The sequence below is a fragment of the Onychomys torridus genome, chromosome 6 (genome assembly GCF_903995425.1).
Source record: "Onychomys torridus chromosome 6, mOncTor1.1, whole genome shotgun sequence".
NCBI lineage: Eukaryota > Metazoa > Chordata > Mammalia > Rodentia > Cricetidae > Onychomys > Onychomys torridus.
In genome coordinates, this window is record NC_050448.1 from 37653065 (window position 1) to 37797243 (window position 144179).

The 144179-nt window shown below is 41.3% G+C and overlaps 4 protein-coding genes and 1 long non-coding RNA gene across 6 annotated transcripts in view; 3 read left to right on the forward strand and 2 right to left on the reverse strand.

Annotated features, from left to right (window-relative positions):
• Positions 1 to 2376: 2376 nt before the first annotated feature.
• Positions 2377 to 6273, reverse strand: Serp1 (stress associated endoplasmic reticulum protein 1). The gene is made up of 3 exons (XM_036190117.1): positions 5793 to 6273; positions 5459 to 5534; positions 2377 to 4247 (listed from the first exon to the last, which is right to left on the reverse strand). The coding sequence occupies exons 1-3, from the start codon at positions 5874 to 5876 to the stop codon at positions 4207 to 4209; spliced, it is 201 nt and encodes a 66-aa protein (XP_036046010.1). The 5' UTR covers positions 5877 to 6273; the 3' UTR covers positions 2377 to 4206.
• Positions 6209 to 33165, forward strand: Eif2a (eukaryotic translation initiation factor 2A). 2 transcript variants are annotated; one of them, XM_036190115.1, is made up of 14 exons: positions 6209 to 6469; positions 13054 to 13123; positions 16864 to 16938; positions 19649 to 19767; positions 21854 to 21953; positions 22470 to 22552; positions 23360 to 23433; positions 23564 to 23708; positions 23842 to 23958; positions 27040 to 27611; positions 30209 to 30322; positions 30916 to 31032; positions 32129 to 32194; positions 32797 to 33165. In XM_036190115.1, exons 1-14 carry the CDS (start codon positions 6442 to 6444, stop codon positions 32860 to 32862), a joined length of 1746 nt encoding a protein of 581 aa, XP_036046008.1. In that variant the 5' UTR covers positions 6209 to 6441; the 3' UTR covers positions 32863 to 33165. The 2 variants fall into 2 exon arrangements, with proteins under 2 accessions (XP_036046008.1, XP_036046009.1); XM_036190116.1 differs by lacking the exon at positions 19649 to 19767 and having other exon boundaries at positions 6410 to 6469; positions 32797 to 33150.
• Positions 33166 to 42670: 9505 nt separating this feature from the next.
• Selenot (selenoprotein T) lies at positions 42671 to 62979 on the forward strand. Its single transcript, XM_036190744.1, has 6 exons — positions 42671 to 42901; positions 57479 to 57589; positions 58165 to 58291; positions 59764 to 59851; positions 62116 to 62269; positions 62676 to 62979. The coding sequence occupies exons 1-5, from the start codon at positions 42765 to 42767 to the stop codon at positions 62238 to 62240; spliced, it is 588 nt and encodes a 195-aa protein (XP_036046637.1). The 5' UTR covers positions 42671 to 42764; the 3' UTR covers positions 62241 to 62269; positions 62676 to 62979.
• A 21101-nt stretch (positions 62980 to 84080) lies between these two features.
• Erich6 (glutamate rich 6) lies at positions 84081 to 115098 on the reverse strand. The gene is made up of 14 exons (XM_036189450.1): positions 114859 to 115098; positions 114183 to 114240; positions 108056 to 108147; positions 106465 to 106527; positions 106053 to 106108; positions 105841 to 105957; positions 102800 to 102895; positions 97340 to 97497; positions 96725 to 96798; positions 95466 to 95602; positions 90942 to 91027; positions 89243 to 89398; positions 86374 to 86602; positions 84081 to 84344 (listed from the first exon to the last, which is right to left on the reverse strand). Exons 1-14 carry the CDS (start codon positions 115043 to 115045, stop codon positions 84081 to 84083), a joined length of 1773 nt encoding a protein of 590 aa, XP_036045343.1. The 5' UTR covers positions 115046 to 115098.
• Positions 115099 to 137442: 22344 nt separating this feature from the next.
• The window catches only part of LOC118585207, an 11422-nt gene continuing 4685 nt past the window's right edge, over positions 137443 to 144179 (forward strand). Inside the window, exon 1 of the long non-coding RNA XR_004945163.1 lies at positions 137443 to 137511. This is a non-coding gene — a long non-coding RNA (uncharacterized LOC118585207). The remainder of the gene's footprint in view (positions 137512 to 144179) is intronic.

Genomic DNA, 144179 nt, shown 5'->3' on the forward strand with positions numbered 1-144179 from the left:
TTTTGGAATTATTTCTCAGCATCACAGATGAAAAACATTTTAATAAAATACAGTGAAATTATAGCAGATTTTTAGAGAGGTACTCTTAAGTATGTTGTGCTGATAACACTACTGATTTTCCATTTTTCTATAGGAAAAACCAATAGTAAATGTCCATTGAACTTTCAAAAGAAACTGCAATTATGAAGGACAATCTTTTCTTCTTTGAATTAGCAACCTAAAAAAGAAAAGGCTTTTCTAAAAGCATATGTGAAATGCACATAAATTTTGTGATCAGGTCTGTGGTTTCTAGGAAGTACAGTGAATCAGAACATCTTGGCTTTGTTTCTGTTCTTCAGCAAAACCGTGATATCATACATCAATATCAGACATCATTTACGTTTCCTTTGGACTACTGTAGCAGTTATGGCCATGCCTTTGGTTACTGCATGTAGAACTTTATTCACAGCTCTATCTGTGTGTTACTTAGTAATCACTGGATAAATCCATATTTTGTTTGTTACTCAAACAAAATTCCCACAGTTCTATCTTGTTTCTGTAACATGCATGGATTTGAATCATAAAAGACGAGTTTTTTTCTCTTTAGTTTCTAGTATTTCATTGCTCATTAATACTTTATTCTAAATAACGTCATGGTATCTTAATCCAACTTGGAGCACAGTGGGTACAAAGGAGCTAGGTTTCGCTAGGACAAGCTAAGGGAGTGTGAAGGTTAGTGTTGTCAAGTTGACGACATCAGGACTCCTGGGAGATGGGCCTCTGAGCATGCCTGGAGGGATATCTTGATTGAGATGAAATTCACTGAGTGGTACCATTTCCTAGGCAGGAGATCCTGGACTTTATAGCAGAGGCAGCAAACTGAATACTGACAATATCCATCTTCATTGCTCTGTTCCTTGTTACAGATGTGATAGGAACAACTTCAAGTCCCTGCTGCTGTGACCTCCCTCCTATGATGGACTACAACATCGAACCATGAGGCAAAAGGAACTCTCTAGCACTTCCTCCCTATACTGCTTTTGTCTGAGTATTTTATCACAGTAATCTGGAGGAAACTCAGGCGCAAACGGGTCAAGAGTTGCTACTGTAGTCAACTCCCACCTCTTGCCATGGGAGGTGGCGAGTAAATCAAACTAAAGTATAATTTCTCAACAGAGAATTTCATGATGTAAGTCTTACAGATGTCAAGCACTATGGCTTTATTGATAGTCCTAGTACTAAGTCCTAAAATAAAACAGTTCTGTTTGGCGGTCCTGTGTGCCCTAAAACCACCAGTAGCCTCATAAAGAACCCAAGTTGACCTTGCAATTAAATATATAGGTATACACATCTAAGTCAATGACAATGTAATCCTGCTACAATGAAAACCTTGTGGAATTTTAAAAGCCTACTTATTTCCAGCAACTTTATATATAACCTAGCATATACAATGAAATGGTAACTCCTTGTTCTGTTAGAGCTAAATCATTATGAGTGTTTGGGTAAATTTATTTCCATATTGTACTAAACATTACAAGATAATATAAAATCTGAGTAGAAAAGTGGTATCAAAAAAATGTGTTTTTTCCTTGAACCAACCTTGGGTAGTAACATCTATGTGCTAAGTAGGAAGTGTTTCTTGCTTTTTCCACATTTTCCTTGCTATCACATTCAATTACAGACCTTATGTGTGCATCTCAGTACTATTTCTTTTGATTTAATGTGCTGACTAGTCTTATGTCAACTTGACACACAAACTAGAGCTACTTAAAAGGAGAGAAACTCAACTGAGAAAATGCCTCCATAAGATCTGGCTGTAAGGCATTTTCTTAATTAGTGATTGATGGGGGAGGGCCCAGCCCATTATAGGTGATACCATCACTGGCCTGCTGGTCCTGGGTTCCATAAGAAAGCAAGCTGAGCAAGCCATGAGGAGCAAGCCAGTAAGCAGCACCCCTCCATGGCCTCTGCATCAGCTCCTGCCCCCAGGATCCTGCCCTGACTCCCTTTGATGATGAACAGCAATATGGAAGTGTAAGCCAAATAAAGTCTTTCCTCCTCAACTTGCTTTTGGTCATGGTGTTTCATCACAGCAATAGCAGTAACCCTAACTAATACAATTAGTACAGGCATTCTATTTCTTCCTTTCTTTCTTCTTAAATTTTTTGAGACAGGGTTTTCTCTGTGTAGCCCTGGCTGTCCTAGAACTCACTCTGTAGACCAGGTTGACCTAGAGTTCAAAGACTTGCCTGTCTCTGCTTCCTGAGTGCTGGGATTAAAGGGATGCGTCACCATCACCTGGCTAAATATAGGCATTCATTAAAATAATTTTCTATGAACTATGAAAAGTACTCAAATAAGAATTCTGCAAAATCATTTTCTTTTACAACAAAAACATCAAATATCCAGGGAACTTTATTTTTAAACCATAAATCAAACAGACACAGCTTTCATTGACCCAAACATGCATAATCCAACCTGAATATAAAATGCACTCAATAGGTAAATTACATGAGATACAAAGGGAATGTAATTTTACAAATGTGAAATGATTGCTATAGCAATTTAACAAATTAATTAAAATATTCTATGTTTGAAAACAAAAACTACCTCAAAGCCAATTATCTATAGTAAACCGAGGGAAATTCTGGTATGGAATGATTTGATTCAACGGAAATAAGGCACCTGCTATAAATTTAGAGAATATCTTTCACTTTTAAAGTTATAATAATAAAATAGAATTAGTTAACCAAGACTTGCTTCAGAGGGAGAATCAAGTGCATGGAATCACTTATGGGTGAAGAGGCAGGTAAACATCAGTGATGACCCTGCACACCCACAGCCAGCTTTTTTTCCTGTTCCAATACACCTAAGTTCCTGAACATCCCTAACCACCTTTCCTTCACTCTCCTCCACATCTGAGGGGAGACAAAGTCCCCCGTGAGGTTTACACTGCTTACAGAACAGGTAGCAAATTTCCCTTCTGTTCCTTTGAAAACAGGTTATTAACAAAGCAAACACAAGCAGGCCTCTTCCAGTTCACACCCAGACATAGCTCGGCGTCTGCACCGAGGTCTGGCTAAGCACATACACAGTCAGGACCTGTAGTTCTCGGCAGACCAGAAAGCCCCAGACCTGCCTCGTCACTCTCACTGTCACTGTTAGTAAAAAGGATCAATCACAACCTGCAAAGTCACACAAAGGAAGACTAGACTGATCTGTATCAGTAAACTCATTTAATTCCGAAAGCTACTTTAGATCGACAGACTTAAGTGCCCTAAGGGCATTTCAATCGTAACATTTTAGTTCATGTGCCTTTTGGGTATTAAAAGTGCAATTAACACGCTAAGGTATCTTATGGCACACTGGACTCAGCATGTTCTGAGGAGGCATTGATTTCTTATGGTCTTTCCCCCTTAAGTTTTGTCTAGCACGGAAACCCCTTTGAGAAGTTAATTCTGGTGAAATCAGTATAACATAAGCAAACCTTCCCTAATTTCATTCCATGACAGCTTTGAGTGAAATGCAGTCACTGATTAAGTTACAAATGCTCAACCGAGTCTCAAATGGGACCTCAGGTGACTGTACTTACTCATGCAAAATTCAAGGCTGTGTAACAGAAGCATCACCCTTAAAACAGATGCAGCTGCAAGCATCTCTACTTCTATTATGCCCTTGAAGCCCTTAAAAAATTTTAGGTGACAATGATTGTGGTAAAACTAGGCTGAATAGTTGTCTATTTATAAGCACCTTATTATAGGATAGTCACATAACCCTATAATGGAGTGTGCTTTCAATTCAAGAGTAATAAAGTGCCTAGCTATATAAAACCTTAAGATTCCAAAATTTAAATTAAGCTAATTGCATTTACACATTAGGGCTAACAAAATCTATACCGTCTACACAGATTTAATCTAATTAGCCATAAGTTTTAATAACCACAATAAAACCCATTCTGTACTGAATAAGTACAGTCTACTATTGGAACTTAATAATCAAATTTTATTGCTTTATTCATGTGGTGCTTTTGCAAGGCACTGTGGTATGGACTAGAAAACCTGGAATGATTCTTGAGGAAACCTTGGAATGCCACATGAAGGATGATGTGAAAACGTCATTCTGAGGCAGGATGATTTACTGAATTGTTTTTAACTAGGGCATCGAACATCAGGAATGAGTTCAAGCTAAAATTCACAGGAGAATGGAAACATCTTAAGGTCAGTCACTTCACATGCCCATCCTGATACTTTGAATAATCTGGAAAATTGCTGTAAAGAGAAAGAGAGAATATTAAAATAAGCTGACTAGAACAGGTCTGTCAACAGAAAAGTAATCTACTACAGTAGCTGCAGAATCCAGAAAATTGTCACAAATGCTAATCTAACTTTATGATAACACGAAGTGAAGGCAGGCTCACATAATTAAATAATTAATGCCTTTACATTATTATCTTGTGGTGCTGGGGTGGTACCCAGGGCCCCATGCATGCTGGGTAAGTACTCTGCAACTGGGCTTTATCTGCAACTCAATTTATTTCATCATCAAAGGTTCCTTGGATTTTACCTGTAAGGTGTCCAAGAGGGCTTCCAGACAGAAATTATTCTAGAAGTTAAAAGCACCAAAACAAACGAGTTTTTCTAACACAGACTTATTTCAATTTATTTCTCAAAATCCTTAAAGGCCTGGTTTCTAATGTCTGCATATTTCTTCATTCTCACAAAGCTGAAATTCAATAATCTTTGGGTTATATAAACTAGTTGGCTCTTGGCCATATATCAAGAAAGCTTCCAGTTGTTAAGTTTAGGAGAAAGACAAAGCAAAATGTGAAATGGAAACCCCAGTAACTGTAGAATGTGGAAAACAAAAGCATCTACCTCAATATTAAAGCAACACACGGGGCAGAAAGATATTCTGTAACACATCTGCAGAGGCAAGGGTCTACCACCGTAAAAGCAGCCTGCCTTAGTAACTAAGTTTTCTCAACATACATTTTATTAACCTGAAAACATTTGTCTTATACATTAAATTGCCAAAGAAGTATGTTTCCTCCACAGTCAATCAATTCTTTGGACTGTCTTACTTTATATACTTAGTTTTTGACATAGAGACCTTAGATGCTGATACAGTTCAATCGAGTTCTAGGATCCAGATGTTCGCGATATTCTTAAGATTTTTGCAACACCATTGATAATGGAATTACAAATCATTCTTGTTCCAAGAGTTGTTTGGTCTTTAATTTCTTCCAACTGATCATTAGGAAGATCTGATCTCTCTCTCTCTCTCTTTTTAATCTTTTATGTGCACAAATCAAGGTGGGAGAAATTTCTCGGGCACCACCCTCTGTGATACAAGTAACTTGGTTCACAGGAAACAATTCTGAGAAACTCTCAGCAGGTGGGTTGAGAACAACGCGTGCATAGCACTCACCACTGAATGGTCACCACGTCATTCCAAACCAAGAGAGCCTCTAAACACTTACCAGAGCCACAAACAACAAAAATGAAGAGGGCCAATAACCAGGGTCCTACCGACGCTTTCTCTTCGGGGGCATTTCTCTGCAAAAAGGAAAAGCCAGTTTCAAATGCAGAGAAACCACTTGGATCCCAGGTTCCCGCGGCCTGCAACCCAGTGCCAGGTTGCCGACTCCGCTTCTCACAGATCTCATAGATCTCTCTTCCCGCCCCAGATTCCACCGCAGCTGGAGTCCAGAGTCAGGCGGGTCTGGGGAGAACTCGCCGCGGCCCCGGCGTGGCGCGGGCCTCGGTCCCCCGGTCCCGGCTTCGGAATGGAGAGGGGTGCCCGCTTTTCCTTACCGAGGTCTTGGCGACGTTGCCGCGCTGAGTGATGTTCTTGCTGTGCTTCTCGTTGGCCATACGGATCCTCTGCTTGGCGACCATCTTCGCGGCGCCACCTGCCCCCAGGAACCTCTCGGACTCGCTCTTTCGCCGCTCCCGGGCCGCCGGGAGGCTCGGCTCGCGGTGCCTACGCTACCGACGGCCACTGGGCCTGGATGCCGAGCGCCGGAGCACCGGAGGGCCGGCAGCCGCCAACCACCGCGGTCTGAGCTTCCTAGGGGCGGCGCGCTGGGGGAGAGCGGGCCGCGGGGCCGAGAAGCAAGAGCCCAACAACCGGACAGCGCAGCCGGCAACCTCGAACTACTCCGGGTTCCGCTGCCAACGTCAGCACTGGGCAGACCCCGCCCCGCGGAAGTGCGGGCTCCGCCCGCTCTAGAGAGGGAGGGCGAGGACGGGCCGCAGCCTCAGCCCGGCCCTTCCACGCTCCGGAAAGCGAGGACCCAGAGCTGCGCGTGCGCGCGCAGAGACCGGAAGTAAATCGGCCCCGACGCTGCCGGCGCCGGAAACACCAACTTGCTGTCTCTAAGCTTGGGGAGACGTGTAGAGGCCGGGTTCGGCCTTCATTGAACTCTCACCCCAGCGCGTGGGTTTCTCTTTCCGGGACAAGATGGCGCCGTCCACTCCGCTGTTGACAGGTGAGTTCCAGAAGAGCGAGAGGCTCTTTCTTCGGGGTGGTTTCTTCCTGTGTCTTTGCGCTGGAGAATTACCTGGCAAGCCTTGGAGGCCGTCTTGCTTTTTCTCGTGGCTAGCGGAAGGGCCAGAATGTCTTTTGATTTATTCGATAATAGCATGGCGATGGCAAGTGAAGCCTCCGCCTCTAGTACGCCCTCCTCCCACTTATCCACGTCCATCATTCTCCATCATCCACAGGAATAGACAGACTACAGAAAGTGCTGGTTAGATGTGTGACCTCTGGTCCGCAGTACTAGTGTTGCTTGGACCTGCCTCTATAATAGAAGAAACGCGACCCCACACATCAAATTCATCTGAACTTAATTAAAAATTACGTACTGCTTTTTTCTTATTTTTATTTTTTTATGAGCTTTGTAGAACTGAATAGGGAGCGAGCAAATGCTAGTACAGGTTAGATTTCATGATGAAGATGTGTCTTAGGGTGGCAGCATTGAGCAGGATGATGTTATTCTAACGTTTTCTGTTGAAGCACTTGTGAGCATTTTAGAAGTAGAACTTGAGAAGACTCTTGGGAATTTGAAGCTGGCACAGTCTGTAGTGCTTTAAAGAAAATAAACTCTTCGACAACATCGGGGAAGGACGAGATCAATAGGAAAAAAGCATATTTTTGAGAATTGGGAGTTATGTCCTTCTGAGGCATGTTAAAGCTTTTATACTTCTTGCCATTTTAGGAATACATTTTAAGATCCATGCGTACTACTATTCATGTAGACTATCATAATTTATTCACCAAATATTTATAAGATGGTAGCTATAATCCGCTAAACACTATGCCAGACTGAGATTATTTTGTTTTGTTTAGATTTATTATTTAATTTATGTGTCTGTGTGTGAGCATGTACATGGGAGTGCAGGCCCTAAGAGTGTGGGATTCCCTGGAGCTGGAGTTACAGTTGTGAGCCCCACCCTAAGGGAGTGCTGAGAACTGAACCCGGGTCTTCTGGAAGAGCAGCAAGTACTCTTAATGTTAAACCGTTTCTCCAGCTCTCTGAGACTGTTTAAATGGGATAATTATGTAATTAAATAGTTTCTCTAGCTTCATAAAGATGACTTTGTTACTTAGAGGTATTAATACTAAATGAGTACCTGAATTCTATTTAAAAATTCGTACATTAAAAAAATCTATTAAATGTTCTGCCTTTTTGAGACAGTGTAAAGTAGACCCTGTTTAGCCCATCATATGGATCACTTGTAATCCTGGAATAGCTCTTGACATCTCAAGTTCTCTTGTATTCATTCCATCAGTACTGAGTTGTTCAATAAAGTCCTTTAAACTATTCTTTGGGATTATCCTATTCTTTCTGTTGATTTGGCAAGCTTCTTCCAAGCAATTTCCCACACTTCCTGGCCACTTTCTGAGCTATTTTTATACCTTCTATGTACTAGGGAGAAATTTTTTTTTACACTTCACAAAAGAAATTCTCTGTTTAGATATTTTCTTTCCCTGCTAGACTGTAAACTTCTTGGTATTAGGAGTAGAGTCTTATTCATCCACACCTTTTCAATACGTAGTCTGGAACCCAGTAAAAAATAGAGAGTAAACATAGGAAAATAAGTTAATGAAGAATAGATTGTTTGTGTATAATCAAATTAACAACGAATGACACTTTTTCTTACAGTGCTCAAAGTTAAAGTCTTTGTTCTGGCAGTTTCTCATAGTCTCCTAATTCTTAGATGCCCAAAGATTACTTGGCCAGATTTACACTACAAATTTGCAGGGTCAGGATAATACTCAGATATTTCTACTCTATATTCTGCCAGTAAAACACACTGCTTAATCTTTTAAACATTCTTAGTTTTAAGTTTTTAAATTCCCAAATTTTGTTTAACTTATGCTTATGGGTTTTTATATCTGTGAAAAATTTGGAACTTAAGAATGAATTTTATTATTATGATTCTAAGTCAAAAATGAGAAAAGAACAAAACATGTAAAAAGTGAGTCTTTAAACACTTTATTTAGTTAGTGTCAATGAACTCAAATTTTTTTCATTCCCTTGTTCTTGCTTTTCTTTCATTAAAGGAGACAGATTCATCCTCAGGCAGATAGTCAACCAGTTCTAAAGGAAAAGTGGCATTGTTTGGCCAGCATTCCCAACAGGAATCTCAAGGCTGGCTGTCTTTGCCTTGACTTCACTCTTCATTCTTATATCAGGCCACGGTTAACCAGGAGATCAGAACCAAATTATAGTCTTACCTTTGAATATTCTTAAAGGAAATTAGTATTTTCTAAAGAATGGCTTGATGTTAGGTACGTAAAAATGATATCCATTATACTAACTCTTTAGTCATCAAGAACGGATTCATACTGAGTGTAAATATACTATTTTAGCAAATTTTACATTCTGTTCACTTTGTCACATTCAAACACTTGTAATTATACTGAATTCCTTATCAGAATGCTATATATAGATAGAAAATGTGTTGCATTTATTTAAAAGCTTTGAGTCTGCAGATTTTTGTCTGCTGTTATAAAAGCAAAGCCATTTTTGGTAAATATTGAAGTCTTAAGGTTTCTGTTTACTTAATTTCTGCTATCCTGTCATCAAATTATTACTAAAAATAATATTTTTAGAAAAATCTTTTTATTTGGATATCATTTAAGACTCATGAAAGTTGCAGAACAGTTTAAAAAAGAAAAGTACTTAGCCTTCCCCAATCATAACATAACATAAACATTAAATATTTATTGAAACTAGGAAGTCGACACTGGCACAGTAGTGTTCACCAAACTACAATCCTTACTTAGGTTCTTTTGGTTTGTGTGTGTGTTCCTAGAAGATTTTATACACATATGTCAGATTCCAAAGAAACTCAGGACAAATAACTGTGGTGCCTGTTAGCACATGCCAGCCTGTAGGCTCTCTCAGCAATTGCAGGTACCTGCTGCAGAGTCCTGTCTCCTCTCAGCTCTTTACCATACCCCTCACCCTGAACCTCTCTAACCCAGCCACTTCACTTCTCTCCTTCCCACAGCTCCCGAGACCTACAAAAATCTACCATTTCAGCCAAGCTCTCTCGGCTATCTTTCTTTGTTTTCTTGGCTCCCTTTATCTTCTCTTCCTCTTTCTCTCCCCCTTACTCTCTCCCTTCTTGTGGCCTGGTTGAGTCTGGACACTTCAGACGCCTCTGGCTGTTCTCTCTGTCATACCTACAATAAAATTTCCTCAACCATACCCTAGAGAGGTTATGTGCTCATTTTCATTCAATATATACATTCGTGAAAGGTAACTTTGGGTATTTGGTTTTCAGAGTTTCCTAATTTAAGAGTGTAAACGTGAACAGCTACATGTGGGGGCTCACACCTATAATCCTAGCACTCAGCAGACTTGGTCAGGAGAAATACTGTGAGTTCCAGGACAGCCTAAAGTACAATGTGAGACCCTGTTTCAAAAGTAAATAAGCCAATAAAGTAAAAATGAAGTCAAATAAATAAGAACATGAGCATGTGCATGTGGGAAAGCAGTTGATTAGTTTGGCTCAAGATTGTCCCTAAGAAAGGCAGATACCAAGGATAGATTACATGGGACATTGAGTGTTACTTGAGCCAGAAAAGCGTGGCAGTTTCCACACTGGCTTTTAAAACGGCACTCTGTGTAAGAGTGGTTGATACGTGCTTTGTTTTCTTCTTGTTGCTGTTTTTTCTTACTGCTACTAAGTCCTGTTACCATCTGCCTCAGTATGAAGTATAAATCTTCAATACAAATTTTAGAAAAACCCTTATGGTTGTCTAAATATCCTGAGTTCCCGTACTGCTGCCAGAAATGAACAATGTAGAGGACCAGTGCTACCAGTGGAAAGTGTCTCTAGAGCTGGGGAAGCTTCCTGTTCTAGAGCATAGGTGGCTGAGGTGAGATGAGGAAAAGCTTCCTGGTCATGGTCCGTTCAGTAAGCACACTCTTGGGCTAGCAGTGAGAGTAACAGAACATTTTGATCCCGTCCACATTTTAGAGTCGCATGGCGGCCTTGCTAGGACTGTGCTGACGGCTTCCATTCTATCCTGGATTTGTATATAAACTAGGAAAAAGCTCTTTAGTGTACTAGATTGTGAGAGTGACCTTACACTGGCTAAATTTCTACATAATGTACAACTAAGTATGGCCTTATTAATGACCTAGTTTTAAATTTTTATTTGTTTTATCCCTATAATATTTGTTACCATGTGGATTATACTGGATGTGGTAGGACATGCCTTTAATCCCAGTGCTAGGGGGCAGAGATAGTTGGATTTCTGTGAATTCAAGGCCAGTCTGGTCTACTTAAGAAACTTCCATCTGGGTGATGGTGGTGCACGCCTGTAATCCCAGCACTCGGGAGGCAGAGGCAGGTGGATCTCTGAGTTCGAGGTCGGCCTGGTCTACAGAGATAGCCCAGGACAGGCTCCAAAGCTACAGAGAAACCCTGTCTTGAAAAAAAAAAAAAAAAAAAAAAAAAAAGAAAGAAAGAAAGAAAGTTCCAGGCTAGCCAATGCTACATAGTGAGATACTGACTCTTAAAAAAATTAATTATAATATTAAGAAAATACAGCCTATTCTAAATTCTAATGTCTCTTACATACATTTCAGCAGGTTTTGTGCTGAGAAATGCTGCCGCCTTCCCTGTGTAGTAGCAGAATTCTAATGCTGTAAAGAAAACTTCGGGGCTTATAGAGGTAGCTCAGTGGTAGATACACTGAATGTATATAAGGTTGATTAACAAACACACACACAAAGTAAAAAAAAAATAATATTGGGTTTATAATGTGTTTACTTTACTTCCTCTGGGCATGGTATCTCATTGGAGGCTGATCTGTGTGTGTTCCAGGCCAACCTGGTCTATACAGAGAGTTCTAGCTAGGCTACATCATCAGGCTTTGTCTCATATCAAAAAAAAAAAAAAAAAAAAAAAAAAAAAATCACAAACCTTCACAGTTTTAAAGTCTAGGACATATTTTGGCACAGGACATTTTACAAATTTCATTATAGTTTTTTAAAATGATTATCTTCAGCATTGATTCAAATTATAGCAGTGGGTCAAACTGGCCTCAAACTGTGTTCCTGCCTCAGCCACATGAGTATTGGAATGGTAGGAGTGCCACCACACCCAGCTAGAAATCATCCCGAAGAAAGTAATAAAGTCTTTTCAAATCTCCGTCACTTAGCACATAGTGGAGACACACAGGAGCACATCAAATAGTCTGTAAGTCATTGTGTACAGTTTCAGTTTTCAAATGGACAAAGCAGCTTGGTGGACTCCATTCTATTATAGGGTACTGATGGGGGCTGTCTTCCCAAAATAGTCCAGCTGGTATTCTGCATGTGAGAAAGTGGCATCCAGCTGTTTGCTTACGTATGTCTAACAAACGTAGAGGTTTTTATGTGTTTACTTACATGTTTTCTGTTTATTAAATTGGCTACATAAAGATGTAGGTATCATTTATGTTTCCTTTTGGACTTCCTGACACCTGAAATTGAGCTAGTTAATTCTTCGTCAGGCTAAGTTTTTTTGTTTTGTTTTTGGTTTTTTGAGACAGGGTTTCTCTGTGTAGCTTTGCACCTTTCCTGGAACTCACTTGGTAGACCAGGCTGGCCTCGAACTCACAGAGATCCGCCTGGCTCTGCCTCCCAAGTGCTGGGATTAAAGAGTTGTTTTTTTTTTGTTTTTGTTTTTTTTTAATAACTGTCTCTTAACAGTTCTTGGGGAAAGAAAGAAATGGGAGGATTAGAATTGGAGCTAAGCCCCACCCTATCTATAATTTATTGCTTTCCTAGTAACTAAGAGAAGGGTCGAAGAGTCTGACAAGGAAAAATGGAAATGTAATGGAAGCCTTGGGCATTAGTTCAATTTTCTTCTCTTGGGTGCTTGAAGTGCTCTTGAAGTCGCAACCCATTCACTAAGTCCTGTTACATTTTCCTACATGTTACATCCTCATTTCCAGCTTTTCATCCCTATTGCTCCTCTCTGAATCAAATATTGTCTTCTCTGACACTGCTACAGACTTTTTACATCCAGTTGTCCCAGACTGATCTTTTCAAAATGCAAATCTGGTTTTAGAAATCAGCCTGAAACCCTTGAGGATTATTCTTAAGGCACATTGCTTAACTTAACATCCACTTTCTTGTAGGCCTGCAGCCTGTTTTCTTTTTCCAGCTTCTTTCAGTCTTTTTTCTTCTTTCCAGCTTCTTTTTAAGCTTCTTTCCGTTTTTTGATATTTTCTGTCTTTTCTTTGGATTGTTTCACTTTGTTACTGTTCTCTTTGTTTAACAGTATCCAGCTAAGTTCATGCCCTTTCTACTGTGACACAGTTGTTTTTGTTTTGATGGTTATATTGTTTTGAAGTTTTCAAGTTGCATATTTATTTCTGTTCAGTTACATGATTTTGAAGTGAAAAGGCAAGAAAGGAGACTTGAAATGTTAACATTCTATAGTATAAGGAAATGTTTCGTGATTTCACTGCATTTTGAAAGTCCTTTGCTTTTCACTAACATCCAGTAATATCACTGGGTATTTCTTAGCAGAGTAAACAACTTCTCTCCATTGTTTTCTTTAGTCCGAGGATCGGAAGGACTGTACATGGTGAATGGACCACCACACTTTACAGAAAGCACAGTGCTTCCAAGGTATAGCTTCTGTCAAATGATATATAAGGAACATACAATGTACTCCAAAAGGTTTTTGTTGAAATTTTGTAAAATGTTTTAGTTTTATGTGGGTGGGAGTTTTCCCTATGTATGTGTCTATGCAACACTTACTATGTATGTGTTGGTGCCTGTGGAATCCAGAGGAGGGTGTTGTATTCCCTGGAAGTGGGGTTACAGATAGTTGTGAGCTGCCAAGTGGATGCTAGAACCTGAAGCTGCGTCTTCTGGAGGAGCAATGAATGCTCTTAATTGTGGAGCCTTCTCTCAGCCCACTGACCAAAAAGAAAAATAATAGGTAAGCTAGTTTCTTGGGATGTCTTATTAACAAGATGGAAAGAATACTTACTCTTTCCCATGAAAAATAATCTTCAGATTTAAAAATCAATGACTTAGGGTCTAGATAGATGGCTCAGTAGTTAAGTACTGCTCTTCCAGAGGATCCAAGTTAGATTCCCAGCACCTTCATCAGGTGGCTCATTACTACCTATGATTCTGAGTCTAGTGGATGAAACATTCCCTTCTGGTTTCCATAGGTATATGCTACATATATATGCTACAACAATAAAAATATTTTAAAAAAAAAAGAAAAGAAAAAAGAATTAATGGCTTAGCAAGGAGAAATATAAATGTTACTGTAATTGAGTTCATGCATTTAGTTTCATCTTCTAGAATGAGACAAATTTGCAAATATGATAATTAAGTCACTATTAGTAATCACTATGCTGCCAGGAGATGAAAATGGCATAAAAAAGGAAGAAAGTAAAATATATGTACTTAATATATATCTGAAAAGATATAATTTTTCCCAGAACAAAACCATGGAGGGTTAAAACAAAATTGAATAAAAATGATAACTGTAATAGGTGACAAAAGATAGGATTCAGGGGACATCTGTGAATGAACTTTGCTATACATATAGTTTTGACATTGGTCTATATAATTCTTTTAAATAATAAAATGGATAAGAGAAAATTGGGCTGGAGAGATGGCTCAGAGGTTAAGAGCACTGACTGACTGCTCTTCCAGGGGTCCTGAGTTCAAGTCCCAGCAACCACATGGTGGCTCACAACCATCTGGTGCCCTCTTCTGGCCTGCAGTCACACATGCTGTATACATGAGTAAATAAATCTTTTAAAAAAATAGAAAAATTAAAATGACTAAATGAAACAAGTAAATTTAGCTTATATTGGGGTGGCAGTATAATCTTAGGAATATCTGCATAATTATTTAATACATTCAGCAGTGTTATTGTAAGCTAGAAATTGTTATTGTTACTTAAGGCTATTGAAAAGATAAAATAATTCTGCTATCTTTTTGTTGGTATGACCAAATATCTGAGTAAACAAAGGAAGGAGTTTATTTGGGTTACAATCAGTGGTTGGCTGGTCCCTTGCACTTGGGCAGAACATAACAGTAGCAGGTTGCAGATGAGGTTCTTCACATCATGGAAGCCAGGAAGCAGAACTGAACAACAGGAAGAGGCCAGGCAAGATGTAGCCCCCACCCCAGAGCATATGCCCACTAGTGGCCTATGGGCCAACCAGAGTCTGTCTTCCACAGTTTGACCACCTTCCAATAGTCTGTTCACATTTTGAATCTATCAGTAGATTAAGCCATTCATTAGATGACAGCCCTCATGTAGACAGAATTTTCTAGACCTACAGAAAGAAGACCACCTCTGTGTCCACTGGTGACACTGCCTTTCTTCCCAGCATTCTCTCTGCCAGGCAAAACACTCATATGCATAAAATAAAAATAAACAGAATCTCAACAAAAAAGAGGGGTTGGGGATTTAGCTCAGTGGTAGAGTGCTAAGGCCCTGGATTCGATCCCTAGCTCTGAAAAAAAAAAAAAAAAAAAAAAAGGAAAGAATTAATCTCTGGATTCTGTAATGTAGTAAAATTGACATCAGTCCTAAACATTGTTCTAATGCAAGTTATTAAAACTGTTTGTGAGGTAGTTGTGATTCTCGCCTTTTATTTCAGCATCTGAGAGTCAGAGTCAGGTGGATCTCTCAGCTCTAGGCCAGCCTGGTCTATAGAGTAGCTTCCAGGACAGTCAGGGCTACACAGAGAAACCTCATCTCATCAAACAAACAAATGCTATTTATAACCATCGAATTAAGGGTATGATTATAGAGTCAAAATGTGGTAGGTAGATATGAGTAGGTTAGAATAAGCTAAAACCTGGGAAGAATTAATAAGAATAGAAATTTTCTGTCTTTAGGTTTGAGAACGAGTTATACTACAATAAGGCAGGAGACATTTTGTTCATAGCTGTTTGTATGGGAAGGGTATTTTGTAAGTTTCATTGTTTATAAAATGAGTATTAGTTACCATAATTTAATGAAAGCAGAAGCAAAAATACCTTAAGGTAAATTAATGAGGTGGTATTGTTTAAAGGGCATATTGGTCACTTCTTATTGCCTTTGCTGTTACTTAGCAATTAAAGTATTTGTTTGCCACAAAGTCCCCCATTTAATGTTGCTACACCAGTAGACATGTACATGTATACTCATATTTCTGTCTGGCTAAGTCTTTTTTGTTATTAGATATATTCACAGTGGTCATCTCCCGTAGAGAGTTGTAATAATTATAGTGTTGATTTCTTGATAGACCTTTGACACTAGTCATATTTCCACAGATGATATTCAGAAGCTTGCATCACCATTTACTAAGATCTATGTATTGTTTTTATTATTATTATTAATTTTGTTGTTGTTATTTTTTTGAGATAGGGTTTCTCTATGTAGTTTTGGTGCCTGTCCTGGATTTCACTCTGTAGACCAGGCTGTCCTCGAACTCTCAGACATCTGCCTGGCTCTGCCTCCCCGAGTGCTGAGATTAAAGGTGTGGTCACTGCCACCCAGCTCTGGCCTTGTTTTTATACATTAAGTCTCCACTGGGGAAATTGATGGAATAGCTTAGTCTTTCAAATCCAAGAACACTTTAGTCCTTGAGGGTATTCTGTCCACTACCGTTTTGTGATGCAGATAGTATGGGGCCAGTCTCTACAAAGCCTCTGCACTGCAGTCCCTCAGCTTAGTCAGAGGTGACAGCTAATAACTTGCACATTCAGTTTCATTGTTTTGCCTTCTTTGGTCACTGTCTTAGTTGGTGTTCTATTGCTGTGAAGAGACACCATGGTCATGGTAACTCTAAGAAAGAATTTAATTGGGGCTTGCTTATAGTTTCAGAGATTTAGTCCATTGTCGTCATGGTGGGGAGCATGGTGGCATGTAGGCAGACATGGTGCTGGAGAGTAGCTGAGAGTTCTACATCTGGGTCCAGAGGCAGCAGGAAGAGAGTGCCACTGGCCCTGGCTAGAGCATTTGAAACCCCAAAGCTCACCCCCAGTGACATGCTTTCTCCAACAAAGTCACACCTCCTAATCCTTCTCAAGTAGTGCCATTCCAGATGACTAAATGTTCAAATCCGTGAGCCTATGAGGGCCATTCTCATTCAGACTACCACACTAAAAAATGATCTATTTCTGAAGATTTATCTGATTGCCTAAAGCCACTTTCCAGCATACTTTACAATGGTTGCTGACATTTACATTTTAAGAGATGAAGTATTTAAATAGACAACATTTTGGAATAGTTTCTAAAATTTGTATAAATTATTAAGTCATTGAATTAATGCAGTATAGACTTTTCAATCAGACTTTTTGAAAAGTATTATTAATGCCTTTTAATTTAAACGTTTTTTTTTTTTCAGGGAATCTGGAAAAAATTGCAAAGTCTACACTTTTAGTAAGGATGGGACATTGTTTGCCTGGAACAATGGAGAAAAGTTAGTGCTCATTTATGGAAAATTTTATGGACACAATGAATATTACACAGCTGGCATAATTTGAAAAGCATGTATTTGGTTATCATTGATAAAGTTTCATTGTCATGTGCATTTATTGTTATGTGTAATGAGAGTACTTTGAACTTTATATAAATGCCATAAATTGAGTTGTGTAGTGACTCAGAATTAAAAATAATTGTGAAAAAATTATTACTGAGGAAATCAAAAAGTTATTTCAAATAGTGTTCTAAGTTATTGGTTAGGGTTTCTCAAATTCACATTTAGAAGATAATTATTTTTGCTTGTAAACTTTAGACTTAGATACTTTGTATTTTTTCTGTCAAATGAGTAACTAAGTTAGTACTATTAATTTTATTGTGAATAAAAGTATAGAAAGAATGATTAATATAACTTATATTATGTAAACTGTCAGATTACAAAACTGGTCTTTTAAGAAAATAATTATTTTCATTAAATGATCATGATTTCCTAAATTTTCTACAGTCAGTACATTATTTCACAGATCAAGAAAATGTCCAAATATCTGTTACTATTTTTCTTTTGTTTTCAAACGTATACTGTTAGGTTTTTCAAAAGAGAGAAAAATAATGCATTAGTATGAAAATAATGAATTTAAAGTTCCTTATAGTGGTAATATATTTTAAAATTTTCTGAAAGTCAGATAAAATGTGGTCTTTTAAAAAAATTAACTATTAAAGACTGTTAAATTAGTTGATTTGCTTTTTAGGGTATTGACTGACCAATAAAATCCTTGTAAATCATTAACAATATAAGCACATTGAATCTTAGCCACAATGTTAAAGTTTTTTGTTTTGTTTTTGAGACAGGATCTCTCTATATAGCCCTCTCATATTCACTACGTAAATCAGGCTGGCCTGGAACTCACAGAGATCTGCCTGCCTCTGCCTCCTGAGTGCTGAGATAAAAGTTGCATACTACCATGGCTCGGCTTTTTAAATCTTTTTAATATATCCCTATGCTTTTTTAGATAGTATCCTCATTTTAATAGGTGTTTTCTATACAGATGTTAACCTTTATATTTTTTAAAATGATGTGATTATAAAATAGTACATATTGTTCCAGGGCAAGGCAATCAGATATGGGTATTGATTGTGGTCTTGGTCAATTTGTAGTTATCTAATTCAGAAACTATAACATCTTTTCTTAAATAGGATTTTTGAAAATTTTATTAAACTAGGAATAACCATTGAATATCACCAACAGCAAAAACAAGCAAGCCTCATTTTCAAATGTGTTGTTTATTGTTTATAATTTGCAAAGAATCATTGTGTTGGGGGGGATGCATGTGCATGTGTGTTTGTTTAAGTGTGCAATATACTCTCGTTCTTACTGGTTTCTGCTTATCCTTACCCTAGTATCCATCTCACATATGAGCAGAATAAAGTTTATTTCAGCAATTTCTTGAAAAAAAAATTCCACTTTATATGTATGTATTAACCCTTAAAAGATTAATTGTGGGTGTACCTAAACCTGTGGCCCACAGGCCAAATACCTCCCAGAATACCCTTCAATGCATTCCAGCACAGTTTATAGACAAAACATCATGCTTCATTGTCTAAAGGTTGGGTAACCTCCAATTTTTTTTTTTTCTTTTTTTTTTTTCGAGACAGTGTCTCTGCATAGCTCTGGCTGTTCATTATGTAGATCAGTCTGGCTGTGAACTCACAGAGATCTGCTTACCTCTGCCTTCTGAGTGCTGGGATTGAAGGCATATGCCACTATGCCCAGCTCAATTTTTAATGAAAGAAAGTATGTACTTATTTATTTATATGTATATGGGTTATATGGGTGTTTTGCCTGTATGTGTGTCTTTGTACCAAGTGTGTAGTGCCCATGGAAGCCAGAAGAGGCTTTAGACCTGGGACTAGAGTTCCAGGTGGTTGTGAGCCATTGTGTGAGTGCTGGGGCTCCAACAAGGGCCCTCCAGAAGAGCAGCCACTGCTTTTAACCTCTGAGCCATCTCTGCAGCCCCACCCTGGGACTTGAGTATGTCAGGGCAAGCTGACTTCCAAAACTTGGCTGTAGCATTTATCAGTAATATGCTGATCAGATCAACTCATTTGATTTTTTTTAAGTCTAAATGTATTTGTTTATAAAATAGAGATGATGATGCTTGTAAGGATTCAAATAAGAGATTTATAGAAAGTGGTGAGGCCACTGCATGGGATTATGTAGGAAGTATCCAATATGGAACTACTTTAATTACACGATCACTGCTATTTTGTTATTATTGTAACACAGTAATTCTTGATAGGCCTATGTGTTAGACAGCCCTTGCGATCTTAATAAACATGCTTACTGATTTCCCAACTATTACAGTTTCTGTGGATTCAAATGTAACAAGTGTGCTTCAGCATTTGGCCTCGTGCCTGCCTCCCCTTTGACTTGATGACCCCCAGCCTCCCTGCAGCATAGCCATGTGCTCACTCAGTTGGTCATATCACTTCTGGTTCTTGTGCTAATTCTGTACTCAATACTTTTTGGTAAAATTTACGTTTTTTTTAAAGTGAAAGTGTTTCCTTGGTGTTTTTTGAAACTCTGAAAAGTAGCTTTTATAAAAAGTGAACAATTTGGAGTGTTTTATATTTGAAAAGAGGCATGAATGTTTTGGTTAGTGCTGGCTGTTATAAAATGGTATTTTTGCTGAAGTAATTTCTTTTGAAACCAGAGTAAATATAATCAATGTCACTAACAAGGGACTACTGCACTCCTTCGACCTCCCAAAAGCAGTTTGCCTTGAATTCTCGCCAAATAACACTGTCCTGGCAACGTGGCAGCCTTACACTAGTAAGTATTTTCCCCTTGTAAAAATATTCTAGCAGGACCAATTACATTTGGTGGGAAAAAAAACTAAGTTTATAACCTTGTAAGATGGTAATTTAAGGTCAAGCAGACACCCCCACCCCTCACCCCCACCTCTGCAGGGAATAGGATCGTAGCATATGACTGAGACTGAAAGCCACACCCTAAGTGGTCTCTGTATCAAGTGGTTGGGGCTGTCCTCAAACTCTAGCTGTGCATGATCGTGAACTCCTGATCTACTGTCCACACCTCCTGGATGGGGAGATTTCAGGTGTTTACCACCATGTTCCATCCATGTGGTGCTGGAGACCAAACCCGGGGCTTCATGCATTCTAGACAAGCACTCTACCAACTGAGCTCTGCCCACAGCCCCAGCCTTTTTCATCTTAACCAGGGACTTACTGTGCTGTGACTGTGACTTTTAACTGTTAGGGTTCCACAGAAAAAGTAACACAAAAAGTTTGTTCATAATTTCCTGGATAGAAGATGCATTCTCATTGCCAGTCCTAATGTTCAGCAATCACGCAGCCTTTTCTTATATTAGGTAAGAGCTTTGACCTTTCACTTTAAGGAAGCTCTTCATAGAAAATGGCTAGCATCACTACTTTTGTGTTCCCACTCAATAAGTAAAATAAGGGTTACTTGCAAGCACTGTGTCCTCTGCCAGTAAGTATAATAGCCAAGGAAGGAGGCTACTGGGTGGGTAGAAGAATATGGGTGTAGTATGGATACAGTGGACACAAAGATAATTAATGAGGCAGGTAGATCTCTGTGAGTTCAAGGTCAGCCTGCTCTACAAAGTGACTTCCAGGATAGCCAGAGATACATAGTGAAACCTTGTTTCAAAATAAACAAATAAGTAAATAAGCAAACAATAAACAGAATGGGATGGCTCAAGATTTCATCACTTAACACAGTATGCAATTTAAAATAATGAGTTATTTCTGGGATTTTACTTTTAATATTTTTGAGTCATGGTTGACTGTTAATGACATACTTCAGGAAGTAAAGTGAAAATGTAAGTTATGAGATAAAGGAGAAGAAAAACTGCTAAAGGAAATTTAGAAAATAAATAGCTTGGCTAGAAACAATCTCTAAAGGTCTGGAATAATAATGATTTAGTCAACATTTAAAGTAATCACTATAAGCAAAAGACAGTATAATAGATATAATATCAAACAAGCATTTGTTATGACAAAATGTGTAGTCTAGATCTTTGTGATTCCAGTACTTTTAGGAGGCTGAAACAAGAAGATTGTGAGTTGGAGAGACCTTGTTCTCAAAACCAAAAAAGGATAGGAAACAGTGCCCTATCTTGATACATTTAAAGCAATCTAATGGTAATGATATATGAACTTTCATCTAAACATGCTTTATCCATACAAACATACAAAAGTGGTATAAAGACTGTTTTAAGAATATATTATTTGGGGCTAGAATGTAACTCAGTTGGTAGAGTATGTGCCAGCATTCCTAAGGCCCGGGTTTGATCCCCATACTACATAAACTGGGTGGGATATCTCCTGCCTGTAATTCCAGTACTCACAATTAGAAGTTCAAGGTCACTGTCAACTACACAGGAATTTGAGGTAAGTCTAGGATATATATGACTATGTCTCATTAAAAAAAAAAAAAAAAGGTGGGAAAACATTCTCCTAACAATGGCAATCTTTTTAAATAAATAAATGATAATAGTTCATTGTTGGATTATAGCCCTCAGGGTTTTATTCTTCCAAGAAAGAGACTTGGACTCTAATGAATCTTGTTTTTCCAAGTAAATTGAAGAGAAATTGAGAATCATAAGTGATGGGTACAAACCTTCATGACTTAATCCCTTTAACAGAATTAGTAAGAAATCCCTCAAGTATTCATAATCATTTCAGAGATGGCTTTAACTCAAACAACTGTCATGATGTCATGGCTATGGATGATTAGCTTCATAATTAAAGATAGGAAGTTGATTGGAGGCAATATTTTATTTAATATTCTTAATCTTATTCTAAGATTTTTGTGAGAATGAAATCTTAGCAGTGTTAGAAGACAATCACTATAAAAAATATTTTTGTTGCAGCTTCTAAAGATGGCACAGCTGGGGTACCCAACCTACAGCTTTATGATGTGAAAACTGGAGCATGTTTGAAATCTTTCATACAGAAAAAAATGCAAAACTGGTAAATAAATGCTTTAAAGTGGTATTTTTAAAAAAATTTACATTTATTTTAAGACTGTTTTGCCTGCATGTATGTATGTGCACCGTATGTATGCCTAGTGGCCTTGGAGGTCAGAAGGCATCAGATCTTGTGGAACTAGAGTTATGATGGTTATGAGCTGTCATGGGTGCTAGGAAATGAGCCCTGGTTGTCTGCAAGAACAGTGCTCTTCAAAGTTGAGCCACCTCCCAGTCTGGAAAGTGGTGTTTTCATAGTATTGCTAATGTCAGCTTTGTTTCTCTAGTATTGACTTTGAAAATAAATTATTCTAAAATCCTGGTATTTAAGGGTTTTTAATGGTATAGGAGTACATTATAGTAAAATATTATCTCTTAGTTTTTAAAAAGAAAGGAACAATATATTTTTAATGGTACACCGTTTTAATAAGACTATTAGTACTGTTGGTAGCAGAGGTAATGTTAGTGTTTTATCTTAAGCAGCATCAGTGCTTTGATGTGGTTTTCCTTTTTCCCATAGGTGTCCTTCCTGGTCAGATGATGAAATTATTTGTGCACGGAATGTTAACAATGAAGTTCACTTCTTTGAAAACAACAATTTTGGTATGGAAAAACTAAATAACTTTATTATTTACAGTTTTCAAAGGTTTTTGTTTGTCTTCAGTGCTAAGAGTCTATCCCAGGGCTTCACACGAGCTAGCTAAGTGCTCAACCCCAAGCTAGCCCTAATCTAAACACAGAATTTTCTTCCTCAGTGGCATTATAGGGTCAGGGCCATCCTAAGTATTGTTGATGTATTTATCCCATTAACTAGGGTAGCACTATTACTTATTAACATGGATTCTCAGTGCTTAGGGTAATCAGTATCAGCTATATTATTATTTATCATATAGAATTTATTTATTTATTTATTTTTGGTTTTTCGAGACTGGGTTTCTCTGTGGAGCTTTGGAGCTTTGGAGCCTGTCTTGGAACTCACTCTGTAGACCAGGCTGACCTCGAACTCACAGAGAGCCGCCTGCCTCTGCCTCCTGAGTGCTGGGATTAAAGGCGTGTGTCACCACCACCCAGCTCATATAGAATTTCTTTATGCACATTTTACATTAGAAGCTGAGTACAATCTTTACCATCTAGTGGAGTCTATGAATTGTTTAATATAAAGATTGGCATTTATTGGAGCATATACCATGTGCTTGGCCAAGTTTATACACATAGTAAATGGGTTAATGGAATTCAAGCCTGTTCTGTCATGGCTTTCACCCATGCCTTTTCTATGGGATTGCTCTGCCTCATCTACGTGAAACTACAATGAACAGTTTGTAGTTACAGAAGCCTTTTATAATGAATTCAGAGTTTGATGTGTTTTTGTTAATTTATTATCAATCTCTAATCTATTTCCTCTCATTTTAGACACAATAGCAAATAAATTACATTTGCAAAAAGTTAATGACTTTAACTTATCACCTGGAAGCCAACCTTATAAGGTAATTCCTGTTTTTATTTATTTATATAGAACTTAAGTCTTTTCTCTTTTTTAAAAGTAATTCTAAAAGCATCCATCTCAGTTTTTATGCTTCTAAGAGTTAAGTACTGATTTATGCATGTATATCTTAGGTGGCAGTCTATGTCCCAGGAAGTAAAGGTGCACCTTCGTTTGTTAGATTATATCAGTACCCCAACTTTGCTGGACCTCAGGCAGCACTGGCCAATAAAAGCTTCTTTAAAGCTGATAAGGTTACAATGCTGTGGAATAAAAAAGGTACAGTGAATAATTTTCATTTTTGTTATCAAATATTAATTTTGACATTCATATGTATATATAAAGAAAGCAATCTATAGATGATTTTTAACTTGCATTTTGAATCTAATTGAATACTGTTTCACTGTTATAGCTACTGCTGTGCTGGTAATAGCTAGTACAGATGTTGACAAGACAGGAGCTTCCTACTATGGAGAACAGACGCTGCATTACATTGCAACAAATGGAGAAAGTGCTGTAGTACAATTACGTGAGTACACCTTGACAGTTTCCTGTGGTTAAAATCAGTGACAGTGAAAGACACACACACACACACACACACACACACACACACACACACACGACATAAAGATAATACAAACTAAATTCTTTTTTGTTTGTTTTTTGTTTTTCGAGATAGAGTTTCTCTGTTTAATAGCCTGGCTGTGCTGTCCTGGGTTGGCCTCAAACTCACAGAGATCCACCTGCCTCTGCCTCCCAAGTGCTGGGATTAAAGGTGTGCGACACCATTCCTGGCACAGTCTAAATTCTTAATCAAGTGAGTAAACTCAAATACCATGATAACATTTCTGATAAAATTCCTCTTCATGAGAAACTTAAAGTCATCCTCAGGCAAGTGTGACTTTGACAGACAGTTTGCTAGCGTGGTGCCAGCACTGAGTAGGGGTAGACTCTGGGTGATGTGGTCTTCTATAGCAGCTCTCTGAACACTTAACTAACACAGCAAGTAGATGTAGTAAGTTTAAAAATAGCTGCAGAAATGAGAGTAAAGCCACAATGTTACCAATTGACCTCTTACTTTGATAACTAAATTAACTATAGAATAATAGCTATTTTACTTAAAAAATTTTTAGACTTTGTATTTTATTATTTTATGTGTGTGAGTATTTTGCCTACATGTATGTCTGTACACTATGTGCATACTTGTTGCACAAGGTCAGAAGAGGGCACTGGATTCTCTGCAACTGGAGTTACATTGGTTGTGAGCTGCCAGTGGTGCTGGGAATTGATTCCGGTTCTTTGCAAGAGCAGCAAGTGGCTCTTAACTGCTGAGTCAATTCTCCAGCACAAAAGAGTAGGTTTTTGTTGTTGTTGTTGTTGTTGTTTTTTAAAGATTTATTTATTTTATTATGTATACAGTGTTCTGTCTGCACGTATCCCTGCAGGCCAGAAGAGGGCACCAGATCTCATTACAGATGGTTGTGAGCCACCAGGTGGTTGCTGGGAATTGAACTCAGGACCTTTGGAAGAACAAGCAGTGCTCTTAACTTCTGAGCCATCTCTCCAGCCCCAAAAGAGTAGTTTTTAAATTCTAGCAGCTCCCTAATTTTTTCACTTTGAATTGAATGTATGTAAGTAGAGAAATAGTCCATACTTTTCCCTCCAAAAAGCTCTATATTCCCACTGAAATAAGAAGTTAAACAAATAGACCTGAATATCAAGTAAAATACAAAAGATCCAAAGAAGGACAACACTGAATTTGTGTCTTTGTATAAATGAAGTCATAGTATAAGCAACAGCCTTTTAAATACATAAGACATACCAAGAGACATGTAAACTCTAAGAGCCTGTGGAATAAAACTTAAAAACTCTTCAGATAAGCTTTAAACTTTAATAAGCAAACTTTTATAAATGATGACATTTCTTTCCTAGTTAATCTAAAATTTAACATTTAATGCAGTTTTTTTTTTTTAGACTAGATAAACTGGTCTGAAATTTGGTAATAAAAAAGTTAACACACAAGAATATTTTGCAATCTATTAGGAGGACATAAGTAATTCTGCTACTAAAAGAAATTAAAATGTAAAATAGTATAATTAAGAACATTTGGATCTGGCTTATAAAAAAGTAATGTATATATGGCTAGTCATTTGGAACATAAATTTGTTACTTCTTTTTACCAAAATAAATTCCACTTGACCCTCAATTATATATAAAACCTCAAAGGAACTCTTAAAAAGGAAAATATGAGAAAACTTTTTTTCTGATCTTGGAATTAAAAAAAAGATTTTTCTAAGCAAGACAAAAATCTTAAGAAAAAAATGATAACTTTATAGTATATAAAAACTTACAGGTTTCTGTTAGAAGAATCTATTAACTTAGGTAAGTAGAAAAGAATTTTTTTTAAGCTGACAAAAGAGTTGAGCATAGTAATAAATGCCTTTAATCCCAATATTTAGAACATGGAAGAGGAGGGTTGGAGATTCAAGTCATCTTCACTTACATAGCCAATTCAAGACTGGCTTGAATTACAAGATACCCTGTCCCACCTGCTCTCCCAGGGGGGAAAACTCCAAAATTAACAAGGGATAACACGCAGGCAAGGGATATATGAGTATAAGAAAGGGTAAACTTAAGCGTTCTTAATTTCACAAGATACCTAAATGCCTATTCAATAACCAGAAAGAAAATGGGAATGGTATAAGAAAATTATTCTACCAGAAAACAAATGAATTACTTTTAATTATTAAAAGAGCAATAATTAAGCAAATGGAAATAAAACCAAGTCTTAAATTTAACCTAATAGATTGGAAAAGGTAAAAAATAAACTGTATAGTGTGAACATGAGGGTCCATTACCAAGTTATTAACCTTATAGCTGTGTTCTCACATGTTTGTCTGCGCTTAGACCGGGGAAATGATCAGGGAGGTTTGTAATGGATTACAGAGGCAGAGGGCGAAGCAGATTTTTATGTGATAATGTAGAAAAGTCTCCAAAATATGGTACTAAATGAAATGACAAAAAGCCTAGAACTTTGTAATTTTTATGTATTTAGAGAAGATGCTTTAGAAAATATTCTAATAAAAGGCTATTCAAGAAATGAAGTGGGTTACCTTGATACAGACACTTTTGTGGCATGTGTTTTTATATAGTTCATATTTGTATAGCAATGTGCAGATATTACTCATTCCAAAACAAAAAACAAAAAACAAACTGTTGCTGAACATGGTAGTCTGTACCTGTAGTCTGTGTCCTAGCACTTTGGAGCTAGGCGGATCATCTGAATTGAGGAATTTGACTAGCCTGGACATCCCAGCAAAACCTCATTTTTAAAAAGTATCTTTTTTTATTTCTAGTAGTAAAGTATTACTGTAAGTCTATAGTTGGCTTCCATGAGCCCATATTGCTAAAGTCTTTAAAAGATAATAAAATTCTATGGGAGTTCTTAAATGTATGATTTTGTATTAATACTCATAGTATATCACAAAAGAATAATTTTTGAAGTTTAAAAAATGTTTGGCATGCTTATGAGTGTTATATATTTATATCTTGTGCTAATATTCATATAATTTTTTTTACTGTTGATTTGTATCTTACATTCTTTTTCTAGCAAAAAATGGCCCAATTTATGATGTAGTTTGGAATTCTAGCTCTACTGAGTTTTGTGCTGTTTATGGTTTTATGCCTGCGAAAGCAACAGTCTTCAACCTGAAGTGTGATCCTGTGTTTGACTTTGGGACTGGTCCTCGCAATGCAGCCTACTATAGCCCTCATGGACATATATTAGTACTGGCTGGATTTGGAAATCTTCGGGGACAAATGGAAGTATGGGATGTTAAAAACTACAAACTAATTTCTAAACCAGTGGCTTCCGATTCTACGTATTTTGCCTGGTGCCCAGATGGTGAGCATATTTTAACAGCCACATGTGCTCCCAGGTTACGTGTAAATAATGGGTATAAGATTTGGCATTATACTGGCTCTCTCTTGCATAAGTATGATGTGCCATCAAATGGAGAATTATGGCAGGTTTCTTGGCAGCCATTTTTGGATGGAGTATTTCCAGCAAAAACAATCAAGTACCAAGCAGTTCCAAGTGAAGTACCTAGTGAGGAACCTAAAGTTGCAACAGCTTACAGACCTCCAGCCTTAAGAAATAAACCCGTCACCAATTCCAAGCTGGTAAGTAAGAGCACAGAGGAAAGTGATTTTGTGTGAAACTCTGCAGACCTTTTTCCCATGCTTTGTTGCTTAGTACCTACTTAGAATATACTCCAGAGAGCTCTCCTAAGACCCACAGAAGATGAACATGCTGAGCAGCTCATATATTAAGCAGGCTAAAAGGTTAATTTAAAGGGGCTTAGAGTTTAAAAATAATTTTTTTATTCTTAAATTTCACACACATATGCAATGAAATATGATCATATCTACTCTATCTCCCCATCCAACTATCCTCATATTCCTCTCCCAACTTCATGTCTTTTTAAAAAATAACCTTCTAAGTCCATTTAGCACTGTCCATATGAGCATAGGTATGGGGCCATCTATTGGCAAATGGCCATGTCCTAATGATGGCCGTATCCTCAAAAGCAATGATTGTGCCTTCCCCAACAACAGTCACTTACCAATTCTTCAGTAAGTGCTGTGGCCTAGAAGTCGTCTGTCAAATCTCTGTCAGAATTTGGCTGGCTTGATCGTGTGCAGGCAAGCCCAGCTGCTATGAGTTCGTGAGTTCAATAACCATATCCTAACCAGAAGATAGCATTTTACTGCACTCCTCCCCAACCTCCAGCTCTTATGTTCTTTGCAGCTCCTCTTCTGTGATGTTGTCTGAGCCTTGGTGATGGGGTGGGGCTTGATACCCTCTCCTCTTTAGGGCTTTTTCAGCACTTTGACCAGTAATGAATCTCCCCCTTGACTCTGACCAGTGTTAAAAGCAGCTCAGGCCTAGGGGTATAAATATAAATGTTTAGAAGGCAATTTGACAACATGACTATTTAGCAAAATAATATCAGGACTTTTGATCAGGATATATAGTAGGAAGCATGAAATTCTCTTCTGTAGAACAAGCCTCAAATCCAATCAGAAAGCAGTAACCATGTAACTGTTGGGATAGTAGGCACATCTTGCCTGGAAGGTCAGTATTGCACCATGCAGGGTCCAATACTAGGTAAGACCATTGATGTCTATTCTCCCAGCAGTCTGCATAACACTGTCTGCACCATGAATGCTAGCCATCAAGGAAGATATTTCCTGGTCAGTTTGAGATTGTTTTCTCTGTCCTGCAGCCAAAATGTGCAGTGTCTTCAGCTGTAAGGCCCTACCATGTATTTATATATTTATGATGGGTGACTTAGGGCAGTGGCAATAGTCTGTTATTTTGGATTCAGTTTCATTTCTGGAAAAGATAACTCAACATGCTACATTACCTTTATAGGTCCAGGACTTAAATTCAGATGCTAATTAGGTGAGGCTGATGATATAAGGCAATAGTGAGCAGGAGGAAATGGTGAGCAGCTAACCATTCAGCAGTAATTTCCATAGGTGATCTTGGGTCCAATTTGCCAAAGTTACTGATTTTTCAAGACCCAATGGATCTGAATACAAATTGTCTCAGTTTTTTTTTTTGTTTGTTTGTTTGTTTTGTTTTTGTTTTTGGAGACAAGGTTTCTCTATGTAGCTTTGTGCCTTTCCTGGAACTCACTTGGTAGCCCAGGCTGGCCTGGAACTCACAGAGATCCGTCTGGCTCTGCCTCCTGAGTGCTGGGATTAAGGGCGTGCACCACCACTGACCAGCAATTGTCTCAGTATTTAAAATGCTGTTTTAGTTGGTGTAGAGACACCATGACCATGGCAACTCTTATGAAAGAAAGCATTTCATTTGAGCTTGCTTACAGTTTTAGAGGTTTAGTCCATTATTATCATGGCAGGAAGCATGGCAGCGTGCAGGCAGACATGGTCTTGGAGAAATAGCATTTATTGTCCTCAGGACACTAGTTCCTCCCCTTTCCTGACTATTGGTTGGAGTCACATATACTTTCAAATAGTATTTCAGAGCTCAGGAGAGCCTTGCTCAGTGGTCTGAGTTTCTGTGATAGTATTACTGATAAAGGACATCTGAGCATGAGCTACATGTTCTTGAGATTATTAGAAAAGTGGAGCTGCACCCTAGCTGAGAAGTAGGAATGTTCTTTTAAAAGGGCTGAATACACTAGTAAGAAGGTACCCAGAGAATTAGATAACTCTTTCAAAGAATAAAACTTCCTGCTCCTGGCTTGCACAAAAAGAAAACAGCATCCTTCCTTCTTGACTAAAAAATTCTTAAAGCCTCTCAAATCCTATTGCGATAGTCCATTTCAACAGTGCTTAACTTTTCAACCTCAGACTTGACCAGTAAAGAGCTGTCACGTGATTCTTGTTGGGACGAAAATAAATGAGGTCGCTGCTTCCTACTGGTACTAATCACATCAAAAAGACTGCAGAGAAGCTGTTGTTACTCAGTTTCATAAGAACTACATGTCTCTAGTGGTCCTGAGACAAATTTCATATTTCTTTAAACCAAACGTGAATTCTGCCTGGGCTTATGTAACTAGAAGATACATATCAGCTAATAGAAAGGCCCTTATTTAACTCTGTTCTAGTAAGACATGTGCCTTGCCAGTTTGCTTAAATAATTCTGATAGAATCATCCTGTACTAGTTAAAGAACATAATTTGCTATTGTATGCTTTTCAAACCTTGGACTCCATTTCATAAGTACTTGTTTTACATTTTCCATAGCATGAAGAGGAACCTCCCCAGAATATGAAACCACATCCAGGAAGTGACAAGCCATTATCAAAAGCAGCCCTTAAAAATCAAAGGAAGCATGAAGCGAAAAAAGCTGCCAAACAGGTATTTGGAGTGCTGAGCTCTTCAAATTCAAGCCAAGAGCTACTTGATTGTTTTTTCTGGTTTTTGTTTTGTTTGTTTTGTTTTGTTTTGTTTGAGACAGGGCTTCTCTGTATAAAAGCTCTGGCTGTCCTGGAACTCACTTTGGTAGACCAGGCTTGTCTCAAACTCACAGAGATCCCCGGGCTCTGCCTCCCAGGTGCTGGGATTAAAGGCGTGCACCACCACTGCCTGGTGGCAACAGACATCTTTACCTACTGAGCCATCCCACTGGACCAATAATGTTATTTCAAAAGGTGGAATTGCATTATATTCTTCTAAAAAGTGAGGTTTTCCCCTTTTGCAGTGAGTATATACTCTATAGTTAGTAAATGTATGCATTCAGGTTTGATCCCTGGGCTCACACGGTGGAAGGAAGGCACCAGCTCCTGCAGCAGGCTGTTCTCTGACCACACATGTACTGTGGTCAGCCCCCACCATGTGTGTTCCAGCAATTGAACTCAGGTTGTCACCCTGGCAACAAGCATCCTTACCCACTCAGCTGTCTCACACACAGACAGAGAATAAATAGAGGTTTCAATTTGTTTTTCCTTTAGGAAGCAAGAAGTGATTTGGCTCCTGCTCCTGTCCCACAGAATTCGCCACGGAACACTATCACCCAGTCTGCTTCGGGTGATCCTGAAGTAGACAAAAAAATTAAGAATCTAAAGAAGGTGAGAGACTGAGTGAAAAATAGATATGTGCATCAGAAGGCTTGTGCGTGAGAATTGCATAATTAAGAGAGGGACACAGGTGCTTGGCAGAGACTGAAAGTCGGTGACAGTTCTCTCTGTTGCTTTCTTTCCATAAAATAGTGTAACTTAGAGGCGTCCTCAGTTCAGTTCCATTCACAAATGCTTTGGTGACTGAAACTGCTTATATTGTCAATTTTGAAGTTATAAGGAACATTAGATATCTGTAGTAATGGCACTTTTTATTGTTATCATTGCTGTGGACTGGAGATTGAACCCAGGGCTCATGCATGCTAAGCAAGTACTCCTCTCCTGAGCTACATCCCCAGGCCTGAAGACTTGCCTCAGCTTTTCAGTAGCTCCCTTTGAGTTAGATAGGAACAAATACTTCATTCCAGCTTTTAAAATGAACACAGACACAGAAGGGAACGTACGGTATGTGTGGACAGCCCTGGGAGTGAGGCGTGTCTGCCCCAGGGGAATGTTGAAATAGATGCTGAAATCTGTGTTGTTCTTGTGAATCCACAGCTGTACACTCACATCGTTAAATACTTGCTATGCAGACCTGACAGTCCAATCTGAGCCCAGAACTCACAGAGAGGTGAAAGGAGAGGGAGACCAGACCCCACAGTGTTCCTCTGCCTCTGTGTGCTCCACAGCACACACCTACACACGAATAAGTAAAAAAAAACCCAAACAAACAAAAAAACTTACAAAAACCTAGTTTGCCCAGTCCCATCCTTTTAACATACAATTTTACATTTAACTTTAAAAATAGCAAACTTATCCTAGTATTTTTTTTTTTCCTTGTTGTTTTTGTTTTTCAAGACAGGATTTCTCTGTGTAACAGCCTGGCTGTCCTGGATTTCTCTCGGTAGCCCAGGCTGTTCTCAAACTCACAGAGATCCACCTGCCTCTGCCTCCCAAGTGCTGGGATTAAAGGTGTACGCCACCACTGCCTGGCTTGTCCCAGCATTTTTACCAGACCGTCTTTGAAAAAGTGTAGTATGGTTGTTGTTGATAAAATAATTTGCATTAGAAAGTAACTTCTTCCTTCTTCCCTGTATTTATTTCACAGAAACTAAAAGCAATAGAGCAGCTGAAAGAGCAGTCAGCCGCTGGGAAACAGCTAGAGAAAAATCAGGTAAGGGTTCACTTTCCATTTAGGTTCATAGCCATTAGCACCCTCTCCATCCCCTAGTCCCATCCCCCCCTACTCTCAGGATTAGTATATGTAATCATTCAGCCAAGAAAATAGTACAGAACTGAAAAACTTATCTGGGAAACAGTTTACAATATTCTTTTTAATACTTTTTAAATTTCCTTTGAATACTCTTGAAGTTTTGTCTGTGATAGGGGAAGCTCAGCCCTAGGTGATGGTGAATGAGTCACAGTTTCTAAGTGGTATCTAATGCTGTCACTGGAAACGTAGTGACAGTTGTTAGGTAAATAAGAGGTTTCCTCCCATCTGCTGCACTGCCCACCTGCCTCTTCCCTCCCCGTGTTCTCAGTTAAGCACAAGTAGATGCAGGAAATCTCGAACTGGAAGGGACAATCTGACAGCTCTATGCATTGTACCTTGATTATAACAGGAACAAGTTAGAACTGCTTTCTAACCTGGCTTTGCCAGTGGATTTGATAAAGTATAAGAATATTCCATTTCTAAATTTTGTCCTTTCTACTGTTAGGTTACAGATCCAATAATTATTTTCTATGTAATAACTTTAATGTTTGAAATGTTTGTAGTTGGAGAAAATTCAAAAAGAGAAAGCCCTTCTCCAGGAGCTTGAAGATTTGGAATTGGGAATTTGAAGATTCATAGAAAACAAATTGTCAGCAGGAAACAGTATAAGCAAGTCTGTTAATCCATGGTATTCATGGAGTCTCTACATGCCACCTTTAACATCAGCCTGTATTTTTAACCAGTTATCTAAGGTTGCATATGTGTGATTATTTAATGATGTCTATTAAGTTGACTTTTACATCTGCATCCTGTATCATGTCAATATGTGGTAAAGAGAGATGATTTTTTTCAGATAAGCTTGACAAATTGACAGACATTTGTTTTTTAATAGGTAACAGTATTTCCTATATAAATAAATACATTTTAAATTTTATTTTTGCCTTCAAGTTAAGAAGTTCTTTATTATAAATTTATGGGATGTATTATTCTTACAACATAACTATGAAGTGGATGTTACTATATTGTTTATTTTATAACTGAAGAAACTTAAGTCCAGAAAATTAAGACATCTGTAGGGGCTGGAGAGATGGCTGGTCAGATAAGGACACTGGCTGTTCTTCCAGAGGATCCTGGTTTGAGTCCCAGCACCCACATGCAGCCATGCCTGTAACTCCAGTTCCGGGGAATCTCTCACCTTCTCAGGCCTTCAGGTACCAGGCCTGCACAGGTATACATGCAAGTGGAACATCCATGCACTTAAAATAAAAATAAATACTTAAAAAAGAAAGAAAGCGGCTAGTGTTGGGCAATGGAGTTGGACCTGAGTAGTCTGTCTCCAGAGCCTCTGCCTAGGTCCCTGTGGAACACTGCTGGTGTCTTGAGGGCAGGGCAACTGCGTTCACTTTTACTTTTATAAACACTGCCAAATTACTCCGATAATTTGTTCGTCCTCCAGTAAAGTTCTTTACTTCTATTAATATCGACTGTAACAAGGCCTTTGAATTTTTGCCAACATAAGAAAGCGAAAATGCTTTTTTTGTTATTGATTACATCTGTTTCTTTTTATTAGGGATATATTTGTGTGTTTTGGCAAATTTGTCAGTTGTTCATATTCTAGTGGATTGTTTTTCCTTTGAATATTTCTGTATTTGATTTTCTGAGGATTTTTGTTGTTGTTTTAAGCATTTGTTTATTGGCTGTGTAGGTGGCTGTATTTGGGTGGGTGGGTGTGTTCACATGTGGAGGGCAGAGGACACCTGCAGAAGTCAGTCCTTTCCTTCCACGTGAGTTCTTGGCATCAACTCAGGTTGTCACCCACTGAATCATTCATGAGAGGACTGATTTTTCTCTTTCTTTAGAAAGTACACACATATACTTTTTTTTTTTTAACAATTCAAAGAGTTAAAAAAAACAGTGTAAAATGAAAAACACTTCTCTCACCTGTATTCTATAGCAAAATTCATCAATTTATGTTTTAAAGGTACAAAGTGTATATACATCAGATATATATATATATGTTCATGTGTATTTTAAAGAAATGATGGAATACAAAAGCTGTTCTGTGCCAAGTGTAATGTTATATGCCTGTAATCCCAGAGCTGAGGTGTGTGGGATTGGAGGTTGAGGTGGAAGTATCACAAGTTTGAGGTAAAAAACTATGAAAAGGAAGGAAAAGGTCAGTAAAACCCCTGTTCTCTGAAACTATTTTGGAGCTCATTCCCTATCAGTGCTCTCTCACCTATAATTTATAATAATCTATCATGTGTAATGTAGCATTTAAATAAATTCACACTGATGCATATTTAGATCTTGAAACTCAAGCACATGTACACACATGCTTACTAACAAAGCAGAGGTGCTCTTCTATATACTAGAATTGGGTTTGTTTTGATTTTGGAAAGTTAGTTTCATTGATGCTTGGTGTAATGGTCATTTCTGTATTATGTGTATTTTGAGTTAGTAAGATAACAGAAAGGACAAAATTACTAAGAGTTTTTATCAAGTGGGGTTTCAAAGCCGTTTAACCTAAATATGTTGATATATGACTATTCAAAGCTGGGCAAACTGGCAAGAGTTTGTGTCTGAGTAGCTCTTCTGTGTGAGGAAACACCATGCACAAGGGAACTTAGAAAAGCAAGCATTGTATGGGGGCGTGCTTACAGTCTCAGAGGGTGTGTCCATGATCATAGTGGGAGTGTGGCAGCAAGCAGGCAGGCATGGTGCTGGAGCAGTGAGCAGCAAGCGCACATCTGATCCTAAATTGTGGGCCAAGAGACGGACTGGGCTTCCTGTGGGGTTTTGAGATTTCAAAGCACTCTCGCCATGACACCTAATCCTTCCCAAACAATTCCTCCAGCCAGAAATCAGTCAAATAGATGAGCCTCTGAGAGCCATTCTCAGTCAAACCACACAGTTTGTGGGGAGACAAATAACAGGGGTGACTGTGACATGCTGTGCTCATTCGAACAAAATTACAGGATGAGTCTCCTCCTGTTCTGTAGGGGAAGGAAGAGCGAAGAAACCTGTATCAGCCACCAACGCCATAGAGTCAAATCTGGACTATAAGCAGTAACCTTCCCTCTTTTTTTTAGGTCTTATGTAACAGTTCTTCAGGTGTTTACTAGATATAGTGTAGATTACAAAGGGATAATATGTCATCTGGAAATTTCCTTATTTGTAGGTCTATTTATTTGTACATTTGTAAGTTCTATAAAACAAGGCCCAAGACCTAGAATAGAAAAGGTCTGGCCAGTACACAGCTACAAGCATTCAATATGCAGTGACATTCACGTGGAGTGTTACTACCCTACTAGTAAGTACTTCATTAGTTTTTATTGTACTCACGCAGTTGTGTGTGCATGTGTACCAGGCATGTGTGTAGCAATCAGGACAAATTGGTTCCTGGGCATTAAACTCAGGTCATCAGGCTTGGCAGCAAGCACCTTTACACACTGAGCTATCTTACCCATCCCAAATATTTCTTGTTTTCATCTCCTAGGCATAGGTGTCAAAGAATTATACCTTATATTATACCTTATCAATTCTGTGTGATTTGCTTCATCTAATGAAATCTCAGAACTGAGGTGTGTCATTTGTAAGCAGAAGCATTTATGTGCCAGTGATTTTCTTTTTGTTTTTTTTCTTTTTATAGTTTTATTTTTTAAAACAATTTCAAAATTTAAATATGTTTTGATCACATTCTTCCCCTTTTCAAGTCCTTCCAGATTCTCCCCCGCTTCCTATTCTCTTAACTTTAAATTATTTCTCAAAAAAAAAGGGTTGGGGATTTAGCTCAGTGGTAGAGTGCTTGCCTGGCAAGCACAAGGCCCTGGGTTCACCTCAGCTAAACAAAAAAAAAGAAAACAAAAGAAAAAAATATTTTTAGCCTGGCGGTGTTGGCGCACACCTTTAATCCCAGCACTCGAGAGGCAGAGGCAGGTGGATCTCTGAGTTTGAGGCCAGCCTGGTCTACAGAGCGAGATCCAGGAAAGGTGCAAAGCTACACAGAGAAACCTTGTCTTGAAAAACAAAAACAAAAACAACAACAACAAAAAAAAAACCACACAAAAGAACAACAACAAAAAAAAAAACCACACAAAAAACTGTACTCCATTAGGTGTTGGTTAACTATTGACCTGGAATGGTTGATAGACCCAGTGTCACTCCATTGGAAAAATTGATTTCCCTCTCCCAGCAGGTATGCTACTTCAGGTGTTAATATTTATCTTAATGGCTAGGTTTTCATTTGTTTGTTGATTTTTTTTTTAAATAATAAGATAAAACAAAAGTTATCACATTGAAGTTAGACAAGACAAACCAATAATAGAAGGAAAAGAGTCTTGGAAAAGGCACAAGAATCACAGATCCACTCAAGAATCCCATAAAAACACTAACAAATAGTGTTATACATATACATATATATATATATACACACACATTTAGTATATATAAACATAAACACAGAGGACTGGTTTAGACACGGGCAGACCCAGTGCATGTTGCTTCAGTCTGTAAATTCATAGAAGTTTTGCTCATGTTGGTTTATATGGCTTTCTATTTATTATTGGTGTTTTCCATCCTCTTTGGCTCTTACACTCTCTTTACTCAACTTCCCCAGGGGTCCCTGAGCTCTGAGGGGAGTTTTTTTATGGATACCTCCCATTTAGGGCTGGGTGTTTCAAGGTCTCTTGCTCTCTATGTAATGTCTGGCTGTGGGAAGAAGCTTCTCTGATGATGGCTGAATAAGGCACTGATCTAGGAGTATAGCAGAATGTTGTTAGGAGTCATTTTATCACCACATTTTTTTTGGTTTTTTGTTTGTTTGTTTTTTTAATTTAAGACCAGTAGTATTAGGTTTTACCCTAGGTCCCTGGGCTGTGTAGTGTCAGGTTCTTGGTCACCCAAGCGGTAGCGGGTGTGGGTTCCATCTAGTCAGTGATTGGTTGATTACTCCCACAAATTTGTGCCACCATTGCCCTAGCATATCTTGCAGGTAGTATACATTGTAGAGCAAAGGTTTTGTGGCTGGTTTTGTGTTTATATTTCTCTTTTGGTAGCCTGCAGAGTACCTTACTGTACCCAAGACCCTAGGGATCTTCTATGTGGGCACCAGCTCAGCCTCTCCATCTTCAATGAGTTGTTTAGGTGATGCCTTCAGCAATGGGGCCTTGCTGTCAGTTTGTAGAGAGCAACCCATAGTCTTGGCAACACCCTAGGCTATTTGAGGGTTCCAACAGCTCAATTAGATGTAACCCAATCCCAGTACTGGAAGCTTCATTTGGCCAGTTGGAACTCTATCTTTGCCAGTGTTTGAAGATTTCATTCAGGCGGAATTGATACATCTATATATTTTAGGAAGTTTCTACTGTATTAGATTTCTATACTACCTCTCAAATGCCTCCTAATTTTACTGACCTTCCCCTTATTCTCTCCTATAACCCACTCCCCACTTGATCCTCCCATTCCAGCCACCCCTATCCACCCATGTCATCTATCCTATTTCCCTATCCTAACAAGAGCTGTCTGTTCTCTTTAGTCCATAAGCTATACCTACCTGCTGTGGTTCCATGGATTATAGCTTGGTTACCAATGACTTAAAGCTAATATCCACATAAAATCAAATATTGGTCTTTTGGGGGCTGGGATGCCACACAGGATAATTTTTTTTTCTAGTTCTATTTGCCTACAAGTTTCATGTTAACAACTGAGTAATATTCTATTGTAAATATACCACATTTTCGTTATCCATTCTTCTGTTGAGGGACATCTGGGTTGTTTCCTGTAGAGATCCACAGAGGTTTACTAGTGACAACTCAGGGTCAGAGAATCTGAGCTTGCTTTACCCAGCAGGGCTGCATAAGGGGATGATTTGATCACAGGTGTGGTTACCAGGTGTTTGGAAGGGTCTACACTTGGCTGTGCGTGTGCTTTGATTTTGCAAGGGGGAGGTCTTTTGCTCTGCCCCTTGGCATTGTTATAAAAAGCCCTTTGGAATAAACGGAAAAGGCCGTTGGGTAGTGATCCAGGCCCTCCTGAAGTTATCCTAGGTCACCTTGCTCTCTCTTTCTGTCTGTCATTTCTTATCCCTCTCTCCTCCTCATAAGAACCTTACAAAAGGTGGGAAAGGTAGGAGCTGAACTCCACAGTCTCCAATTTTGGCTATTATGAACAGAGCAGCAAAGAACATGGTTGATCAAGAGTCTCTGTGAGAGGATGGTGTATCCTTTGGGTATATGCCCAAGAGTGGTATAGTTTGGTCTTGAGTTAGATGGATTCCCATCTTTCTGATGAACCTCCACACTGATTTCCATAGTGGTGGATGAGTTTGCACTCCTACCAGCAATGGATCAAGTCCTCTTACTCTGCATCCTCACCAGCATGAGCTGCCACTTGTTTTGTCGATTTTGGCCATTCTGACAGGTGTAAGATGGAATCTTAAAGTAGTTTTGATTTGATTTGCATTTCTCTGATGGCTAAGGATGTCGAACATTTGTTTACCTGGTTCTCAGATATTTGAGTTTCTTCTATTGAGAATTCTCTGTTTAGATTTGTAGTTTTTGTATTTTTTGTGGGGGTTTAAGACCGTGTCTCACTTTGCTTACTGTATAGCTCTGGCTGTCCTACAACTTACTATGTAGACCAGGCTGGCCTTGAACTCACAACAGTCTACCTGCCTCTGCCTCCCTAGTGGTGGGATCAAAGGCTTTCAACACTACTTTAGGCTTGAATTATCATTATTAGTTTTTGATATTTAGTTTGAGTTCTTTATATATTTTGAATACTAGTCCTCTATTGGATTGAAGTTGATAAAAGTCAAGTTGGTAGAAGACCCTTATGTTGCATTGCTGTAGGTTGACTGTATTGTCTCAACATTCATTACTGAAACTCAGTCTGTAATAGCATAGTGTTTGCAAATGGAGAGTTTGGGAGGTAATTAGTGCTAGATGAAATCATGAGGGTAAGGGTCTCTTTATGGGGTTAAGACTCTGATATCAGACAGTAGAAAGCATACATACACACACACTAAAAAAGAAAGCCTTAATCGAACAGTTTTCATCCTCTGTTAAAGAAAAGTAGTATTCATAAGTCCCAAGAAAACTCTTCATAGAAAGTTTCATAAGTCCCAAGAGATGTTTCATAGATCGTCTGTGATGTTCTTGTGTTCAATTTGATATGAATCTCAAACTGCTGCAAAAAAAAAAAAAAAAAAAAAAAAAAACCCAAAACTTAATATTAGCCTGAGCATTTAGTGCTCTCACTCAGGAGGCAGAGACAGGCACATCTCTGTTAGTTTGAGGCTAGCCTGGTCTTCATAGAGAGTTCCAGGAGAGCCAGCAACATTGTTGTACCCTGTCTCAAATAAACAAGCCTTAATATTTAAACATCAGTGCCAAAATAAGAAAACAGGGGCCAGGAAGATGGCTTTGTTGATAAAGTGCTTGGTCCCAGGCTGTCCTTGTTTGTCTGGTGAAATGGCTCAGGGCGTAAAGGCACTTGCTGACAAGCCTGATAATCTGTGTTAATTCAAAGAAGTCACAAGGTGGAAGGGGAGAACCAATCCCCATAGGATGTTCTCTGATCTGCACACTTGCATGGTGCACAGAAGTACACAATGCACACATACACACACACCATAAATAAATGTAAAAAAAAAAAAATTAAAGCCAGGCATAGTGGAATATGCCTCTAACTGCAGCACTCAGGAGGAAGAGTCAGGTGAATCTCCTTGGGTTAGAGGCCAGCCTGGTCCAAATAGTGAGTTCCAAGACAGCCAGAGCTACATAGAGAGAATCAGTCTCAAAAAGAAAAACAAAAACAAAAACAAAAAACAAAACAAAACAAAAACCCAATTATTTTAATGTTTCTGGAGGTTTTTTATCTCTATTTTATGTGTATGGGTGTTTTGCTTGCATGTATGTCTGAGTCTGAAGAGGGAGTTAGATTCCCTGGAACTGGAGTTACAGACAATTGTTAGACACCCTGTGGATGCTGAGAATGGAAACCAGGTCCTTTGGAAAGACAACCAGACCTCTTAACCACTGAGCCATCTCTCCAGCCCTGGAGTGTGATTATTTTTGACAGTCTCAGCCATGGGGAAGTGAAAGCTGTTGACCCTCAAGCATACTCCCCGTCTATCTTTTCTTCTCATTGACTTTGCAGTGCACATTTTATCCCAGAACTGGGAACTGAAGGCAAGAAGACCAGCAGTTCAAGACTAAGCTATTATAGGTAGCTTGAAACCAGCCTAGGCTATGCCAGATATCATCTCAACCAAAAAGAAAAAGAAGAAAAAGAGTTGGCTACTGTGTACACACCTATAATCCCATCACTTGGGAAGCAGATACAGGAGAGTCTCAAATTTTGTGACAGCCTAGGCTACATAGAGAGACCCAGGGACTTGTTAGTATTCTGAACTGCCCCTTGGGGACTCACCCCTTGGTATGTAAAGTCCCCTTTAAGAAAAAAACTCCTTCCCCTTCCTTCTCTCTCCCCTACCTCTTGCTAGAGGTAGCAGCCTCCCCTCCCTTTCATAATAAACTTTCCATGTGGACAGTTATTATAACTCTCCACTGCTCCATATCTCCCTCACCCACTGGGGCACCTTGGCCCAATCTGCCAAGGCCTGCCATACAATACCTCCTACTAAGAATCTATCTGAAAAAGACCAAACCATCCAAACCCGAATCTTTCAAATCAAAGCAAAACTAGGAGAAAGGAGGATGCTTTTGTGTTCCCTACCCCACCCTCATTTTAAATACTTGTGAATATATTTGTGAAAATATAAAAATAATATATCTATTGTTTGGGAGAAGGAGGGAGATATAGAAAAAAAATAAGGAGGAAAATATAAACATTGCTGTCAAAATAGCCATACTAAAAACGCTGGCCTGTTGGCTGATGTAAGGTTAGACACATAAAGGGATACACTTAATAGAATTCTATATCCTCCATTTCCCACTGAAATGACAAGCATTCCCCTACTATTAAAATATCCTTGAAATTGTGATCTATGGAATTACATTTTTTTTTTTTTTTTTTTTTTTTTTGCCAGAGCTGAGGATTGAACCTGGGCCTTGCGCTTGCTAGGCAAGTACTCTACCACTAAGCTAAATCCCCAACCCCAGAATTACATTTTCTATTCCAACATAAGTACTGTGTAACAGTTGTTTCAAGTGAAAGTTGCATTACATTTTCTATTCCAACATGAGTACTATGTGACAGCAAGGAGCTTCAGATACTGTCCACCATATTTTTTGTTGCTGTTGTTTTTTGAGATAAGGTTTCTGTAGCTCTGGCTGTCCTGGAACTCACAATGTAGATCAGATCCACCTGCCTTTGCTTCCTGAGTGCTGGGATGAAAAGCGTGGGCCACCATGCCTCATCAAGATAATGTCTACAGTTGTTGTTGTTTGTTTGTTTGTTTTTGTTTTTGTTTTTCCGAGAAAGGGTTTCTCTATGTAGCTTTGGGAGCCTTTCCGGAACTTGCTCCGTAGACCAGGCTGGCCTCGAACTCACAGACATCGGTCTACCTCTGCCTCAGGATTACTGGAATTAAAGGGGTGCACCACCACGGCCCAGCATGTCCACAGTTTTATTACCAGCAATCAGCATCTTATATCCAACAACTTCTTTCCTATACAGTATACATTCTGCAAGGTGACACTTTAGGAATGCTATTTTCTCTGACATATGCAGAAAGGAACTGTTCACATTAAGATTTTTATCTAAGAGGTTCTCCTACAACGGCTCAGGAAGGCCTCCAGAAATGGTCCTAACTTGGAGACACCTTGGAGTTCAGGAGCGACAGGATTAAGCACTAAACATCTTTATGATAAAGGGCCAACATCAGAAGCAGCAGGAACCTTGTAGGACAAATCACCACCATCACTCCAAAATGAAGCCAATTATCTATGATGACCATGCTGCATCTTGGAGCAGGAAACAAAATTTGGTTTAAATATTCTTTTAGGAGAGATCAATATTATAAGAGTAAAGGAGAAGCCATTAAATGTGGGCTTGGAGGTAGAAGAGCTGGCGGATGTAGCTCAGTAGTAGTACAGTCAGTGTCTAGCATGTACAAATAATTGTTCAACCCCTAATAATGCTGGTGATGCTAAACAAGCTTGTAATCCTAAGACATCAGGCATTCAAGGCTTATAGTTGGCTCATAAAAGCCCGTTGGTCTATATGAGAATGTCTTTAAAAAACAAACATATAAAGATATAGAACTCCTATCTGCCAAGTGACACAATTACGGGCCCCCTTTATATCTCACCAGCAAAATTTCTCCCTCTCTTCCTTGCACCCTCTCAGTGTTTGCACACATTCAAGATGGTGGTGGATCAAGACAGCGAAAGAGGTCAGCTCTCCTTCGCACCATGGGCGCGGACGCCGGCTGCGCAGGCGCATTCCGGCTTCCCGGGCCGACCTTGGCGGAGCGCGCCTGCGCAGTGGGGAGCAGTTCGTGGCTAGGTTCTGGGCGGGCTGCAGTGTCGGTCTGACGGCGGCCGGAGCGGCTGTCTCGAGTAAGATGAGGCTTCTGCTGCTTCTGCTGGTGGCGGCGTCGGCGGTGGTCCGCAGCGAGGCCTCTGCCAACCTGGGCGGCATGCCCAGCAAGAGACTAAAGATGCAGTACGCCACGGGGCCGCTGCTCAAGTTCCAGATTTGGTGAGTACGTGCGTCGACCCCCGGCCGCCCAGCCCCGGCTTCGCGGCCTAGCCCGTTCGCTGCCTCTTGCCCGACAGGAGAGCGCGGTACCGGCGCCCTTCCGCATGAGGCCCGGGATCCGGGCGCTTCCTCAGGCCGCCTCTGCCCTCGGGGCACTGCCCGTGGCCCTCGGCCGCCTCTGGAGTGCTGGGCTGGGGCTGCAGGCCTTTCCGAGGCGGCTGCCTGCGCGGGCGGCAGCGCGGCGGGGCTCCGCATCACTGCGCGCCGGTAGCCCGGCTCGGCTGTGCGGCCGCGCTCCGGGGACGCGAGGTGGAGCCCGCCGCTTCTGAAAACCGCGGCTCGGCTCCGGCTCCGCGGCTCCCGCTCGCCTCCCCGGCAGCCTTCTACTTTGAAAGGTCTTGTGCATTCATAGAAAAAGGAAGGGAACCTGTCAGTTTTCGACGCCACTTAGTAATTGACTTTGTTGTTGAAGCAGGACAGGGATCCATTTTACTAAGGTCGGGGAAGCTTTGAAAAGCGCCGATTTAAAAAAAAAAAAAAATCACGAGGCTGGAGAAAGTGAAACCTCAAAAGATGGTGTTTTCTCGGGATGGGATGTCAGATTAGTAATTCTTTTCAGAATCTGGATACTTTGCAGTATTGTTATTGGCCAGAATCCATTTAAAGCCGACTTCTCAAAACGTGTACCAGTTAATCTTAAGTTTAGATTTTTACTTAATTGTTTCGCTAAATCACTGAATACGAAGCAAAAATTTAAAAGATCATTTAAACCTGAAAATCAGAAAATAAGTTGGGGAGCTTTAAGTTTGGCGTGAATATTTGGTGATTTCTTTCTGGTTACAAACAAAGTTCCCTGCGAACTTCATACACGGATTTATCACACCACAAGTCGCTGCTGTTCCACCGACCTCTACTCCCCAGCTCCTCATACTTTTTTTCTTTTTTTGAGAAAGTGGTAGCTGTTTTACCACCTGACAAAGATGGCTAATGATTAACTGTGATAGTTAGGATTTAACTAGGTTTTAAAAGATTTAAGTTTTCAACTCAGTGTAGTATTTTTCTATCTCCTGTTCTCTTCTTTGAACTCACACGTTTTCAAAGTACTTTTTTGCGTGTGCCTTTGCTTGCATTGGAGTTCTTTAATATCTGTGTGTATAAATGTATTGACGTGTGTGTGTGTGTGTGTGTGTGTGTGTGGTGTGTGGTGTGTGTGTGTGTGTGTGTGTGTGTGGTGTGTGGTGTGTGTGTGGTCTGTCAATCTGTCACAGTGCCCATGGAGAAATCAGAGGACAACTTGCAGGAGTTGGTTCTCTCCTTTCACCACGTTGGTCTGGAGCGTTGAACTCAGGTCCAGTTTCCAAATCTCTCTGATACAATATTTATTTGGATTCTTGTTACAGCTTTACTACGTGCATTTCCCTTAAGATTTCAAAAAAAAAAAAATTAAATAAATAAATAAAATTAACATACTGGTGATAACTGTAATCTCAACAGGGTCAGAAGGATCAAATTCTTAAGACCATCCCTGGCTACATAGATCAAAGCCAGCCTGAGCTACCAACCACAGCCCCTGTCTCAAAAGACAAAAATGACGAAACCTACCCACAACAACAGCAACAAATGGAGTGGAAGCGGGCACTACAGTTTTTTAGAAACCTCATAGTAGTTTTCTTTTTTTCCCAGAACTGAGGACCAAACCCAGGGCCTTGCGCTTGCTAGGCAAGCTTTCTACCACTGAGCTAAATCCCTAATTCCTTTTTTAAATCCCTAACCCCTATAGTTGTTTTCGTTGTATTTTTGATGATTAGTATTTTTTGTAATTTAGGTTCAGACTTGTTTAAAATGTCACATAAGTTTGTTTTGCAGTCATTGTAAACCCTTTGTTGTTTTAGAATATATACATTAGAAGTAGCTTTATTATAATACCAAGTTGTTAAGTTTAGCTTTCTGCTCTCCCCCTAGAGATTAATCTGTTCACAGTAAATGAATAGGAGGTTTCTGGTTTTAACAGACTCTTAAACAGTTACTTGCAAGTTTGTGAAGAGAGAAAAAACTAATACAACTGAGCATAAACACATGAAAAAAAACCTTAAATTTCCTTTGAAATTTCAGTGCCATAAAACTGGTTATTTTTTTTTCAACTTACCTGTACTAAAGAAGTTCATTTCAATTGATTCTTGTGTTTTATACTTATTGTAAGTACTTTTTCATAAATAATTGTGGGTCATTTTACTTGCCTTCTGGTGTTACCACTTTTGCAGTTGCTAGTAGAACAAAATAGCAACACCATGCATCATGGAATGAATAATGGGATATCTGTGCTCTTGTGCCTTCCCAACAAGTGTTCATTCAGTACCTGCTGTGGCCATAGCTAAAGATTTCACAGTGCACCAGACAGGGCCACCCAGGAAATTTCCAAAAAATGGTACCATTTTGTTCTCTGTATCTGAGTTCTCTTCTATCTCTGTATTGGTTCGTTATGTTAGTTGATTGAGCTTTTGGTGTCTGTGGTTTCATACTGAGTATTTGGATGTTTAAATATAGAATGTTAAAAAGGAAGAACTCTAGTCAGACCTTGGCCTAAAATTCTGTCTCACTTTCCCGAATCCTTTGACTTATGGTCAGTATATTCTGGGAGCTGCCCATAGGCATGACAGGTCTTTATTTTCTTTCACATATGATTTCACATCCACTAGATCTACAGTTCCTACAGTCTAAAGAGGTAACTCTTTAAAGTTATACTTCCTTGAGCATTAGACAGTTAAGTTACTGAGAATAGTAGGTTAAATAAAGTTAAGGTTTCAGAACATTAGAATATGCTGATTTTTCAAATTAGCAATTTAGTTATCACTGCCATAATTCTAGGATAGCCAACTCCTGCCTACAGTTTTATGAGATAAGTGAAGCAGGTATTAGGAAACTAGATTTTTATTTAAATGTATGCTGTCTCAGCCTTTGCTTTCATAGTATAGTATAAAGAAACCGACCAAATACTGAAGGAACTGTAGAGACAGATGCTCAGCAGTTAAGAGCTTGCAGCCCCAAGTTTCCAGCACCTTTGTCAGGCAGTTCACAACTTCCAGTAATTCCACCTCCAGGGTGTCTGATGCCTGACTCCCAGAGGCACCTGCTTGTACTCTTCTCTTCTCCACAAAAATACATAATTTAAGAACCTTTTTAAAAGGCCAAAACTGATTTATATGTTGATACTGATCACGATTAGTGAAATGCTGAAGTGGAGACATTGTGGGCCATATTGGTTAGTGGACACTTGGTATTTGCACACTTAACAAACTACTGTTTTACCTACTTGTTGCAGGTATATTATGTTGTGCATAGAATTCATTTCTTTGCTCTTGTGGTGTTTATAGGCAAGAACAAACTAGCATATAAAATTGCAATTCTGCTAAGTGTTGTTAGGGAAAGTCTGCTGATAGGAGAATGCCAGTCTGGAAGGTTTCCTTGAAGAAATGAACTTGTGCGTTGGGGGTGGGGTGGAGGGGTGTTGTTCCTCCTCAATACCCCAGGAGCCCCATCTTGTTTTTTGAGACAAGGTCTTGGGACCTGGCATACACCATCACTCCTGGCTTTTTTGCTGTTGTTAGTGCTAGGGATTGAACTCAGGTCTATATGCTTGCTTGGCAACAAGCACTTTCAAAATGGAGTCATCTCCTCACCCCTTGAACAGAAATCTAATGAGATCTGTTTCTGTGGAGCTTTGTAAACCATGGCCTTATTGAAAGAAAATACACTTTGCATGAGAAGCCCAAGGCTCTTATTGACTTTAAAGAATGCATAGCATAGACCCTTGAGGTTTCAGCTAGCCTCAAGAGAGGCCACCTGGTGTTATTGTGGAAAAATTTTTTCAGGGGGCAAGAATGGAAGGGAATATGTTTAAGAGGGAAGGGGCTTTTTAGAGTTGTCCAACTGAGAGGTGATGGAACTCTGAACAAAAGGTAGTAGTGGAAATACCAAGAGGTTAGAGAGGTCTTAAAGAGGTAGGTAATTTAGCAGCATGAGGTGGTGAATTTCAGTTGGCTCTCTATATCTGTTAGATCCATATCCATGGATTTTGCCAATCTCAGATTGAAAATATCTGCAGAGGGTAGTGTATTGCACTGTACTGGCTTTCTCCAAATAGCAGAATTCCACTGTGTTGAGTATTAAAGTACTCCACTGATGCTTTCATGCATACAGGAAGATGTGTGCAGGATGTATATAAATGCTGTGCTATTTTGTATTAGATCTAGATGAGCACCTGCCACTGAGCTCCCCAGTGGACTCCACAGATACAGTGGAGAGAGGCAAGGCTCGAGGGAGGAGTTGTCAAGATGCTGAGCTGTGGAGTGATGAGTATAGTATGTGCTCTCTGAGCTGTCTCTCCGGCCTGCAGGTCAGCTTCTAGTGTAGACTATAATTTTGAGTCTTTTGGTTACTGTTTCTGCTCTTTCATTTTGACTTCACCCCCTATAGTCTTTGAGGCCTTTTCTTTTCATTGTTGTTTTGAGACAGGGTCTCCAGTCTATCACTCCTTATCATGGAACTCTATGTAGATCAGGCTGGCCTTGAACTCACACAGATGCACCTGCCTCAGCTTCTGAAGTGCTGGAATCAAAGCTACCACACAGACTCAGTTTTGTATTTTATTTTTTATTCCTTTTATTTTATTTTATTTTATTTATTTATTTTTAAGAGAAACAGTCTTGACTATGAAGACTTATCCGTTAGAGAGCCGTTAAAGTGTTGCCAATGGTAGACTTTTGTCTGTTTAAAAAAAACTAAAATGGGTGGAGTTTGTACTGCTCTGCTATAGTTGGTCCTGTGATGCATCTCCTCTCCAGCCCTTTGCTGGAGTGTAGACGGTAGTTCCAGTTTGGTAGGTTGTTACTCAGCCTGCCTCGGCCTAGCTCAGAGTAGTTGTATGTGGGGCATGTTATGTCCTTGGCCTCCATGCCACCTAACCAAGCTTCTAGATTTCATTGTACCACTGCCGCCATTCCTGTTCCCCACAGACCCTGATGCGCCTGTACTGCTCCAATCTCACCAGCACTTCTTTCTCTAAACGTTCAGTGGCTAAGACTTCTGCTTGCTCTTCCAGAGGTCCTGAGTATAACAAGTCTTTCTCTATCCTGCCAGCCAGCTCCCAAATAATGACATGGAGACTTAATATTAATTATGAAAGCTCAGCCTATAGCTTAGGCTTGTTCCTGAGTAGCTCTTATATCTTAAATTAACCCTTTTTTTGCTTGTTTGTTTGTTTGTTTGTTTGTTTGTTTTTTGAGGCAGGGTTTCTCTGTGTAGTTTTGTGCCTTTCCTTGAACTCACTTTGTAGACCAGGCTGGCCACAAACTCACAGAGATCCACCTGCCTCTGCCTCCTGAGTGCTGGGATTAAAGGCGTGTACCACCATCACCTGCTGAATGAAGCAATTTCATTGGTGGAAACTGTTCAGGTTAATCTCTGAAAAATATATAATTGCATGGACCCATAAAGCATAGCAGTTACCTTGTATTTTGGTCATTTGAATAGTCTTTGTTTTCAAGTTCCTGGTATAGCATGAATCCTAATTGGTCTTATAATAAAAACCTGGAGCCAGATATTGGGGTAAATGCTGAAAAATCAGAGGAAACAAGCCACAGCCACTTTTCACCACGCCATCTCCTCAGTTCAAAGCCGAAGATACTGTTTCCTCAGACTGAATGTTCCTGAGTCCTCAGGCGAAAGGACTGAGTTCCTGTCTCCTCCCACCTTATATGCCTTTCTCTGCCCAGCCATATCACTTCCTGTCTCAGCCTTCCTAGGCCTGGGATTAATGGCATGTGTGCTTCCCAAATACTGGGAGCAAAGGCATGAGATCCCAAATGCTGGGATTAAAGGTGTGTGCCACCTCTGCCTGGCCTCTATATTTAATCTAGTGGCTGGTTCTGTCCTCTGATCATCAGGCAAACTTATTTGTTAGAATACAAACAAAATATCACTATATCACGGTGCTTTTAAATGTGCCCTCGTTCAGAAAAAGAGAAACCAATGAAACTGATACACTTCCAGAAGTATTTACCCATAACTTATCAGATATTCCTAGTGAGATGGAAGATACAGATGACTTTTGACAATTCCGGAGACTATTCTACCAATTCTACTGACAGTGAACTTGTTAGACCTGTAAGGAAGCACAAGGTGGCAATGCTTTCAAGTGATTCAACACTGATGAAGCTACTGATAATCGTCGGTCTGACATTGTCGCACCACCATGCTTACAAATGTTTGAAGGTCATGCTAGAGTCACTACATTTCTGTTTCTGTGTGACTCTATACCCTCTGTTACCAATCTTTTTGAGTGATGAATTGTTTGAGATGTGCAAAGAACTGTCCAACTATCATAATCAAACCTCAATGAAATGCAAAACACCATCTACAACACTAAATGGTCTCTGTTTACACAGGACATCAAGAAATTCCTTGGCTTAATTATTCTGATGGATCAAATAAGAAAAGATAGCTTGAAAGACTATTGGCCAACAGATCCTGTGATATGTACCCCTATATTTCTACAGACGAAGATACCGCCATAGATTTGAGCAAATATGAACATTCTGACATTTCAGTAATAACGCCAGAATGGACAGTAGTTCAGGGAGACTTTAAAGATCCAGCCTGTGCTGGATTATTTCCTGCATAAGTTTTGAACAGTATACAGACCAAAGCAACAGTTGTCTTTGATTCCATGAAAAGGACGTTTAAAATTGTGCACGTACAACCCAGTGAAAATAACAAAGTACAGTTTACTTGTTTGGAAGGTGTGCTAGAGTGACACTGGCTATAGCTGAAATATGGAGATACACACTGCTGAAGGAAAGAAATTGTAAGAAACTGCTCTTTCATTCCTTAGAACCTATCTTGGCACATGGCATCATATTTACCAGGATAATTATTACAATGCTATATCTGCTGCTGAATTGCTGCTACAAAACAAAACTAGAGTCTGTGGGACTATTAGGAAGAGTAGATGTCTATCACCAAATTTGAAAATGGAAAACATCAAGAATGAAGAAAGGTGATGTATTATTTTCCAGAAAAGGTGACATTCTTCTCCTAGCATGGAAAGAGAAGTGGGTTGTCTGAATGATATCAGTGATCCATGACACTTCTGTCTCAACAACAACAGGAAAAAAAAAGAGAGAGAGAAAATATTATAAAACCTACGTACATCAAGGAATACAATGCCCACATGAAAGGCATTGACTGTGCAGATCAGTTCCTCATGTGTTGTTCTGCTCTAAGGAAAAGATGAAATGGACCAAAAAAGTAGTGCTGTACCCTATAAACTGTGGACTTTTCAGTTCATTTAGAATGTACAATGACCGCAATCCACAAGCAAAAATGAAGTGTAAACAGTTTCTGCTGTCAGGGGGGAGAGACTAGATAACATATGACAATAATGAAGGCTCTCCAGAACCAGAGACAAATATGTCCAGCTCTTCCCCTGGGGGTTCAAGGAGAGCACCTCGTAAAAACTGTCAGGTGATATGATGACACAATACTATATGTTAATAAACTACTAGGAATTTTGTTTAATTAGTTGTTTAATTGTTTAATTAGTTTGTTTTTGTAAAAATGTTAGTAATTATTGAAAAAAACACACACAAAGTGTATTATGATCTGTAGTTATGATGATTTAAATAATGTGCTGTTTGCCCAAAAACATGCAGTCCCTGCATATATCTTAGAGATTTCTGTGTGGTATGAAATGTATTAAATGAGCTGCATAGGTACAATATCCTAAACAAGAGTAGAAACATACATATACAGTATAATGAAAATAACCTTAAATTTGTGTCAATATACAAAAATCCATACCAGTGTAAAATATTTGAAACTAGTGGTTGTTCAGATGTAGACTCAACAATCCACCCTTCTATCCATCCTTTCTATACTATATTCCTGCCTCCATTCCCTTCAGAAAGAGGTCCTTGAATCTAATCTCCTTTGTTCAGTTTTTTTTTCCTGACTATTACAAATAACAACTTGTAACCAACCCCTCAGATGATGGCAAACATCCATAATTCACTAAATGACCAAAAACCACCCACCCCACCTCTTGGGAATGTGGGTTCTATGTTCTCTAGACTGCTTTCTGTTCTATGTTCTCTAGACTGCTTTCTGTTATTTGAAGGCAACAGCATCTTTGTGGCTCCTGAGAAAAATGGAATAATGATCAAGTCCTGGAAGAGCTAACTATATTATTTTTTGTTTAGTCTCTATGATTGGAAAGTGTAGAGCTTATCTGAAGTCTTGGTTGGATAGTCTGTGAGGCTGTATCATCTCAGCTAGTTTTGAAGTTGTGGATGTAGATTTTTCAGGAAACAGGAACAGACATTCTGTGAGGCTGGATCACCTGGGCTACTTGCCTTTATTGGTGTCTGGTCCTTTTTTTTTTTTTTTTTTTTGAAAACACATATACTTTTAAAGGTAACATATATCTATATTAACACAAGTATGGAATGTGCAGTGTTCATAAGTCAAAGATGATTTTTGCTTTTATGTTTGAGCAGGTAAAAGGCATCTGTTAACTTTATAAGTCTGTTTGGACTGTATAACCAAACCACTATCCATGCCATATGAAAGGATGGCATGTAATAATAAGTCATGAAGACTGTAGCCAACAAGATTTATCATGTCTCATCCAGTCTCAGAGTGTTCCCATGTCAAGGGATCAGCTTATACATCACCTATCTTGTAGTCTTTTGGGCCTTTTCCCTCATGTCTGCAGCCAAGAATCTTAGGAGGTCTCCCTGGGTCAAATCTGATCTTTATTAATTTTGAAGAGAAGTGTTAAGTTTTTGTTTCCTGTGGAAATAGAAACATAACCTCTCCTCAACTCAGTGTATTTTCTGACTTCCATTTTGAAGTTAAGATATTCTTAAAATATATAGGTTGGTTTAATTTAGCAGTTTCCATAATCCAATGTTCTGAGCAGTTACTGTTTTTTGTACATTAGCATTTAAAAAATTCAGTCAACAAAGCACCATATAGGATCCAGACATGCTGTGTACTTCCCATCTTTACATGGCTTATTCTTTTTTATAATTACTGTATTCTCATTAAATATTTTATGATTAAACTATTTTTCTATGTTTCTGTGTTGTACCTTTTTAGAGGTTTTCTGTGTCTGGACTTGCCTTTGCTAAGTGCATGCAGCATTCTCCGACTGTGTCAGCCATTATGTGGCTCAGCTTAGCACGTGGCACTGGCACATAGTGCTGGTGGCTGATTCCAGCCCGCAATCAGTGGCCAGTAGCTGTGCCTCTGTACTGGCCCACCTGAGGGACTGCAGGACTAGGAATCCACATCTGACTCCTTGTCCAGAACTTTTTAAAAGCTTTTCTCAGGCCCTGTGTTTGGATATTTGAGCCCCATGTTGGACACCATAAGTAAAGAGTCTTTCTTTGTCCCACCAACCAGCTCCCAAATAATGACATGGAGATTTATATTAATTATGAAAGCTCAGCCTATAGCTTAGGCTTGTTCCTGACTAGCTCTTATATCTTAAATTAGCCCATATTTTTAAAAAGATTTATTTATTTATTATGTATTCAGTGTTCTGCCTGCATATATGCCTACATACCAGAAGGGCACCAGATCTCATTATAGTTGGTATTGAGCCTTGTGGTTGCTGGGAATTGAACTCAGGACCTCTGGAAGAGCAGCCAGTGCTCTTAGCCCATATATATATATATTAATGGAAGCTCATATTTTTAAATCTACGTTCTACTATGTTACTTTTTACCTTTCTTTATTCTGTACCTCTGACTTATTATGCGTCTCCCAATGTCTCCTGTGCATCTAGATTTCTCTTCCTCTCTTTCTCTGCCTATAAGTACCACCTATACCTTCTGCCTAGCTATTGGCCATTCAGCTCTTTATTAATTCAATCAGAAAGTATCTTGGCAAAGACTACATTGTAAACAAATATTCCATAACACCTGAGTTCAATTCTCAGCAACCACATGGTGGCTCACAACCACCTATAATGGGATCTGGTGCCCTCTTCTGGCATGCAGATGAACATGCAATGTCCATATACATAAATAAATCTTGAAAAAAAAAGCCCTCTGTTGGGATATAGAAACCTAGGGATGGGGCACTTTATGGTAGGTGGTTCCTTTTCCACTTGCAGAGGTGAAGGATGACTGTCAAGTCTCTCTTAAGACCTAGCTCTGTGAATTTTCAAATAGGAATTTTCCAGAAGCAAAGTTCAGGTAATTTTTCTTATTTTGTCCTTTCTCTTTACCTTGCAATTTTCTTCTAGATCTCACCATTAGTCATGGTCATTGTTAGTGTTTAGTGTGCTACATTGTGTTTTCAGGACTTGGATAAGAATTTATGAACTAAAATTGATCTTAAACATTTTCAGGCTAGGTGTGATGGCACATACTTACCATCCCAATGTGAAGTCAAATGTGAAGACAGCCTAAAAATTTAATGAGACCCTGTCTCCAAAGAGAAAAAGATTGGGGTGCTGTTCTGTACCACAGTGCTTGCCCAGTATAGTAGTAGTTTAATATTTTAGGTGATTGTGACTGGTAGAGGAAAATAAGAATCGGAGCGTAAATAGGTTAAAGATTCCTATAGTGGTTCTTGTAAGAGTGAAAACGGGTTGGGGATTTAGCTCAGTGGTAGAGCGCTTGCCTAACAAGTGCAAGGCCCTGGGTTGGGTCTTCAGCTCTAGAAAAAAAAGAAAAAGAAACAAAGAATGAAAACAAAGCCTAGGTGTTTTGTCATCGTTCTGTGTTCTGAAATCACAGTGCTTGCTTTCAGAGGCCACAGAACTTCTGTTGTTAAACTTAGCCTCTGTGCGGCACACAGGCAGGCTCTCCCTTAGCTCTGTGTCACTCGGTCTTTCACCTGGACTAGTTCATTTGGAAGGTGGTTGTGTAGTCTATGTAGAGTTGTCTTCATGTTGTGTCTTCACTACTCCATTCAGTTAATCTAGTACATGAGCCCATGTTTATTATTGCCAGTTTTGCTAATAAAGAGGAGAGAATAGAGATTATTTTCTAAAAAAGGTTAAATCCAGATAGATTATGACCTGAGAAAAGAGTAGAAGAAAGTTATATATAATAGTGAAATTACAGCTACATTCTCACTTTAACACGTGTTTGATTTAGGCACTGCATTGTGGGCTTGCTTGTGTGTTTCCTTATAATTGTTCCCCAGTTTTTGCTGTGTATTTGTCTCTCTCAAATTAGATTGTAAGCTCCTTCAGGAGACTGAAATTTAATCATTTAAAGTACTGTTGTTTTTTTTTCTAGTTTTCTAAAATAAACATTTTTCTGCATACCCACTGTCACTTTTACATGGTTATCTTGAGAATACAGGTGCAGTTGGATAGTGCAGGTGTTCTCCTCATTAGACCAGAGTGAATGTATGGCAAAGAAAGTTAATGGACCTGCACTGTTGCTAGTTGGAGAACATATTTCCTAACTCCATCCATCGGTCCATAGTTAGCAGCCCTCCCTTAGTACTTCCCATAGTACTGTTGAAAAATTAAAACATAATTTTTAATTTATTTATTATGGGGGGGTATGCATGCACATGCATGGAGGTCTCTAAGGCCAACCTTAGAGAGTTAGTTATCTTCAGCATAGGTGCAGGGATTGAACATCGGTCATCAAGCTTGTGTGGCAAGCACTTTTACATGCTGAGCCATCTCATTAAACTAGAAATTTTTTGTGTCTGTCAGTCTTTCTAATCTGAAAATTCTTGGCTTTATCATCCTTTGAGGAAATTGACTGTGGAGTCAGATACGTGTGTTGATGGGCTCACAAAATTTGGTTTCCCGTCTGGCTCTGTCTTCTATTAGTCTTATGACTATGAACAAGTTAACCCTCCTTTCACAGGCTTGCCTTGTTCTAGAGCCTGCTTCAGTTTTCATGGGAAGTCAAAAGAGAAATGAGAATTGAGAGTGGTGACTGTATTTTGCCCATCTTCTTGTCTTGCCTGTGGTTAAAAAGCCATTTTTTGTTACATTCTGCATTTACCTCAATGTGGTTTTAACTTAAAACATTCTAAATTGTAATCATTAACCTTTTAAAATGTAATTGTTGTGTATGTGTATGTTTGCATGTTTGCTCTCACACAGGTATCTGTTCTGTGTAGGTCAGGCTTGACAATAAACACCTTTGCCTGCTGAGTCATCTTGGCCAGATCAGTTTGCTTTTTGACCCAGTTCAGGTTCTGTACTTTACCCTTTGGAAATATCCAATTCAAAAAAGTTATGTATTTGCAAAACAATGAGCTTTGGGGACTATTATAATACTCAGTAGAAAGTGAGACTAACAGTACAAAGCAAACGTATGACTTTAGAGTCAGCTGGCTAGTGTGCTGGAGACTCCTAGGAACTGTATGTGGATGGAAGGGGACGTGGTGAGCAGGAGCACAAGTGAGGCATGGCCCTCTTGCTGGCAGTTCTTAGACGTTTCCAATTAGACTGTCAGTCTTAAAATTCTAACCAACCTGTTGGGAGGCTTAATCTGAACCAAATGGAATAAGCAGAAGACTTAATAGTTGGTTTGGGGCTAGGAATGGGTAGACTAACATGGATTTGTATGAGAAAAGGTTTTTGTGTGTGTGATAGTGGATGATTTGAGGAACAGAGTTAAGCAAGAGTATGATGAGAAATGGAGCATTTGTTGGCTATCGTAGAGCATTTTAGGGAAAACTACAATTTAGGATTAGGAAAGATTTCATTGAAGAATAAACAGACTTGAAAGGTTTCTCTAACAGTTTAAGTATTTATGTAGACGAAATACTTCTGTCTACAAAACATGTTAAAACTGATTCTCAATTTCATGGTTCTTTAAATAAACCAAACCTATATTAACACTCATGAAATGTTGCTTCTGTGTTCACTAGATTCTGGGTGCTCCAAAGAGCAAACAGTAAAAGATTGGTCTGGTCCTCAGTAACAGTGTGTTTGAGGAGAGTTTGGTCTGGTCCTCAGTGACAGTGTGTTTGAGGAGAGATTGGTCTGGTCCTCAGTGACAGTGTGTTTGAGGAGAGTTTGGTCTGGTCCTCAGTGACAGTGTGTTTGAGGAGAGTTTGGTCTGGTCCTCAGTGACAGTGTGTTTGAGGAGAGTGTACACACACACACACACACACACACTCTAGAACTGAGTAAATCTTTTTCCCATGCTGTGTCAAAGAAGACCCTGTGCTTTTTTCAACTCTGCCAATTTAGTTCATTAGTTAGGGTTTCTGTTGTGAAAAGACACCATGGCTATGACAACTCTTGTAAGTAAAACATTTATTTGAGATGGCTTGCTTATAGTTTCAGAGGTTCGGTCTGTTATGGCAGGGAGCATGGCGACATGCAAGCAGACATGGTGTTGGCTACATCTTGAGCAGAAGGCAACTGGAACTGGTCTTAGACCCTGGGCAGGATCTTGAATATGGGAGATCACAAAGCCTGTCCCCACAGTGACACACTTCCTCCATCAAGGCCATTCCTACTTCAACAAAACTACACCTCCTAATAGTGCCACTTTCTATGACCTTATGGGGGCCAATTACCTGCAGAGTATCACAGTTGCCTAACTAGGTACCAACATTTCACTTTTCTCTGCTCTATCTGCTAATTATAAACAGGTATCTATTTGTACTAAACTCAGACCTGTTATAAGTTCTTAACCTCTCACTGCCTCCAAATTAAGGATTAAAACTTGGGTAGGCTAAGGGATATGGCTCAGTGGAGTGGTTTCCTATCACAAGGATTGACCGCAGCACCTAGGGAGGAAAAAGAGGAAGGAAAGGGGCTGGGGGGAATGACCAAAATCTCAGGCCTTTGCCGTTAGGGAAAAAAATCTGACTTCTCCCTACCCTCTCTTCTACTCCCTTCCATTCCCATTTTCATAACCACATGGCAGAGGGTTAGGTCTTGCTTATGGGACACAACCCCTGACCACCATTACTCATGTTCCAGAAATTCACGACTGCTGTAGGATAGTTTGAAATTTTCTAGAAATGAATGTGCGTTTTTAAAGTTATTCTCTATCAAGTAACATTTAACGCCAGAATCTTTGGGAGAAGTACAGTCAAAACATTTCAGTAGGACTGAGAAGAAAAAAATACACACTCTAGTCTTTGGATTCGCTGTTGGTCTCTCACAGGTCATGCTGCATGTCTTTGGGGCCAGAGTCACTTTCAGAACTTTTCAAATACACTTCCAGGGCTCTGTATAAGCAGTAAGGAGTTGGAGAGGATTTCTGTAGTCTCTACAAAGAGTCAATTGATGTAAGAGTTTGATATGCAGACATATGTGCATTGGTGTTTGCTGGTGTCTAATCCAGAGCAATGAAATCTAAATGTTATAACCAGCTGATTTATTCACTGGGAAAATAAATATACAAAATTTGTAAGATGGGAAAACAAAACAAAACCTCTGTTATCCATTGTCTAGGGTCAGTCATTAATTGTGATGGATTCTGAAAATTTTTAATCTGATAACTTTTAAACTTTCTTTGACTTTAAGTCTATATACATTCAAAACACTTAATGGAAACATTTCTTTTTTGGCAGTGTATCCTGAGGGTATAGGCGGGTGTTTGAGGAGTACATGCGGGTTATTAGCCAGCGGTATCCAGACATCCGCATTGAAGGAGAGAATTACCTCCCTCAACCAATTTATAGGTGAGTGAATTTCAATGACTTGAATACAGTCTTTCAGTTTACAAGGTTTGTAAATGGGCTCATTCACCTTTGCTGGGTTCATGTAATTTATTTGTTTATAATAATATACAGAGAATGCTACTTTGTAAATAACAATGGGATGATGACTTTTAAAGATTTATTTATTTATTATATATACAATGTTCCGTCTGCATGTATTCCTGCAGGCCAGAAGAGGGCGCCAGATCTCATTACAGATGGTTGTGAGCCACCATGTGGTTGCTGGGAATTGAACTCAGAACCTCAGCAACCAGTGTTCTTAACTGCTGAGACATCTCTCCAGCCCAGGATGATGACTTTTAAAGAGGTGTTTCCTCATATACTTTATGTTGGGAAGTTAGTCGCACCTTCTGAGCATGCATTTTACTGAGGCATCCCAAATTTTCTAGAAAATCAATGATACTAAATTTAATGTAATTAATAACAGATTTTATATCGAGAAAATGTCTTCATATAAAGTTTAGTTAATAAATTTCAGAATTGATAAGAAATTGAAATTGTAGTTTCTGATTAACTTGTTTCTTTTCTTTTGATAGACATATAGCATCTTTCCTGTCAATCTTCAAACTAGTATTAATAGGCTTAATAATTGTTGGCAAGGATCCTTTTGCTTTTTTCGGCATGCAAGCTCCTAGCATCTGGCAGTGGGGCCAAGAAAATAAGGTATGTGGCTTTGGTGACTGGGCTTTTAAGTGTGGTGGGGTGTGTGTGTGTGTAGCATACATTTTAGATCTTTTTTTTTTTTTTTTTTTTTTTTTTTTTAACTTGGAAGCACAGGGACAAATTTCTTAGATTTAAAGAGAAAGAAGCTCTGTAGAACCGCAGCTGCCTGGAGTAGAGAAGGAAAAAGCTGTGACGTTTAAGCTGGTGTGGAGATGAGATTCATGTTTGGTTGGCAGCCACATGGTAGAGAGGGATGCTTTAAAGAAAGAGTAAGGAAGCCCAGACATTGGGGGAACGTCCAAAGTGTTAAGGAAAACATGCTTAGGATAGAGAAAAAGAAAAAGGAGAAGTTATGTCTTAATGTTGGATTTTTCTTATTCAGCCAGGTGGGCAAGCTTATTACTGCATGGCTGCAGCCTGTGAGCTTCTGCCGACTAGTCTTCTTTTTATCTTTATACTTAACATCTTTTTTTGTTGTTGTTGTTGAGTCATTTACCATCATCAGAAATGGATCTGATTTTATTTCTTTCTTGAATGAGAATGTTTTCGATGCTTCCCTTATGAAGCGAAGTTCTCTGGGGAGTGCTCTAGCTTTGCCCTTTAGTTCTAGCCTTAGTACCATTAGCAGACTCCCATTTGGTGGTTCTTCTAGAACAGGCATTTGTTAACATAGCCATTCTTAGATGTCTTTAGGAGAAACATATCTCTGCCCCATTGTTAACCAGATGTGGGTTTGCAGTTCAGTGCTTAGATGTTGTGTACTGTGCTCACTTACATATAGCACATAAGTATAGTTGTCATTCTTGGTTGATCATAGAAGAGCCAAGAGGTAAAGGTATAGATCTTGTGACAATGCGTTCTGTGTACCTATGAAAAGCTGTGACATCAAACACCATCTGGCTCAAATAGAATAGGCAGGCAAGCTCTTTCTTTCTCTTACGGACATTTACTTTCTGAAATAATGTGTTATAATGTATATCTTCACCATATCCAACTTTTCATCCAGTGATTTCACTGAATTAAAGCACTTCTCTCTTTTCAAGGTAGATTTGCCTTTGAAGGATAAATGCATGTGCTAAGGCAGTCTAAGCCTACAACGGCTTTAAAATGATTTCTTTAAACTTAAGTAGGTTGTATGCAATCTACATAAAGTTGCTGGTGGTTGCATCGCTATTCTCTTGCGAAGACATTTTACATAATAAAATTGGTAAAGTGAACCATTCTAAATGGTATTTTTTTATTTAACTTCAGTTATTGAAATGTTTTAGAGATTCTATATATAATATGAATACTGTATGTAAGTTCTTTACCATGTAAAGAGCTGTGAATTTTTTCTGGTGTGTAGATAATTTGTGAGGTGATATTTTATATGGATGCTTTTAAAGTATATTAAAAGAAAGTACTATCAAATTAAGGTTGAAACTGTCAAAACAAATGAATGTGTCTTATGTTTTGTGCTGTTTGATTTCTAGGTTTATGCATGTATGATGGTTTTCTTCTTGAGCAACATGATTGAGAACCAGTGTATGTCAACAGGTGCATTTGAGATAACGTTAAATGGTAGGTTCCGAGTAGTGTGCATTTGTGATGAGTTATATGCTTAATAACAAACAGGCTTTTATTTTTCATGAGAAACTTTTTTAATGTCCATATAAAACAGTTCATATGATAGATTAAAAATTCAGGAGAAGAATATTAATTGCTACTTGAGTTTCCAGAACTTCTAGATGATTTGGCTCCCATGTGTTTTCTGTCTGGCTAATATTCTACTCCATAGCTTTAAAATAAAACCTGTATGATGATTCCTGAGTGCATACCTTTAGGGTACTGCAGACCTGTTTTGAGTGCTTTACTTGAGAATCTTTAAGATAAACGACTTCAAAATAAGCTCTTAGCTACCCCTCTGGTTCCTGTGCTGCTTTGATTCGCCTCTGGGGTTTTTTGTTCCTTTAATTGTTCCATCATTTGTCCTCCTAATTTGCTCAGAAACCTAGGGTAGCCTTCCATTATCCCCTCCACTCCATAGTTAAGGGATTACCAGGACCTCTCAAATCTGTCTCCTACATTGCTTGCAAATCTACTTCTGCTAATCTTCCCTGCTGGCATCCTAGTCCGTGTTACATGACTTCCCTGTTCTCTGAACAGTAAATTGGCCTTTAACGATTTTTATTTTTTTGTTTTTTGTTTTTTTAAAAAAAACAAAACAAAACAGTTTTTCTCTTTGTAATAGCCCCGGCTGTCCTGAACTTACTCTGTAGACTAGGCTGGCCTTGAACTTACAGAGATCTGAATGCTGGGATGTTGTTGGTTGTTTTTTATTCTTTGGCTCTTTTGGGGGCCTGCCACCTAGATCCCAAATAAATCACACAGATGTTTATTCTTTTTTTTTTTTTTGATTGATTGATTTATTATTATGTATACAGTATTCTGTCTGCACATATCCCTGCAGGCCAGAAGAGGGTGCCAGATCTCATTACAGATGGTTGGGAGCCACCATGTGGTTGCTGGGAATTGAACTCGGGACCTCTGGAAGAGCAAGCAGTGCTCTTAACCTCTGAGCCATCTCTCCAGCCTGATGTTTATTCTTAATTATAAATGCCTGGCCTTAGCTTGGCTTGTTTCTTGCCGGCTTTTCTTAAATTATCCCATCTACCTTTTGCTTCTGGGCTTTTTCCTTCTATTGCTTCTGTAGTCTTACTTTCACTCTTACTCTGTGGCTGGCTGGGTGGCTGGGTGGCTGGCACCTAGTGTCCTCCTCTCCTGTTCTCTTGCTCTTCCTTCCTTTTCTCCCAGATTTCTCCTATTTATCCTCTCTGCCTGCCAGCCCTGCCTGTCACTTCTCCTGCCTTGCTATAGACCATCAGACACAGTAACCCAGCTTCACTGAGTTAAGCATATTCAACATAAAAGAATGTAACACATCTTTGCATCATTAAACAAATATCCCACAACATAAACAAATGTAACACATCTTAATGTTCGGCAACACTGGGATTAAAGGCATGCACCACTGCCCAGCTTGGGTTCTTTTGTTTTCATGTTTTTGTTTGCTTTTTCTTCTTACAGTGAAGTTTTTAATAAAGATTTCCTTGTGTCCCTTGAGTGGCTAAAACTCCTTAAACAAGTTCTTTTTCAAGATAAATGCCAGTGTATTCAGTGTGAGCAAAGGTCCTGCAAAATCTAGTTTGGGGATCAGCCAGCCATGGTTGTGTATTCATATCCTGTTGCTTGTCTGGTTTCATTTGAACACAGCTATGCCCAGTTTTAAAATGAGTTTCCATTGCTGCCTTCAGGATGTGTGAGTTGAATGACTAGGACGGATATGCTTCCCTAGGCAGAATGTTCAGTTCCTGCTTTGGTGCAGTTTGTTACCCCAGTCTAAATTTCTATGCCTCTTCAGTCTCTCATGCGATACTTCCTTGTAACAATAGCCTGTGCAGGCCCACTCTCCTTTCTCTCTTTTCACCTCGAACGTTTGCTACTTCCACAAGCCTTCCTCTAGCTCAGTGGCTTGTCTTTATTTTTTTCATCTAGCTTGACTGCTGTGCTCCCCTCACCAGTGAGCAGGAGAGGCTGGTGTTTACACTCCTAGCACTGTAGCACTCTGGTTTTAATCTTCGGACATAGTATCATTTTGTGGTGACTTGGAATGCCCAGTGGTTCCTTCGCTGCAGTGAAAACTCACTAAGAGGAAGAAGCAGTGCGCTTCTGTATCCCTGATTGTATATGAAACTCAGTAAATATCTGTGGGGTCAATGTCTATTGTGGAATCATCTTTAATGTGTTTTTGGGCGGGGTGGGGGTGCTGGCTGTTTGTTTTGTAGATGTGCCGGTATGGTCTAAGCTGGAATCTGGTCATCTTCCATCCATGCAACAACTTGTTCAAATTCTTGACAATGAAATGAAACTCAATGTGCATATGGATTCCATCCCACATCACCGATCATAGCCCTACCTATCAGCACTGGAAACTATTTTGTAAGTAGTTTAAAAATACAGTAGTTATTTATAGGTTTCTATTAATTTTACCACAAACACCAGTAGATGCAACATATATTAGCACTTCAATTTCCCACCAGATGGAACAGATGGATATTCCTTCAAACTTTGAACTCCTAGTAGCCAGAATTGATGTGTCTTATTATAGTTTGTAGATGCATAGCTTCTCCTTACTTTCAAATAATTAGTTCCTAAACATACGCATTATTTTTAACATACATTATTTCTAAAATAGAAAATTTATGAGCAAATGTGTAAATGTGAAGAGGCTTGGTTGGCTCATGTTTAGTAGTGTCATTCTCTTTTCCTTTCTGGGTTAGCTTCCCAAGAGTTGGTATAAGAGTGACTACTGAAATACAATATTCTTTTTTTCTGTTTGTTTCAGATACTAAGGGATTTTGCAAGAGCAGCGTGACTGACATTATGAAGGCCTGTACTGAAGACAGCAAGCTGTTAGTACAGACCAGATGTTTCTTGGCAGGCTCGTTGTAACTCTTGGAAAACCTCAGTGCAAGATAGTTTTTCCATTGCTGGCACATGCTGAATTCTGCACATACATGGAGTGCAATGATACTGTGTAGCTTCCCCGAGCCCACTGTTAATAGTTTCTTCTTCTTAATGTGGCATTACTACCTGTAACTCTTTTCTTGGTCATATTTGAGAAAATACAGAATTGAGTTACAACTTGAGTTTATTTCAAAATGTGTGTTAAGCTTGTTTGTTTTTATATGAACTTTTTTTTAGTAGTTTAACGTCAGTTTTCTTGGGGAAAACACCTAAAGTTCCCAAATAATTTATGAAAGTTTATCAGATAGCTCTAATTCGGTCATGCTTAATATATAGTTTGCAAAAAACTGGAGATTGTGAACAGTAAATTATATAGGATTGTGGGGGGAAATCCAATATCCAGAGTACTCTACTGTGTGTGTGTTTGTGTGTGTGTGTGTGTTTGTTGAGTGTGTGTGCATGTGTGTGCGCTCAAGTGTGTGTGTGCTTGTGTATGTGTGCTTGTGTGTGTGTGTTTATCAGGAACAACAAAACCAACTGCTTTTAAAATCCTATTGTGTAGTTCAAATGTCTTGCCTTGACGAATCTAATGAATTGATTAATGGGCCTTTATACTAAACTAATAAAAAAAACTGAGCATATGTAAGGTAAATGAAGGTTTATTGCTCAGTGTACCGGTTAGCATTATTTTTAATAACTATCTGCCTAATGCTTTGTTTTTGACTTACATATAATCTCGTAAAGGACATACTGTAGATTCACACACAAGTAATGAGCTAATTTACTGTTTTTAGAACAGTTGAAACTCACCTCACTAAAGAAAAAGTCAGTGAAACCTCTTTACAAAGTATGTATTATGTAAATGGAGATCACTTGTCTAGTAATTGAATTATCTTAACATCATATATCAGAATTTTATTGTATTTGAAAGACAAAATTAAAAATATTTTTAATGTTTTCATATTGTTCCAGAGTTCTAAAAAGCAACTTAGAGTTGATAAAGATAATAGGAATGATTTAGCAGAAATAGAGACATAATGTTGAATAGCAGCTACATAGCAGCCATGGTAACCGACAGGGGTTAAGTGGAAGAGCCAGATGTAACCCTGGATTAGTGAGTGAAGTTAAAGAGCAAACGGAAGGATGTTGGTGCCACCTAACTCTTAAGTGGAGTCTACTGTGATCTTCAGATGACAGGAAGATGATCGTCTAGTGCTGAACTGAAGGAAAGTGATGCAATGTTACCCTCTGATTAGGATTAGAGCACTGCTAGCCCAGGTGCTTCTGGTGATAGACATTGCCATTTAAACTCAAGTTCCTTAGAGGTTATGATTTATGTGTGAATATATATATTTTTGACTAGGTCTTAAAACCTTGTTAATATGGTTGCCTACTACTCCAGACTCCATACCTTGTAAAGTTGAGCATCAGAGGGGCCTTTCTTCAAGTAGTGGACGTTCCATTAATGACACAGTTAGCTTTATGGCACATAGACATTCAGAATTTGGGCCACGGGTGTTTATGTGTACATGACAGGTCAAACTGTGAAGCACTTAAAGTCAAATCCAACTTTCTCCATGTTTGCCTTAGATCGACTCTGTCTCCTAGTTAATAGCTTTAACTGTCTTAAACATCTAGTAAAACTCAGCTGTTTTATCCATCTCTTTTGTTTTATGGTTAGTCATATTTAAATCCAGAATTTAATAGTCTAATAAACAAATAAATGAGATGCATGAATATAAAAAGTATAAGGAAAAGGAGAAAGTAACTATTTATAACTTTATCATATTACTAACAATTCAAATGTATTAGTTGCTTATAAATTGGTGTAGCTGTATAGTTAGAAAATGTCTGTGCTCTGTAAATCAGGAGACTGGACTTGTCAACAGGCTGGCTTTACTGCTATTTTCAACACAGTTGCCATTGTGGAAGGTTTTTGCATTAATTAGAAAGTTGGGAAAACATGGCTTTAAGCCTCCATATGGAAGATGCACAGGAACACTTGCTTTCTGAATGTGAGTGGCATTGGTTTCGGAACTAGCATTAGTGACAGTTGCTTCAGCCTGGACAGCTGGGAGATGTGATGAGATCCAGTGATGGTTCACTCATACTTTAAAGGTTTTTTAGTTTGGAATTTTGATTGACTGGCACATTCTATCATTGTCATAACTTAAAATAATTCAGTTAGAGTTTTTTTAAACATGATTTGATATTCTAGGGCTTTTCTTTTAAAAAAAAAATGAGAAGCAAGTAAGGCATTGTAAAGATTTGGGACTTCTTTGTGGCATTGTGAAAATAAATAAGCCAACATGAAAGGAACCATGCTTTGTGTTATTAATTCTGTACCAATGTATTTTACATAGTAAATGTGTTTAGAGAATTATGCATTGTAAAAGTTGTCATCCAATAATGTTTATTTATTTATTTATTTTAATCCTGGCTTAATCAGACACCAGACTGCTTGGGAATTGAACCTGGGTTTTCTAGATCATCAGTCACTGTTCTTAACTACTGAGCCACCTCTATCCTGGATACAGTGTTTATTTCTAATGGCTCTTTTTTGTTTTGGTTTTTTTGAAGCAAGATTTCTTTGTGCAAACCTGATTGTCCTGGAACTCACTTTGTAGACTTGGCTGGCCTTAAACTCAGACATCCATCTGCTTCTGCCTCCCAAGTGCTGGGATTAAAGACATGCACCATCACCAGCTGGCCTCTAATGGGTTCTTAAGCCAGCTAGTGTTTGACCCCCACCTCTGACTCACACTAAGTCTTACCACTGTTAGACCTTAAAACTGCTTTCTTTAGCCTTATAATTTGCAGGTACAGTGCTGAACTATCAACAGCTTTTTTATTTATTCTGTGCTGGAGCATAAAGGGATAGCATACATTATCCATCTTTTACCCCCATCTTCCAGGTTTCCTGAGAAATTTACATGGTAACATCCCCAGGTCTAAAGAGAAAACACCCCCTTTCCTGTCTCAACCAGCAAGTCAATTTAGAAGAAAATAATGGTCACTCAGGGACGAATACAAAGTAACCAGTTTTAGATGTAGTGTGAAGACTGGGAGCCTTGTGTTCTCTCCCAGAGCTAGCAGGATGGGTTTCTGCTCTGCCTCTGTTAAGCATGAGCCAAGTAAAATACATTAGGCTAACAGTAGTGTACTGCTCCACACTGCCTTTTCAGTTTCTGCCTAAGCATAACCAGGGTAGTTGCCCAGCTGCTCATCACTGGAGATGCTGATTCCCCTGCTCTGAAATGAGCCCAGTAATTTGCATTTCCTAATAAGCTTCATGATAATGTTCATAATCAGTCTGAGCTACACACTGAGCAACAGTGTACTTCAGGCTCATGATTCAGCCCAGAAAAAAAACAGGGAAAATTGCCTGCTTTTTCAGAAGCATTTACTAAGTAATTTGGTAAAATGGTAACTTATATAAACAGAATGACGAGAATATTGTTTCTTCAGGAAAAAAGTTATCCCAATTAATATTTTGACTGCTGTGTATCCTTTCCTATGGGTTAATATTTAAGAGCTTTTTAAAGTGTATAAAGTGACATGACTGCTCCATGGTATAGTTTTAAAGGGAAGGTTTTTATTGTAGATATAAGAGAATAGCCAGAGTCATCTAGAAGAGTCCAGAGCAGAGAGAGAGAAGAGTAGACTGAATGTAGCCAGGGGTATCTTCCAGAGGTTAGAATAACAGGGTATAGAGAATAGAGAAAACAGTGAGGAGCGGAGAGAGAGATCGGAGTGAGCAGAGTAGGGTTATAAGGCTGGGATGGAAGCATGGACTCTAAAATGTGTAACGAGTACTTGTGATGCTGAGGGATTACAGAGGTCAGCATGTACTTTGATATTCTGCCAAAGGTAAGGGAAATGGCTCCCTTTGGCTTTACAAAATCCTAAGGAATGCTGGCTTTTACCTAACTGCCAGGAATTCTCCTTTCGTCCAGGTTTAGCTCATTTCTGGATATTTGGACTGCCCTTTTCAAATTTGAGGACTTGGAGTTTTCTTTGGACCTAATAAAAGGAAATGGTCATTAAATATTATTTAACTGCGTTGAATGGCTGGGTTTTCTCAGAAAAGTAGGCAGCAGCATGCCTGCATTTGACTAGTGATGTAGTGACCTTGATTTTCGTTAAAAATCTTTAAATTTTCAGTTCTGAGTATGGAAATATGAACATATTTGCTTTTATTTGAGTAATTAGCTATATTAGAACTCTGAATTGCTAGTGAACCCTAATCTGAACTATTTTATACCCATCAGAAAGAAAAGGATTTATGTTTCATGTAACTAAAAAGTCTTATAAAACTGACCTTGGAGACTCAGCTGGGATTGTAAGAACTCTTTTCTCTGCTGGCCCAGACCTCCCCACAAGCCCCCATCTTGGGCCTACAGAGTGGATAAGGAACATAGCTGTGCTCCCTGTATGTTCTTTCCTGCCTTTGTTATTGGGGGATGGGAGGTTGAATTGGCTTGTTTTTTTATGCTGGGGGTTGAACCTAGCTTTGGGTATGACTACCACCCAACTACACCTCATACTCTACCTTTCCTGTTTATTTCTTACTTGATATTCACTCCCTTATTTGTTTTTGATCTGCTACTCCTTTATTTCCTTTTTCTTTTTTTTTCTTTTCTTTTTGTTTTTGTTTTTTGTTTTGTTTTTTGAGACAGGGATTCTTTTTATAGCCCATAGCAGGCCTTGAATTCATAGAAATCTATTTGCCTGGTTCTGCCTTCCAAGTGCTGGGATTAAAAACATGTGCCACCGGGGCTGCAGAGATGGCTCAGTGGTTAAAAGCATTGGCTGCTCTTCCAGAAGACCTGGGTTCAATTCCCAGCAACCACATGGCAGCTCACAACTGTCTGTAACTTCAGTTCCAGGGGATCTGACACCTTCACACCAATGCACATAAAGTTAAATAAATTATTTTTAAAAAAAAATGTGCCACTTAGCCTAGCCTCATTTCTGACTCTGCCTCCACCTAGCCACACTCCTAGATGAGACCACATTTCTATGGCTGTGGCTTCTGGTTATGAGCTGCTCAAATCAAACATTCAGCTGTCACTCTATCCAACTAAGGGCTGTCTAGCACTTGATGGAGGCAGCACTTGAGTGCTTGGTTAAGAAAGGATTAGAGCCTCAAGGGCAAGTTGCTACTGACACTCCCTAGGGCCATCTGCTGGACTGTGCTCTGTGTCCTAGCAACTCTTAAGAGAATAGAAAACAATTGCAGGTTCTTTGTTTATTATTAAGTTGCTAAGAGCATGTCTGTTTGTAAGAAACTGCTGGTTTTACCTTCCTCTCAATGCCTAAACAGTATTGGAAAGTGCTGCTGAATTGTATCTTTTAGTAACCTGTAAAATCTAGAGGTAAGAGATTGTTTTAAAGATACTAAATGATGCTAGGAAGATAGATGACTCATCTCACTGCTGTTGCAGAAGACTCTAGTTCATTTTCTAGCACCAACGTGGTGGTTCACAACCATCTGTAACTCCAGTCCCAGGGCATTCCAGGCCTTTGTGTGTGTGTGTGTGTGTGTGTGTGTGTGTGTGTAGCTGAGAATCAAACCCAGGGCCTTGTGCTTGCTAGGCAAGCACTCTATCACTGAGCTAAATCCCCAACATCTCCAGGCCTTCTTCTGGCCTCCAAAAACACCATAAACTCAGTGTAGTGCACTGCCATGTGGCATACATACACATAAAATGAAAATCTTAAAGATATGAATATATGTATGTAAATAGTATTTTGTAACCCCAGCCTTAAGATTTAATGATAACACTAACTAGCCTGACCCCAGTCATAACACTAAGCATTATCTAAGACTTAACATTAATCCTTACCCTCCCCCACACTTAGCCCTAGCTCTCATCTTAACCTAAAACCAATCTCTAACACAGATACCATAAATTTTAACAGTAATCTTGGCCTTCGCCATATAACTCAATCTAAACTTGCATGAACCCTATCCCATATCCTTAATCCTAGACTTGATCCTAATGAGTTCTTTTTTCTTCTTTCTTTCTCTCTCTCTCTCTCTCTCTCTTTTTTTTTTTTTTTTTTGCTTTGTTTTTTGTTTATTGTTTTTTCGAGACAGGGTTTCTCTGTGTAGCTTTGCTCCTTTCCTGGACCTCGCTTTGGAGACCAGGCTGGCCTCGAACTCACAGAGATCCACCTCCCTCTGCCTCCTGAGTGCTGGGATTAAAGGCGTGCGCCCCTAACTAGAGTTCTAGATTGAGCAACGTTTGGCCTACTCCTAACCCTAATTCTAATCCTAACCCTAGGAAAAAAGTTAACCCAAACCTAACCTGTAACCCTGATCATAACACCAGTCCTAACCCTAACACTAGTGTAGTTATGCTCTAATTCTAATGTTAAGACTTCCCATACTAATTTTCCTTTATCCCTTTATAATACTCTATTTTGTTCACAAAGGGTAACTTTTTCTTAGTAAATATCTGTTGTTTTTGTTTTGTTTTGTTTTTTGGTTTTTCAAGACAGGGTTTCTCTGTATAGCTTTGCGCCTTTCCTGGAACTCATTTGGTAGCCCAAGCTGGCCTCGAACTCAGAGATCCGCCTGGCTCTGCCTCCCGAGTACTGGGATTAAAGGCGTGCACCACCACTGCCCGGCTTAAGTATCTGTTTTTTAAATAGGTTTTTCCTCACATAATATATTCTGATGACGGTTTCCCCTCTTTGTTCCTCCCAGTTTCCTCACCTTTCCTTCCATCTGGACCCACTCCTCTTCTGTCCCTCCTAAGAGAATAAACAGGCTTCTAAGGAGTAATAATAAAATATAACAGAATGAAATATAAAACAAAAACTATCCTCAGAATTGGACAAGACAAACCCTATTTTTATTATGTACACATATTTTTAAAAGTGACTCTAATGATTGAGTGGCTTATGTTAAGTGGTTGACAAGTCTTTGCTTTTAATCCATTTTACTTTGTTTTGTCAAAGTTTACCCTTTATGAAATTTTCACTTTATTGTGTGTGCCTGTGTGTATGTCTGTGTATGTGTGTCCTGTGTGTGTGTGTACATGCACATGTGGAAATCAGGACAGTGTGCAGGAGGTAGTTCTTTGCTTCTACTTTCTGGTACTGGGGATTGGACTCAGGTCATCAGACTTGGCAGCAAATGCCTTATCAGCTGAGCCCTCTCAAAATAGTTGTTTACTTTCTTTATACATAGGACTTTAAGGACATGGGAAGTGAAGTAATAGATTTCCAGGCATAAAACCTATCACAGTCCAATAAATTGGAGGAAGAAAGAGGAAAACATATGTTCAAAAAGGAAAAAAAAAAAAAAAAAAGGAATATTGCAGTGTTTCCGATTTAAAGGAGAGTTGGGGCTGGAAAGATGACTCAGTAGTAAAAAGTACTTGTTTCAAAGGTTTGATGACCTGAATTCCAATCCCTGGAGCTTACCTAACGTGGGGGACCAGACCCCAAATTTATTTACCCCAGGTACTCTTGAGGAATGAGGGATAAAGAGACTTAGGTAGAAATAAAGAGAGCAGAGAAACAGAGAAAATTCAGGATAGCCTCAGCTGGGCCTGGATCTTTATCCACCTGCTCTGAACTTTATTCCAAAGGCCTATTTATAACAATTTTCCCAAGGGGAGGGGCAAAAGACCTCCCCCTTGCTAGTTACAGCCAAGTGTAGACCCTTACAAACACCTAGTACTCAGGCTGCATCCTCTTATGCGGTCCTGCTGAGTAAAGCCACTAGGAAGCCTAGATGAACTCCAACAGATCCCCCCCACTTCTTAATATTTAAAAAAGAACTTCCCATTAGGAGCTCACAGCAATCTCTATAGCTGTCATACCTCCCAATACAGTAGTAGAGGATGATAAGGATGACATTTCTTTTTTACAATGGGTCTAAGGTGACTACAGCAATCTTAGCTGCATCCAGCCCTTTCTAAACCAAAAAACTCTTGATGCAACTATATCAAACTTAAAGACTCCCTAGCTTCATCATTAAAATTAACAGGTTAATATAATTCTAACATAAATATTGATATACATAGTTACATTTCTCTCAATCTTACATCTTAAAGCAAGCTCTTAATAGAACCATTTGAATTTCTTGCTAACAAAACATAGAATAAACTTCTGATGCATTCACATCAAACTTAAATACTCATTAACTTCACTAAACCATGGTGCATCAATATCAATAGATTAACATAATAACTGCAACATAAACATTACTATTCACAATTATAATTCCTACAAACCTACATTCAACCTTAATTCACTCATAACTTCCCCTTTTCTTTATAATTTTTTAAAACTAAATCTTGAACCTAGTTAGAGAAAACCCAAACTTTTCTATTTAAACAGTTCCATTTATTTATTTATTTATTTATGTATTTATTTATTTATTTGTCGTGGCCGCCTCGACCAGCAAGGAATACGCAACACCAAGCTCGAGCTCTTCTTTCTGCAGTTTATTCAGGAACCTTGAACAATCTTCTGACCCCGGGGGGAGCCCTCCCTCAGCCCTAATAGCCTCTGGGTAGCCAACCCTAAACTGCCACGTGGGCATCGCAGACAGGCCCAGGTATACAGAAGCAAGCCAGATCCTAAAGCCAAGTCAAATATGGAGTTGTTTACCACCTAGAGCGCTCACCATCAGGAAGGTGGAAGGTGTAAGCCAGCGCCATCTCTAGGGTGCGGCACGCAGCTCTCTACATTTATTTGTTTGTTTGTTTGTTTGTTTATTTATTTATTTGGTTTTTCGAGACAGGGTTTCTCTGTGTAGCTTTGCACCTTTCCTGGAACTCACTTGGTACCCCAGGCTGGCCTCGAACTCAGAGATCCGCCTGCCTCTACCTCCCGAGTGCTAGGATTAAAGGCATGTGCCACCAACGCCCGGCTTAGTTCCGTTTTTATATACTCAGTTCCATAAATCATCAGCATTGATAGAGTCTGTATACATAAGTAAATTCAAACTTTTCCAATGTAATGAAATCATTACTGTCTATTTCATTTCTTAAGTTCAAAAGTTCAAAAAAAATTCAGGTCTAAAAGTTGCTCTGAGCACTTGAAATCAGGGCCTGGCTTGTCAGCTGCCCTTAAGTCTTTGTACAGCAAAATAAATAAATGAATGAATGAATGAATGAATGAATGAATGAATGAATAAATAAATAAGTAAATAAGTAAATAAATAAATAGTAAGTAAGTAAATAAATAAATAAATAAATAAATAAACAAGTAATAAATAAATAAATAAATAAATAAAATATGGAGTCCCATCACCAAAACTGTTTTTCAGTTCAAGCAAGTCTCTCTGGAACTTATTCAGGATTTTACGGTTTATAGTCCTGGTCTGTCTGTGCCTCCTGTAACCAGGCCATTCCCAGACACCTGTGTCCTGAGGCCAGAGAGCCTTCAAACATCTCATAACTCACTGGTTCAAGGCTCCTTCATCTGCTATGAGCTGAACCATGACCTTCCCACAGCAACCCTGACTCTGGGAGGATCCCATTACCTGCTTTGTCATCATCGTACAGAGCTCAGTACCCTGGGTCCCAGAATCCTCTGTACGCTGTCCTGTTGCACTGCCATATGTAGCCCCAGGGCAATTTCATGGTTTCGGCCATACTTTGCTGCTAGGAGCTTGGGCTAGTCAGTCTCAGCAGTTCCCGAAGAGCCTCAGTCTGGCTATTCAGCCTGGAGCACAGCTCTCACCCCCACAGCTACTTGTGCTCTTACAAGTCCCAGCTGCTAGTCTGGCCCTGATACCACTTCTCTGTTCCTGGAAGCAGTCTGGTCTCTGAGGTCTGCACTGCTTACCACTGCTCTCTGTTCACCTTTCCCGTGGCACAGCATCTCTGCTGGGCTTTCCAAGGTGCTGCCTGCCATTTGCCTTTCTCGAGGCACAGTATCTCCATTCTGATCCTCACTGCTGCTTTTTCATGGCAGAAAGTTTGCAGACCCTCACTGCTAGTTCTGGCTCTGCTGTCACTGGCTCTTGGCATCTGCTGCTTGGGAAGCCATGATGGTCCACAGGTCTCAGTCTCAGACACCTAGCTGCTGCTTTCTGAAGCTGGCAGTCTCTGAAGTGGCTTTTTGCTGTTATTGGTGGTTTCTGGATCTTCTGAAGCCACTCAGACTGCCAAGTTTGCAGTCTGCTATGGATGCTGCTTTTTGCACCCCATTGGGAAAACCTACTCTACCCTAAGTTTACCTAAGCCTTATTTAAGCCTACACTATATTTTTATGCCTAAAGCTTATTCTACCCTAAAATATCTAAATCTACATTCCTCAAATTTAACTGATGACTAATTTAAACTTACATTCTGTAGGACTATTTTATAAATCTTAACATCTAAAAAGAGATCTCTTAACTATTATCACTTTACATATAATGTACATCTTAATATAAAGATTTTAGAAGCACTATTTACCAAACTTATATTTAAGAGAAAACTATACAACAATTAGATTCTCTTAACAAGACAAGAAGTACACAAATCATTTCTAAAGTTCAGAGTTTATAGTCAGCTTTGACAACATTCTGAAAGTTCTTGAGACTTTGAAACAAAATTTCTCAATGGCTCTCTCAACTCTGGGGTCTAGTGAGTACTGTCATTATGGAGTTATAACACTTGTTGCTAGGGGGCTGTAACACTCAGGACAGTGCCACTCCCCAAAGTCACCTTTCCTGCTGAGTTCTCTCAGCTGTTCCAGGAATTGACAGATGTGCAGTGGCCAACTTTCTAACTAGAGGCTGTCCCTTTACCCAAATTCGTAAGAGCTCCCTGATGCCATGATTCAGACAAACATTTCTGTTACAGCAGAAAAGCTACCAAAAAACCTCATCTTCGGCTGAGGGTGAAATTCCCATATTGAACTGCCACAAGGCTCTTAGCAAAAATTTCTTACACAGCTATTAGACAATATAAAGCATTGTTTCAAACCTGCATTGATACTATGTTTCCCAGGCTGCCTTTTGGGTATGCTAGCAATCTTCCAGTTCCATTTACAGGGTTAGATTTCATGGTTTTGCTTTTGCAATGGTAGATTTTTCTTCCCTAAGATTTTTTTCATCCCTTGCTTTAGGATGCCAGCACCACTGCTTAACAGGTGTACCACTCCAATTAGATCTTTCACCTGACCCAGTTCCCGAGTGGTTTGTGTCCATTTGCCTGCACATACTCAGACAGCAGCTTACTGCCAGAGGAAAAGACCCTTCAGGACTTCACTCCCTCTCACTGGGAATCAGTGGAGGAAACTGAAAGCACTTGAAACAAAGCTTTTCATAAAGGTCTTTTCCCTGATGAGAGAGAGAGAGAGTGAGAGTGAGAGAGAGAGAGAGAGAGAGAGAGAGAGAGAGAGAGAGAGAGAGAAACACGCACACTTTACTCATGGATAGTTCTCCATCCTTTCCTGGCTTGGATCCTCCCCAGACAGTTTCTGACGTGCTACCACTGGCAGCCGAGAGGTTGGGCTTTACTGCTTACCCAGCATCCCCTCCCGTCAGGAGGAATCTGCCTGCCTCAGCTCTCTGCAGCTCCCTGCCTGTCCTTTTAGGTTCTAGCTGCAGGAGGATTTCTAGCTGCTGATTTTCTAGCTTGAAAGAAAGACAAAACTTAGCAGAGAGATTTTGCCCTGTTCCAAGAGGTTTGTTATTTTTTCTTAGAGCAAACCATAGATGACTTCCCTACTAATATCTCCAGGTGAATCTGATTTTGCCCTTATAGAAAGAGGAACTAAGAAAGTTCTGAAAGGCTTTTTTAGTTTTTTAGAGAGAGATTCCTAAGTTTTCCCAAAACTTTTCATTTGGCTCTGCTTCAGGGAAAATTATTTCCCTGCCGCTTTGGACCAAAACCTGCCCATAAGAATCTTTTTGTCTCTGCTTTTTCTTCTCCTCAGATTTTTTCCCAGCTTGCATTCCTCGCCCCAAAGTTAGAAAATTAAGAAAATTAAAGACATAGTTTCTCTGTCTAGTCACTTAATATTATACTATATTCCTTCGTTCCTATTCTACCCTATTCTTCCTACACTACAGTTTTACTTCCTACTTTCCTTAATTTTTAGAGAGAGAGAGAGAAACCTAGATAGAGAAAAACCTAATGCTGCAGCCTTGCGGTATTTCACTGCCTAGCCTACACACCTGAGAGTAAGATACCATTGCCTTCATTTTCAGTTCCTCATTGGCATGCTGACACTCCCAACACCCCCTTCATTCCTCTCACCAGGCCCTAGGGTTATTTTTTTCTTTGTCTTTTTCTTTGCCCCTGTTCAGTGGTGCCATCTGTGGGGGACCAGCCCCCACATTTATTTACCCCAGGTACTCTTGATGAATGAGGGATAAGAGACTTAGGTAGAATTAAAGAAGGAGAAAAACAGAAAATACAGGATATCCTTGGGTGGGCCTGGGTCCTCATCCACCTGCCCTGAACTTTATTCCAAAGGTCTATTTATAACAACACCCAGGGGAGTGGCAAACAACCTCCCCCTTGCTAGTTACAGCTAAGTGTAGACCATTACAAACATCTGGTACTCAAGCCTGAGATCAAATCATCCTCTTATGCAGTCCTGATGGGTAAAGCCACTAGGAAGCCTAGATGGTCTCCAACAACCTAAAAGTAACAAACTCCACAATGTTGTCTCTGACCTCCACAGGTGTACTAGGACACTGGCACCCACATACATGTACACACATGTACATGCATACACATTATGTATGCATAATAATAAAATTTGTATCTATTTTAAGAGGGTGATGGAGGTGTCATATAATGTATTTACAGTCTAATGGGTTCACTTTAAAAAGCAGTGCTGTGTTTCTGTATCCTAATGTAGCCCTGGGACTTTGTATTTGTCAGGATGAATTTTTAAGCATAAAAACTACATCGTGGATTGACACACTTCAGTTAACAAGAACTGTTAGCCGGAAGTGGAACTACAGAAGCCAAAAGCAAGGTTAATAAACTTAGGGACTATGGACTTTGATGGATTAGGTCTTTGGTTTTGTTTCGGCAGGGGTGCTGTCTGTGTGCTGAGTTTTGTGGTCTGAATGGTACTTCCATCATGGAGTCAGTTGTGCTGAAGTCTGTGGGCCTGTTAACAGGGTGAAAGTATTTGAAAATGGAACCTATGGGAGGTGATTAGATCATGAGAGGCCTTCATGAGTGAATTTAGTGTCGGTTTATTTGAGAAGGCCTGGAACTCCCTATGCTGCCTGGGCTGGTCTTGAACTTGTAGCCATCTTTCTGCTTCAGTGCCCTTGGTTCTGGGCCATAGATGTTCACCACTAATCCAGGCATTTGTTGCCTTTGTGGAAACTATCAAGGTCTCAAGTTATCTTTCCACCACAGGAAAACATAGCTGACAGTCTACATCCCAGAAGAGAGTCCTTACCAGAGCCTAACCCTGCTAGAGCTCTGATCTCAGAGTTCAGAATACAGATGGGCAAGAAATGCTTGCTGTTCTGTGCCACTATCTATGGTAGTTCCTTATAGCAGTTTGAATGGAATAAGATATTAAGAGCCTTAGGATGGTCTTATCTCTTTGAATTTGCAGCTGAAAGAACTGAGTCTAGGCTATTTGCCAGTGGCCACACAGCTAGAGCACAGCTAGCTGTGGAGAACTGGGAAATGACCAAGAACAGTCAGTCTGCATGAACAAGGTGAGCACACTGTCCCTGTGCTCTGGAGAAGAACCCTGGGATTAAAAAAAATGATGAGGGTCAAGAGGACCTGGGCTCACTTCCTGACTCCACCTCCTAGTTACTTGGGTGCTAAGAGATCACTTCAGCATCTTTTGAATTAAATTGATTTTTTTTTTCAGTCCTTGGAATTGAGCTCAGAGCCTCACAAATACTGGGCAACTTCTCTGTCACTAATCTATACCCCCCACCCACCATCGATCAGTCTTAGAGTCACTGTTAGAAATAAGCAGGCTTGCTGTCAGTCTCAGACTGTAAGTGACAGAGAATGCTAGGCAGGAAGAAAAGGGAGAAAAGGACCCTCCTCAGCCAACTGCTTCTTAGGCACCATGACACATGAATATCAATATGTCAGTTTCCTTATCACAGAATTAGTGGGATTGGTGACAGCAACAGTAGGTAAAGAACTTTTTTGTTTTTAATTTAAGGCAGATTTTAAGCACTGTAATGGAAAATCTCCAAGCTTCTTGTAACTTAAATACTTGTATGGCTTGATAAAAATAAAGCAGAAGGGCTGGGGAGATGGGTCACCAGTTAAGAGCAGTGGCTGCTCACAACCATACAACCATCTGTAATTCAAGTTCTAGGGAATCCAATACCCTCCTCTGGCCTTCTCCAGCACCAGGCATAGAGGCCAAACACCCAGACACATAAAATAGTTAAAACCAAAACATAGCACCAGCCTTTGAGGGAGGGATAAAGAGCCAGCTACTTGTAACTAATTGCCAGCTAGCTCTAAAGTGGCCCAGTGGATATTGTTAGTCAAGACTTCCTCTGTTAAGCCCATGCTGAATCTAGGGCATCCAGAATAGTCCTTAGGCAACTACATAAGGTTAAACCAAAGAAAATGAAGGTAAAATGTCTTCTCATTGCTTGGGCTCAGAAGGCCAGAAGGTTTCTTTCATGCTCAAAAACATGGCACCCTAGGGATATTTTGGCTACCAATAAAAGCTACCAGGAACAAAGGCCATGGGCATCTTTTGCCATCCCCTTTTCTCAATGTGCCTTCTTGGTTCTCCACTGTATCTTTTCATTCACAAAGCTCTATGAAAGTGAGACTTTCGTTCCCCTTCTACTTTCCACCCCACCCACACACAGTTGATGAGATCTCCAGCTTGCCTACCTTTTTTTCTCTCCTGGACTTCAGTAAATTGTCTTAACTTTCCTTCTGAACTTTTAAAGTTCTCTCTCTTCCTTTCTCTGTCTCTGTCTCTCTCTTTCTGTTTTTGTTTTTTGAGACAGTTTTTCTGTAGCTTTGGAGCCTGTCCTGTGATTTGCTCTGTAGACCAGGCTGGCCTCAAACTCACAGAAATCTGCCTGCCTCTGCCCACTAAGTGCTGGGATCCGAGGTGTGCACCATCACTGCCTGGCTCTGAGCTCATTTTAAAGTTCTTTTAGGACCAAGACCTAGCCAAAAAAAACAAAAAACAAAAAACAAAAAAAAATACGACCAAGACTTCCAAAGGAGACTTGCCCTGGAAGAGGATTATTTTTTCCTATCTCTTGGCTCTTGTTTTGTTATAAAATAGGCAAACACACACACACACACACACACACACACACACACACACACACACGCACACGCACACAAAACAAAAACACTAATGTAACCTTGATAACCAATTTGGTGATGACATCATTCAGGAACCAGATTATGTTTCTTTCTCTATTGAATGTTAAAGAGAATGGGTTGCCAACATAAAGTAGTGTATAGAACTAAACAATATCCTTGTCTGATTTGGGCATTGAGGAAAGAAATCAGGTAGTATGGACATAGGGAAGTGTTAACATTAATTTATTCATTTAGGAGAGATTTCTTTTGGGGACAAGGCCCTGCTGTATGCCCTGGCTGGCTGGTACTCTCTAGCCCAGGTTGGCCTCAGGCTGGTACTCTCTAGCCCAGGTTGGCCTCAGACTCATGGCAATCCTCTTGCTTTCATTTCTCAAGTGCTGGGAGTGCAGGAGTGCAGCTCTGTACCTGGCTGTAATCATTAGTGTTTCTTTAGAGATGTGAACACTGCACTCCAGATCATCTGTAATTGAATATATAATTGAATAAACCCAAGCAGACAGATTTCTAGGCTACCACATTATTCTGAACCAATTCTCTATCTTTGGACAATTTCATATGGGTATAGTTTTAAAAAAATATTTATTGTATAGTTTAGGAAGCTCATGCATTCCTAGGGCAAGGAAAAAAGAAATTCTGAGTTCTAGTCTTGGTGATCTGATTTTCCAATCTACCCTCAATACTTCAGCTAAAGCCTCTGTTGGACCATAGAACTACTTGCTTCTCTCCAGTCAGTACCTGATTTGAATGTGCTTTCTATGTTTCTTATTTGTTTCTGGCTAGTCTTTTTTTTTTAAGACAAAAGAATTTAAGATATTAAAAATACATGAAATATTTTAATGAAGGTGCTTTACCACCTTGCTTAAATCCTAGCTGTACGCAGCCCCATTACATTCACCTCCACTGCTATGCTCTAGTCCAGACTTGACATGGAGCATTCCCAGCCTGCCCCATTCTACTTACTCTGGCCTCTCCATGACCTCCCCTCTCTCCGTAGCTGAACCTTTATTTTTAGGTTGAATCTGGTTGGAGCCAAGCCACCCTTTTCCAACCCCAACCCCAGGGGCCCCAGGAACCCCAGAAGTAGTTGGTCAAAGTTGGTGTTGCCTGGTCATCTCCAGTTCCCTGTTGAGGACTTGATGTTATGAGCGTGTATTCATTTACTTATCTTCTGGGTATTTCTGGCTCTGTGGTTATCCTTTGAATCACCTGTGTCTCCCGAATCCAGTCAACATACTCAGGGTTAATTGTCATGTCAGGGAAGAAATTCTATGATTCTTCTGAAATCAGTTATTTGGTTGGTTGGCCTTTTTTGCATTCTCTTTCCTCTACCTCCATCTGGGCTGGGACAGAGACTGTCTTCTTGGCTCTCCTTGAACATTTTTCTTCCACTACACTTACCTCACTATTTAGTCACAGTCTCCTTATTTATTTATTTGTTTATTTTGCTTTTCGAGGCAGGGTTTCTCTGTGTAGCTTTGCGCCTGTCCTGGATCTCGCTCTGTAGCCCAGGCTGGCCTCGAGCTCACAGAGATCTGCTTGCCTCTGCCTCCTGAGTGCTGGGATTAAAGGTGTGCACCACCACTGCCCGGCTACAATCTCTTTTTTATATTCCTTTTCCCTAAGGACAAAGAAGTAAGACTTCTAGTTGTGTGTCATTAGTAGGTGGCACAAAATAGGCACTGAGTAAATGTTTATGAAACAGATAAATACATGAGTGGAGTGAACTCCAGCCAGGGATAAACACACACTTGGGCTACATGACCAACATGCTTGCCATGTTTCTGGTGGAAATTTTTTTAACAACGGCATAACAAAATGAACAGAAAACCAGGTAAGATGGGTGTGTGTATATTTAGAACAGCACAGACTGAGGTGGGTCCTAGGCTTTGAGATGGATTTTGGTTTATTTGTAGCGTGTACTCCCACCACTGAGGAGGAAATACACTGATTTTTGCTCCATTGTGGAGGCCCACAGAGGCTTCCTAGTAAGACCTAACTCAGGGTCAGAGAATCTGAGCTTGCTTTACCCAGCTGGGCTGCATAATGGGATGATTTGGCTAAGTGGTTACCAGGTGTTTGGAAGTGTCTACACTTGGCTGTATTGTGTGCTTTGATCTTGTAAGGGGGAGGTCTTTTGCCTCTCTCCTTGGCATACTATAAAAAACCCTTTTGAATAAACTTCTGAGTACCTAGGTATTGACCCAGGGCCCTCCCAAAGCTATTCTGTATCTCTATCTTTCTACCTAATATTTCCTCATTCCTCTCTCCTCCACTCAAGAACCCTTCGACAGATCAGAGCTGGACTCAGACTCCATGACTGTGTGTATCTCTGTGCAGACTTCACTTGATTTGTTTATTCAGAAAATTTTGGGGAACAATTTAAAGTTTAAAAAGGCACACTTTAAATAGTTGAGCAAGGGACTTGATGAGGTCAAGGAACAAGAACAATTATTACTACTGACATGCCTTTCTTGCTAAAGATGGGCTGGTGACCAGAGGCGATGATTAATTTCTTGTACCCTTCAGCTTCCTAATATGATTTAATAAAAAACTGTTAATGACTGGGTATGTACCATGAGGATTTAAAGTAGAGATGACTGGTGTTTTTCATATATAAAAGTTTAGATTTGTGATTCTTTTAAGATTTTTTAATGATTATCTTTTGAGATAATTACCTTTTGAGATAATAAAATGATTGATCCTTTCTTTGTAACCACAAAATGCAGCCTACCAGTAAAAGAGCTGACTGAGAAAATTACCTTGTTTTCTTACACTTTGTAATCTATAACAAGTTGCTTGGACATGAATGTATGTGGGTTCTTGGGAATGATTTGTTTTTCACTTGTAATGTGTAAAATGTTTAATCATGTAAGAAAAATGAGAAACATGCTGGTTTTTTTTTTAGTTGTATTTATTTTAATCGTTCACTTAAAAAGTAGAATGTAACTACATTGTAATTTTTATATTGCTTGAAAGATTTTGCTGGGGTGTATAAACTGGAAGGGAAAAATAGAGTTTGAAGGAAAACATCAGGAGGGATGTGATAGTGAAAAAATAAAGGAGACCTGACATGCTGAAGGTGTGCGTGTGTGTGTGTGCGTGTGTGTGTGTGTGTGTGTGCGTGTGTGTGTGCGTGTGTGAGTGTGTGTGTGTGTGCGTGTGTGTGTGTGTGAGTGCGTGTGTGTGTGTGTGCGTGTGTGTGTGTGTGCGTGTGTGTGTGAGTGTGTGTGTGAGTGTGTGTGTGTGTGTGAGTGTGTGTGTGTGAGTGTGTGTGTGTGTGTGTGTGTGTGCGTGTGTGTGTGTGTGTGTGTGTGTGTGTGTGTGTTTCCCCCTTTTTTTTGCCAGCCCCAGAAAATTGTTTTACTCCCTCAGAGAAGAAAGTCAATTGTGTGACTAGCTGTCGACTCCACGCCGCCTCTTCAGTTCCCGGCCTGTTGAAAGCTGGCTTCTCAGCAGCAAAGAAGTGAGTCTATCTTGTAGCTAATGCATAATTGGGTACAAATTATTAAATGAAGCTTTTTTGTTGTTTTTTTTTGTTTTTTTCGAGACAGGGAAACAAAACAAAACAAAAAAGAAATTGGCTGAATGTTTATTTTCCAGAAGGTATTTTTAAGAAAGATTTATTAATTATTTTTATTTATGTGTGTGTGAGTGAGTTTGTGTGTGTCAGATGTGTGAGGGTGCCCACTGAGGCGGGAGTGTGTTGGGCTTTTCTTTGGGCTGCCAGCTCACAAAAAATAACACGGGACTTATATGCTAATTATGAAAGCTTGGCCATAGCTTAGGCTTGTTTCTAACTAAACCCATTTCTATTAATTGACTTCCTGCCTTGTGGCTTTATTACCTCATCTCTGTACTGCCCATCCTGCTTTCTCTGCATCTCCTGGTGTCTCTGCTTTCTTCCCAGTGTCCTCTCTGCCCAGAAATCCTGCCTAGCTATTGGCTGTTGAGCTTTTTATTAAACCAGTCAGAGTGACACATCTTCACAGTGTACAAAATGATTATTTTTGCAGCAGTTCTCTTAACTGATGAGACTGTCTCCAGCCTCTGTGGGGATATTTTAGAAGCAAAGTTTCATAGTGACCTATAAATTTGGCAGATATATTTACTTTGAGACACAGCATTGATTTTGAAAGTCTTACATACTGTAAATGATTTTATGCAAAATATTGTCCAGTCCAAGTGATCAGCTTTGAAAACATACATACAAATAATTTCATATGGACTGAACAGGTTATATTTAGGAATTTTTATGTGTATATACAATTACTGAAAAAAGAGGCCATAAATTTGAAGGAGAGTGAGGAGAGGCTTATGAAAGAGTTTGGAGGAAGGAAAGAGAAGGGAGAAGTGTCTTAATTATATTATAATCTCAAAAATAAAAACTTGAAAGCATAATAGTGGAAATTGATAGTTACAAGCATATAATTAAAAAAAAAAAAAAAAAAAAAAGACGTGACTCTAGAAGTCACTTTCCTACAAAGACAAGCAGTGGGAATTAGCAAGACAGAAATGAAAGGAAACAAAACAATCTCTCAGTCCTAACAATGTTCCCAGAAAGCAAGCCAATGACATATTTGGGGGTGGGGGCAGCAGTTAATGGGTTAAGGGCAAGAAGCAGGCCACTGTCACCCACAGGCCAACTGGGATATACCATGCTTCCGCTTCAGAGTTAAGCTTTCTGTGAGTGATGGGAAGAGGTCTTATACTTTGAGAAGGTGCAGGCCATCATGTTGGGGAAGTCATGGCAGAGTTTAAGTGGTGGTGGAAGTTTGTAGCTGGAGCTTATTACCTGGCACCAACCAGGAGGCTGAGAGCTCGGGAGGACCACCTGGAGCCCACAAGCCTCACCCCTGCATTTCTGTCCATTAGGCCCCATGTTCAAAAGATTCTAAAACTCCTAGAACTGTACCCCTTGCCGGGGATCAACTGTATAAAACATTCAAGCCATAACAGATTCCATTGAGTTCTTTTTGAAAAACAACCTGTTTTGGTGGTTATTAATGGGGTGGGAGAAGGGTGGACTTAACTTCTTTTGCTACATAGTGCCAAATTTGGCAATTAGGAATGTTACCTGAAATTTATTCCCTCTCACTCCTGAATTGCTGAGAAATCCAGGATGTTCAGCAGCTGTGGGATGTCCCTTATATGTCTTTAGAGTCTACAATGATTTGAATGAGAACGGCCCCCATATGCTCATATATTTGAATGTTTGTTTCTCAGTTGGTGGACTGTTCAGGAAGGATTAGGAGGTGTGGCCTTGTTGGAGGAGATATTACTGGGCATGGGTTTGAGGTTTCAAAAGCCCACACTGTTTGTTGGCTATTCATCCCCACTATCTGAAACAGTAAGTAAGTCCTCAATCCAGTGCTTCCTTTTATAAACTGCTTTGTCGTGGTGTCTCTGCAGCGATAGAACAGTGACTAGACAGGGTCCCCACTGATCTGCCTCCTGTTCTCCCTGATTGAGGAGAGGGGACTCTGCTGTTATCTCTAGGGGTTCAGTATTGTCTCACCAAAGCCAATGGGAACTAGGGATTTTTGTGCAGCTTAGCTAGCTGGTTCATAGGTGAGTCTCAGCCTGATGCTGACCAGGTGGAGAGGGAGGAGGCATACTTCTCTTTGGTGGGAGGCAAACATTCTGGCAGATGGCAGGGTTTGCTTTCCTGTACTTCCAGATTTCCTGTCTGTCCCCTCACAGGTGCTGTGGGTTGTGACTCTGAGAGTTACTTCTCTTCTAGACATCCCTTTCAGGGACTGAGAAGCACTGATCCCCACACCATCCCTGTTGGCATAGGTGCCCACTACCCTGTGTCTCTTTATGCCATGCTTATTTTCTGGGCTTGAGGAAGTGAGTTACATTTCCAGCTGGGAATATACATCAGCAGTGACCCACAGTGTGTTCTAAATGTATACAATAAAGCATTTCTTGATATTTCCTGGTCATTTGATCCACTCGTTGAAACCTCATGTTCCTAAAAAGACTCTTAAAACAAAAGAAAGCCCCATGACACTTCTTTAATCTTTTTCTTTTATTAGATTTGTAATTGTTGCTATTATATTTTTCTGTATGCCAGAATTATGACAGAGGGTAAGTAGTTTTAGAGATAGTGAAGAAAGGTAGGAAGGTTGCTTTAATTTTTCCCAAGCCTGACTTGAGGGGAAATTCATGCATCCTTCCAGCTTATGGAACAGCCGCCTGATCTTTATTAAGCTGGCCAGCAGCAGAAGGTCGTCTCCACTCAGGAACCGCAGGGCTGGGAGCTCCTCTGGGTTGTGGAGCTTGTTGGTAAAGAAAGAGAGGGAGGAAGCTGAGTGTCCAGGAGCAAAACTGGGCAGGTGGGAGGACCAAGGGGAGTTGACAGTGGGACCATTTTACTCTGAATAAGGAAAGAAATCGTTGTGCTGTGGAGTCGTGAGAGAAGAGATAGTGGACTTTAGACACTTTCAACGCTTACAATTTATTCAGGAAATTTAACCAGTGTCTACTGAAGGGAGCGAGAAGCTACCTTAAGTAGTCTCTCCCCTAGAAAGTGTCTAGTGAGGCAGGTTGATGAGGAGTGCTCTGAAGGCCCAGGGGGACAGTACTGGGAGAAGGATGTCTTCCTAGAGAAGGCAGCAGGGGACTGACTAATACTTCTTTTCACTACAGTGTGTCTCGACCTCCAGGAGTCCATTCAGTGGCCCTCGCCACTTCCTCACAGTCTGAGGATTCAAGGCTGAGGTCTCCTAGCAGCTACAGAGGGACCTGTCAGGACAGCCTGCAGCTTCAGAGTCACCTAGGAAGGTGCTCAGCCTCAGAGGAGCAGGCTAGAGAGCAGCAGAAACACAGCCTTCTGCTGTAGGGGATGCAAAGGGCAAAGAACACAGTACCTTTGAGTTCCCACGTCTCCCTCCAAAGACAGGGTAACAGTGGAAACAATGGGAAGAGTAAAAACTCCTTAGCATTGTGTTCTTCAAGAAGTCTCTTCCATATTAAAATCATTTCCAATAGCAGAGGAGAGAAGCCATGGGATTGCAGAGAGTGGCAGGGGAGGGAAGGTGCCCGAGAGAGGACATTTTTATGTCTTAGAGAAGAATGTACTTGCCATGAGTGTGATGTACCAAAGGGAGGCTAGACATTACTGTATACTCTGGAATAGTTGACCACGCTATTACATTTTTCTGACTGAGAAAGAGGTTTGTTAAGAGCTGAACCAGGCAGATGGCCAGATTGATTAACAGGGCCTAGAATCATACTGAGCACACTTCAGGTTGCTTCTGAAGTCTCTATCTTGTTTGTTGGTCCTAAGCTCTCCTGCCTGTGCTGAATATTGAGATCGTATTTTCTTATGAAATACATGAAGTTTGGGAGTTGAAGGTACCTGGGAAGTTTGGAGAAACCTCCTCCTTTAAAAGCAAGCTAAATGAAGCTTCTCAGAGTTTAAGAAGTGTGTTCCAAATCATTGTGCCTATGGAAATGCAGCAACGTCTGTGAATCTCTGCATCTATGTGGCAGCTTTGTTTGCTCAGTACATAGTCAGTGCCAGGCACCATGCTTAGGATTTTACCTTTCCACAGACTCCTCACAGCAACTGCGAGGCAGGAATCATTACTTCATAGTTGAGAAACAGAAGCCAAAGTTTACTCCTATAGCCAAGGGGCAGAGCTGAGATTTGAAACTACACACTGTAACTTGATGTCTGTGTTTTTAACCCCTGCATTACGGTCATCATGGAGTGTATGCCTTGATCAAGTCAAGGCAAAGCACAGGATAAAGGAAGAAGAGAGAGCCTGTTCTGTCCTTTGGAAGCTAATTGTCAATGGGAAAGGTATCCCCAGTGGCTGGAGAGGCAGCCAGGCTCAGCCAGTGTAGGGCAGGGACAAGTTCATGGGCAGCTCGGAAGGTGGAAGATGATGACTGGGTGAAGACCCAGGCAGTCCAGCAGTGTCTCCTAGGAGTCAGGGCTTGTATTTCCTCTTAACATGACGAGGACTCAGGTTTCTGGCCCAGCCTAGTGCTTTCTGCCATAGCAGAGGGGAAACAGAAACCTCACAACACAGACTCTAAAACAAAACTGCCAACGCAGAAGAACATAGTCACACAATGAACACTGGGAACATGCTACTGGGACTTAAGTCTGAATTGAAAGAAATTTTAAGAGAGAAGAAGATGTAAGGTTGCTTCAATTACACAGGGAACCTTCATTGTGAATTCCAAAAATTCTCAGTGGACAGATTAGGCATAAATATGTTTGATCAGTAATAACATTAACAAAGTTATTTTACTCTTAAAATCTAAATGATTTAAACTATTTTTTAATGCACTTACCTTTACTTTGGTTCCAACGCTGATTCTTGCCTGTTGGCCCATTGCTAGAAAATTAATGGAGACCTTGTCTTGTTCTAGGATGCGAATTCCAATGTAACGGTTCAAAGCCAGAAAGACGGGTTTAAATGAAACAAAGGATGAGGCAGGCATGGAACTTGGCCAGTTCCAAGTTCGTATTCTGTTGCCAGCTTGGTCTAAGTATTGGCCTCCCAAGATGTTGATGTATACCCTGGAAGGAAATTAGAGTAATCAGTAGTAGAGCTGTGTGTGGTGGCTCACACTTAAATCACAGCATTCAGGGGGCTGTGGCAGGATGACTGCCAGTGTGAGACCTTGGTTTAAAAAACAGACACAAAAAGCCCTACCAATAGTAGCTCTATAATTCAAGGCTGGATTAGCCCTGCCACTTCCTAACCATGGCATATGAGTGGTGGAATCCTTAGAATAACTTTAGAAGTAATACTCCTCACTTTACATTATTTGAAGTACTGGGTTCAAATTGAAGCACACTGATAAACTGAAGTGGGTCCAAAAATGGCTGGGAGTATGAAGAGGAAGCCCTGGAGGTTTCATCTTGGAAAAGAAAGAATACAGAGGGGAAGCTGTTCGACAGAGAAGGGACCAGTGCTTAGATTCATCAGGCCAAAATGCAAGACCATGCATGTCAATTTAGGGGAAGCCTGGATTAGTTCTTGTTCAAGAGAGCTGACACAGCTAATAGTCAAATATGCCCTTCCTTTTATCTTAATTTTTTGGGGGGGGTTAGAGGGTGCTGGTGACTGAACCTAGGGCCTTGGTCATGCTATACATGAGCTCTCCCAGTGGGATGCACCACCAGCCATTGAATATGAGGCTTTTGGGGTCTGGGTGTGGAAAGCAGGGGCTGAGTGGGTACTTCTGAGTCCACTGCAATGGAAAAAAGTTCTACAGAGCAAAGATGTGACTTAAATCAAGTGGACTTCTCCAATAATGTGACATTGCCAGGACCCCATATTTACTACATTACAATTAGCCATGCTTGCTCTGAGGTTTTGTGGCACTCATCACCATGACATTCTACTGGGCAACCTCGTCCCCATGCTCCCTCACCCTTTTCAGTGGAGGTAGCCATCCCTTCCATGTCTTAGAAGGTTGGCTTGCTCTGACAACGCATTTGCAGTTTAACTGTGAATTGCCCTGAGGTTCCCCATGAGTAAGGTAACTAATACCTTGTTTCTCCAGCACTGACTGACTGGATACTAACCTGACAGCAAAAGAAATGAAAACCCAAGGGGACACCTTACTGGATCTGGAAAGGGGGTGATTTCACACAGTAGCATTTGACTAAATTGCTCTGAACCAGTTCTTTAACTATTCTTGGGGTTTATGCCATAGATTTGGCTATGTAAGGATAAAGATTCAGGATATGCCTGTTGGGGATGTCTTTCTGTGAATGTGTTGCTCTGATTGATTGATAAATAAAATGCTGATTGGCCAGTAGCCAGGCAGGAAGTATAGTATAGGCGGGATAAGCAGAGAGGAGAATTCTGGGAGGCGGAGGAGACACTGCCAGCCACTGCCACGTGGCAAGGTATAGATTTATAGAAATGGGTTAATTTAAGATATAAGAACTAGATAACAAGAAGCCATGGCCATACAGTTTATAAGTAATATAAGTCTCTGTGTGTTTACTTGGGTCTGAGTGGCTGCAGGAGCTGGGTGGACACAGGAAAACTCCAGCTACATATGCCTTCAAGGAACTTCAGTCCACAGAGAAGACAGACTTGCACAAAGGCAGAGAGAAGGGGCTTTGGGAATGTCAGGGACCTGTCAAAATATACACAAGAGTTCAGCTCATGAGGTTGGAGATCCCTGAAATCATCTGGTCTCTACAGCCGATTGAATTAATATAGGTGATAATTATTATAACACTCCACCAAATGTGACACAGACTTACTACTATTGAATCCTGAAAGATAAGTAGACATTTCCCATTACACCTGGTGTTATCAGATTGGTTGCTACCATGGGATAGAAATATAAATACTTCACTGTTTCCCTATTTTTTCAGCACTGGTAAGGTCCAAACTTTGCTAGTTATTGGCAGAGTTTTTCAAGTGAGAAACATTTTTTATATCTATGGATAATTTGCAAAACCAACTATAGTGACTTACACTTGTAATCTAGCACTTGGGAAGCTGAGGATTACAAATTTCAGGCCAGCCACACTCTGTAGAGGGAATTCCACTGTGGCCAGGGCTACAGAATAAGGCTATGTCTTAAGTGTGTGTGTGTGTGTGTGTGTGTGTGTGTGTGTGTGTGTGTATTTAAGTCTTTCTGAAAGGCTTACATTTTATTTGAAGTTAGAACCCAAATTTTTCTTTCAGATTAAATGAAATAATATGAACTTATAGAGTGTATATATTGATAAATTAAAGGGAAATCATGATCTTTCTATAGAGATTTAAATCTTTATATTATTGTGTGTGTGTGCATGAGGTGCACATGGTGGGGGCTGCCTGTGAGCCACAGCATGCATGTAGAGGTCAGAGAATGACTCCATGAAGTCAATTCTCTCCTTTCACCTTTCTGTGGATTCCAGGGGTTGAACTCAGGCTTGCATGGAAGTGCCTTTACAGGCTTTGTGGCTCTAGAGGTTTGTGTATTATTGTCTGACATGGCTGCAGGAAGCTTAGGAGCTATGAATGTATCTCAAGCAGTAAGCAACACAGTGAGTGTGTCTCTGAGTTATATTACTATCTGAAGACCACTAACTTAAATAAATCTTTCTAAAGCCATTCTTATTATCAAAGAGAAAAGATACAATTAAACAAAAACAGTGAAACTATAATCAAAAACCAAAATAGCATGGAGGACCCGAGAAGCCTACCAGACATTCCCATTCGGATGGTAGCAGGAGCTTCTCCCAGAGGAGTCAAGCACTGCCAGGATAGCGGGGCTGCTGGATGTGTCTTCTTGGACAATACAAGTGAAACCATCTGTCTTGCTGGGCACTTGGATAATGGCTAGATTTCCAGATGGATAGCTGGGGTCAGATAAGGTCCTGTGAGCATTTCTAGTGATCCTGGACTATGTGTAGAATAAATTAATTTGTGAAGAGCTTTTTGAAATTATGAAGCATTCAGAATACAAAAGAATTATATGCTTTTATATGGATCAAAATATATTTGTCATTTGCAACCATGAACGAAATGTTTCTGGTTTCTTGTTAGGATTTGACTAAACATTTGGGACACTGACTGAAAATGACTTTGTTCCACAGGAAGCACCCAGTTCATGAAAAAAGGTCTCTTTGGGTTTTTGGTTTTGTTTTGTTTTGTTTTGTTTTTTCTTTTTTCCAGAGATCCTGAGTGGCTTTTATGCCCAAACTCCATGGCTTGACTATCTGAGTGGCCTATGATGAAGGGGCTAATGTCCTTTGGTTCATGAGTGTATAAATCGGCCTCTAGTTTGGAGGTAAAAAATATCAGAGTTAGAGCTGGAGAGATGGCTCAGAGGTTAGGAGCACTGGCTGTTCTTTCAGAGGTCCCGAGTTCAATTCCCAGCAACCACATGGTGGCTCACAACCATCTGTAACAAGATCCTCTTCTGGCCTGTAGTCATACATGCTGTACACATAATAAATAAATAAATCTAAAAAAAAAATATCAGAGCTAGAAATGTCCACATTTCTTACCTAGAATTTCTCCTAGGTATTTAATTCAAGGAAATGAGTTGTAAGTATGCAGCAGGTGAGGCAGAGAACTTTCCGCACTGCTGAAATGGGTTCACAGGACTCAGCACTGTGTGGTACAAAGAGTGCATGTCTCAATGTCGATTGCATATGATGTCCTCTTAGCATCGCTTAACAGAACCAGCTGCAGAGTGAGATATGTGCTAGAGCTGACTTCAAAGAACTATCTATATCGGTAAGCTTATGGATTGGAGGGCAGCACGAGGGGAGGAGCATCTCCTGTGTTAGCAGCTCTTCTCTGGGTGGTAGAATCTGGGGAGGATGTATTTTTCTGTACTATCCCCATTCTCTTCCTTTTCTGTCCCTCCTCCCTCTCTCCTTTCATTTTCTTTGGGGATTGACACTAAGGCCAAGCACATGTGGTCTGCCACAGACCTCCTCCTCAACTCCTTTTTGATTTTTGAATTTAGGATAGGTTCACTCCAAGTTGCCCAGGCAGGCCACAGACTTGTTATCTTCCTGCTTTATCTCCTACTTCAGCCTCCTCACCTCAGCCTCCTCACCTCATCCTCCTCACCTCATCCTCCTCACCTCATCCTCCTCACCTCACCCTCCTCACCTCAGCCTCCTCGCCTCAGCCTCCTCACCTCAGCCTCCTCACCTCAGCCTCCTCACCTCACCCTCCTCACCTCAGCCTCCTCACCTCAGCCTCCTCACCTCAGCCTCCCCCACCTCAGTCTCCTCACCTCACCCTCCTCACCTCACCCTCCTCATCTCAGCCTCCTCACCTCAGCCTCTCAAGTAGCTGAGCCTACAAGCCTATGCCATCAGGCCCTGCCTGTTCTTCTGCTTGGGAAGTAAAGCCAATTCAATCAGGTATGGAAAGAAAGGATACAATATTTGTGTTGTCCCATCTGGAAAGGAGGTGAGAAACTTCCTTCCATTCTTGTAGTACTTCTCCAAGAGCTCGTTCCTCATGACCTATGTGCACAGTAAACAACATTAACTGTTGGCTGCTGAGCTAACGCAAGGAGCACTATGGTGCAAACCATTTCTTTATTTAATGTGCTTAGCTCCGCTTCAGCAACATGGGATGGTCAGCAGCAACAATTTACAGGTCATTCTGAATACCTGCAGTATAACTTAATAAACCCCTTCTCATCACTTACCTATTTGAAAGTTTTATTTTTTATATCATTTATATTACCATAAAAAACAAAAGGAGACAAGAAAAAGTCACATCACAGTGACAACATTCATATCCTTATTGTAACGGTTATATATATTTGTGGAACTGCTTAGCTGAACAACGAAGGGATAAGTATTATTATATAAATCTGACCTACTTTGTTGTGGAATAATCTTTTTGTATACTGTGAAGATGTGTCTTTGCCAAGGATCCTTCTGATTGGTGTAATAAAGAACTGAATGGGTCATTAGCTAGGCAGGAAGAGGTTAGGTAGGACTTCTGGGGACAGAGCTCTAGGAAGAAAAAGGCAAGGTCAAGAACAAGATGCAGAGAGAGAGCAAGACAAGCAGGAGCAGAGGTAAAAGCCATGAGTTACATGGCAGCATGTAAATGAATAGAAATGGGGTAATTTAAGTTATACGAGTTTGTGGGACAAGTCATTGTAATTAATAGTAAGCTTTTGTAATTAATAGTAAGTCTCCATGCCATTTTTTGTGAGCTGGTGGCCCAAAGAAAAAAATCTCTCTACACTACTTTATTCACTTTTTTTTTTTCTGTGTCAAGGATTGAACCCAGGGCCCTGCACATGTTAGGCAAGCACTTTCTACCAAGCTACATCCCCAGCAATAAGCCAGTGGAGAGACAGGAAGACACAGGAAGAGAACTACTATGCTCCAAGTTCAACCACTTTTATATGGAAGTTCAATGTAAAAATGAATTTGGGGGTTGGGGATTTAGCTCAGTGGTAGAGCGCTTGCCTAGCAAGCACAAGGCCCTGGGTTCAGTCCTCAGCTAAAAAAAAAAAAAAAAGAATTTGTATCTGATAACATTTATGATAAACTGAGGATTTGGTTTAATTCTATGCATTCCTGATCTTAATATATACTAAAATGGAACACAAATTCCTAGGGTGAAGTGATCCAAGTTTCTGGATAAACATTATCATATACTTTGAAAACCTATTGTTCCATCTGGAAATGATGCCCTTGTTTTTTCTTTTACCTCTGAAGTCATGAAATATGTAATACTTCCAGAGAAGCACTACAGGACACTATTTTCAACAGTGGGTAATTATGAAATAAACACCATGTCATTACCACACAAGCTCAAAAATGGAGTAAGAGACTCCAGTGGGCCCATCCCAGTGTGCTCACCCCAGTGTGAACAGCCCAGTGGGCCAAGCACAGTAACAACACTCTGCCAAGATGCATCTGACAGTATGATTTTGTGATAATTTCTGTGTATTTTTTGTGTGTTCATCATTTAGCTTTTCCCATTTTTTAATGCTCCATATATGATATGTGGTGGTTTGAATAAAAATGTCCCTCATAGGCCCATAGGGAGAGGCACTATTAGGAGGTGTGGCCTTGTTGGAGTAGCTGTGGCCTTGTTGGAGGAAGTGTGTCACTGGGGGTAGGCTTTGAGGTCTCAGATGCTCAACCTAGACCCAATGTGACAGTCTCTTCCTGCTGCCTTCAGATCTGGATGTAGAACTATCAGTTACCTCTGCAGCACCATGTCTGCCTGCATGCCACCATACTTCCCACCATGATAACAATAGACTAAACCTCTAAACCTGTAAGCCATCCCTAGTTAAATGCCTTCCTGTATAAGAGTTGCTATGGTTATGGTGGCTCTTCACAGCAATAGAACCCCTAACTAAGACACATAGGATCATCTGTTGTAATATCTTCTTTCTTCTCAGTGAAAGATCCCTCCCATTGAGTAGCTGCAGTGCAGTGACTTTCCCTTGTGCATGTGGTGAAAGAACCTGGGTTTCTCCTACTTTTGACTGCTCAAACATTCTTATATGTGCATGTTGGTATTAAGTTCCTGTAGGGTTTAATTCCACTGAGATGACTTTACAGTTCTGTGTCCCATCACATGTCACAGGCAAATGCTGGTCAGCTACTGTTTGGTTCTCTCCCCAAAGCTTAGCACTATCAGAGTTTATGCTTTCACCAGTATTGTTAGTATGGACTGAAATTTTCATTTCTCGGGTGATGAAGAAGGTTGAGCAGGCTTTCATAACGGTTTTAGCCATCTGCATTTTCTCTTGTGAAAAGTTTCTATTTGAGTTTTGGGAAAGGGCTCACTTTTCTATAAGATTCACTTTTTTTGTTTGTTTGTTTGTTTTGTTTCTGAGAAAGGGTCTTACTATATAGCCCTGGCTAACTTGGAACTTGATCAGACCTGGCTGATCTTGAACTCACAGAGGTCTGCCTACCTCTGCCTCCTGATGCTGGGATTAAAGGTGTGCACTGCCACACTTGGAAAAATTAACTTTTTCATCTTGATTTATAAAAATTCCTTGTAACTTTAGGATATAAGACTTTTATATGCCAAATGTAATTTAAATGATCCTTCATTTTTGGCTTGCTTTTCAAAATTTTAATTTTAATAATCAAGTCTTCACGCCTTTAATCCCAGCACTCAGGAGGCAGAGGCAGGTGGATCTCTGTGAGTTCGAGGCCAGCCTGGTCTACAAAGCAAGTTCCAGGAAAGGTGCAAAGCTATACAGAGAAACTCTGTCTCAAAAAACCAATAAAACAAAACCAAAACCAAAAACCAAGTCCTTAGCAAATACTGCTTTCAGGTATAACTCTATTCTATGATGTTAAAGATACTTCGTGGCAGCACAATTGGACTGAGTTATAAAATAAAAGAGACATGAAGTGGGGAAGGGTGAGAGGGGGAGGAGAATTGGATCTGGGAAGAATTAGGAAGAAGAGCTGGAGACGAATATGATCAAAACACACTGGATGCACGTTAAAATACGATCAAAATACAATGCATGCACATATGAAATCCCCCAATATTATACATTTAAAAAATGAAAGGAAGCTGGGCAGTGGTGGCATACACCTTTAATTCCAGAGGCAGAGGCAGGTGGACCTCTATGAGTTTGAGGCCAGCCTGGTCTACAAATTGAGTTCCAGGACACAGCCAGAGCTGTTAAACAGGAAAACTCTGCCTTGAAAAATAAAACAAAACAAAACAACAAGAAAAGAAATCTTGATAATTTTGTATGTTGTATTTCCGCATTTAATCTCCTTAAAATTGGTTTCTACATGTGGTATGAGATGGTCTTTCCAATTTCATTAATACAGCATATGGCTGCCCAATCCAAGCTGACCTGGAACTACACATTAAAAAGGCTTTCTTGCCAGGCAGTGGAGGTGCATGCCTTTAATCCCAGCACTCGGGAGGCAGAGGCAGGTGGATCTCTGTGAGCTCAAGGCTAGCCTGGTCTCCAAAGCAAGTTCCAGGAAAGGCATAAAGCTACACGGAGAAACCCTGTCTCAAAAAACAAACAAACAAACAAAAACCAAAAATAAAAACAAGAAAAAAGAAAAAGAAAAAAAGGCTTTCTTTCTTTCTTCACTCCTCTGCAGTGGGCACTGCTGTCATGGGTTATGAATGCATGCTTGCTGGGATCTGATCAGTGACTGTTCTGTGGCTCTGTTGACCCTTCCTCAGTATCATCCTCGCTTAATCACTATATTCTGTAGAGGTCTACATCTTCCTTTGGTTTTCTTCCAGAGTGTCTTGGTAATTCTGGTTCTTTATACTTTACATAAATTTTACAATCAATGTAGAAGACTCCCCTCAATATTTGTAAAATACACTCTTCTTAGAACCTGGTGGAGATCGCCTTGGGTCATTTAAGGGAAGAATGGCCCCTAAAGTTCTTCCTCTTTAACGCCAGGAGCATGGAGGTGCAATACAAACAGAATACTTCAAATGCTAACACAGTTTTGAGGAAGTGATTAGGACTTGGGTGATTTTTCTTCCCTCTTTCTAAGAGTTCAAGATGGTCTTTTGTTTGTTTGTTGGTTTTGGTTTTGCTTGGTTTTTGGTTTTAGTTTTGGTTTTCGAGACAGGGTGTCTCTGTGTAGTTTTGGTGCCAGTCCTGGATCTCACTCTGTAGCCCAGGCTGGCCTCAAACTCACAGAGGTCCTCCTGGCTCTGCCTCTCGAGTGCTGGGATTAAAGGCGTGAGCCACCACTGCCCAGCTCCAAATGGTCTTTAATGTGCAACAGTCACATTTTAAGGCCCAAAGGCTTTAAACCTAAGAACATTAGTAAGACATAAAGTGTGGAAGCAGTTGCAATCCCAGGTCTGTACCAGTTATTGTTAAGAGAGAGAGCAATGGGACATCCATAAGAACTTTATGTTTTAAGCAAAATTGGCTTAAAAAATCAAAAACAAAAATTGTAAAAGAATTACCTTTCCACATGTTTTCCTGGAATCACAACAAAAGATGGAGATGTTACTAATCTGAATATCATCTGTGTCTTCAATGATCTTCTTCTCTGGTATATCCACAGAAAGCTGGTAAGAAATTGTCTTCAAGTGCTTTGAATCTAGTGGGAGAAAAAAAAAAATCACAGGAAAGTACATACATGCTTTGCCTTAAAAAAAAAAACACACACTTTATAATAAAATAAAATTAAAACCCTGTTGAAAATGCATTTATTTATCACACTTCTTTAAAAAGAAGAAAAGTAAGGACCTTTATTAAATTAAAATAGGGAGGAGGTTCTTTGGTTAAAAAAAATGATCAAAAATTTCTATTAAATAAAAAATGAAAATTCCTCTTAGAGAGTTTTCATTATGTGGAACTTCTAGGCTTTGAGTTCCTTCCTTCCTTCCTTCCTTCCTTCCTTCCTTCCTTCCTTCCTTCCTTCCTTCCTCCCTCCCTCCCTCCCTTCCTCCCTCCCTCTCTCCCTCTTTCCCTCTGTCCTCACTCCTTTCCTTGAATGCTTGGAACTCACTATGTAAGCGAAGCTGGTCTCAAACTCCCAGAAATGTGCCTAGCTGGAGTGCTAGGGTCAAAGGTGTGTGCCACAAGGCCTTTAGTGTCAGTGAGAAACAGTGAATTTCAAGAACCCCCCCATAATATTAGATATTTAGTTACAAAAATACAAACTGAACCAACTATCTGAAGTACCTTTCAATAACAGAAGGAACTTGATGCTGACTGAGAAAATTAAAATATTTCTTCTAAATCAGATGGCCTGTGAAACATATAAAGCTATGATTTCTGATGCTAAATTCAATTCTCCTCCAACTGCTCCAGTTCTGTACCCACACTGACCAGGGCTGGTGAGTACAAGAAGAAAGTATTTCGATGTCTTTTGACAGATTTTCCCCATCTGAGTTTGAGAAAAGAGTGCAAGGCATGCTTCCTAACATAAGAGACACAAACTTGATAACGCTCAGCCACTATCTAAGAAGGGCTCTGAGGATGTTACTAGTTAATTTCAGCCAATAATGATGAGGCAAAGGACCAAGAACTCTAAAGCCAAAGAGCCTGAAGCCCCTATTTCTTGACTCATTTCACCAGATACAGTCTTTATGATACTTACAAATGGACATTTCCAATATTATTTTAACATATGCCAATTTTATGCCTTGGCTCAACGTCTGAGCTTTCTGATGCTGTATGGCATCCATGACAACAACCTCCATGACAACAGCCTTACCGTCTTCAGATGACGGGGTGCTCTGTTCATTTGATACCATTGCAAAATGTCTGGCCATCTGACGTTCTTGTTTCCTACAAAATCAAAACCATCAAACATAAATCTGAATTGTAGTTGAAAGTGGGAATAGTGTACTACAAATTTCAATGGCTCAAGTACCATCCTTTGTTATTTCATATCACTTAATGAATCCAGCTTCTGTAATCAGAGCATGTGACTGGGCTTATAGGGCAAATTTCTCTAGCATAGGGATTTTTGGATTGCCCTGATACTTTATGATTGACAATTTATACTTTAAATTAGTGAGCTCACTAGGTTCCTGTCTCTAATATCATCATCATTGTTATTACCATTATTATTTAGTATCTGTATATGTGGTACTAGGGATTCATTGCAGGGCCTTATGTACACAGGGGAAGCATCCTACTACTGAGCCTCTTGGAACTTATGAATCTCCTAACATCCACCAGGAATTATAATGAGCTTGCTTTAGCTCATTTCTATTTCTTTGTAAGAAACACACCCTAATAATTATATATTTTGAGAAACCAAGGTTCATTTTATAAGATGCTCTTCAGTTAGCATGTCCTGTCTGGCACCAGGGCCCTGCATTACCTCTGAATGGCTTTTTCCTTTGCCTTGAGTCTATCAACCTCACTGCCATGGGCTGCATGAGGATTAATACTTATTAAGTCCGTTTTAGTTCTTTTGATGTTTAGCCTTTCCTCATTGATATAATCAAGAAGATTTTGTAGCTGAAGACAACAGCAAGCCTGCAAGACAAAGAAGCTATGGGTAATAGGTGAATGGATCAGAGGAGTAAAACCTTCAAACCACCAATGAGGTATGGATAACAAGAGGCCATAACTCTTTTCTTTTAGTAGCTTTGGCAAGATAAAGTTTACACACCGTGATGCAATTCATCTGCTTAAAAGAGTTATTTCAGCTGGGTTTTAGTATTTTCAGAGCAACCATTACCAGTCATTTCAGATAAAACCTGTACCCATTAACAGTCATTTCCCCTCCTCAGAGCTGCCACAAATCATTAATCTGCCTTCTCTTCTGTTTTTAAGACAGCAACTCATGTGTTCCTGTCTACTTTCTATGTAGCCAAGGATGACCTTGAGTTTATGATCTCCCTGTCTCCACCTTCCAAGCACTGCGAATACTGCATGTGTCACCGTGTGATGAACCAGCCTGCCTCCATCTTAGGCTTGAAAGCCATCAAACTAGGTTCATTTCCATTTATGATTAAACCTGTTTCTCAAGGTTTGGGCTATGCCACACCTGTAACCTTAACTACAAATGATTCTGTACTGCTTGTATTAAGAATGGCAATCCTTTCTTTGTTTCAAAAGGGTTGTTATAACTACCTTCTTATTACTACCTGTTGTTAAGACCCCCACTGAAATCCTGTCTTTGTTTCAGGAGGTTGTTATGACTAACTTGTTATGCTTATGTTCTGCTCCCATAATCCTGCCTATTTTGCCGCCAAGTCCCTCATTTTGGAACCCCTACCCCTGAGCTATTAAAAACCTTGTCTTCCTCACATCCAATTTTGACTTCTTGAACCCTGCCTTTGGGGGAATCAACCTGTGTATACATGAATTTTAAAAAAAGCTTGCTTTAATTAATTTGGCTGTGATGATTTGGGTCAGTGGTTTTTCTTTCCTCCCAACTTTGGGATTAACACTTCCCCCCTTTTATTTGGTAGCAGAGATGAAACCCAGGGCTTTGGGCATGCTAGGAAAGCATTACCAGCTAGGCCCCAGTCCTTAACCTGCTTTCTGTCTCTCCCCATTTGCCCATTTTTCACACCCCTGGAACCATGCTAGTCTGTGATTGTCCTTTTTACTTAGCATAGTGTTTTCAGACCTTATCCATCCTGTAGCATGTTTTAAGACTTCTATTTTGTCTGGCCGAATAATAACTAATTATACTGATACATGTTTCCACTTTTGTGTATTAAGAGTCAAGATTGATTGTTTAGAAGTTTTGTATAGATACATGTTGTCCATTTTCTTGGATATAAATCTAGAAAGAAAATTGTTTTGTAGGTTGGTGCAAAAGGGATTATAGTTTTGGACCACAACTTTTAAATTATTGTAACTGGGCTCAAATGCATCTTTATTAATCAAAATAGAAATTATTTCAATAAACACTTTTTTGCAATGAAAATAAATTGCTTTAATCCTGTGGCATAAAAACCCATGATAGCCAGGCAGTGGTGGTGCATGCCTTTAAGTCCAGCACTCAGGAGGCAGAGGCAGGTGGATCTCTGTGAGTTCCAGGCCCACCTGGGCCACAGAGTGAGTTCCAGGAAAGGCAGAAAAGCTCCACAGAGAAATCCTATCTCAAAAAATCAAAAACGCATGCTCAACAAACTCTTAGGAAGCATGTTCTGCATGATGTTGGCTGTGGAAGCGTTTTCCCTGCAAAAAGTTGTCAAAATACTTAAAGTAGCAGTCAGCTGGCAATAGGTCAGATGAAGGTGGTGAATGAGGCAAAATCTCCTCACCCAATTCACTCAACCTTTGAAGCATTGTGTATCCAATGTGCAGTTCGGTGCTCTCATGGAGAAGAATCACACACTTTCTGTTGCCCAGTGCTGGCGGCACATGATGCATGTTTTTGGTACATCTCACTGGCTTACTGAGTGCACTTACCTGATTCACAGCTTATGCTCTAGGTTGCTGTATTCCACGTGGCTCTGGGTCTTTTGGCCCACTGACCTATGTGGACACCCCACTTCTCTTTTCTCTTCTGGTTTTCTCTTGTCCTGCAGCCAGCCTGACCAATGTAGAACCAATGTCCTACTTTGATACCCGCCCCTACATGGTTTACAATCTATATAATTTGTAACAAAGTTGGTTTCCTGCAGAAAGTTTTGTCTTGTTGTTAGAAAAGTTTTGTCTATTTTGTATGGATGGATGGCTCTGTGCCTATAAGGCTTCTTGCAGATATGGAGCCACACACAATTTTATCAGGCTCAGTTAAATGTATAAGTGTGTGTGGCCACTGCATGTTTGTTTCTGACTGGTCTTGGATGCATGAGTTTACTATGTTCCTTGTGTCTTGGTGAAAATCCAGCTATTACTATTGTAATGAGCTGCCTGGGCTTTCTGGTCACCCAATCTGATATAATAACAGAGATTCATATGCCATTTGTATATAAATAATATTAAAGTTGTTTTATGCTATTCTACTTTATTAAAACTAGCTAATGGAACCCTGATTTTTATGGTTAAAAAACTGTAACAGAAAGTTAACTTAAAACGTGTAACTCTAAACTGAAGCTGTTCTGGGAAACAACACATGGTCTGCTGCAATCTTAAGTACAGCCATGTGGGCAGTCACTATTTTGACTAGGGTTGGAGAAGAGGTGTGTCATGTGACTTCACCACCATCTTGATTAAAGGTGACCACATGGGGTGGGCCTACCAAGGAGACAACATGTCTCCAAGATATTTTGGATTAGGATGGATTTTTGTATGAGAATTCCTGTCCTGTCCTGAAAATGAGGTTTATGAAAGATAAGATATAAAACAATGTTGGTTTAATGGAGTATTAAAACTGTACCTCTATGCATTCATAGACAGTGACTGTATCTTTTTGGCAGCCAGATTTTGCAACATAAGAGTAATCCACTTGGTACTGATTTTAGAGACACTGAATTGTTTACACTGATGAAACTTGGTTTTGTCTTCTACAAATTATGGTAGTGCTCTGTCTTCATTCTTGAAATAATACGGTACTTTAGTTGGGTATTACCAGATCACACAGTTGAGAGATCTTAAACATCTTTAAAAGAAAATGTTAGTTTTACAGTTGAGATGAAAGGGCAGGGTTTTTGTTTTTCGTTTTTTGTTTTTGTTTGTTTTGCTTTTTGTTTTTGGTGGGTGAAAATGGATGGGTGCAGAAAAACCTCCACCCGGAGCTTGCATTCAATGTGACAAAGCCAACCACAGGGCAGAAAAAAACTGCCTTTCACTTCAGCTGCTGTCAAGTCCCTGTCCGGACTGTGGATATCCAGGACACTGGGGAATTAATTGTCCTGCTTTGCCTAGACAAGGTAGACTGGTCTTCCCAGGTTCCCACTCCAATGGAAAGTCTGTCAGATCTTCTGGGTCCAACAGCCAAAGACTGACACTGCTCTGGGATCTCTGTTCCCAGTGACCACCCACAGAGGAATCTGGGGTAGCTGTCTAGGAAGCCATTAAGTCCCTGTCGTTTTTAATAGTCAGAAGCTGCTTGGTCTGCACTTGCGTTAACTCAGGTAAAATGTATCCTTCTCAGATTCGATGGTGTTTGACAACTAGTGGTAACCTCACCAATTTAACAGCCCCGCCCAAAGGCCACGGCCACCTTGGTAGCTCATTGGGTAGGCTTTTTGTTAAAAATATGGACAGGCTTGCCTTGTTCCTAGCCTTCATAGTAAAGGACAAACAGGCTTCAGATGTAACTTTTCACTAAAGGAACACAGAAAATGATTTAAGATGTAAAAATGCAAGTTGTAAAGGTATAAGTAAATGCTGTGAGGTGTATAAAGATGTTTTGGACTTCTGTCCCCTTCCTATGCTCTTACTCCACTGGACTTTCAGAGTTTCAGCACTGGTAAGTGGAGTTCTGATGAACCGACAGAGCACTGACTACTTACTGCAAGCTCAAGGTTTTGAATTTTCTCTGGTTGTCTTCTAAGTATAGACTTGAAGGTGTGTCTCATCTGGCTAAAACCAGGCTATCTGGACATAGGGAAAATGCTCATGCCTCTTCACCCCAAACTATAGCTTTTGCTATGATACCAAGGTGTACATCTATTGCAGCTGTTTAATAGACACCTGCATGTTCCTGGGGAAAGAGCGCTGCTACTGTATCAAAAAATCTGGCCTGGCTGAAACCATTATTGAGTCATTCTACAAACTGTCTGAAGAACTTTGCCAGTACAACCAGGACACATCTCCATTCCATTCTTTCTGGAAACCTTCACTCTTCCCGTGGCTAGTCCCATTCGTAGGACAAGTGGTGATAATCTGGGTTTTCCTCCTAGCAACTTGCCTTCTTGCTTCTTCCAGGAACAGATTTGTGAGGTCTTCAGGGTGGCACTTAATTGGATGCTTCTTCACTCATACCTCCCACTGAGCACGAACCCACCAACTCCCAACTCCCCCCTCCCCACATCGTCCTATGCCAACAGGAAGTAGCCAAATCTGAACAGGTGCTCATACACCCATAGAGGTTGGGGTGTTTGGCTGGAACCTCCAGCTCACCCCTGCATGATCCAGAAAGCCCCATTCCTGCCTCCCTCCCTCCAAACCCTGCTCTCCCAGAGAAAAGGTGCCAGTGCAGCATTCCTGGCAACTATGGCTACTTCCTCCCCTGTTGCCGCCAGCTGCCCAAGTCCCCACCTGAGCATTCTAGCTTTTGATATACTTGGGCACAAACCCAGCTTGTGGCGGACACATCGTCACCCCTCTCCCACAGGCTTCATAATTGCTGTGCTTTAGCTCGGTGAGCGGCTTCTTGAGCCTCTCCAGTCTCTGGGACTGGAGAACCTGCCCAGGAGTTGCCTTGCTCAAATGAACCTGTTGTTACACTTTTTCAATTCGGCTTGATCTGGCTCACTGTGTGAGTGAAGAAACCTGTTATGAGGGGACAGAAAACCTATCTCTCATCTCTTTTGTGAAAGTTCTTGAATGACCACAGGACTGAAAGTTTGTTAACAGTCCCTCCCTTCCCTCCCTCCCTTTATCTCACCCCCCTCCAGGGCCTTATATATACCAACCTGACCTTGAACCCTCAATCTTCTTATTTCCATCTCCTGAGTCCTGGAATGACATGTGTGTCCCACAACACTAGGCTAGCCACACTGTTAGTGTCTTTGCAGCTTTATCAACACATTATGATCAATCTTAAATTATAGCTGTCCTAGTGAATGTGATGGTTGTGATGGGCATTTCCTTGATAGCTAACACACAGTCCTTAAAATTACATAAGGGACAGAAGTAGGGGAAAGTACTACATATTTTAAACAACAACACAAGTTCCTTGGTCAAACCTTATTTAGAACTAACTTACATGCTTTTTTTGTCCAGAGCAAATGTCCGCCTCAGAAGGGAATGATTGTAGATCACTTCCACAAAATTCACACTTGAGTGCTAGCTCTTCTTCATCCTTCAGAGAGAGGGAGAGAAAGAGAAAAAGTGAAGAAGTGCCCCAAGGCCCAGCAGCCCAGGTGGAATTGCTTGTGGACAGTGAATGTCTAGTGGGTCAACAAAGACAATGGGGGACGTGCCAATTTATCTGAGAACACTTGTCACACAAGTACTGGGTGGGGACTTTTAAGGGTCTGAGATTTTCTAGTGGACGGGATGAAGCCAGCAAGATCTGTATAGTCCAGCATGTGACATCACTTCCACTCAAGGGCTAGAAGGGGATAAGGAGCCCGAGATGCATTTTGAATGCTGCTTTCTGGTACAATTCAGAAGAGCAGAGCTAAGAGCCTCGGAGCTGTGTGAGTATAAGAAGAAATCTGCAGAAATGATGACCTCAGAGTCCTCTGGAAGGGACAGAAATAGATAGTTTGTAGCTACAGGTAGTTACAGAATAGTCGTGGGTGTTTCAATATGTCGATGTTTCCTGTAAGTGCCAGTAAGAAGAAGCCTTGCATTACTGCATAGGTGTTCGCTGCTTTTGTGTCTCTGAGAAAGAATACCTGGTAGAAACCATTTAAACAAAGAAGAGTTTCTTCTAGCTCCTGGCTTAGAGGACAGTCTATCATAGCAGTGAGGGTGTATGGTAGTAGTAGCTTGTGGCTGTGGCCACAGGAATGTGAAGTGGCTGGTTACATCACCTTGGCAGTCAGGAAGCAGAGATCTAGGGCCTGAATGGGACAGTCTATATGACCCACAAGACCCACTCCTAGTGACCCATTTCCTCCAGTAAGGCCCTACCTCCTAAAGATTCCACAGCCTTCTGAAACAGCATCTTTAGCTGAGGGCCAGGTGTCTAAATACATGAGCTTGTGAGGGAGAGCTCACATTCACCATGTACAATTGCCAACTTTTACAACCAACCAGAGTCTGTCCTTCAGGGGGACCCCTGCTTGGAGTTCTGAACTCCACAGGGCAATCCAGGAAAGCAAGAAGCAGGTGATAGGAAACAGACACAGCTGAAGTCAGGGTGGCTTCAGTAATTCCCTGAGGGGTTCCTGAACTAAGGACATGTTGGTAATTTGTTACATCTATGAATGCAGGGGATCCTGGCCAGGTAAGTAGCTGAGTCTCAGAAAAATCCTCTAGAAAGAGATTCAGATATGCCTTTCAGATCATAAACAGCACATCTGTATTTGCCATCTAAACTATCCTCTGAGACAGGCCAGGTACCCAATTATAAGGGCGACTGAGTTAGCTAGTGCAGTTAGGGATTGGCCACTTGAGTAAAGACATCTCTATCTATAGGCAGTGGAGAGATGCAGGTAAAAAGGCTAGGGCCATTATGAAATGATGACTCTTTCTATACAAGAGATTTGGTAGTACATCCCTGGGCTCATGATTCTTTTGTTCCTTCACCCAAGAATGAAGCAAAATGGAGATTCTTTGAAAGACCATGAGTGGCACTGGAATCTTCACATGCAGAGGGCATGGAGAGGAGGGCTAGCCATGCCAGCTGCTACCCCTCCTGAATACAGCTAATGTTAATGCTACCTGCAATGTCTGCCTCCAGAGCCAGGGGATCCAGCCTTGCCCAGGTCGGGACATCTCCCTGGAGAAGAAGCCACAAGGCCTTTCTTTTTCCTTTGTGTGTGTGTGGGGGTTCGAGACAGGGTTTCTCTGTGTAGTTTTGGTGCCTTTCCTGGAACTCACTCTGTAGACCAGACTAACCTCGAACTCACAGAGATCCGCCTGCCACTGCCTCCTGAATGCTGGGATTAAAGGCATGAACTACCACCACCCGGCCCCACGAGGCCTTTCTTATGGTCAAGCCCATCTCTGTGAGTCAGAGGAAGACCATAACCCCACTAGCTTAAGAGACTTCTCTGGATATAAGCCCTTCTGACTCAGAGGAAGGGAAGTGCTCTCTCTGTTCAGGTAAAAAAGTCCAGTCTGAAGATTCTATAGGAGTGACTTTCAAGTTTCCAGACAGCTCAGCAAATAGTTGTTGGTGACATGTTGCATGGTGTTTAATGCATTGCCCTTTGTTAGTACCATACAGTTCAACTGCTATGCATGATGGCAATGAGCTGCCATTCAGTGCATTCACACAGGGTCTCATCAGTCCTGCTGTGATACTGGGGCACTACTGGGGTCTCCTTACCATGCACAAAACATCACCTAGTGTATCCCAGAAGAAGCTGTCACAGGGATTCAGATCTGGGAATGTGTATTCTCTTCACGTGGTCATCATATACTATCTAGGTTTGGGAATGATCATTCTATCAGCCATCCCATCAGCACTCTGATGTGGAAGGTGGTGCCCTGGCTCACTGGAACTACTAATGAAAACTTTATCTGGCTTTTCAAACACAGGCATTAACTGGTCCCTTAATGTCATTCAATCTGGCAAAGGTTCACCTGTATTCACTTTGTGAGCATTATCATTGGTTGAATTGTGTCTTCCTAGAGGATATGTTGAATGTCTAACTTCTGGCACCTGGGAATATGACTCTGTTTGGTCTGTGTGAAGGTCACCAAGTTAGAATGAGGTTATTGGAACAGACCTTAATCTAGTATTATTGGTGTTGTAAGTAGAAAAGGACCTTTGGACTTAGGGACCCAACAAGAAGCCAGTGAACACTGGGGCAGAGAGTGGCAGGGTGTAACTACGCCCAGCGATATTGCCCTCCAGTACTTAAGCAGGGAAGAGTGAAGACAGAGACCCGCTACAGCGGTGGCCCTGCTGATTCCGGATCCAGACCTCTAGCCTCGAACCACAGGGCAGAGGCTCGCTTGTTTTTCAGCACTCAGTTATGAAGACTTAGGAAACCACCCCAAGTGCTCCTCCAAGTACAGGGCCTTGTGCTTTGATTCTTTAAGGTATATTCACATCTATTGTACCAATCACTGTAAGTCCCCACGTAGCCCTTTATAGAAATAATAAAATATATGAATGGAAGTCACCTTGATGTTAATGTCCGGATAGGGAAGTTCTTTTCTATATGACAAAATGGGCGGTGGCCCAATGCTGGGTAATGTTCTTAGATGAGATTCAAACAGTTTTACAAATTCTTCATTAAACTAAATATTAAGAAGAGAGAGAAAAACATCAAGGATTGAATAAGTCACTTTACTACAAGAACAATGCATTTGTTATTATGATAAGTAGCTCTTACCTCTGTCTCAAATAAAATACTTAGTTTGCACTCTTCAGGATTAATTACCCACTTTCCTGAAGAGAAAGGATAGATTTAGATGGGAAATTATAACCATTGTGCTGTGTGTTCTGTTTTCCTCTAGTCCAGAGATTCTCCCCCATCCTGACCTCATAACTCAACATACTCAAACACACACACACACAGACAGACACAGACACAGACACAGACAGACAGACAGACAGACAAACAGACACACACACACACACACACACACACACACACACACACACACACACATACACACACGTGTGCCCAAGCCCTTCATTTGCACTGTTTGCCTGTATACATTCTCAACACTGCAAGTTAGGTTGGTTCCTTACTGACAATTTGTCTTTTCCAGAAAACAGTGTGAAAACAAACATCCATTTACCTCTTAACTTAGAAGCCAGAGTTTCTGGTTGTACCACCTTTGTTTCAAGGGATGGTACTTTTTCTAAAAATGAAACAAAACAAAAAGTATACATGTATTTATCCTCAATCTTGAAAAAGGAGAAACAAGTTAAATAGAAAGAAAATATATCATAGAAAAATAAGTGCCTGTGTTTGTTTCATTTTCAAATGTCCCCCTTTCCTAGACAGTGATTAAATAGAGACACACATAGGGTCAACTCTTTGGGAAGATAATGACACACGGCTTTTCACACACCCACGTCACTTTGTTGGTGTCCTAGTTAGCTTTAACTAGCAACGTGACACAATCTAGAGTCACCAGAGAAATCAATCGAGGGATTACATAGGTCAGATTCACCTGTGGACATGTGTCTTACTTTTTTATTGCTGTGCTAAGATACCATGTTCAAGGCAACTTATAGAAAAAAAGAATCTATTAGGGGCTTACAGTTTCATAAACTGAGTCCATGACCATCATGGCAGGGAGTGTAGAAGCAGGCCAGCAGTCATGGTGCTGGAGCATTAGCTGAGAGTTTACATCCTTATTCAAAAGCAGGAGCTAGAGAGAGCTAACTGGAAATGGTAGGAGCCTTTGAAACCACAAAGCCCATCTCCAGTGACACACCTCCTCCTCCAAGGCCACACCTCCTAATCCTTCCCAAACAGTTCCACCATCTGGGGACTAAGGACTCAATAGATGGACCCATGGGCCATTCTCGTTCAAACCACCACAGCATGTCTGTGGAGGGTTGTCTGGATGGTTAATTGAGGTAGGAGGGCCAGCCACTGTGGGTGGCTCCCTTCCTTGGTCAGGCTGACCTGGGCTATGATAAGAAAGCTAGCTAAGCATGAGTGAGCAAGCAGTATTCCTCCATGGCTTCCCCTTGAGTTCCTGCTTGAGTTTCTTTCCTGACTTCCTGAAACAAACCCTTCCCTCCCCATGATTTCTTCTAAAAACTTATACTGAGTAAGTTAAATATTTAATTTTTTTTTTGTAGTACTGGGGATTGAACCCATGGCCTTTTGCATTCTAGATAGGCACTCTTCTATAGTCTCTATACATTCTAAACCACAGCTTAAATATTATTTATTGATAGTTTGAAAGGTTTTTTATCATTTCTATAATAAATGTAAGGTATATATCAGAAATAGAATGGGACTCTCTTTTTGTTTCAAGACAGGGTTTCACTGTATATCTTTGGCTGGCCTTGAACTCGCAAAGATCTGCTTGCCTCTGCTTTGTGATTACTGAGATTAAAGGTAAGCGCCACCATACTTGTCTTAATGGCCGATTATTTCTTGATGAATAAAAACATTGTCATTTATCAAACATGATGTACCAATGATGCTAAATATTTAAACTCATCTTGATGATCAGCACTCCTGTGTCACTACTAGTTTTGCTAAGAGATAAAGTGACTAATGCTTGATGAGATTAACAAATTTCCCAACATCTCAATGTTTATTTACACTCCTGGATTCAGCATCAGCTCTACTGCCCTTCCATGCGACTTCAGTTTCCAATTTGCAATCCAACCCCCCAGCAAAAGCTAAGGAACCAAACTACTCACGTGGTTGCTTCTTAGCAGAAATGTGTTGAAGCCAACTTTCTTCTGTTTGTACTGATATCTGAACTCTTTCATACAAACTTGGGTACATACTTCTGAAATTTAAATCACAATGTTAGAGTATAATTACATGGTTGTTAACAAATCTACTCTATGTAGTATATTTTTAGTTGAATAACATATGCCCATAGAAAGTTCTGATGTTTTCTTTGAAATATTTTCTTCCATTCCTGTATTTTCAGTCAATTCTTGGGAAAGTCTTCCTTCTGGAAAGTCCTCAGATTTGAGGTCCATGAGAGACAGTGAGGAGGACTGACCTTTTGGGTAAGAGTTTTATTAGGAGTTATTTAATGCCATAGATAGACAGGCATGGTGGGGTTCTAAAGAGAATTCAGGCCCTGAGGTTGAGTGGTAAAGGGGAGGCCCCAGAACAAGCCGTTGATGTGGAAAAGTAGACCATAGTGCAGACTGGTTGTCTCTGATTCCCATCAGAGACAGTGGGAAGATTTGGCCTTTCAATGATTGTCCATCATACAGTGACATCATATGTCACTCCTCGGTGCATACAGTGGTGTTAAACATTCTCTGAGGAAGTGAGAATTACATACAGACTCATAGACAGCCACAGGAGAGTGCCTGCTTTCGTTTCACAGCAGCTGTGAACGTAGGAAATAGATTGCTGTAGGTGAGCATGGCCTGAGCAAGCCCAGCCCAAACAGACACTTTCTAGGTCCTAGAGGTTTCTAACACCATCTTTTCCCCGAAGGGATTTCCTAGCACTGTGTCTGCGTGTATGTGGAATACTTACCGCTTGTGCTAATGATGTGCACATTTAAACATTTACATGAATTTTAAGTTCGCACAAAGTGTTTGTTTTATTTAGTTTAGAATTAATAATGGGCTGGGCTTGCTGGACAGTCTAGCCACAATGGTGAACTCCCACTTCAGTGAGAGACTGTCTCAGAAAAAAACTAAGTGGAAAGCAATACAGGAAGATATGTCTGGCCTCCACACACTCATGTAGGATTGACTGCACCTGCACACACACATGCATACACATACTGCACACACACATGCATGCACACACAAATTATACAAACTTTTTGTTTGTTTTCTCAAGACAGGGTTTCTTTGTGTAGTCTGGCTGTCATGGAACTTGCTCTATAAAGCAGACCAGCCTTGAGGTTAGAGATTTGCCTGCCTTTGCCTCCTGAATGCTAAGTAATTATACAGACTTTCTAAAAAGGTGCTGATGTTAAGGCAAATATGTTGTAATTAAGCAACTCTATCCTTCTCTGAGTAGTTTAATGAGTCATGTGAGTAATCACTGACATGATAGGGAAGTATGAGTTTGATAACTCTAGTGGTAACAGGTAAACATTGCTTTTCAGTATCTCTTGCTTCTTTGCATTTTAATGAAATGATTGTATCTTCTAAAATGATCAAACAACTTTTGTTTCACTTCGTCAGTTTAGCACTGTTACTTTTTCACCACAGTTCAACTGTGTCTTCTCCTGCCTTTTTGACACTTAGTTCCCTGGCACATTGCATCAGTGAAGTGCTTTTGTTTTTCAGTTCTGAAGGGACTGTGTCCTGGAATAGGCAAAGAACTCCTCTATGGGGGCCACTTGGGCAAGTCTCTGAGGCAATCCTGTTTATCTAACCTTCCTGAGAGACGAGGTGCAGGGACTACCAGGGAAGCCACGTGGGAGGGAGATCCCTCGACATTTACTGTATCTCCGTCACAGTGCAGAAGCTAACAAAAATGAATCCATCCTTCATTTAAGTGGCCTTGCCTTTTGACTCTTCCACCAAAGACTGTTTATGGAATCTTTAGGTGGAAGATAAATGAGGACGGCCAGAGAGTTCACTTTGAGCAGAGCATACTTGGTAGGAATGAATTCTGCTTTGCCTGGGATGTTTTGATTAGTTCACAAAGGCTAATCCAAGCCTTAGTATTTCCTTTTCACTGGCAAGGGAATGGGGGCCCATGGAGACAAAGGGACAGGTACAAAAGTCGGGGGGGGGGTGTCCCAAACTTGTTTTGTCATTTCTATCTGTGTCTTAGACATTGTTCCACTGCTGTGAAGAGACACCATGACCAAGGCAACTCTTACAAAAGAAATCATCTAATTGGGGGCTGGCTTACAGTTTTAGAGGGTTCCGCCATGATCATCATGGTGGGAAGCTGGCAGACATGGTGCTGAAGCAGTGGCTGAGGCCACTTTTGAAATCTCAAAGCCCATCTCCACTGACACACTTCCTTCAACAAGGCCACATCTAGGCCACACCTCCTAATCCCTCTAATCCTTCTCAAACAGTTCCACTCCCTGATGACTGAGCATTCAAACATGTGAGCCTATGGAAGGGGGGGGGGGATTCTCACTCAAACCACCACAATCTGCCTTCTAAAGTTTGCACCATTTCAATGAGAATAGCAGTAAGGCAACTGAAAACAGAAGTTGAACTGATGTTGGTTGTATTTTTAGGGCATTAAAAGAAAAAAAACACCACCCATAATCTCACCAAATTCAGTAAAGAATACTTTGAAGTTTGTGTGTAATTTTTAAAACACCTTAGATTTGTGAGACACAAGGATCTTGTCTGGAAAAGAGTGCTTCCTGTGGACTTGAAATCACATAGCTGAAAAACAGGACACAGTGCGGCTCAGCACACGCTCCTCTTTCCTTTCTTTGGTGGGTCTTACTGAAAAAGCAGACTTTAAACATCCGGCTCTAAAAATGTGCTCTCATTAGTACATAGCTAATACTTACCTCCTTGAGACAAGGAAATGTGACTGTGGGTCAAAGAAAGACCAGAGCAGAGGACACAGAAGCTCAAAACGAGAGTAAGCTTTCCCAAAAGGGAATTTCTGAGAAACTCCTCTCTTCATGCACCCAGGGAGAGGAGAGAATGGTGGCTATCATCATTGTAAGTCAAGAAATGGCCTGGGACAGCCAGCCAGGAAGGCTCCTTGCTCTCCTTGGAGACAACTAGCAGCGGCTTTCCTTCTTTCTTTTACAAAAATGTTTATGTTAATGTTTTGTGTGTGAGTGATTTGCCTGCATGTATGCGTGTGGTGCCATTTGGAGACCAGGAACTGGCTGGAGTTACAGACGTTTGTTAGGGACTGAGCTTTGGTCCTCTGCAAGAGCAGCAAGTGCTTTTAGCCACTGGGCCATCTCTCTAGCCCCAGTAGTTTTATTTCTAAAGCAGGGTAAAGAACAGCTTGCTGTTATTGTTGTTGAATCGTAGTCATATTGTCTGGGCAGTTTTCTTTCTGGATGAGAAACAGGGCAGGGAACACAGTTCCTGATGCACCAAGCTTGGGAAGGAAGGAAGGAAGGAAGGAAGGAAGGAAGGAAGGAAGGAAGGAAGGAAAGAGAGAAAGAGAGAGGGGCAGGAGGGAGGGAGGAAGACAGACGGACAGACCATTCCACCATAAAAACTTCAACAAGACAGTATTGCATCCTTCTCTTAACTCAAATAACAGTGGGATCACAGGAAGCTGGCTGTGCTATGCTCCCCTCAGCTGCTCAGGGTCCCTGTAAATCCCCCCACTTTAGCAAAGTGAGGTACTCAGTGCTGGAAGGTCCCATTTTAGCTGCCCACCAGCCATTCCTTTATAAATGCAAATGGATAACTAAGGATTGCCAGTTACTTAAAAGTAATAACAGAAAAGATGGAGAACAACAGCCAGGCGGTGGTGGTGGTGGTGGTGGTGGTGGTGGTGGCGGTGCACACCTGTAATCCCAGCACTCGGGAGGCAGAGGCAGGTGGATCTCTGTGAGTTTGAGGCCAGCCTGGTCTACAGAGCTAGTCCAGGACAGGCTCCAAAGCTACAGAGAGAAACCCTATCTCGAAAAACAAAACAAAACAAAAAAACAACAAAAAGAGATAGAGAACAACAAAAAAAGAATAAAAGTGAATTAACATTATATATTACTATATCATTGAGTCCAAGTCCTTCAGAGACAATAAAGAACAGTCAGAAAGTGTTCACAAGTAACTGGTTCTCAGAATTACAGTCATGAACCACAGAAGAAAAATGTCCATACACAACAAACGTCCTGAAGATGTTGAAAATGTGAAAGGGAGAATCCCGAAGGGAAGAAGGGAGACAAAGGTGAGGATGAGGTCTGGGAGGCAGATGGATCACTAATACTGGGTCCTGAGGCAGTGAGGCAGTCTTCAGAGCCCTGAAGGACAACGCTTTGAACCATGCTCTCGTATGCTAGGTTGTATTACTAATAAAGCTCGATGGCAACATGGAGACATTTCCAGGCAGGCGAGAGCTTGGAAATTTGAGCACTCATGAGAACTACATGAACAATATTACCTAAAGAATTTCCTCAGCACATAGAAAGGAATGAAAGATGGAAAACTGGGAATCAAGGGAATGTGGCCATGGGTCAGCCTAGAAAAAGTGAAGGCAACTGGCCACACCCGAATGGGAAATCTTGCTTTTTTAGGCATCAAGTTTATTAACATCAGATTTCACAGTCTTGTCCAGGGATCCAATTGAGAGTGTTTTTTGTTTTGTTTTCAATTTTCTAAAAATCAAACTGTAAAGTACTAATGGTCAATTGTAACTAATAATACATACATTATAAAATTGCAAAGTAATATAATTTCATAGGAAGGTATAGTTAATGTGATCTACTCTTTCTCTGTGTTGTAATTTGTTAATCAGAAAACTAGATGAGAAGAAATAGAAGAAAGCAACAGTGGATTTAGTGTTAATTTTTTTATAAGCCAATACTAATGCTGATAAATAAAAAAGAAGAGGTTTCAATTCTTTACTGTTCTAAATCCTAGGAAATTAAAAATAATATAAATACCAAAAACAAAACAAAACAAGCAAAACCAAAAACTGGAGAGGAAGGCAATAGTTTTAAGTCAGAAGTTGATAAATCAGGTGAAAAATGTCCTTTACAATGATAATTGAAGGGGTGGAGAGGTAGCTTAATTGGTAAGATGCTTGCCTTGCAAACACAAGGCTGTTATTCCCACCCCCAGAACACATGTAAAAAAGGTGGCCACAGCACTTAACATTTGTAATCCTAGCCATAAGGAGGCAAAGACCAGTGGGTCCCTGGGGCTTGCTGGCCAGTTAATCAAACAATGAGAGACACTGTCTCAAAGAAGAAAAAGGTGGGCGGCACCTCAAGATGATACCTTAGGTGGTCATTGGCCTATGTATTAATATAGACACATGGGAACACATGTTCTTCCCCACATGTGCACACGCGCGCGCACACACACACACACACACACACACACACACACACACACACGTAATAGAAGGAAAACCAGGACTGCCAACATTATGTTAACTGTGTCTGGTGGGTCAGAGATGGTGTGGAGATTTTCAATTTTCTATGTTTATATATTCTTATTTTTTAGACCACACATTTCATTAGAAATTTGAATAAAATGGATAAAGACCATAAGCATTCTGTCTCGGTTGTGTGTGTGTGTGTGTGTGTGGCGGGGGGGGGGGGGGGAATATGTACATGTGAGTGCACATGTCTATTGAAATCAAAGATGCTGGAGCCTGGAGCTGGAGTTACAAAAGGTTGTGAAATGCCCCAGGTAAGTGCTGGAACCCCACTTCAGTACATTCCCTTAACTGTTGAGCCATCCTCCAGCCCCAGCACTTACTATTGTCTGCATGGTCTATACCTACTTTGTATCATATTGATAAGCAGACACATCATACTTACAGCTGGGTAATAAGATGAAGACAGGAACTTCATCTTTTTTTTTTTTTTTTTGAGCTGAGGATCAAACCCAGGGCCTTGCGCTTGCTAGGCAAGTGTTCTACCACTGAGCTAAACCCCCAACCCAGGAACTTCATCTTTATCTCTTACAAAGTGCCTATTAATGTAGGAGTTTTTGTTTGAAGTTTTTTGTTTTATGCCGTGTAAGCCAGAGTGGGCTTGAACTTGCGATCCTTTTGCCTCAGACTCTGGAATGTTGGGATTACAGCATATACTAACATGCTTGCAAAAAAACAAGAGTAACAAAACTTTTTGAATAAATTGTACATGCCTTGTGTTATTCATAACAAATCTAAAAGGGTAAACATCTGCTTTAAAAAATATGATAATTGAAAACATTTTCTTACCTATCTACAGTCACTTCAGACAAGTCTTTCTTAAATGTTTGAAATATTTTAGGATAAGCTGTCAAATGAAACATTAAACTATTTAGCCACTCCATGCCAGGGGTTCTTTAAGTGAAATGTTGTCCCCAGGGAACATTTGGTGAGGGCTAAAGAGAGTCTTTTTGTCAAAAGGGATGTGCCTATGGTTTATTTACATAATCAGGGGTAGAAAGGGCCGGGGATGCTGGTAAACAAAATATCCTAGAATGCATAAGGACACCCCCCTTTCCCCAACAGTAACGACATACCCACAGTAAAATGCGAACTGTGAGTTTGACAAGTCTGTTTTAAATGTTCTGCTTCCCTTTTTAAATAAGACAGTGGTGCCTATGTCTTAAATAAATTCAATGCACAGGAGAGAGCTGTGTGTAACTGCAGAACTGTTTCAGTAAGTCGCCCAGTACCCTGCAGACACTAGTGCCCCGGAGTGACCCCAACTTCCACCTTTTACTAAGCGATTCCCCTATATACTACACCAGGAGCCATCCTGACACTCAGCCGGGACTGGATAGTGTATGTGCAGTGGGCAGCAGAGAGAGGAGTGCACCAGCCGCCCCCAGGCCAGCCTCCTCCGCCCCCTGCACCCCCCCCCCCCCAACACACACACACACAGGGGAGAAGAGAAGCCCGAAGCTACTTTTATGGGACGAGGCTTTGCTAGAAGCAGGAGAGCCCTCGCTGGGCTGCAGCTCCTCCTGGCTCCACGTGGGGCTGGACAGCTCGCTGGTCGGGGTGGTGGCGCTCAGGCTGGGGGTGACCACGCTAGTTAGGCGAGGACGAAATAGCGCCAAGTCATCGTCCAGAAAGCCTTCACTGAAGTCCATGATCTTCCAGAGGTCGCCATCGTCCAACAGCTCCGCGAACGGGTCGGGATAGTCCTGCTGCTGGCTCGCCGCCACCTCCTCCCTCCCATGCTCTCCCTGCTCTCTCTGATCTCTCTGCTCTCCCTGATCTCTCTGATCTCTCTGATCTCTCTGCTCTCCCTGATCTCTCTGCTCGCTCTGATCTCTCTGCTCTCCCTGATCTCTCTGCTCTCCCGGCTCTTCCTGTTCTTTCTGCTCTCCCTGCGCTCCCTCCCTTTCGGCCTCAGCCTCCTCCTCCGCCTCTGCCTCCTCAGCCTCCTCCTCCGCCTCTGCCTCCTCTGCCTCTGCCTCCTCCGCCTCTGCCTCCTCCTCCTCCTCCGCCTCCGCCTCCTCCGCCTCCTCCGCCTCCTCCGCCTCCTCCGCCTCCTCCGCCTCCTCCGCCTCCTCCGCCTCCGCCTCCTCTTGCTCCTCTTCTTCCACCACATCCTCTTCCCCTATCAGAGCCTCCTCCGGCTCCTTCGGGCTGTCTTTCCTGGGTTCCAGCACGCTGCGACACGGAGGCATGTCTGCGGGCAGTCTGGGAGCGCGCTGCTGTTGAGCGTCTGTCTCTCAGGGCAACCGCCAACCCTTGGGGTTTAAAGCCGCAGGATCCCTTTTGCGCACCGGTAGCGGGTGGGGAGCCCAGGCAGGACCCCGGCCGGCTCCTTTCAGCAGCAGCCTCTCCAGACAGCAGAGAAGCAGCCTCCCTTTCCTCTTGTGGGAAGGGCCCTTCCCACCTTTTAAAGAGGAAGTGGCATCTGGGGATGGACACCCACCATGCCACTTGGCATGGAGGGAGATGTGCGGTTTGATTTTTAGTAGAAAGATGCCTATTGGAAATTCCAGTAAAACTGTTTACAATATTAGACATCAGCCTTTGGTCTGTAGTTTGCAGACTTGACTTAGGAGAATATTGCTTTGTATGGTTTAGTGAGAGTTTTTTCACTTCTTGTGTATGTATTGCGGCTGAGATATTTTGGGTCACGCAAGCCCCAGTTTCTCTATTGCTCGTTCCATCCTTTTGTCTTCAAAGCAGAAAACACCTGAGATATCTGGCCTCCGCGGACCACCTCTTGCCTTCTGGGGCTTTGTTTTCAATTCATGGTACTTTAATTTCTTTTGTAAAATATTTTTGCATACTCAAAAAGGTATCCAGGATAATATACTGGGTATCTGGTTGACTTGTTCATTAGATGCTCAGGGTCAGGCCTACAAGTCACTGCATATGATTGACCTCTGCCAGCCTATTTGTGGGTGGGAACTGGGAACAATGATGTCTTTAAGACATTTGTGGCTATTGAATATAGAACAGTGGCCTGTAACTATGACCAGATTTCATCCGAAGACCACGGGGAACACAAAGGAAGGAAAGTAGAGGAACTGGGTTTAGCTGCAGCATGATGTCTTTTCGGGGTTCTTTCATAGGACAGACTTCCTTCAAGTGGTTTGGAAGACCATCTAAGGAAGTGTTTCTGTTAGAAGTCAGGACAACCCCGAGATGTGAATTATGTGATGGCACCATGGCCTTAACTTTGATTTTCACTTAGAGAAACCTAAGTGGCCCTGCTTTGTTTCACTTTATCATACTGTCAGAGTCGTACTTCTCTTGTGTTTGTTCCTGTAGATGATTTCTGTCCAACAGAAGAACACATGGTCTCACTTCTCTAGCTGGTTGTAACATTGAGGTCTAGCTGTGGGTTATGGGGTTCTAGCCAGAGTGTTTCATGGCAAGGGGCTTACTATTATGGCTCTAAAGTGGATGAGAAGTTAGGTGTGTCGGTTCACTGAGCAACGTTTTATGGCTGTTAATTGAAGACTATATTTATTAAGCACTAATTGGAGCCAGGTCTCTGTTGGATGCAGGGCTAGGACAGTAGGCAGATAAGTAGCTGGCAAAAGTACCTAACTACCTGGCAGGGTCCAGCAAGAGAGCTGGCATTAGGATTTAGACAAGGGAGTGAGTGGTACAAATTGTCCAACACTCCAGGGGACAGGCAGAAAGAAACGGCACAGAGTAATATATATATATATATATAAGAAATGGAGGTCTTGAAGGCCAGTGGAACACTTGTCACAGGCATGTGAGGCAGTCCAGATGTTTGAGTGGCTTTGGAAAAGGGTCAAATTGGATGAACAGGGACATGAAGAGCACGGCAGTGGGTCCAGGGCAGGAAGACACTCCGGCCAAGGGACCTGGGGAGGTGGGGGGAGTAAGTAAGATGAATGGAATTTAAGAAGAAAAAATCCTCTGAGGACAATTTTAGAACTTTGGGAATGGGTGTTAGGGATGACCCTATGTAGGGAAGGGACATGTGTAAAGGATGCAGCTATGTTTGTGACTTTAGAGGTCTCAGAGGACATTCAAACTGTGGGGAGAAATGGGGGTCAGGGTGGGGATTCTCAGTCAAGACCACCTGCCTCTGGGTGGCTTCTGTGACAGCCACATGCCCCAGTTACATTGTAAGCTACATGTAAAGAATATTCCTCTTTGGGTACGTTCAGCTTTCCTTAGGGACTCCCTTTCCAGAGATCAGGGTCCTGTTTCCCTAGGTGCCACTGCCTGTCATTCTGACAGGGGATCACTTAGCACTCTCCCACTCCAGGTCTGAGACTTGAGATTTGACAAACTACATGACTGAGGTAATCAAGCCTCCATTCCTTGATGTGTAAACAGGAAAATCAGTCGGTACCTTTCTACTTAGCTACTCATTTACTTTTCTTATGGAAAATTGACCCTGTGTTTTATTTATTTTGTTTTAGGTCATATAAATCTGTTCAGAAAATATGGATAACTTCTATAATCTATAAAATACTGTCTTGAGAGCTTCTGATGAGCACCCATATGTACTTAAAAACCCCACATTTTTCCTGCCACAAATATATAGTATTATGTAGGTGTTGTCTTGTGTGGTTTGTTTTCCCTTCTATGTACTGCCATGATACCCTTACTTTGAGAAAGACAAGACTTCAATTTCTGTACAATTCAAATTTCGTATTGGTGTGCAGAATACTGTAGACATTTCCACATTGAGGTATCCTGGGTGTAGCTCCCTTGTTGTTTTTATGAGACACATTCTTGCAGTGATTTCCTGGTCCTGGCTTTTATGATCTTTCTGCCCCATCTTCTGCCATGTTTCTGAGCCTTAGGTGCAGGAGTTGTGTTGTGGATGTATCCTTTGGGTGATGGGCACCCTATAATCTCTTGTTGTCTTCTTTTTGACCAGTTGTGGTTTTCTGTAATGACCTCTGTCTGTTGTAAAGAGAAAGGGTGAAAACTCACTTACCTGTGGGTATAAGCATAAGTATTTAGAATGCAATTGGTAATTATGCTGGTTTAATAAAGTGACAGTAACAGATTATTCTCTAAGATCCATGACTTCACTAGCCCCAAGTAGTTAGCTAGTTCTCCAGTACCAGTTATGATCAGGCCTTAAGTCCAATTAGAGAACTATTGGTTACCATGAAGAAATGAATGGAACTATTATACCCTTAGGGTTACCATGCTATGAGCATCTTTGTATGGTTCATAGGCATTACAGCTGGGTAGGATTACTGGTTGTTTTCATGCTTGGAAGCTTGTATAGTACATCATCAGTACAATGAAAGCTAGTCCTCAGAGAGGAGGCTTTCAAGTCTGATCCAGCTGGGGGTCCTCCAGAGTTGTGTCTGAAGTAGATAGTGTCTCTAGTGACTTATTTCCAACCTCTGAGAGGCAACATCAATGGCCTGTGTTGTTTGGGAAATCACTTGGACTCCTCTGATGACTGGAAAGGGGGTTCTTGTGCCTGATGTCTGCACTTTTGCTAGGAGTTTCATAGATATTTTCTAGCCGTTCATAAAGAAAGCTCATTTCGTCAGAATGTTTTTTCTTGTTGTTGTTAAGCATTGCTCTGATTCACAGTGGAAGAGTGATATTAAAGAACCACAGCCTTGCCCACAGCCACTTAATGAAGAATGTGCCTGGCTGTGCTAGCCTGAGAAGGGCATATCTGTAAATGTCAGGTCCTCTGTTTCCCACCAGCCCCATTCAGAAGGTGATTTCTGAAAGGCCACATCTGCCTCTTGATGAGCAGTGACATCTGCTGTGTCTTTGTTCTTGCTATGATATTGGATACTGCTTGGGAGGGCTGATAGGGAAAGGAATCAATCCTCTTCAGTTTTCTGACTGTCTACATCCATTTGCTTTCTGTTCCTGGAGTCATATCTTGTCTCTAGTTCTAATGTCAAGCCCAGATTTATCACCTCTATGGCTTCAATGCTTTGAATCTGAAAGCCTAGCTCTGTTTGTTGTCTTTGGCTGTCTCTGCAATCAAGAAGAAATAGCTGAGGCCGATGACTTCAGGATCACCCTTTCTCGTCCTTTTCTCTTGCAGGATGTTGTACTCACTCATGGACTCAGAGCACTGAGTTGTATTTTGTTCACTTAAAAATACTTGTTGAGTGTTACACCACTGGAACTGTTCTTAACTTGTGGGAAATAGCAAAACAAGATTTCTGCTGTCACTCACAAGTCCTTTCACTGAAAAAGGGCCGCATGACAGTTACTACATCAGCATGTTGTCAGTACTATGGCTAAGAATAAAGTCTGTGGAGGAGATGGGTGCAGAGTTAGGAGCAGGAATTATGTTTTCCTAGAGGTGACTGACAGCAGAGGATCACGGGCTCATTGAGCACCTCTAGAGGGGAGTGGGAGAAAAGACATGAGTGGTGGTGTACCAGAAACTGTCTTGAAGCTTGATGAGGCTCCCAAGTGGGAAGCAGTACTCAGGAAGGAGTTAGCCATCGCCTGATATCGCCTGGTAGGGTTATTTACAATCCAGAGCTCCAGCTATTAAAAAGGGAAAAGATGCCCATTACAGAAAAAATGGGGAATGCATGGGAGGGGGTGGGAACTAAAAAAGAAACCCACTTGTGGCTATCCTGAAGCCGATGCTAACGTTTGCAGATATTTTCTCCCTGTCATTTTTCTCCTTATGTTTACATGGAGTTTATGTCTTGCCTTTCCCCCACTTAACATGACCTGATAAATACACTCATATACTTTATTAATCTAGTCAAGTATAAGTACCATGAAATTTCATTATGGTTTGCATTTGGTTAGAGAATTAGTCAACAAATATCCAGTCTTATGCTTTAGGCTCCGAACATACAAGAGGAATGTGATGGATCAGGCCCTTCACTTGTGAGCCTTACATTCTGGAAGGGTTAAGGCAGGAGGCACATCATTAGCTCCATCTGTGCGGTAGTCAGTGTGTGCTATTGTAAGACACTGAGGTTGCCCTTAATATTTCATGTGGGGCAACCTGTTCAAAGCAGCCACAAGAAGCCGGGGTGCCAGGCTCCTGTCCATTGGGGGGCTCTTGTGCTGGCTCATCCCCTCGCTACTTTGAACAGCTGGTTCCTTCTCACTCAGACCTGACTCAAATGTCACCTCATAGGAACCCCCTGAGGCGTCACCATATCACCCTCTGTCTTTTTTGAATTTCCTCTGGAGTGCCCTTGTCCTGCTGACTACTGACCTCAGCCACTTTAAGACTCATTGCAGACTCCTAACCATGGAAATAGAAAACTGCCCAGGAAGTCACAGCAGGTTGAGTACCAAGCAGGTGGACGCCATTATCTGCCCAGGCTGCTACCACAGAGTACTATGAACTAACTAAAGGGCTTAACGAACCTTTATTCTTTCTCCTGGTTTTAGAGGCAGAGAGTCTGTGAGTGAGAGGTTTCACGTAAAAGGTAATTTATTTTTTTTATTTTTTTTTTAGAGGCAGGGTTTCTCTGTGTAGTTTTGGTGCATGTCCTGGATCTCGCTCTGTAGACCAGGCTGGCCTTGAACTCACAGAGATCCTCCTGGCTCTGCCTCCCAAGTGCTGGGATTAAAGGCATGCACCACTACTGCCTGGCTTGTAAGAGGTAATCTTATCAGACCAGAGCCCTATAATTAAGACATCATTTAATAGCAACAATTTCCTCAGAAATAATATAGCCACATTAGGAGTTAGGGCTGTGTGCAAGAACCTAGGGCAGACCCTAGCACAGTAAACAGAATCTTCAGTTTAGTTTTGGTTGTCTATGGTCTCACAGTCAGAAGACAACAGAAGTATGGAGACTTCACATGTAGGTGTCTTGTTAAACAACTTCCCAGTAATAAGCAACCTGAGCAACAGGGTGAAGAGAAGAGATTTAATGGCTGTGGGTGATGCGTTCATTACCTGAGTGTATTTATAGACGAGAAGGAAGTGGCCCTATGGTCACAAGCTCTTGCCCAGTGGACTCTGCCATGTTGTCCATCCACTATCCCAAGTTTCCAGCAAATGAGCAATTTAATGAAGGACCAGTAACTCATCAGGGGGATGTTATGTATGGATGATTTTAGGGCACAGACTATGGATACCATAATATGAACAGATTCATACTGTTTTTCTGGTTATAGCTTTTATTTTCACTCTGTTGATGCAAATAATTTAGGTTTCCATTGATTTTTCTGAAGACAGAGTCTCATTATGTAAGTGAAGCTGGCATTGAACTCACACCCCTCGAACCCCATTCTTCTGAGTGCTGGGACTACAGATGTGTATGCCATGTCAGCTTAATCCCATTCTTTGATCTAAGTCCTGATGGTGCAACAGGCCCTGGCACCCAAGGGTGGCTTGCTGCAGTGTTACAATCTGGTGTTATTTCTTAAGGAGTTTAATGATGAGGCGTAAGCATCATCATTACATGTGTCTTAGGAGTATGGAAGGTGTTCACACTCTCACTGACCTGTCATTGATGTGAATGGGTCAGCAAGGCCGAGGGCCCTGTTCCTTACATCTTCAGGTCCTGTGGAAGTCTTGTTTTCTTTAAGTCAGCCACTACCTCCCCCATAGCCTGATAATTCTCCTGATGTGTGCTTCTCACTCTGTGCCTTGCCCGCCTAACGCCTATGTATCTTTTATGATTTCTGGGTTACATCCCCAGTACCACCATTTTCTGCTGTTACTCCTGCCGCAGAGCACAGATCCTATGTAGTTTCTGCTTGTGTGTTTATATGTACTTCCTGTGTTGTTGCAATGTTGTCAGACCACAAAGATAGGCAGTGCATATGTCTCGTCCTCTTTCGCTTGTCACTGGCCTGGCTGGTGCAAAGCTATCCACACAGGCCGCCATTCTGAGACCTGCTTGGTAAGAAGATGAGCCTGTTCTTCTCCTGCTTGGTAAGTGAACGGCAGGCATGCTTCACCACGCCCACCAGGTTATAGCAGTTAGCCTTTTCTTTTCTCACGGCAGCTCCCTTGGTTGACCAGGCCAGGCCTCGTCAGTACACTGCCTCACAGTTCTAGAATCCTGGCCATCGTTCCTCCATGGAGTGGCCTGGAGTGGGAGCAGCTTCCCTTTTAAACACGGATGTACTGTCTTGGGAGCGGCTTGCCATTCTGAACAGGTAGTTTCTGGGAGAGATACCCCTAGAGGTTTCCAGGAGCTCTGTGCAAGCCCTTGGGGAGGCTGGTACATGGAACAGATCATCACAAATTCTCCTCCTCCCTTCAACGCACTCGTTGGTGATAGAACTTTGCGACTTCTCCTCTCCTTGGCTCTGCTTTGGTGAAATTGGCACCAGCAAACTGCAAACCGAAGCTGGAGAGCACCTGTGCAGAGGGAGGCTTACCTATGAATGCCATGTGACTTTTGTGACAGAGCCGTAGCTGATCCTTGCAGGGTGAGAGGCCACTGGAGCAGAGACAAGCGATTGCAGCCCAGGGCCCTTTGACTGAACACGGAGCTACCCAGCTGCATGTGAAGGAGAGCTCTCCTGCACTCAGCAGCCAGCCACAGGGACGAGCCAGGCAGCTCCCGATCAGCACCACAGACTGCAACTCTGAAGAGTGAACTAAGTCTAACTAAGGTGTCGTGTGCGAGCTCACAGGACAAAAACCTTTGGATTTGGGAAAGTCGGTTCTGTGTCTGATAGCTTCAGCATCTGGAATCTTCCAGCCCTGTTTCTGTTGTCTATTCCCCGCCCCCGCCCTTCCCCCCCCCGCCCTTCCCCCCCCCCCCCCCCCCCCCCCCCCCGCTTTGTTGTTATTATTATTCATGCCGCCTTATCTCCTTGCATACTTGATTATTTATGTTATACACTGGATGTTACTGGGGGAAAAAAGGTTACAGAAAACATTTCAGGGCAGCACAGTCAGGAGACAGAGGGGACACCTGAGAGGAAAGCCTCCTCTCACTAGACTTGTCTGATTTCCACCTCTCCCTGGTCAATGCCCAGGAATTCTGCCATAACTGACCAGACTGTCTGCGAAAGGACAGTACTACTCTTTCTGACACATTTCCCTGTGGACGGATGAATCTCTCCCGCCCTCCTGTTCCTGAATAATCACTCAGAGGCTTAGTATTAATTACAAACTGTTTGGTCTATGGCTCAGGCTTCTTGCTAGCTAGTTCTTATATCTTAAATTAACCCGTTTTTATTAATCTATGTATCACCAATGGCCAGTGGCTTACCAGTACTCTCACATCTTGCTTCTTGGGTGGCTCACTGGCTCTTCCCCTACTCCACCCTCTTCTCCCTGTATCTCTGCTTATATTTCCCGCTTGGCTCTATTCTGCCTTGTCATAGGCAAACACAGCTTTATTTATTAACCAATAAGAGCAATACATATTCAGAATACAGAAAGACAACCCACAGCACTTTCTTAGTCGAGGCTGTTAATGCTTTGGGAACTATGACTTTTATCTAACCTGTTTATCACTAAAATTCCTTAGATTGGTTGTGTCCACCAGGACCCCTTCTCCACCTAGGGATCTGCACAAAGTACACAAAAATCTTTCAAGGCTGAAACTGGGGATAAGAAAAAGGCCTCCCCTACTATCTCAACCTAGTTGAAGATTTCATTAAAGCCCCAAAGCATGCAGCCTGTTACTTCTGAGGCACTCGGGGTACCTTCTCCTAACACCCACACTTGGCTTTCTTTGCGTAGGCCTTGACTTTCTGTTTACTTGATAAGCTTGCTAAGTTTGCTCCTTCTTGAGCTTTGTTCCTGGGCAGACTGACTGCACCACGCAGCAGCCTTGCCCACCCCAGGCTCCTCAGGCCACACTGCAGCAACCTTCAGTTCCATTTCCTGCTTCTGGTGACAAGCTGAGGTTGAGGGTTATATAATGTTCCTCCAGAGAGAATTACATTTGCTTAGGAAGGCACGTAGGCATGCTTATAATAAGAAATAATGTAGAATCAACCCAGCTCTATTTTGGAGATTGCTGGGATTTGAAGCTTAAGCAAGGCTTCACCTATGTCTGTGTAAACCTTGGGTTGAAGACACAGCCCAGCAGGCCCTCCATTGGAGTAATGGTGGCCTCACCAGCCCCCTTTCCCACTCTTGGTTGGCACTGACCCTCATCTTCTGTTCTTAGCCCATTCAAAATTATAAGAGATTTTGTTCAATTCTCAGTTACCACTTTAAAAATCTATGTATACCTCAGATGAAAAGCACAGAGGCACCTGTCTGGATCTGGGTTTTCCTTCTTTCTATCAGTTGCCTTGGTCTTGGTGTGTTATCACAGTGACAGAAAAGTTACTAATCCAAAGGGCATAACCCATCACTTTTGGTTTGCTAAATGTCCAGTCCTCACTCCTCTGCTGATTCCAAGGGGATTTTCTGGAAAGCTACACAAAGCACTATAGTTAAACATTCCCATGCAACAGATTTCACTGCTTTTTACTTTTCAAATCTATATGCAGCATGTTATTTTATAACATTTTTAATTAGAATTTTGTTTGTTAATTTATAAGACTTAATCATGTTTATTTTATGTGTATGAGGTTTTGTCTGTATCACTTGTGTGCCTGGTGCCCATGGAGGCCCATAGATGGCTTCAGATCTTCTGGAGCTGGAGTTACAGAAAGTCATGAGCAGCCATATGGGTTCTAAGAATCAAAACCTAGGTCACCTGGAAGAGCAACCAGTGCTCTTATCTGTTGTTGGATATATGATCACACTTTGAACCCTGAGTTTGTGTTTGCATTAAATAAAATCAACCTTGGGTCAGGAAGTGGAGCCAGCAACTAGTTGACAGAAAGTCATCATAGAGAGTCAGAGGGGATCTGGAAGATGGCTAGAGAGACGCACAGGAAGGAGGAGGGACTTTGAGGGTGTGTGGTAGTCCTTTATGGTTTAGAGCTATAGAAGAGACCTCTCTCTTTCTGAGACTCTGGTGAAGAGGGAAGGTCAATTAGTTGAGGACAACTTCTCTGAGCTAACAGGTTTTCACCGCAGCCTCTGACTCCCAGGTCTTTATTGGTGAATAGAATGATAGAGATTTAGTTAAAAACTACATTTGGTGGCAGCAGCAAGAGGCAGACCCAGCAGGATGCAGAAGTCCCTCAGGGCCACTGCCTGAGAAGCAGGCAGTAACTGTGGAGCTGTAGTTACTGGCTGAAATAGCAGTAGATTCTGCAGCTGTGGAGCCGGTGCTAAAACAACACGTAAACACTGAGCCATCTCTCCATCCCCTAATGAGGATTTAATGAACACAGATCTGTGTTTGTTAGGACAAGACTAAATAGTTCATTTCATTATTTCCCTTTAATATATATTTCTTTCTGCAGTGTAATACTTTTTACTTTTGCAAAATATTTTATATTTGCAAAAACATTATGCCTACATGCATGTCTGTGTGCAGGGAAGGCCAGAGTAGATCCCCTGGAATTAGAGTTCCAACTAGTTCTAGGTGTGAGGGCTAGGAATCAATCTCAGGTCCTCTATAAGAGCAGCAAGTGATCTTAACCACTAAGACACCTCTCCAGCCCCATATATTCTCTTTCTCCCCTTTTGTTTCTCAAGACAGGGTTTCTCTGTGTAGCTTTGTGCCTTTCCTGGAACTCACTCTGTAGCCCAGGCTGACCTTGAACTCACAGAGATCCACCTGGCTCTGCCTCCCGAGTGCTGGGATTACAGGTATGTGCCACCACTGCCTGACTCAGCCCCATATATTCTTAACATGACTATATACCATTACTTACTGATTCTTCTGCTAATGAGTATTTGGGTAGTTTCCAATTTGGGGACTATTATGAACCAGGCTGGGAACTTTCTTGTCTATTACTTTGGTTTGTATACAATCAACACTGCGTTGCTACTTTAGTTTTGGTTATGGAAAGAGTTCACAATCACTAACATTCCTGTCTCAGTTCTTATGGGATGCTACGACAGAGGAATACATTAGGTAGCTTGTAAAACATGGATATTTCTTTCTCTCTATTCTGGACAGAGGTCAGGCCCAGAGAGGTGGCCGCCACTCAAGTCAAGACCCAGTAGCATATGGCTCATGCAGTTCTGGTGTCTGGAAGTCTAAAGCAGGGTACCAGCGTGGTTGGGCTCTGGTGAGGATCCTCTTCCAAGTTGCTGACTGCAATCATTTTGTTGCTTGTCATGTGATATAAAGACATCAAGAAAGCTCTGGAGTTGCTTTGATAAGGGCACTAATTCTACTCACAAGGCATCTACCCTCACGGTCTAATTACTCTCAGAGTTCCACCTCTGACTCCATTGTCATGGGGAGTAGGATATCCATATGCACAGTCGTGAAGGGGACACAAATGTGTAGTCTAGGAGACCCCCTTCAAGTCAAGAATTGCTCATTTGTATATGACAAAGAAAAGACTGGGCACTACTCCACAACCACAGTCAACGTGGCTTCGGAATCCTACACTGGTAAAGTGACTATCCAAAATTCAGCCTCTCTTATTTAGCCTTCTAACTTCATTTTTCTTCATTTTATAGATGAGAGAACTGAGGTTCAGAGAGCTCAAGCATCACACTCAAAACTGCATGAGCTTAGGATGACAAGATAATTCAGTGGCTGAGGTGTTTGCTGCAAGGCTGGTAACCTGAATTGGATCTCTGGGATCCACAGAGTGGAAGGAGATAATAGATTCCTACAAGTTGTCCTCTGATCTCCACTCACCTATACACATACGTACACATGCAAAGAATAAATAATAAATAAATAAGTGTAATAAAAATAACAACAAACCTACACAGGCACAGGTAGCTACAGTGGAGCCCAAAGGCTCTAGCTGCTAAGACAGAACTCTTTGTCACTAAGCTATTTTGTCTTTCTGTATCATCCTTCTGGCCATGCCAGAAGAGCACATCTTTCTTACCCACATCTAAGTGGGCCTCAGCTCACCATCTTAAGTTTAAGCCTCTCTCTCTCTCTCTCTTTTAAAAAAAATATTTGTTTGGCTGAGTGGTGGTGGCACATGCCTCTAATCCCAGCACTTGGGAGGCAGAGGCAGAGGCAGAGGCAGAGGCAGAGGCAGAGGCAGAGGCAGGTGGATCTCTTTGAATTCGAGGCCAGCCTGGTTTACAGAGTGAGTTCTAGGACAGCCAGGGATACACAGAGAAATCCTGTCTCAAAAAACAAAACAAAACAAAAAACAGGTTTATTTTATGTGCATGAGTGTTTTGCCTGCGGAGTGTATATGTGTATCACCTGTGTGCAGTTCTCACAGAGGCCAGAAGAGGGTGTTTGGACCCCCTTGAACTGGAGTTACGGAAGGGTATGAGTCGCCATGTGGGTGCAGGGAACTGAACCCTGGTCCCCTGCAAAAGCAGGAAGTGCTCTTCACCACTGAGTCCTCTCTCCAGTTCCCAGTTTAATCCTCTGCTGACTGCACATCTCCTTGCAGCTACATAGCCTCTTCTATTATTTCCATGGTTTCTGAGGCATTGCCTCATCACAGCACCTCTGCCCCGCCTTGTCTGACGATGTTATCCACCCACACTGAGGTCATTATGACATCTCTGCTGCCAAACCCGTTGGATGCCTTTGGTTATCGCATGAGCTGTGTCTGTCTCCTCTGAGCAGGTCCAGCATGGCAGCTCACTCTCTCTGAACTGTGTCATCTTCTGGCTTGAATGTCTTCTCACGGTCCTCATCTTGTCCCCTCTACTCAACTGTTCTGCTCTCTGAATCCTTTTCTATGACCTTTAAACAGTGAAGTGACTCTGACCTCATCCCTGGGCTCTTTTCTATCTTAATCCCATGCCTTTCCCCAGAATCAGTTCACCTTCCCAATGGCACACTTGCCATCTGGACTTGGAGGATCCATATGTGGACCTCTAGCTTGGCTCCGGCTTTTGAGGTACAGGTTTGTTCATCAAACTGCCCACTCCACTTTTCTACTTGGTGTTTCCTGAGAATGTAATATTCTTTTCTGAAATCAACTTATAATTTCTCCCACCCCCAACTTGGTCCTTCCCCTGCTGGGAAAGAGAACCTATGAGTTGTCTAAATGAAAAAGTCATCTTTGACACCTTCTGATTTCTAGCCACGAATCATTGTTTGATTAGTCTAATTAATCTAATCATTCACTAAGATTTTATAAAAATTTCTTCTAATTTTCCCTCAAATGCCTTCATGTCTCCAAGTCTAGGCCTTATTTATGTCAGTCCTGGATATGTTAAGTCACTTCCTGAAGGGCTTTTTAATATCCTTCTGCATTCTTCAGATTGCAGCTGCGTGATAAGTCAAATTGCAAATTCAAATTGCAAATACAATCTTAATTCTTCATTATTTTTGAAACAGAGTCTCACTATGCAGCCCCAGCTAGCCTGGAATTTGCCATGTAGAACAGACTGGTCTTGAATTTACAGGAACTGTCCCTACCTCTGTCTTTCCAGTGATGGGATTTAATATATGACTAACCCACCTGGCCCCAAACTCAATTATTTTCCTAACTTGAAACTAAACATTGGCCTCTTATGATAACAAAGTTGAAACAAATGGACACAAGTTGTGATACCTTGCAGGAGCTGGCTCAGCTCTTCAGCCTCTCCTTCCTTGGTCTATGCACCATGACCACACTAGTTAACTACCTGACCCCTGAACCTGCCTCCGTCTCCATGCCCATGACCCTCCCCATCAGCACCTTATCTCTATTGCCTCCACCCTGAACCTCTGTGGACTTCCACTCAGACTTTTCTTCCTTCGAGGAGACCAGGACGGCTTGTTGTACACCTGAGAGCTTTCACAGCTGCTTTTGCAGCGTCTCTGTGACTGTAATTATGTAGTTGTATAGGCAGCTGCTTAGAAACACCCTCCCTAACAGAAACTGAAGCTCCATGAGGGCAAAAGACCACCCGAGTGTGTGGTTGCCTGACCCTGTTCCCAGCACTTGGCACTGTCTTTTGCTTCAGTACAAACTAGAAAGACCTATCTCCTCCCTCTTGCCCTCCTTCCACTCCTGGAAACCTTCTCCTTCCCAACAGTCTCCCCACCTCCTCTCTAACTAACTCTGTTTAATTAGAGTTAGTTACGTACACATGGTTTGAGTATTCTCTGGATTATGGGCAGTATACCAGTGGTTGCACCACTGAGGAACATGTCTTCTCCCCTAGCAACCATTAACTGACAATAGCCTTTCAGTCACGGCCTGGGAGCTCATGAGCCAGTCTCCTATCAATGCAGGAATGCTGACAGACGTGTCTCATGAAGATCTTGGGCATGCAACCACAGCTATGAAGCTATGCGTGCAATGGCCACGTCCCAGACAGAAGACAGCATTCCACAGCCCTCTTCCTCAGTATCCAGCTCTGACATCTTCCTGCACCCTCTTTCACGATGTTCCCAGAGCCTTCTGGAGGGGAGGGTAATATAGATATGCTATTTCAGAGCAAGTACTCACTTAATGGTATCACTTTTTCCAATTGTAAGTTTCTGTATTAACCACCACTCGATTAGAAAAGAAATTTCTTTGATCAGTACTTTGAGAATAGCACTAATCCATGGGTATAAACATAAACATTTAGAATGTAGTTTGATGTATCTCTTTAGTGAAATAACAGAACTAGGTTTCCCCCTACTACACTCTGTGACTTCTCTAGTCAAAGGCTTTTGACCAGGTTTACAGTGCCAGGCCTGAGTTCCCTCCTGAGGAGCCTCCAAGTCCAATCCAAAAGTGATTGGTTACCCCCTTAATACTCATTCCACTATTACACCGGTGGACACATTTTTGTCTGGGAGATGAGTACTGTAAAATGCAGAGTTCACCACTGGGTAAGATTATTGATGACATTTTTTTCTCCAGTGGCCAGCATAGTATCTTCCAGCACTGAAAGTTAGTCAGTGGAGGGGAAGTTTTCAAATTGGTTCCAGGTCGATTTATCTACCTGCAACTACAATGTTCCATGTCTTCAGCAATAGTGTCAGACCACGTAGTGCTGGTTGGTAAACAAGAGCCATGGATAACAGCAACTTGTATCGTTTCAGGAGCCTCTGGGTCCTCTCTGACCAGTGATGTACAAGGAACTGGAATTTTTGTTTAATAACCCATGGTTTCTGGGAGCACTATTATCCATTCAGGATACCTCTGTTTACATTCTCTTTTTGAAAATAATTATGGGGCTGGAGAGATGGCTCAGTGGTTAAGAGAACTGACTGCTCTTCCAGAGGTCCTGAGTTCAATTCCCAGCAACCACATGATGGCTCACAACCATCTGTGCCCTCTTCTGGCTTGCAAAGACACATGCAGGCAGAACACTGTATATGTAATAAATAAATAAATCTTTAATGGGTTGGGGATTTAGCTCAGTGGTAGAGCGCTTGCCTAGCAAGCACAAGGCCCTGGGTTCGATCCCCAGCTCAAAAAAAAAAAAACAAACAAACAAAACCAAACTTATAGCCGGGTGGTAGTGGCACATGCCTTTAATCCCAGCACTCAGGAGGCAGAGCCAGGTGGATCTCTGTGAGTTCGAGACCAGCCTGGGCTACCAAAAATGAGTTCCAGGAAAGGCGAAAAGCTACACAGAGAAACACTGTCTCGAAAAACCAAAAAAAAAAAAAAAAAAAAAAAAAAGAAAAAGGAAATAATTATATTTTAAAATTAGTTTACAAAGTAGCAGGTTTCCACAGAGCTTTTCATATGTCCCCAGTCTTGGTTCTCCCTCTCTCTACCCCCTTTTCAATCCACGCCCCCATCTTCCAGCCTAAACCCTTCTCCCCTTCTCTATCCCCCACTGCCGTCCTCTTGCAGAGGTTGAATGAGAATGGTCTCCACAGGCTCGTACACTTAAACACTTGGTCTCCAGTTGGTGGCGCTGTTTGGGACCGATCAGGAGATGTGCACCATCCGAGGATCTGTCACTGGGGGAGGACTTTGAGATGGTAAAGGCCTGAATCATTCCCAGGTAGCTCTCTGCCTTGTGTTTGTGGATCACGATGTAGCTCTCAGCTGCTGCCAGCCTGTCTGCTGTCATGCTCTTTGTCGTGATAGTTGTGGACTCTGAAACTGGGAGCCCCAAATGAGATGCTTTAGTTTATAAGTTGTCTTGGCCATGATATCTTATCATAGCAATAAAAAAGTAACTAAAGCACCCAACTTAAACCTTTAACCTCCAGTATCCCTGCCTCTATTTTTGTATCACATGTGTCTTACTACCTGCACCCGACCTTCAAAGCCTATTACATCTCTCACGGGCCCTTTCTAATTCCCTGATTTCTGCAGACATGCCAAATTAACACATAAATTTAAAATTGGAAACTAGTATCTACAATGAGGGAGGGAACCAGTTCCTTTCATTTACTTGCAAATTTCATGTTTACTTTACAGCTGAACAAAATTCCATTGGGCACACCTCCACATTTGCATCATCCACCTATCAGTTCATAGACATCTGGACTGATTGCACTTCCTGACTCTTGTGAACAGAGCAGCAGTGAATATGTATACTCAAATGTATATGTCTCTGCAAATATCTCTGCAGTAGGATATAGATTCTTTTGTGTATATGCCCAAGAGTAAAAGAGCTGGATCACATGACAGTTTATTTTTAAGATTTTTGAGAAATCTCTGCACTGACTTCCACAGAGAATTTATATTCCCAATGGTTGATGAGGGTTCTCTATCTCCCACATCCTCACCAATATCTATTGTCATTTGTTTTATTGATGGCAGCCATTCTGACTGCGTGAGACAGAATCTTGGAGTCCTTTGAACTGGCACTTCCCCAATGCAGCCAGACATTACCAACAACAGCCAACAGCCTCAGCAGAGCGCCGACCCTGCCATGGTCATGGGGTCCTATGTCCCGTATTCCCCTTTGCGCCCATCATATGCCATTGACTTTTCTTTGTTCTGATGTGATATTTTATGTCTTCATCCTTTGAACTGGATACAGGATCACAGAGACTAGTAGTTCTCTCTCCTTAGGACACTGGGAGAATTAAATGGCGCAGTACGTGCCACAGACCTAGTATAGTGCTAGTTTTATTTCCTTTTATTCTTAGAGGAAAAAGGAATAATAGATTTATTACAATGGATTATTATTTATAGGAATGAAACATTTGTATGTTTTTGGCAGCTTCACATGGCCGGTTTATCTCTCTTCTCCCTCTCAAGTAGAGAGGACACTAGACTGTTCCTTCTCAACCCCTCACAACAGAGTGTAGTAATACAGATGAACAGGAGGGGGCAGCAAGCCGCTGGATTAAAACCTCAGCACATAGGACTGGACCAGAGTAGTACCAGTGAAAAGTGAAAGCTCGCCCTTAACTATAATGTCCTATTCTATGGGAGGGAGGTACTGTGGGGAGTTACTCTGGAGGGTAGCTGCAGCCCTGTCCCACACGTCTGCCTTAAGGAGAGCAGAAGACCGGCCCCTCAAACGCTGCTCTCTGTGCCCCAGCTCTCACGGACACCCTTCGCGCTTGTGATGAGCGTTTTTCCTCGGGTGAGAGGCCGATTTGGTAGCCTGCACTTGGAAGTGCTGCCTTAGGAAGGGCTTTAACCTGGTGTCTTGTTTCGGGGGCACCCAGGAGAGTCCCAAGCCTAGGGACTTGTTTCCCTGCAACACCTGCGGAGCTTCTGTCGAAGTGTAACTCTCTGTACTCCCTCGAGGCCAGGGACTATACCATCATCTTTATGACTCGGTAGTTTGCAGCAGAGTGTCCTAGTGAGGCCGGACTAAACTGCGCCAAGGGCAGAAGCTGGGAAAAGAGGGCGTTAGGACCACATTGTTCTTGAACAGTGGGACTCTCCTGTTATGACCTGTTAGTGAACCGGCTTTAATAAAAAACGGCCGGTTTTTTCTTTTCTCAGTTTAAATTTTCCTGTTTGTGAGCATTTAGCACAGAAGTACTATATTTACATTTCCCCCACCTCCCCCTCTTCCACCTCCAACGTCTCCCTTGTTCCTACCTACTCTCCTGAATTTGTGACCCCTTCTCCTATAATTATTGTTACATAAACTCTCTCTCTCTCTCTCTCTCTCTCTCTCTCTCTCTCTCTCACACACACACACACACACACACACACACACACACACACACACACACACACGAGAGTGAGAGAGAGAAAGAGAGAGAACCTACTGAGTCCGTTTAGTGTTGTTTGTATGCACAGGTGTTACGGGCTGACCACTGGGATTGGAGAACATCAGGGTCCCTGGAGAAAGCTGACTCTTCCCCTCAAAGCAGCCGTTGACTGATTAGGATTGTGATGTCTTCTTGGCTGTTTCCTTGATCAGAATGAAAGGATTTTATCTCTTCAGGGTAATTTTTGGTTTGAAGCCTTTTTTGTCAGATAGGATGATAGTGGTGCCCGCTTTTCCCAGGTACGATCTCTCATCCTTTCACTCTGAGTTAGTTCTTATCCTCGAAGGTCAAATGAATTTCTTGTAGACGACACAAAGATGGGTTTTGTTTCTCAAGCCAATCAACAGACCTGTGCTTTTTGGTCGGGGAGTTGAGACCACTGATATCCAAAACTGTCTCTGAAAAGTGTGTGTTGAATGCTGTCACGTTGTTGTTGGTTTTCCTGTTTGGGTTCTTAGTTCTGTTTTGTGTTTCAGCACTTATAGATTCTTTTTCTTTCTGTGGCCTCTTGCTTTTACTTACTCTTCTCTTTGACCCTCAGTTGGTGCCTCTGCCTGGGGAGGTTACGGTCCCTTAGAGGAGCCTTGCTGGAGGAAGTGCACCACTGGGGTTGCTTTGAGAGCCCATGGCCTGCCTCACTTTCAGTTCGCTCTCTCTGCTTCCTGTTTGTGGGTGAGGATGGGCTTTCTCTTATCCTCTTGCTCTGGCCGCCTCATGCCACTCCTCCTCTGCCATTGGGGACTCTTTCCCTCCAGAACTGTAAACCCAGAGCAAACTTGTCACTATCCAAGTTGCTTTTGGTCATGGTATTTTATCATAGCAACAGAGCAGTAACTAATACAGTCTTCACCATTTCATTCAGCCTCACACTTGTGTTTTCTCATACTTTTATCAGGAATGTATTCCTCTTTTCTTTAAGTTCATTCAAGTAGTTCATGTTCTCTTTCAAATTCTTGAATTCTTTAATCATGTTTATAATTTTTCTTTTAAATTCTGTATCCTGGAGTTCATCTGGGTAATTCTCACTGAAAAACAATCCTATAGGACTAGTGGGTGTTAGTGGTGAGGGACATACTATCTTGGTCTTGCATATTGTGTTTTGTGTGATGTGACATGTGCATAGGGGCTTACTTCATTGGCTATGTGTCTGAAATGACAATCTAGCTGCCTCTGTTCAGTGGAAGTTTTGCTGTTTCTCAGACTTGGTGTATCTCAGATGAGAAATGAAGGTTTGTAGGTCAGTCCTTTGTGTGTTCAGTGCTAATTTTTGATTGGAGATACAGAGTTGATTCCAATTCAGTGCTAACTGGGAAAGCCTGCAGATGTGGCTCTGGACTCGGTCCAAGCATAGAAGGGCAGTGACTGAGAGAGCAGATGCGTGTGACTCCCAGCTGAGCAAGAAGGGGTAGTGTGGAGTAGACTCACCATGAGAGCAAGTGTGGGTTCAATCTGGGAGTGGAGGGACACAGGCAAGGGTCTGGAATGACTATCGCCAGGTGTGTGCACAGAGGTTGGACTCCTGGTTGCCTGAGCATGGAGTTTGCAAGTGAAAAGGATCTAGGGAATTCACCCAGTGGGCACATATAGTGACCCAACTGAGCATAAGGGGCAGTGTGGGAGAAGGTCTGAGTGTGACAAGGTGGTGTGGATGGCATGGATGGGAGTTTGGAGCAATTAACATGTAGATGCTATGGTGGATGGGTCTGGGTCTGTTGTAATATTTTCTTTATCAAAAAAGTAGTTCAGCTGGGCGGTGGTGGCACACGCCTGTAATCCCAGCACTGGGGAGGCAGAGGCAGGTGGATCTCTGTGAGTTCAAGGCCAGCCTGGTCTACAGAGCTAGTCCAGGACAAGCTCCAAAGCTACAGGGAAACCCTGTCTCGAAAAAAACAAAACAAAACAAAAAAAGTAGTTCAGGTTCATAATGGGGGGTGGTGGCAAAAAGAACATCTGACAGGCTAATGATATCATTCACCAATACTGATAAGGGGAATATCAAATTCTTTCCACACTGTGCCAGGGCATAATATTCAAATGCAGGAGTCCTTGTGCATACCTATGTATGGTGTGTACATTTATGGAATGTGGACCATAGTGGTAGCCTGTTAATGATGATACTGTCTTTAGCTAACTACCCTCTTTTGGGGGGAAATTAAGGTGTTTCTGAATGTTTGCATTATTAAAGAGCTGTCTGGAGATTATCTGTGTAGCTAAGTCTTAGCCTACATATTTAAGAGTGCTTTAGGATAAATTCCCAGAGGAAGGCTTTTTGGGTGATGGGTAATTCACACTGTCACCAACAGTGACAGTGCCCTGAGTCGGGTGACAAGTTTTAATTAAACATCACACCAGAAAGCTGTGATTTTGTCTCGGCACTGTCATCACTGCTCACAACATTTGGTGAACCCTGTGTTTGGTGATCCCAGCTGTGACTCACACAGGAAAATAAACCGTCATCTCCCATGCTGCCTTTGATCTTTGACTCTTCTGGAAAACCTAATCTACCATGAAAGCTACCGTGGAGGATGTTCATGCCCACGTGTCAGCAGCTCCAGGGGGGAGAACGAAGTAGTGACAATCAGAAAATGTCACTGTCCCAGGGTCAGCTCTTCGTGTGTATGTTCTGACGGGATTCTCAAGAAGGCGATGTCCCCATTCTTTCCCACCGTGCAGGTGTGCCACCCGATTGTTTACCCCAAGGGTACTCATGACTCCTCCAGCAATCATTTCTTCGGGCCATTTTGGAGACAAGAGCTCACCAGGACGCTCCCTGGTGTAAGCTGTCGGCACAGTGGCCGAGCTTCAGTGGCCTTCACCTCCTGGAGCCCCACTTCCTTTAGACCTTAAAGAACTACATACACGAAGAATGAACATTTAGAAGCTTGAAAAGCTGGGGCTTCGTGACAGAGTGAGAAAACAGCCTCCGGCTGTGCCTTAATTTTTGCACGGAGGGCCAAGAGTGGCTCCTGATGGGTGGAAGCAGGGCTGCAGATCGCAGTTTTGGCCTGTGCTCCTGGGCTCGCCTGGAGAGTGCTGGCAAAGAGCTGATTGGGTTTCTGAGGGAAGAGGCTAATACCAGCCCAGGCCACGCCCTCGGTGCTGTCATTTATCTTACTGCACCAGGTAGACATCCTCAGGAGCTCCTCGGGATTTTAAACAGAGCTTCAGCTTGTTCTTCAAGACCCTTTACCACATGACCTTAACCCTACTTTTCCAGCCTCACTAGAAATCCGGAGAATGTGGCTGGACCACCTCGAGAAAACAGCAGTAAGGGCAGGGGGACAGTGAGGCTCTGGGACCTCAGGGAGGATCAGGGTCTTCCCTTTCATACTTCCTGCAACCTGCTGGCATGTCCTGTTGCATGCTGCCAGAGGGGGAAAAATGTCACAGCTTCCCCCGCACATCCCAATACATCGGTGTGGGAAGATGCACTACCTGGCTCTGTGGAACTAGGCAAGGAAGTGGCCACACTGGGCCTCGGTTTGCTCATGTGTAGACCAGGCTGATGCTGATGTTCCTTCCCAGGGCTGTTGGGATGACTGAATGGGATGATGAACATATTGTTCAAATTGTCATAGCGATGGATATTGTTACCGAGAAGAGCCTGGCATGTGCTAGGCACACAGTGGACAGGGAGCAGACCAGTAAAAATGGTGGCTGAAGAGACTCCAAGGTGTGAACGGGTGCAGGCCACTGACAAAGGAGTCTCTCAAGGCTGGGTTCACAGGTCTCAACGTTGTGACAAGGTACACTGCAGTCTCCGTGGAGGGTGCTGCGGTGATAGCCTCCTCATGCCTTCTGTCCCCACTCTATAATCTCCAGCCCGCATGCCCCGCTCCAAAGTTCAGTCCAAGCAAAAACACCGAAAGCAAGTGGCGGCCTGCCAGGTAACAAAGCCAGAGGCAGAGCGTGGAACCGCTCAGCACAAATGCTGGTCGATAGTGTTGCAGCTGCCCTTGTAACAGCAAATAGCTGTCAGTAGAGGATTGACGGAATCTTTGTTCCTGGCACACGAAACAGCCCCGCACAGAGGAGAGCAGTGAGAGACCAGGCCGGTGATGTCCCGAGGTCACGCCGACCTTGAGGTAATCTTGATATGTTTCTCTCTTTGCCAATTTATCTTCCAAACTAGCTGGTAAAATTTCTTTTGTATCCTGATGCCGCGCTGGTCCAGACCATGTCACCATGGGCTCTGCTGGGGTCTTAGCTGACGAAATCCCAAGAGGCATCAGGAATCCGCTCTTGGAGCAGCAGGAAAACCATCTGGGATCTCAGACAACCTGGAGTCACAGGGTGGTGCTTGCTGATGTTTTGAGTCCTTACAGGAGGAGTAGGCCTTCCCCTCCCGTGTGTGTGTGTGTGTGTGTGTGTGTGTGTGTGTGTGTGTGTGTGTGTGTGAGAGAGACAGAGACAGAGAGACAGAGACAGATGCAGAGAGACAGAGAGAGACAGAGAACACATGATAGTGTGAAGAAGTTAGAGCTAGAATTACCCACCACAAATAGAAATTATCATTACTATAAATAAAAGGAAATTCCTGGTCTGGAAGACTCCAATTTTTTAAATTTATTTTTATTCATTCATGTGGGGGGGGGGGGGGGGTGTGAGTGCCATGGCATGGATGCATGTGTGGAAGCAAGAGGACAACTTGTGGGAACTGGTTTTCACCTTCCACCATGGGGGCCAGGAGACTGAAAAGGCTGTCATGTGTGGTGGCAAGCACCTCCTTCCCCTGCTGAGCACCTCCTTCCCCTGCTGAGCACCTCCTTCCCCTGCTGAGCACCTCCTTCCCCTGCTGAGCACCTTCCTCCCCTGCTGAGCACCTCCTTCCCCTGCTGAGCACCTCCTTCCCCTGCTGAGCACCTCCTTCCCCTGCTGAGCACCTTCCTCCCCTGCTGAGCCATCTCATGGGCCCCACATCCAGGTTCTAGAGCAGCACACTTATGAAAGAAGCCTGTCCCTTGATTGCTTGTCTGTCCATGCAGGCCCGTCTCCCCACTATCTGTAAAACTGAGTTTGAAATTGGATTGCGAATGTGTGGGCAAAAGTTTAACAACAGGCTCTTCAAAAACTCTATGTATTTTCGCATCTGTACACACATAGTTTTCAGGTAAACCACACTGGCATAAAAGAACTGTACCACACAATTAAAAATAATAGGAAATTATTATTTAATTTTACAAGGCTGCTATTTATTGTGGATTCCAAAAATGAGCTGTAAATTCCAGTCGTGTCTGGTAACTGCTTCTCTCAGAGCGTCTGAATTGCTTTTCTGTGGGTCTGTTTTATCGGTAACCAACCAAACTGACCAACAAGTGTAGTGTTGAATGTCGGTTAATACCAGCAAGATTAAATGAAACAACTCGGGCTTCAACATGCTTGTCAGAATTTGACTAATACATAGAAGTCACGATCACCAGTGCATTCTTTGCTAAACTGGGTGATAGTATCTGAATATCGGGGGAAAAAAATTTCCTTAATGTTTTTGTCTTTTTTTTTTTTTTTTTACAATGCATTAATTCTAAATCTGACATACTTAAAAAATTAACCACGGGTTGGAGGTTTAGCTCAGTGGTAGAGCACTTGCCTAGCAAGCGCAAGGTCCTGGGTTTGATCCTCAGATTAAAAAAAAAATTAACCACATTATTTTTGCTATTAAAAATTAAAATATAATGACATCATTGTCCCCTTTCCTCTCCTCCCTCCAGTCTCCTCCATATCCCACCTTGTTCCCTCTCAAATTCATGGCGTCTTTTTTTCCTTAATTATTATTGTTTCATATCTATGTGCATGAATAACACAAGCAGAACCTGCTGATTTTATTTATTACTGCTTATATGTGTATGATTTCTGGACTGATTGCTCGGTATTGGAAAACCAGTTATGGGGTACCTCCCTGGGGGAAAGGAATTCTTCCTCTCTCCGCTGCCCTTACTTCTTTGTGTAGAGGTGGGCCCCATGAGATTTCCTCCTTCCAGGCTAGCATGTGCATCGGTGGTGCCATTGTTCAGGTGTTTTTTAGGCAGCTATACTGTGGAGGGAGCACAGCTGCAGCTCTCCTGACGTTCCTAGGACACACACACGCACACGCACACACACACACACACACACACACACACACTCACTCAATCTCAAAGCAGACTTCCCAGTCCTCTGGTTCTTAATAATCTTTCTGCTCCTTTTTCAGCTATGTCTTCTGAGTCTCAGGTGTGAGGGTGGTGTGGTTGGTTGTGTTGTAGATATATTAGCTGGGGCTGAGGCTAGGGCCCCATGATCAGCTGTTCTGCATTTTGATGAGCTGTGCTTTCTGTAATGGTCTCTGTCTTCTTCAAAGAGGAGCTTCAAAGATGAGAGCTATACTTATCTGTGGATAAAAGAATGCACATTTCAAATGCAGTTAGGAATTACACTGGCTTAGTAAATGGCAGTGGTAGGTTCTCCTCTATGGTGCATCTCACTAGCTCCAATAGTTGGCTAGGTTTCCATTACTAGGCATCATTTCCATCCTGTTGATTGTGTCTTAATGCCAATTAAATAGATATTGGCTACCACCAAGATCTAAGTGCCCACATTCCACCATAGTGATATCTTGCCATGCTGGTTATTAGGGTTCATGGGCATGACAGCTTGGAAGACTATTGACTGCTACCTTTCTTTGGCAGCCTGCATCAAACCTCCTGGTACTGTCAAAGCTGGTCCTCAGGAAGGAGGCTTTCAGAGAAATCTGACATACTTTTAAGTTAGTGCTACATTATTAACATTTTCTTTGTCATTTTTTAAAAAATCTAAATAGCATTACCAAGATTAAAAAGTAAGAAATCAAGCTCCATTTTGTGACATAAAATTAGAAATCAAGTCCTAATTTGTGGCTTTAGGCACATTTTCAGGCACATAGTGCTGTAGGGAGTACCCAGTCCTGTGTTTACACACCATTTTCTGTGCTTGCAAGTTGTGTGGCTTTGGTCTAGGTCTTAGTCTCTCTGAGAGTCACTGTCTCCATTTATCACTGGGAAATGACAAAGCTCTCTCCAAAGTGTTTTGTGAGGGTAAGTTATATCAGAGAGAAGAAAGGAACAATGTCAGGGGCTTGACTGGTGTGTGTTGGTGTGTGTGGAGCTGGGGAGAGGCAAGCTGGGGAGATGGTGGGAAGAAAGGAGCACACCAGCCTGAGCTCTCTGCTTTGGTCCCTTGGTGCGCTGACCAAGCAGAGCCCACCTCTTCCTCCATTGTCAGCAGAAGTCACTGTACCTCAAGGGTGCACACAACCATGCCTTGTGCAGGGTGATGGAAACTTCCATTCTGAGATGCAGTCTGATGTTGCTGCACCAGGGACTGGAATCAGAAAGGAGGGTGGGCTTAGCTTTCCCACCAGGAATTGACCAGTCCGCAAGAACTTTTCATCCTGGCTTTAAGGAGACTGGAAATCACCCATTTACTGTGGAGTAAAACCTTCCACCACTCATTTCTATTCTTTCTTACCAACTCCCTTGGAGGGAGTGCAGCGTCCCATCTCACCTGGAGGGATATTGAGACTAACTCCACCTTCCAGGGAAAGATGCACCCCTTTTTCCTGTCCCCAAATGCTGCTTTGCCTGTCTCACCTACTTGTCTCCCTTACAGGGTTGTTACAAAGTGTGTGAAAACGCCTGGCACACAGTGGTTACTAAGTGCTGTTCTAAGAGAAAATGTATGTGTCCCTGAGGCCCTTTCCAGTTAGCTTCTATCTTCTTCCCCTTTTCTCATTTTTTAGTTAGCTCTTTAAAATGTCAGTGTGTTCTGCTTGTATTCACATCCTCTTCCAACTCCTCCCAGATCTTCCCCCTGTTCCTTTCATGCCCAACTTTATGTCCTCATTAAAAACGAAAAACAAAAAACACCGAGTCTAATTTGTGGATGCGCTTGGGTGTGGGGCCATACACTGGAGCTTGGTCAACCTACCAAGAGCTACACCCTGAAAGAAAACCAACTCTCCTCCCAGCAGGTATCGATCCCTAGCTAAGGGTGGAACTTTACACCCTTCACACCCTCTTCCCCTCTCCATGATGGGGTTTTTACTTGGTTTGAGTTTGTGCAGATCCCATACATTCTGTTACAATCATTGTGACTTCACGCTTTACATCCTGATATGCAGACAACAGGCAGAGAGAGAGAGAGAGAGAGAGAGAGAGAGAGAGAGAGAGAGAAGCATAGACTCTTGAAACCCCAAAGCCAACCCTCAGTGAAATACCTCCTCCAAAGAGGCCATATCTCTTAATCCTTTCAAACCAGTCACTGGTGAGTAGGCATTCAAATATATGAGCTTATGGGGGCCATTCTCATTCAGATGACCACAGTGACTGCTTTCTTTTGGTAGTGCACATAGCACCTTTCAGTACTATGAAAGCTAGCCAGTAGGGATGGAGTTTCCAGGTCAGTACCAGCTTGATTTCTCCATGTCCTATAACTCAATTATGTGTTGTCTTTAGCAATAGGGTCTTACCATTAAGTTCTGGCAGGAAACTAAAGTGTTGGCTATAGCCTGTGGTCAACAACTCCAACTCCAAAAAAGATAACTCATCCCTGGTACTGTGCTTTTTGTTAGTCTGTGGTGTCTAATATGTGTGTGTGTGTGTGTGTGTGTGTGTGTGTGTGTGTGTACACCCGCGTGCACGCGTGGAAATGCCCCTACTAGATACCACATATATATGTATGCATAAAAGTTTCTACAGCAATAGGTAAGATGATTTCAAACTTTAGTGCTAGTTATCCTTGCCTATATTCCAGCTCATTTCTAAATTTAAATGAAAAACATGCCAGATCAGCAAAGATCATGAAAATGCTTCCTGTGCTTGTATGTGCAAGAAGAAAACTGCTAAAAATCACAGCACAGCTGTGTGAATGCACTTACTATCACTAAGCTGGACACTTAAAATGACTAACGTGGCAAATTTCATATGTGCATTTTGCCACAAAATAGTTTAAAAATAACAGAAAAGTATGAAGTCACATTTGTGTTTTCTTTAAGAACCTCGGAGTTAGTAAATGAATTTCACCAAAGGGGCTATTTCCTGCCTGTGTTAGTCTATTATTCTATAAATTAAAGATAAACATGCAGCATAGGAAGAGTCTTATGTCTTAGCAAAAGCTGATTTAGGACAGGAGCTCATCGAAGAGGAGCCGCTTCAGCCTTCCTGTGGGCCATGAGCCTTGCTTCTCATGGTTTTAACCAACTATCTCAGAAAGTGTCCTATCAACCAATGACCTCCATCGTGGAAACTTTGTGGAGGACTTGTTGATGCCTTGGCCCTTTGCTCTTCCTAGTCATGTGCTACTGTCTCAAGTTATCTGACAAGGGTAGTCAGAACAGTTGTCCCCGACTGGGATTCTTGATTGTGCCGAGAATTCTTGTAACCCTCTGAGGGGGGGGGGGGGAGTTCTATCCATTTTATAAATAGTCTACTTATAAAGCAAGTAAGCATCTTGACCTATTTTGCTCTAAAGTCTACACACTTTTTTATTACATTTGGCAGGTCATTCTGCTTGCTATAGCTGCAGTATAAAGCAAAGAAAAGAATAAGAGATGGTAAGTCAATGGGGCTGAACTAGGTCAGTGACTCTCAACCCTGACTGCACACTGTCTCCTCCTGGGTAGCATTTAAAAGCACACAGAAGCTCAGCCTTGCTACCACCAATGCAACTGAGGTTCCAGCATGCTATGAAACTTCCCAGATGATTCTGAAGGACATATGTTCTTGCTTAAAACAGTGTTTTGCAAATCTGAACATTCATTCAGATCACCTGGTCTTTGGGTTGAACTATGGATTCTGACTTAGGTTTGGCATGGGACCTGAGATGCTGGAAACAGGTGGTGTTAGTTCTGCTGGCCCATGAAGTCCTTGGTAAGTGGAGGCTCTGAATGCCCTCCCAGTTTTCATCCTATCTTGAAATGCTGTGCTAATGAAGAAGTGATTTCATAGCATAAGTATTCTGTTCACTGAGCATCCCGAGTCCCTTGATTCTGTGTGGTATCTGTACATATGAAATATTTTTGTAAGTATGAGAACTAAATTTAAATAATACATCACATGATCAGATGAAGGTAGTGATATCCCAGACCTGTAACAGACCAGCTGTGGGAGGGTGGACAAGCCCTTTAATTTGTTGGAGACTTCATTTCTTAACTTCAACATGGAAATAGTAAATTCTGTTTCTCTCATTGGGAGAAATAAGTAGTTAATATAGATAAAGCACTCTGCATATAGTTGGTACCCAAATGGCAACTGTTGTGACTATGGTAGATTTTGAAAACAGATCTAGTCTTGTGTTATGTGACACTATTCTTAGGGAGATTTGCATAAACATCTACTCAACCCAGATACAGAGCCCATGACAGACCAAAGTAAGAATACTACCAAGTCCAAGTGAGGGTCACTTACAGAAGCAGAAATGACTCCAAGACAGCTGCATCATTAAAGCCCACCAGCATGAATGACATCTCAGAAAAACTGGAACTCTGTAGCTTGCTGCACCACTCAAAGGCAACTTTACAGGTTGGAGCTTATCTCTTCTAGGTAATGCCTTGGGGCTGATCCTCTTTCAGCTAGCTTGGCTGGTGTCTTAGGATTTCTATTGTTATGAAGAGACAACACGACCATGGCAACTCTTACAAAGAAAAAGCATTTAATTGGGGTGGCTTACAGTTCAGAGGTTTAGTCTATTACTGTCATGGCAGGACATGGCAGTGTGCAGGCAAACATGATGCTGGACAAGGAGC

Coding starts and splice junctions, on each gene's coding strand:
- Eif2a (XM_036190115.1), top strand. CDS start 6,442: ATGGCGCCGTCCACTCCGCTGTTGACAG. Junction 16,939..19,648: donor GCCTGGAACAATGGAGAAAA/GTTAGTGCTCAT, acceptor TTTTGAAACCAG/AGTAAATATAATCAATGTCA. Junction 21,954..22,469: donor CAGAAAAAAATGCAAAACTG/GTAAATAAATGC, acceptor TTTTTCCCATAG/GTGTCCTTCCTGGTCAGATG.
- Serp1 (XM_036190117.1), bottom strand. CDS start 5,876: ATGGTCGCCAAGCAGAGGATCCGTATGGCCAACGAGAAGCACAGCAAG. Junction 5,535..5,792: donor GCAACGTCGCCAAGACCTCG/GTAAGGAAAAGC, acceptor TCCTTTTTGCAG/AGAAATGCCCCCGAAGAGAA. Junction 4,248..5,458: donor TTTTGTTGTTTGTGGCTCTG/GTAAGTGTTTAG, acceptor TTCTCTTTACAG/CAATTTTCCAGATTATTCAA.
- Erich6 (XM_036189450.1), bottom strand. CDS start 115,045: ATGGACTTCAGTGAAGGCTTTCTGGACGATGACTTGGCGCTATTTCGT. Junction 105,958..106,052: donor GTATTTTATTTGAGACAGAG/GTAAGAGCTACT, acceptor CTTAATATTTAG/TTTAATGAAGAATTTGTAAA. Junction 84,345..86,373: donor GCGTTGGAACCAAAGTAAAG/GTAAGTGCATTA, acceptor TTTACCAACAAG/CTCCACAACCCAGAGGAGCT.